The sequence below is a fragment of the Nuphar pumila genome, chromosome 4 (assembly GCF_984573655.1).
Source record: "Nuphar pumila chromosome 4, dmNupPumi1.hap1.1, whole genome shotgun sequence".
NCBI classification, from domain to species: Eukaryota; Viridiplantae; Streptophyta; class Magnoliopsida; order Nymphaeales; family Nymphaeaceae; genus Nuphar; species Nuphar pumila.
Window position 1 is genome coordinate 115,517,582 of NC_143252.1, and position 144,179 is coordinate 115,661,760.

Here is a 144,179-nt window from a genome sequence, read left to right on the forward strand (position 1 = left end):
AAATGTCACAATGCACAACCATTTGTGCATTTTAAAATCATGCACAAATAGTTTTGGGACAGGATATACCCTTCAAAGTGACTGTTTTGTAATTTTTGTATTGGATTTTTTTTGTCATTTTCTTAAAATCATATTGTTTAATGCTAACACTTAATGACCAATCTATCCTTGCTTAAAAACCCCACATACTCCCTCATCCATCACCTTTTCTACTATCCACCGGAAATCCAATCTGTGGTAAGGACCTGTTGACATCCAGCATCTCTCTCTCTCTCTCTCTCTCTCTCTCTCTCTCTCTCAGAATAGGTCTGTAAGGCCAGAGAATGGAGCTTTTTGTCACCACCAAGGATGCCAAAACAGCCACTTTGTTTTGACATATTAGTGGCTCTTAAGCTTGTTTTGGTTCTCATGCATTTGCTGGGTGCTGTGTATTGGGTGTGGATCACTTTCCTCAGGCCTGGTATACAGCTCATGGGCTGTGATCAATAGTTCTCTCTCATCCTTGATGCATTCCAACTCACCACAAACCCAACAAAAATGTTACCGGACATTGGCTGGTATTCATATGGATGAGATTTCTGGTGACTTTCCGGTGGATAGCAACAAAGGTGAGAAATGGGTAGAGAATGACAATAGAGGAAATTTAGGGAAAGGTGCAGTATTTTTAATGAAGGGTTGGTGGGCCACTGAGACCATTAAATAATATAATTTAGAGAATGACAAAAAAACCTAATACAAAAATTGCAAAACAGCCACTTTGAAGGGTATATTTTGTCTCAAAACCATTTGTGCATGATTTTAAAATGCACAAATGGTTGTGCATTGTCACACACGCACACACATGAATATATGTACGTATGCAAGAGAAGTTGTAAAGATCTACAGCCTTTTGTAAACATTAATAAGTTCACCACAAAATTACATCTTAGCAAATTTAAAAACATGGTGTTTCACGGATTAGTTGTGACCACTATGAGCATTTTAATAATTTTATGAAGAGAACACATAAAAAGACATCATGCATTTCAAAAGAATAGGTAATAAATTTGCCATGTATTCTTTAAAACATTACTGAAAATGCCCTGGCAATGACAATTAATACCATGAAATTGCCATGACATTTTATAATTTGTTATGGATATATATTTGTGGTGAATGTGCCAACATCCACAGAAAGGCCATGAAAACTAGCAGTTAGTTCTGACTTCTTGTACTTTCTCCCCTTGTCAGATTCTCCTGTCCATTAGAATTTAAAAAGACCCTGCCCTGCAAAGAAAATTGAAGCACTGGAAATATGTTATCCATTAACAGTGTTTCATCAGATCATTCTGATTACACCATGCACAGGCATAAAGTGCAAATAATGCACAAGGTCAGTTAAAGCATAACCAAGCTAGTAAGTTTGTGCATGTGTGTGTCAAAGAGAGAGAGAGAGAGAGAGAGAGAGCTGGCCAAGTCAATTTGGCTTCCTGTTGTTACAGGTAAGGGGTGGCCATCGGGCTGGACCGTCCCGATTAGGGACCGACCCACATCCTGTCCTGAGCCTGGTCCGAGTCAGTTATAATCGGGCTCGGGTCAGGTTCGAGCCAGGCCTGTCAGGGCCCATGTATAAAATACATGGGCTCAGCCCAAATCGGACCTGATTAAAGGCTCAGCCTGAGTTCATTCAGGCCTGGGCTGCATTTTAAAGCCCGAGCCCGACCTGATATGGACCGGGTCCGATGGCTACCCCTACTTACAGGAATTGGAGTTGCTACTCCTTATGCCCCAACATATCCTTATTCCTCATATACAAGATGCTCTTTCTTTTCACCGATGAAGCATGCCTGTCAATCATCTTGTCTTTTCTTATCAGCGGGTATTAGATCATACTAGCACAATACCTGATGCCCAGTAAGTTCATCTGCTATCTTAGATGCCAGCAAATGCTATCAAATAGTAAATTCTGATGTTATCTCAGTCAAGCATTGCTCCATCTAAGGTACTTTCACATTATTCATAACAAAAGAAAAAAAATGTGTTGCTGCAAAGTGCAAACTTAATAAATGTTTAAAGTGTGTTCTTACATTATGAATCCTATTGAGGGTCATCTGCTAGTTTGGCATTAAAAAGAAAAAAATAAAATAAAATAAAATGGAAGCAATCCTAATAGAACAACCTGATCATATAAATAGATTTAGTTATTTTTGTTTAGCCACGTCATCAACTCAAAGTCTTCTTCCATGTACAAATACTTCTAACTCAAATATAATGGTGAAGTCAATAAGGCTCATTCTAAAAACTGTCTACTCAATATGGAATAAAATCATTCATGCAACCAAATTATGATAAACTTACACTGAAGATTCCAAAAGGCATAATGGATATTACACCTATCTCTGGAAAATAGCTTAGGACTTCAAATGAATATTTTGTTCGATGAAGAATGAAATCTAAAGCTAAAATGCAATTATGAAAAGCAGTAGAATTAGGTTGTAGAGCTTACTTCAATCTCATTCATCAGTTTCATTGCTTCAATGATGCATAGAACCTGTCCTTTCTTAACCTTATCTCCAACCTACAGAAAACAAATACCTCCATAAAAACAGATAAAGCTACACACAAACATAAACAAACATATAGAAAGAAGTCAGATGAAGCCACCTTCACAAATGGTGGCTCCCCAGGTCCTTGGCTACGGTAAAATGTTCCAGCCATTGGGCATTTCAGTGGTGGATGAGATGAGTGGCCTGACTTGGCAGCAGGAGGTGGAAGGGCAGGTGCTGAGCGGACAGGAGCTGGGGTAGCCACTGGTGCAGGAGGCAACTGAGATGGAGCCACAGACTGCGAGGATGGTGGCTGCATCATAACCACTGGATCTGGAGATGGTGGCTGAGGCAAAGCTTCCTTTTTTCTGATAATAAGCTCACAGTCAAGTTGCTTTAACTGCAGCTCCACAATATCTCTGGAGTCAACCAGCCTAAAAACATGGCATTGCCTCCTTAGTTGAGTTTTCAACCATCCTAGAGATTCTTCAGAAGAAAAGGAAGAAAAAATAGGAAACACAGATGCTTGTACTTTATCAGAAATTCACATCTAATATCAAAAGAAGTGATTGACATAAAACATCAGAAAAGTGCAGTTGTTGATCTTAGTTCATCTTCCTCCTCAACAATGGCATTGCCTCCTTAGTTGAGTTTTCAACCATCCTAGAGATTCTTCAGAAAAAAAGGAAGAAAAAATAGGAAACACAGATGCTTGTACTTTATCAGAAATTCACATCTAATATCAAAAGAAGTGACTGACATAAAACATCAAACAAGTGCACAGTGTTGATCTTAGTTCATCTTCCTCCTCATTAACAATCTAACAGTTGGGGAAGATTGAGAAAACTCAAGGTCCATCCAAAATGTTAAAACAAGTCAAAGCAATGATGTTTATACTTGACAAGGCTTGTTACTTCAGCCATAAACTGGGTTATTGATGAGTCTGAGATGGGTGAAGCTGAATCACTCTGCTTTGCTGATGATATATCCTTCTCTTCAGGTTTGGGCACTTCTGATTTGTTTCGAGAAGGGACCGATGCATTGAGAGATCCATCAACAGAAACCTTGCAAGAGCAAAAATCAGTCAATTTCACCATCAAAACCCTATATGGTTAGCAGCAGCAGCAGATCACCTCATTCAACTGTGACTTCACAATAGCTGATCGATGCTGGTGGGAACCCTGCAAGATAAAGATGAGCTTTAAGCAAATTTTCTGTAGAAAATGGATACATAAAAAAGCACATGCATAAAGCATAAACACACACATGACCTCACATGAAACATTTATGAAGAGGAAACATTGCGGACATGTATAGATCTTCAGAGGAACAAAGAATGAAGAAATATTTCAAATTCATGTTTCAGAAAAATTTCATAAAATCCATGGTTGCTGGGGTTGGAGATCATTGGAGTCACCAAAGTAATGTCGAAGTTGCCGGAAAATGAGAGAGACCACTCACAAACCCTAAAACTCGAAAAACCGTCCCCCTTTCCTTCTCCTTGCCTTTTAACAAAAAATTTCCATGAAGGACAATTTTGCCCTTTCAAAAAAAATTAACTTTTTTTTGGTAAAAAACAATTATGTAAGGAAAAAATGTTTGAGCCCCAAAATACAAGGAAACACGATTCCCAAAGTAAGGAAACACGATTCCCATAGTTGGGAATCATTTTCATCAAAAGAGAAGCTCGCTTCCCAATAATGGGAAGCTCATTTCCCAATTTGAGGAAGCACGATTCCGATTATTGGGAAGCTCGCTTCCCATTTAAAAAGGGTGGAAGCTCGCTTTCCATTTAAAAAGGGTGTTTCCCCTAACGTTTCGGAAGCGCCGCGTTTCGCACTTCCGAAATGCATTTCGGGGAAGCACACTTTCCCATGTCTATGGGCACTACCGGAAACCCTGGTTGAGAATTCCTCTCCAAGAAGGACTTCTCTCAATTGTATCCAAACCAATAAAGACTCCAAGGTGATTGGAAATTATAGAGTCCATAATTATGGTTGTACTTTTGGTGCCTATATAAATTAATCAAGCTCCCTTCCTTGCTATGTGAAATAGAGAGTGTGAGGGTTCATCGTGGACGTAGGTCAAGGCTGACCGAACCATGTTACATTGTGTGTTCCTGTGAGTGAGTGTGTTCTCTTCCCAGAAGTGCGGGTTTCCTTTTCATGGTATCAGAGCCTAATGCCCTTTGTGTATCTCTGTGATCGAAACCCTCCCTTACCTGTTTGTGACTTTCATGGCATCCAGTTCAACCTCGTCTTCATTAAAACTCTCATCCCTCATGCCTAATTTGGCTAACCAGTGCACTACCTTCTCCTTATTGGTATCAATCAAACTCGATAGACACAACTACCTGTTATGGAGATTGCAAATAGAGTGCATTATGTTTTCTCAAGATCTCATCAAGTATGTCGATGGATCCTTCCTTGGTCCACGCCAGTATATTTAGAGAGGGAGAAGAGATGAAGTAAAATCCAGAATACATGGTGTGAAAACAGGCTGATCAGTTGGCCCTAAGTTGGATTTGTACTATTGTTACTGATTCTGGGATAAATTATTCGTATTTCATCTGCCCATGAAGCATGGATCACGTTGGAACGCTCCTACTCATCCCAATCTAGTATCTGAATCTTGCAATTAAAGGACCTCCAGGATGCCAAAAAGGTGGAGATAGGTATGGTAGAGTATCTAAACCATATAAAATTTCTTGTGGATTCTGTGTTTTGTTAGTGAACTTGTTTCCGAGGAAAATTTGGTTCACTACACATTGAACGTTCTCTCAAGAGACTGTGTAATGTCCCCAAAATTTTGACCTTAATTATTGTTCAAATATTGAAATTTTGAGACCAATTTTTTTTTATAAGTATAAGTAAATCAGATCTTATAATGCGGAAACGACTTTCAAAAATGGTTAAGACTTTAGGCGGGGTTACACTAAAGATAACAATCAAATCAAAATATATGGGATATACACATTTCAAACCACGTACAATATAAGACTGAAATATGAAGAGTTTTAGTTTCATTTCAAATCAGAGTATAAAAAACAATAGTTCAGTATCTACATGATCAAGTACTTAAAACGAAAATATCATGTCTACCAAGATCGCAAGGTAAGAGTAGACCCTCAAAGATGCAACTCGACCAGTCCTTTGCTCCAACTAGTCATCATCCTTTACCTGCATTACCTGTCCCCCGTAAAACGGGGTCACACTTGCTAAAGTTTGATAAAGTTGTAATATCATGTATTCTAACACTTAGTTTAATTTGAGTTTTTTGAAAATTTGGCAAAGTATTGAAGAAAATTTGGGTAAACCTCGATAATAGGCCTATGTTCTTTAAGTTTGGAATCAGCCCAGGTCTCATCGATAAGGTCTAAATAAACCAATTAAAAGGTACAAAAAAGTTTTAATTTTTACCTTTAAATTCATGTGAATTTTGAGCAAAATTCGGGTTAAATTCGGGCGAATTTCGGAAGCAAAATTCAAAGTATGTGTTGTTGGATGCATCTCAAAATTCCGAGTCCAATGATATTTTACTTTTCCCAATCCGAGCTATGGTTGGCCAGAAAAATCATTTTTTTTAAAGGGACCGCCTCGACGGGCCGGGTCTGGATTTGGATCGAGCTGGATCCAATGTTTTTTATTCAAATTAACATGGATCTGGACTCTATCCAAGACCCATATTAATTAGGATTTGATCCAGCCCATGATCCAAATGGGGTTTGGATATGAATTTGGATCTTAGATATGGATCTAAATCCAAACCCATAACCAACAAAGATATAAATGTAAATTCATTTTTATATTAAATTAAAGTTTAAAAGGCCCCCAGAGGGATAAGATACCCTCTAGAAGCTTCTAGAGGGTTATTTAGTAATAAATAAGTCATAAATAATTAATTTATTATTTAATGAGTATTAATTCCGAATTTCAAAACTTACCTTATGGTTAATCTTGAGAAGAATCTACCCTAACCATGGAATGAGAGAAAAAGGTAAGTAAAAGGGGTAAAGAAGAGAAATTAGTGAAAGAAGGAAAGTAATAAAAAGGTTTCAAAAAAAGTTAACAAAAGAGGTTGAGGAGAAATAGGGAAGGTGGGATTTGGAGATAGAGTGGGACTCTATCTCCATCCCACCATATGGGAAAACCCTAGAGCGCCTCTAGAGCTTCCTCAATAAAAAGAAAAAAAAAAGGGAAGAAAGAGAGGGAAAGAGAGAGAGAGAGAGACGTGGAAAGAAGAGGAAGAAGAAGGGAGGAAGACGTGGGAAGAAGCACGTGGGGTTCTTTTCATATCTCGGAAAAAGGTACGGGCCCTTCTCTCTTCTCAAATGGGAAAAAGAAAATGTGAATCGGATTTCACAAAGTATGTTAGTTGAAATATAAAGAAAAATCTGATTCATTCTCCCTTGATAGTGTTGGGTATGAATATATCATGTTATTGATTTCCCTCTTATAAAAGTAAAAATCTGGAAAAAAAAAAAGTGGATATTTGAATTTGTATGCAGATTTATCCACTTTTATAAATAGACAGATCGGCCACATGTAGTGTAGGTCGATCTGTACCATTCTAACACACACACATGGTGCGGCTTTGAAACACATCGGCCATGACTGCCATACGCAGATCTGGCCCGGATATGCTGTAGGGTGATTTATAAAGTTCTTATTCAATGCATGATGAACCTGTAATTTCTAAAGTTTATATTCAATGCATAATGAATACTAAAGTGATGATCTATGGGATTGTCATCCAATACAAAATGAATAGGTTATTTATAAAGATGTGGTTCAATATATACCGAATGTTAAATCTGGTCCAGATCTAGCGTTCTAAGGTTTTGAAAAAAGAAAATAAACTTGATGCGATCTACATACAGTTAAAAAGAAATTTTTTGTGCATGCTTATTGTTTGATATACAGAAATTTCGTTCTTGATTTATGCTCATGTTTGAACAAGATATATTGATGTGTGTTCCATGTTAAATGTGCTCTTTTGGATTTATGTAAATTCTTGAATGTAAAAAGCAGCATACATATGTTTCTTGATGATAAATTTGTTTAGTACATGGATGATTGAGTTTGGCTCTGTATGCATATGAGTACCTGAATTTTATTTTAAAATTTGTTCATGCATGTACATATGACAAAGATTTAAATATATATATATGGTTTGTATCAGGGTGGGCGGCAGCTGGGCAGCCTGGCAGCCCAGCCGAGTGACTTGGCTGGGCAAGCTTGGCCCTGCCAAGCCCAATCCAGCCACTCGGCTGGATTGGTGCAGGCCGGTCAGACCCAGATGTGATAATGAGAATTTGGAGAAGTATATGATAACAAAGAAGGAAGCTAAAAAAGTAGTTTGAAACGCGAATGATAAGGTATATAAGGAGGTTGATGACAAGTTGGATACCAAAGAGGGCGAGAAGGATATTTATAGGCTTGCAAAGATGAGAGATAGGAAATCGAGGGATCTGGTATGGTTAGATGTATCAAAGATGAAACGCAAAGGGTTTTAGTCAAAGATGAGGAGATTAAGGAGAGATGGAAATATTATTTTGATAAGCTATTCAATGGAAGTCATGCTCAGGATTTTGGAGACTTCTCCATTCCTTTTCATAAGATGAATCGTGACTTCATGCGCAAGATTCAAAAGAAAGAAATTGCAGAGGCTTTGAAGAAAATGAAATCAAGAAGGGCAGTTGGCCCATATGGTATACCTATCGAGGCTTGGAAATGCTTTGGAGAGAAAGGTTTAGAATGCTTAACAAATCTTTTTAACAAGATTTGGAGGACAAATAAGATGCCTAATGAGTGGAGGAAGAGTACTTTGGTGCCTCTATATAAGAATAAGGGTATATACAAGATTGCACAAACTATCGTGGTATAAAACTCATGAGTCATACTATGAAACGTTAGGAGAGGGTGATTGAGTCTAGGTTGAGGAAGGTTGTCATGATAGCGGAGAATCAATTTGGTTTTATGCCTGAAAGATCAACTATGGAAGCTATACATCTTCTTAGACAACTTATTGAGAGAAATAGAGAGAGGAACAAAGATTTGCATATGGTTTTTATTGATTTGGAAAAGGCATACGATAGAGTACCTAGAGACGTTCTCTGGTGGACAATTATGAAGAAAGGTGTTTCTCTCAAGTCTATTAGTATAATTAAATATATGTATGAAGGAGTAGTAACCAATGTCCGCACTTATGGAGGGGTGATAACCAATTTTCCTATAACGGTTGGGTTACATCAAGGATCTGCTTTAAGCCCTTTCCTATTTGCTATAGTGATGGATGAGCTTACGAGATCAATTCAAGAAAATGTGTCGTGGTGTATGTTGTTTGCTGATGATATTGTTTTGATTGATGAGTCTAGAGCTGGGGTTAATGTTAAGTTAGAATTATGGAGACAGACATTGGAAGCAAGAGGTTTTAAGTTGAGTAAGAGTAAGACAGAATATATGGAATGTCGGTTTAGTAAGCAACGAAGTAGTGATGGGAGTGTAGTGAAGCTTGGTGAGCAAGAAATACCGGTGGATGATTGTTTCAAATATTTGGGATCTATCATTCAAAAGTATAGAGAAATTGATGGAGATGTAAATCATAGGATAAAGATTGGGTCGATAAAATGGAAAAGTGCAACTGGAGTGTTGTGCGATCGTAGAATGCCATTGCGGTTGAAGGAAAAGTTTTATAAGATGGCTATTAAGCCCGCTTTACTATATGGTACGGAATGTTGGGTTGCCAAGAGACATCATATTCAAAAAATGAGTGTAGCTGAGATGCGTATGCTTAGATGGATTTGTGGAAATACAATACAAGATAAGATTCGGAACGAGGAGATACGTAAGAAGGTAGGCGTTGCACCCATTGAAAATAGGATGAGAGAGAATCGTTTACTGTGGTTTGGACATATTCGGCGAAGGCATCATGATGCTCCAGTTAGAAGGATGGAGAAATGGGAAAATATATTAGTTAAAAGAGGTCGGGGTAGGCCTAGGAAGACATGGATGGAGATGATAGGAAAGGATATGAATGCTTTGAACCTCACCGAGGACATGGCATTGGATAGAAATGATTGGAGGAGAAGGATTCATGTGGAAGACCCAGAATGATTTTCTTTTTTGGTTCATATCGCTGACCCCAATTGTTTTGGGATGAAGGCGTAGTTGTTTTTGTTGTTGTATTAAATATCTAAAATAGTTTTTAAAATACCAATTTTACCCTTGTTAGCCAGAAATGAGTAATTGAGCATTTAAACACCAATAAATGAGATTTAAACGATAGAAACACATTTCTAACTTGAAGATAAAGATTATTTATTTATTTATTAATAATATCCAAATTTATCGCTGACCCCAATTGTTTTGGGATGAAGGCGTAGTTGTTGAATAATATCCAAATTTTATAGGTTTTACACTATGAGAGCATTGTTACTTTTATTTTCACTTGTGAGTCCTTAGCCAACTTTGTGAAAATTTATAAATTATTATTAAACCAAGAGAAGATGTTGCAAATGATAAATAAACAACCGCCTCAAGGAGAACATCCACCATTGCTTTCTTTTCCCAAAGAGGGCGTGCGAGAGGTGATGGGCAAGGTAGAGGTAGAAGTTGCTCAAGAGGAGGTGTTGGATGATTTTTTGAAAACTTTCAAAATTTTAATAGAGATCATCAGGGTGATCAATCTCAGTCTCGTCCCCCTCAGAAAAAGGGACAAGTAATTTGTCAATTTTGTGAATGTCGTAATCATGTAGCCCACATGTGCTATGATATTCCGAAAGCCTTTGCCACCATGGAACTCAATAGTATGCAAGATTCAGTGTAGTATCCGAATATAGGGGCCACACATCATGTCACATTGAAAGACCAAGGCATAACCAGCAAAAACAAATATCAAGGTTCATTGGGAGTGGCTCGTAGTTTCCTAATATGCAATACAGGTAATCTCCATTTAAAACATGAAAAGAGAACTTTTATACTGAAAGATGTCCTACATGTGACTTCCATTAAGCGAAATCACTTGTTAGTAGCTAAGTTTACGAGAGAAAATCATTGTTTGTTTCAATTCAATGCTAATGGATTTTGTGCGAAGGATTTACGAAGCGAAACTACTCTCCTAAAAGAACCGAGTAAGGGAGGACTTTACTCTTGGCCAAATAAGCAATATGGAAAAGAGAACCGGGCCCCTAAAGTCAATTTTGCTAAAGTTAATAATAATAAGTTTAGGTTTTTTGATGAATTTTGACATTGTCGGATGGGGCATCCTGGCCTCAAGGTTTTGGAAAAACTAAAAATAAATAAATCTATTTTATTTATAAATAATGATTTTGTATTATGTTTGCTTTGTGCTATTAGCAAAACTCACAATTTACCTTTTACTAAAGCGGAGTCATCCGCTCAGGCTTCTCTAGAGCTGGTTCATGCATATCTTTGGGGACCTGCATCAAAACAATCTCATGAAGGGTATATATTTTATCTGTTGCTTGCCGATGATTTTTCAAAATTTTTATGGCTATTTACGTTGGTAAAGAAATCATATGCTTTTCTTTGTTTCCTAAATTTGAAAAATATTGTTGAAAAGCAAATTAGTAGTCAAATCAAGATATTTCATAGTGATGGTGGTAGAGAATCTGTTAGCAAAGAGTTCACAAGTTTCCTTAATGATTGTGGCATCAAACATTGGGGACCTTGTCCTCATACCCCTGAACAAAACTGTGTAGTAGAGAGAAAACACATGTATATAGTTGAAAGAGGGTCAACACATTGTTTTATGCGTCGTTGGACCATAAATTTTGGGTAGACGCCTCCAGAACCGTCATATATCTTATCAACCGGCTCCCTACTCTAAATCTTGACCAAAAGTCTCCATAGGAGTGCTTGCTCAAACGTGTACCCAATTATGAGCATCTACAATGTTTTGGGTGCACATGTTATCACTATCTGGTTCCCTACACCAAGTCCAAGCTTGACCCAAGATCTAAGCCCTACGCTTTTTTAAGATATGGTTCTAACTATAAAGGATATGTATGTTCTGATCCAATTACCAAGAAAACCTTTATCTCGACATATCATTTTTTATAAAGGAAAATTTCTTTATGCTGAAATAAAAGAGCCTGTGAAATTTTAAGAAGTGTCAAACTGGGTCTGCAGTCAGAAACCTAATTCACCCAAGAATCCTACCTTGTCTGTCTCTACTGTAAAAAGTCACTCCTTAGACCCAATCCTCCTACCTAACTCTGTACTCCTACCTAGTCCTGTGGTTCCCCATGAAATTGTGCCATCCTCCACACCACTTGATATGTCCTATCAGTCCCTTCCTGAACCTGAAAATGAACCCGAAGTCCCAACTCCTACTTGTCTTAGCCAATCAAGCAAGTCCAATGAGCTTGGCGTGCTGAACAAATCTTTGTTCTCAAGATTGAACCTTGTTGTTGATCTTGCTAATCAAACACCCACCAGAACCCATCATATGGTTACTAGATCCCAAGATGGAACATTAAAACTAAGGTTATTTTTTGGGTCCAAATATCTCATTGTTCTCTTAAGTGAAGTGGGTCTATAAGAACAAGAACCATATTCCTTCAGCCAAGCTATCGTCGAACCTAAATGGCGGCAAGCTATGGAAGAAGAAGTCAAGGCCTTTTATCAAAACCACACCTGGACCCTTGTCCCGCCAGATAAAGCTATTAATCTTGTTGGGTGTAAGTGGATCTATAAGATTAAGAAGCACGCTGACGGAAGCATCATCAGGTATAAGGCACACCAAGTCACCAAGGGGTATAGCCAACAAGAGGGAGTTGACTATTTTGAAATGTTTAGTCCCGTTATCAAACTCACATCAGTCAGGATGGTATCATGGTATTATCGATTGCAGTTAATTTGGGTTGGCTTGTCCATCAGTTAGAAATAAATAATGCATTCCTCCATGGTATCCTAAAAGAAGAAGTCTACATGAGTCAACTACCAAGCTTTGAAGACAAAAATAATCTTAATTTTGTGTGTAAGCTTAATTGAGCTCTCTATGGGTTAAAACAGGCTCCCCATACATGGTTTGAAAGAGTCCAAGGCTAGTACATCGCTTTTAGTCTGTCACAACAGTGGTTTTCATGTGTTTGTCCTGATATATGTTGATGACATTATTATCACAAGGAATTCATATGATAATGTTAAACATATTATTCAAGACTTTGCTTGTGACTTCTCTAATAAAGACCTGAGTCCTCTACACTATTTTCTTGGAATAGAGGTGCCCGCACGAATCGTGCTATGCCAGAGAAAATATATCTTGGATTTCTTGCTCATAACAAGTATGACAGATTGTAAACCTATGGTCACTCTAGCTGCACCAAATGTTGTTCTCTCCATACATGGGAGAACACTATTAGAAGACGCCACTCAATATCAAACATCGTTGGGGCTCTATAGTATGTGATGTTCACCAGACCTGATATAGCATTTTCAATCAACAAAGCTCAATAGTTTATGCATGAATTGAATCAGGATCATTAGGTCCATGTCAAAAGAATCCTGAGATATCTTAAAGGAACCTTAAGTTTGGGTCTTCAGATCAAGAAGTCTCGTTTACTTCGCTTGTCAACTTATTCTGATGTTGACTGGGTAGAATGTCCAGACGATCGTAAGTCTAGAAGTGGTTATTTGACCTTTATGGAAACCAATCTGCTATCATGACGCTCAACCAAACAGCATATTGTAGCCAGGTCTAGTATAGAAGCACAACACAAAGCAGTTGCAGGAGCCGTCTATGAGCTTGCTTGGTTAAAACAGTTATTGTCTGAGTTCGAAATTGTTCCTGGTGAAATCCATACTCTATGGTGCAACAATTTGGGGACCACATATTTGGCTGCCAATCTTGTGTTTCATGCTCGCACCAAACGTATTGAGATTGATTACCACTTCATTCGAGAAAAGGTGTCTAAAGGTAAAGTTGATGTTCAATTCATCTCTTCTCAAGATCAAGTTGCTGACATTCTAACAAAGCCTTTATCATGACCTAAATTCAGTCACTTCAGAGACAAGCGCAACCTCATGGAGGTTGGCTTGAGGGGGCGTGTTAAGATGGGTGTCCAAGGTGTTCCAGATCCTGCTCCAAGTTCTGTGCCACTTCAAGAGGAGTCCAAGGGATCCAAGGAGTCCAACACTTCTCCCAATCTCCTACAATAAGGAGACACCTTTTGCAAGGACTCCTCCCAACGTTGAGAATTTCTCTCCAAGGACTTCTCTTAATTGTAGCCAAACCAGTAAGAACTCCAAGGTAAATTTGTAGAGCCCTACATAATCATGGTTGTACTTTTGGTGCCTAATAAATGAATCAGGCTCCCCTCTTCTCTGTGTGAAATAGAGAGAGTGTGTGTGAGGGTTCATGTGGACGTAGGTCAGGCCCGACCGAACCACGTTACATTGTATGTTCCTGTGAGTGAGTGTGTTCTCTTCCCAGACGTGTGGGTTTCCTTTTCACAAGATTGAATAAGAAAGAAAGGCAAAAGAAAAATCTAAAAGAGTACCACCAGTCCTGTGCTATTCCTATGTCGATTGAAACAGCATTTAGTTCAACGATTCAAAAATATGGTTCCAAGCCAAAAGGGTCCTATATGTTCTTGTTTCCTTTCACTGGCTTAGTGGTCAAAGTGAACTGAAAGTTAACTACTTCACTATCCTTGTACCCAATAAATGTTTCGCTTACACATGGAGCTAAACAGGATTCAGTAACTCCATGCCACCAAAGGAAAGAAAAAAACAAACTTCATGTAGTTTCAACAGGAATGGGACCCTTCCAATCCATCAGGTTGCCGCCATTTAACGCTCATTTTTTTGGTGATTCTCCATTAGTTCGTGTAGCACTCACCAATTCGATACGAAAATGCACAACAAAAGCGTCCATCAATTCGATATCAAATCTACAAACTCTCTACACTCTCATACTCCTAAAATTCCCTGATCCGGAAAATGAAGCTCTCTTTTTTCGAGAGAAAACCCCAAAAACCAACATAAATTCGCACCGCATGCAAACCCCTGAAGAAGTAATCGTAAGTTCGGAACTCAACAAACGAAACAAAGGGCAAAACGGAAGCATTCCAGCTGCCCTAGAAAAGAAAACCGGCTTCTCATCTCACCTGAGAAGAAGGAGATGAGGCAGAGACGGCGAGATTCGGCTTCAGCGAGTACCGGAACGAGAGATTCGAGTGAAAGACCTGGCACTGAGCTCCGAGCTGCGACGTTTTGGTGGCGACCGGAGTGGCCGATGCCGCAGGGATCGAAGACGACGTCGCCATCACTGAACCAACAGCAAGAAGAAGAAGAAGAAGGAGGCGCGTCCTTTGTCCTTTCTTCGCCCTCCCGTCAGAGAGAGAGGGGCAGTTAAGAAGGAGTCCGGATCTTGTGCAATAACATGGCACAAAATTTGGGCCTCACAATTGACAGGCCTGTTCCCAAAGATGGAGGGTGATCATGTGATTAATGCAAAAATATTTGTGCAATTATATTGCACCTGATCTTTTCACGTTAAGGAGAGAATGATTGATTGAAGAGAGGAAGGAAAGGGTGAGAGATATCGGGAAATCCGTTGGTGTTTGTTTTGAGGGGAATTGCAACGCAGGGGGGCAAAGGAGAAAGGGTCACACACACCACTCTCGGGCTGAAGTGGACCAATCAACGAACAGGATGAGATTTTGGCCCTTTTTCCAACGATTCCGAACTTTTGGAAGAGAGCGGACGGCGCATCTTGGGTTGATGAAATGACAAATATGCACTCCATGTTGCGTTATATTCCCAAAAGTATCTAATTGCTTTGTGATTGGATCAGGATTCCACTGGATGCGACCCTTTGGAATCTGTACTTCCACCACTGACTCGCCCTTTCTGTGTTTCCACTGACTCAATTAAGGGTGAGTCCGGATCGGGTGCAATGTGATTGCACAAAAACTCGTGCATTAAGCACTCCCATCACCCTTCATCAGGTCTTGCGACCCACACCTATCAAGATGGAGGGTGATCAGGTGCTTAATGCATAAATATTATTGCAATCATATTGCAGCCGATCTTTTCATATTAAGGGCGTCAACCGATCGGTTTGGTTCAGACTCAGGTGAAACTAAACCAGAACTTTATTTGAGATGATGGTACCGGACTCAGGTTTAATCCCATTATATGAGAAACTATAACCAAATCCTATAAGGATTACATGAACCATACCCATACCATTAGGGGTGGCAAAACCTAACACTACCGGCCAACCCGCCTCTTAGGCGGGTTCGGGTTTGGAAAAAATGAACCTGTTTAATAAACGGGTTGACCCGTCTAACCCGTTTATTAAACGGGTCGGGTTCGTGTTAGGGGTATGCCAACCCGCCTGACCCGTTTAATAAACGGGTTATGCGGGTGGGTCAACCCGTGAACCCGAGAACCTGTTTACCCGACCCAACCCATTTATTAAATGGGTTGGCGGGTTGTGTCGGGTTACCCGTTTATTAAACGGGCCGGGTTCGTGCTTGCCACAGCTGACCCGTTTAATAAATGGGTCAGGTTCGGGTTGAGGTATGCTGACCCGCCAACCCATCGGGTCGACCCGCCAACCCGTCAGGTCGACCCGCCAACTCAACACGATTGCCACCCCTACATACCATACCTGATAAAATAATATTTTTTATCATTTTTATATTGAAAATTTGTAAATCTTAATCGAAACCTAGGTCAGGCCCGGTCTAAAATTTCATAAAATCATAATTGGATTCATATATTAATTCAGATCCTTTGGGTCCAACCCGAATTCTAATTGGTATTTCTTATTTATCACCAAACCCTGACCCTATAGGTTTTGGTATGGGTCGGGTTCAAGTCAAACCCGACCCATTGACACCCTTATACTCAAAGCTAAATCGGGTGACCATGTCACAGAAATACACATGTACGAGCTCTGAAGCATAGGAGACACGACATGCGGACGTTGTGACACGTATAAGCGTAACTTTACATTTTTTTAATATTTTAAAATATATTTAAATACATTATTATATTAATTTATTAACACTATTTTCTAACCAATTACGTAATTAAAAAAAATGTGCCTTCGTGTCCTATTTGCCAAAGCAAATTTACAATTTAGTCCCTTTGTGAGAGCACCCATTTAATTTTTATTTAGGTCAACCAACACTTGTTGGTATAGAAGACTATATAGTTGGCATATTGGGGGGGTGTCAATGCGTCAGGTATGACCCGAACCCAAACCATAATGGATTTGTTCGTATTCAAAATTGGTAATAAATAAGATGGCTCAATGATGTAAACTGAGGGTCTCGATTTATGAGAAAATCTATCAACTGCAATTATATCTAAAAAAAGCTAAAAATATGAGAAAAAAATCAAAAAACAATATATATATATATATCATTTTTATAAACTTAACAAAAAACTAACTATTTTCATAAACTCTGAATTATTCTTTCTACTTAGGGCTCTCGTTTTTTATAGTCGAACATTTACATCAAATCCATTTTATTGACATCCTCGTGGTCAAATGTTGTTCAAACTTTTAAAATAGGGTAAACTAGTAATTCCATCTCATGAGTTTGAGTAAAATGATAACTTCAAAACATGAGTATGTGTAAAGCAAAAAACAACCCAACATTAGTTTATGAATATGAAAAATTAATTAACCTAAGTAAAAACTTTGGAGTGAATTTTGCAAAGTCTCGAAGTTTTGATGTGCACATGAATTAGAGCAAAACAATAGGGAGGGTATTTGAAAAATTCTCTATATGTTTATACTAAACTTATCGATAAATTAGATCTTCAGGGTAACACCCCCATCGTCCTTCCTTCCAAAAAAAATATTGTTAAATTATGTTTATTTTTTATCATAAGTGTTTTTTTATTTATCTTAATACTTTTAATGTTTAAGTTGATGCATTGTATATAGGTTAGAGTTTGTTTTTCTATTTTTTTTTAGTATTTGTTTTGCAATTTTATTTTATAAAAATGAAATCAAGTTTTATTTGAAAAAAGTTTGAAAGTAAAGAATGAGTTACTGTTTTTTATTATTTTACTTGCAAATTCTTTACTTTAACTAATGGCATACTTGTCATGAATTATGTTTATTTTTGTCTTTTAATTATTAACCTTTAGTGATTTAAAAGTATTTTAAATGGCCTATTTATGATCTCAATACAAGCCAAAAAAAAATAATACTAAAGTGAATCATTCTTTATTGACCAAAGAAAAAGTAAAAATATATCAATCATAATGTCTCGGACCGAACTTTCAGAATAGGGCAAGTTTCAATGTGAAGCTCTGTTGAATGAAAAATACATCGAATGTAGGAATGCGCGGTGTGTGCTGGCTTGATCGGTGACGTGCCGTGGTAGCATGGCACACAATAGGCAACAATATCATCGTTAGTGCATCGTTGTATGCTGGCACAGACATGAAGCGTTGTTTGGTTAAGTAGTGTCAGCGGATTAGAAGATGTTGCCTTTAGAAATTTGGTTAAGGACCTCTCGACTTGCAGGAGTGTCCCATGCGTAGCGGTTGAACGCACGAAGGTGCGTGTGGGTTAGGGCTATTTTCTCCAGGAATCACCTTAGGTGGTTTCAACCGAGTATAGTAACTCGAGGCTAGGCGAGAGAATGCCTAGGCACCAACGAATGAGTCTTGGTGGTGCTTTTTGCTATTGCGTTTAATTATCAACTGGTCTTTGGACTGGGAATGCACGATCTTGTTCCTTCAGTGACGAGGTTTTGTTGTATCGTGCGGATATAGTTGCAATACGCTCTATGGTACGCAAGGCTAAAGCAAGTTTGTGCCATTTTCGGAAGTGATAACTGGTATATGACGATTATGCACTAAGTGACATGAACTGTACATAATACATATTTGAAAATGTGTTTGATCAGCTTCCGCTATGCAGCTACACACAAGGTGGTGTGTAGGGTCAATGAGAATGATTCAGTACATGGAAAAAGTATTGGTGCACGGCCTTTGGCCGTTAAGTTGGTTAGATTGGGCAGTTTGACGCATCACAGGTTTGCGAAGCATTCTATGCCTGTGACAAATTAGTTGCAAGTGAGCAACTAAAAGTGTAATAACCTCGAATTTTTGTCATTAATTGTTTACATTTATCTGAAATTAATAGGTATTTTTCTAAAGATGGGCGTGGGATCCATATTTTGGATCCAAGATCCATAAAGGATCCATATGTAAATTATATCATATTTGAAATATATATATATATATATATATGTGTGTGTGTAATTTAATAAATCAATAAAAAGATTAATAAAAATATGCAAGGGATCCATAGTTGGATCCATTTGGACCCAGCCTATGGATCCACTTCGCAATGGGTTGCGGGTCCAAACTTATGGACCCTAATAATCAGATGAGCATGCACCGGGTCCCGGGTTCGGACCCGGGTCGCGTCCCCTGCAGCAGGTAGGTAACGAAAAAAAAATAATAATAAAAGTTAATTTAAAAGTAAGGAAAGCTTTTGGACCCGGGTCGGACCCGACCCGGATCCATAACCCGATAGGGTTTTTAAAACCCTATATCGGGCTGCTTTTGTTTTAAAAGAGGGAAAGAGCAAGAATCGTGCCTAGGGCACGATTCCTGCCCTTTCTAAAGGGGGAAAGGAAGGAAGGGGGGGGGAGGTTGGCGTAACCGATCCCCACCCATCTCGGCTGGAAAGGGGGGGGGGGGGGGGGGGGGAATCTACCGATAAAAGGGAGTGGAGAGGGGGTCTCTTCCCTCGTCTCCCTCATTTCTCTCTTCCCTCGTCTCTCTCTCTCTCTCTCGTGTGGGCGTGCAGTGGGGAGGTGAAGGTCGCCGGAACGCTGCAACCACCATCAGCCCTTCTCCTGTTCTTTCCCCTGGGTGCGGCAACCACCGACGCCAGCCCTAGCTGTTGTTCCCAGCCAACAGGGCCATCAACGACCCCCTTTCTCTCACGGCAAGCAGTTTCAGCCGCCACCTAGCACTGATTCAAAGGTACGGGTCTCTCCTTTGATTTGAATAGGAAAAGGGAGCATAGATTCGCATTCTATGTAATATTCTAGTAAAGCCAAGGAGAAGAGGTGAAATTTCTTGAAGTTAGGTATATTTGAGCAGGTTTTTACATATATTCATATATATGTGTTGCTGCCTATGTACAGGTATATACAGGTAGTTACATAGGTATAACAAGCAGCCAACCTAATGTGTTAACATTTTTAAATAACTTTTCAGCAAGATTTAATGCTAGGATTAAGTTAGAAATCATGTTTTCTTTTGGATTCAGATAGAATAGTGTATTAAAATGCATGTTTGGGTTATTCTTATGTGAGATAGTGACTTCAAAATTTGCATCCCATGTCCTGCTGATGGGTCTTCTAGCACCCGATTTCGGATTCAATATATATATATATATATATATATATATATATATATATATATATATATATATATATATATATATATATATATATATATATATATAAACCTTAGATGCTTCTAAAATGCGGTGCATATATGCTATTTGCATAGGCAGGCATAAATAGTTTTCTCTAAAGGAGATTGTTGAAAGAATACCAACAAAAAAAACTTGCTAGGTTTAGAAGATGCTTTTGACACTACTGATGTAAATTCTCCTATGTATATATACTTAGGTTTAATCACCCAATTGATTTTTTTTTTAATAGCCACACCTGTTTATAAGGTGATAAAACACATGGTCATGTAAAGCTTATTAGGTATACCCTACGTAATTAGTGGAACATAAACATTTATGGGTGCTGCCATGATTTAGTTAGTTATGTAATTGTTTTCTGTTTGCCATGGTATAAGTTGTTTCTAATGCTTTAAGTGAATGTTTCATGTTAAGTTAAAGTTTTGAGATAAGATTGGTTTCCTTTTTATGCATGAGTTTGCATGGAATTGATGTGATTATATGTAGAACATTGCATGAGTGTTCACGTAATTGAAAGCATGCATATGACCTGAATAGATGCATAAAATGAAAGCATGTATAACATGAATACCTGTATTGAGAAAAAACTTGCATTTAATGTGGGTGCGTGAATTTATGCTTATGCTTATGGAATTATTGTTTCATGCACAATTTGCATACATGAATATGCATTGAAAACCATGTGAAAAGAATGCATAAGTGGCATACTCTTTATGATTTTTGCTTGTCATTGAAGTGATGATCAAATGGGATCATCAGGGGCTGGGTGAGCCTCGAGAACTAGTTGTTCTCCGTTTTAATTATTTTGATGCATTGCAACAAATCCAATGTGATATTATTGTTTTACTGCACTGTTTTATGTTGTCACGGGTTGTGGTCCCGTGAAAAGCTTAGCATGCTGATGTGCAAGCTTATGTTATTAATTTTGCATGTAAATTTGCAAATGTAAAAGAAATGAATTAATAACCAGATAAAAGAAAGTAAATAATAGTGTAATTCACTTTCTCCTTGATGTCCCTGCTTTAGCGTGGGAATCTTGAATATTGCGGTTTAGGGGAAACCGTGAGGATACAAAAACTCTGTGTGCATCTTGTTGCCCCTGAACCCGATATTGAGGTTCTTCTCCTGGCCACGGTTTTAGGGAGAATCCACCACTTTACCCGGGAGTGGTGTGTTAGTCACAACTGTGAGTTTGTTTTGGTATACCAAGAAAGTGGCGCCAGTGGGTGCTGTTTTCCCTGGTGTCCCCAACTTTGGATGTTGTTTTCCAAGGTTCCGATGGATGGTGTTGTTTCCTGATATCGGTCGAGGGCTAAGTGTGGAACCCGGTAATAAAATACAAATTGTGTGTTAAGCTACCCCGGGAACCCTACTTGACCTCGGGGACTGTACCCGTTTGGTGTATCCGCGGGCGATGGTAAATTAAAAAGAGGAACTTAAAGATTGTGTGCATTTAATAGGACATGCATATGGAAAGAGGGGAGCTTAAATGAAAGATAATGTGGGTTCATGCATTATACATAAATCATGCATATTCTTGCTCTGCATTAGTTCATGCATGTTTACCTGTTCACTTGGTTGTTATATATTGATCATTGCATGATGCTGGTCTCCCTTGCATTCAAATGCCTTTATTGATTAAATTATAGTCACTGTTACTCACTTAGTGTTCCCTCATGCTTAATGTTTATCTTATTGTTGCATAACTGGTTAATTGTCTTATAATTTGGTTATAATTGTATTCTCCTAAAATATTACATGGATCTTATTTATGTTCTTTTTCTTATTTGATTCATTAGGGAAACCTGTACACAGAATTCCTCGGATTTCTGACCCTCTTATTTTATTGGTTTTTTCCAGACTCAGGTGATCAGTGAGATGAACTCGCTTCTGAGGGGATACGAGGGCCACATTTGTTTCAGACGGCTTCACTTACGGACAGAGTGGCTCTATTTATGTTTTCTTTTAGTTCTTCTTATTTCCTGCAATTCAATATTTCACTTTTGACATTAAATATGACTTTTATTGATTCATTAATAAAATAGTTCAGTTGGTTGGTTATGAATGATAAATGTAAGTTGATTTGTGGTGTGTGGTTATCCAACTGAAATTGGAATTGTAAGGACCCAAGGTCTCTGGGAAGTTTTCCACAACTCTTAGAAAAAAAAATATTTCGCATTTTTCAAAGGTATGAGTTGGGGTCGTTACAAAAAGGCTTATAGCGGTAAGGAAGAATGGTTGCGCCACACTGGCTTATTAAAAAAATATGCTCGTGACAAATTGGCATCAGAACAAAAAGATTCACGCAGACCTTGTTGTTTATTGTGTGTGACACTGAAGATGACAAAGGTGATTTATCTTGGTTACAAAAAAATTTGTGCAGCTGAAGTGTTGTTAACCGAGCATGAAAGCAAGATGTTGGCAGGATGGTATGAGACATCTTGACCATGGTAAGCAGAAGTGCAAGGTTATTGTTTAGTTGGCTAAGAGAACGTAGATAATCCAAAGATTTCTACTAGTTGTATGTTAGGCTCACAGGTGGAGCGCGATGTTTGTCTTGTGCATGCAGAGAATGTACATTGAATTCGGATGAATGAATTTGCACCTTTGGGTATAGAGGACTCAACTAAATTTCTACATTCTCTCCCAAGATTGTGGGTTAGCAGAGTACCCATGTTGAGCAAAATGCACATTGTTTTATTCCTTTGAGTTGACAGTTCCTACGTGGACTGCATGTGCGAAAAAATTTATTATTCGTGGTTCGTCGGTTTGGTTCCTAAGGAAACATTTTGTTGACTTCGGAAGAGAGTTACAACGTGCTGACTTTGGATGAAAGTCGCAGTGTTGGGTCAAGGTGCCCTTGTCAGGACGAGTGCCCAAGAAAACACTTTGAAGAACCACTTTCGGGTGTTACGTAAGTATGCATCTCCCACTTGAGAACTAGTTTGGACTATTGAAAAACTGCAAGTTGGTGCCTTAAGAGTGTTGATATCTCAGCGGCATGCATTGGTAGTCGTTCTTCTTTGTGAGAACTGTGAAGGGATTGGAATTTCCCTTACTAGAGTTGAAAGGCACCCCAACCATGAGCTTCAAGATGACAAGTTTGTCATGCAGACGAAGATGACCAGCTTGTGTATGAGACTACACTGTGGTCTCATGAGCAAATAATGCTCGATGTTGATAAAGAATAAGACCGTTGTCTAAGTGATCGGAGTCACGTTATAGAATGAGACTTGGCGTGTTAAAGGTTGCTTTGATGGTGGATGAAAGTCATAACAAGTTAAGTAGATTGAAGAAAGACTAAACCAAAGATAAATACAAAGAAAAAATGGCATATCTGTTAAGGCTGTGTTTTTACATGCACCAACATTGTCGATGACGTTAATGGTTTGGGCGGAGGAGAATGTCTTAGACCAAACTTTTAAAATAGGGCAAGTTGCAGTGTGAAACTCTACTGAGTGGAAAATGCATTAAGTATAGGAACACACGATGTACGTTGACTTGATCAGTAATATGCGGTGGTAGCACGACACGTGATAAGCAACAATATCATCGTTAATTCATCATTGTATGATGGCACAAATGTAGAGCGTTGTTTGGTTAAGCAGTGCTAGCGGATCTGAGGATGTTGCCTTTAGAGATTTGGTTAAGAAATTCTCAGTTTGCAAGAGTGTCACACACGTAGGAGTTAGATGCATCGAGGTGCGTGTGGGTTAGGGCTATTTTTTCCAAGAATCACATTAGGTTGTTTCAAACGAGTATGGTGACTCGGGGCTAGGCGAGAGAATGCCTAAACACCGATGAATGAGTATGAGTGGTGCTCTTTGTTATGATGTTCAATTATCAACTGGTATTCAGATTGGGAGCCGCAAGATCTTGTTCCTTAAGTGGCAAAGTTTTGTTGTAGCGTGCGCATGGAGTCACAATACGCTCCGTGACATGCAAGGCTAAGGTAAGTTTGTACTCTTTTTGAAAGCGATAGTTGATATGAAACAACTATGCATTAAGTGACATGGACTATATAGAATACGCATTTGAAAATGCACTTGATCAGATTCTGTTAGGCAGCCACCACAAAAGGTGGTATGTAGGGCCAATGAAAATGATTAAGCACATGAAAAAGTGCTAGTCTGTGGCCTTTGGCAGTTAGGCTCAGATTAGGTAGTTTGACGTATTATGGGTTTGCGAAATATTTTATGTTTGTGACAAATTAGTTGCAAGTGAGCGACTGAAAAGCTTGCGGTGGTAAGAAAGAACAGTCGCGTCACACTGACTTACTGAAGAAATAGGCTTGTGACACATAACATGACACGTTAAAACCATTGAAAAAATTTAAAATAATTAAATTTTTAGTATTTTTATATTTATTAAAAAAAACCTATTTAGGCATGAAGCCTATCGATTTTTCTGCTGATACGGTGAGTATGATCCGATACACACCGATACCGACAACATTGGTCCAAACAGTGCTCAATAGAACCGAGCCCAAGCCCAAGCCCAAGCCAAAGCCAAAGCCCAAGCCAATGCCCGAGCTAGCGGCTCTTTGTGCACTTTGGACCACTGATGCCGTTGAGGCGTGGGAATAACTAAAAAATATGAAGGGCAAATAAATAAATTTGGTGTCATATTTCATTCGGATCCGATACCCGGCTTGTCGCGTGTATTTTTTAGTCATTAGCGGTTTTTCCGTTACCCGAAAAAAAGACAGCCAATGCGAAAAGTCCTCAGCCATTCCCAACGCGCTTTTTTTCTCCCCTTTATAAACTAGGAAACTGCATGAGGCATCCTCTCTTTCTCTGAGAGGCTGCGTCCCACGCGGTCTCTCCCTGCACAACCAGCCCACGTTCTCCTCGGCTCTTACATCATCATCATCTTCTTCTTCTTCTTCTTCCCCGTGCTGGGTTCTTGCTTCCATGGGTTCCCAGAAAATCCTGTTCTTCGTCGCCTTCGGACTCTCCTTTGTTCTTAGTTGCTTTCCTTTGGGTTCCGCCAATGGAGTTCTCACAGTCAGGAGCAAATTCGCGGGACTGAGAAGCCAATTCGGTCAGTTGAAGGCGCACGATGGCCACAGACACGGCCGGATGCTCGGGGACGTCGATATTCCCTTGGGCGGCATTGGCCTTGCTACTCAGACCGGGTGAGTCTGGTTTCGCGTTTCTTCTTTTCGGATCGTTTCCGTCCTTCTGCTTCATTCGACTGCGAATTGTAGTTTGTTTTTCTTTTTTCACATTCTTGAGTTTCTTTCTCGTGGAATGGTTCGTCGCTTGTTTTTCACCGTATCTCTGAATCCTGCGTTTGATCTGGGTAAGAGAATTTTGTTGTAGATTAAGTTTTTTGAGATTCAAGTCGTTTTAGTGTCGGTTTCTTTGCAGTTTCTTTAAATGGTGGGTTTGATTCGTTGGATTTTTGGTTTTGTCTGATCGTTCTTTGTTGGTGCTAGGCTGTATTATACTCAAATCTGGCTTGGCAATCCGCCGACTCATCACTATGTGCAAGTTGATACAGGAAGCGATCAACTTTGGGTGAATTGCATCCAGTGTCAGGATTGTCCGAAGAAGAGCGGTCTTGGGGTATTTTATTTCGATTTCTGTCTTCGGAATGTCTTCTTTTGCTTTCAAATAATTGGAAGCAATTCTTTTTAATTGTTTGTTCCTGGAACTTTTATCTACGTTACATTATTCTGCACTTTCAATGCCCATCCTCAAAATATTTGTTGTTGCAACCGAGCTTCGAGTCATGATAACCTCACGATGTTCGTCGTGGTCGATCTTACGTTATGAGTTTGCATGCTGATGTGCTACTTCCTTTCTGTTTCATGATTATAGTGTTGGTCTGGTCATGTTTGGAAAATACATTGCTATTATTTGTTTAGATAAATGAAGGATGGTAGTCTTGTGGTGAATTATAGAACAGTAACAATATTTGCAGAATGACATATGTTGTGTTGACTGTAACCCAAATTTGTCTGCCCATGTCGAAACTTTTGTGTGTGTGATGTTGTTGGGGTTTCAGTTTAGTTTATGGTTGCTCTTTGACTGTTGGGTTCTGAAGTTCACTAGAGCATGCTTTTGGTACAGTTGGAGTTGACTCTTTATGATCCAAGCGGTTCCAGCACTGGGTCTTTGGTTTCGTGTAAGGATGATTTTTGTTCACTGCTTTATAGGGGCCAAGTTTCGGGCTGCACTCCTACTCACCCTTGCGAATACTATTTGCGATATGGGGATGGTAGCACAAGTACGGGCTACTTTGTAGAGGATTTCATACAGTACAATCAAGTAACTGGCAATTTCCAAACAAGCCCTGTCAATGCAAGTGTGGTGTTTGGGTAAGTTTTCTTATAGAATTCATCAATTAAATATGATCTAGCAATGTAAAAATACTTGTGTGTACTAGGAATATGGTTTCTTTGAATCCCCTGCCAGGTCATATAATGAAAATAAGGCAGTTGATATTTTATTTTTTCTTCTAAGTTATAATCTTGATACTTTATCTGATCTTGTGTTAAATTGGTGTTGAATTATGTCATAGACATGCATTGTACTTATCAGGAAAATATAATCAATTATAATATGACTGAACTGTTATGTTTGAAAGAAAGAGTCGCAAAGGAAAACCCTGAGATGATCAGGCATTGTTGTTTAATGGTTGCTTAGGACTCTTGTCAACCATAACATATATATTACCCATGAGGGCTTTGTTCACCAAGTGTTATGTCGTCACAACTTCGATACCCTCGGGTATATGAATTGTTGTATAACTGGTAGGAGGTCTGCCTAACCCCAACTTGTGTATCCCCCAAAAGAAAAACCATTGTTAATATATATATATATATATATATATATATAAAACCGGAATACCCCTCAAGGGTATTCCTGTCATTTTAGTTGTAATAGGCGTCAGCCCATTAGGGGCTGACTATGTTTTTTGTTTTATTATTTTTTTGTACCTTTTTTACTTTTGATAAAGTGATTGGGCAGCTCCAACTAGCTGTTGGAAACGGTCACAAATGTGACCGTTGGGAGCAGCCCAACAGCTAGTTGGGCTGCTCCCTTGTGACTCTTTGTATTATAAATAGGCCTCTAAGGACCATGTATTTTCTATGCTTCTATAGAGCATTTCTATGCAATACAAGAATATTTTGACCCTTGTGTGGTTGGTGTGGTTTGATCAATCAAGTATTTTTCTTGATTGATTGTGTTCTTGCAAGTCCATAAGTGACGCCTCTTTATATTTGCTCCATTTCATTACATGGTATCGAAACTTTGGTGCTCTTGAGGTATTATTCATTCGGATAATATCAAGAGGAGGATCATGAGCTTGGTAGAGTATCGGTTCGTGGATCGTTGCATCGTGAAGCGCAATATCGAAGAGCTCCTCAACAAATCTTGTGTTATCTTCCTCTCTCTCTTTCCTCTCCTTATTGTAAAACATGGAGAATGAAAGAGAAGTGATCGTCTTCATTCCCGTGTGACTCAATGATACGAACTATGTGATGTGGGCATCCATAGCGAAGAACAAAATATGGGAAAAGGGTCTATGGGGTTTGGTTGATGATACCGAAAGAGCGCCTAAATTCATTCTTATCAAAATTGAGAATGGAAATGAAGTAGCTCTTCAAGAGAAGAAATGTCTAAGGTCATCTCCGATTATGAAAAGAAATGGAAAGAGTGGAGGATGTGTCATTCCAAGACAATCGGATGACTCATTAATAGTGTGGACATCCACAAGTGCTCTAGCTTAACAAAATTTGATTTCGCTAGTGATGCATGAAAATATCTTAAAGATATGTATAGTCTCAAGGATATTGCTCACATATATAATGTGCAAAACAAAGTGAGAACTATGACCTAAGGAGAGATGAGCATTAGAGAATATTACAATGCACTCTCTCTTCTTTGGGATGAATTGACTCTTCTTGAGCCAAAATGGCATTGCCCCCAAGATGTAGAACTTCATGAAAAACAAATTAAAACAAAACATTTATACCAATTTGTTAATGGGATTAAACCTGAATTTGAAGGGACCGAGTCGGCCCTCCTTCATAGAGGAGGTGTACTTATCATAGTTGAAATTCTTGAAGAGTTAACTATGGAAGAAAATAGGCTGAAAAACCATCCACCTCAAAGGATGAAGAATTCGTGCTTGCTAAGTCAAAGCCCGAAAACCATATTAGGAGTTATAAACCTCCTCACTTTGTAAAAAATAAAAATGAAAGAAATTCCAATGACTATGGAAGAAGTTAAAGCGATAAAAGAAGTGATCATGAATACAAGAAGGGTGGCAAAATCATATGTTACCATTGTTATGAACCGAGACACATCAAGCCATTTTGCCCCAAAAGAAGGAAAGAAGATCAAAGACATGACAAAAGGGTTGCTTTGGTGGGACCATCCTTTGAAAAAAATGGTGTAGACGACACCAAATGCATCGGCTCATTGTATTTGGCGCAACTAATGGAGGCGCTACAACCAATGTTCAAAAATCAAGCTTCTTCCTTCTCGGGGGTGGTCGTATCCATAAGTGGTGACCCTGATAAGACTTCTTGGATCCTTGACTTCGGTGCCTCTTTCTATATGACTCCAAATGAGTTCATATTATTCAAATGTCATACTAACCCAAATAACTCTTATGTTTCAACCGCCGATGAAACTTCCTTAAAAATTAAAAGTTTTTGGGGTTTTTAAAAAAAACAAACTTTCTTTATATCAAATATTAGAGTAGTACCAAAATTGAATTTAAATCTTATATCTATTTTTCAAATTGCGGATCATGGATGTAAAGTTTTGTTTCCATCTAATGATTGTTTAATACAAGATCTCCAGTATGGGATGCCGATTGGGCGATGCCATAGAAGAGGAGATCTCTATGTTAAAATGTAAAATACATATATATATATATATAATAATATATTTATATATTATTATTATATATATTTTTGTAAATATAATTTTTAATTTTTTTCTTTCATTTTCTTTTTATTTATTTATTATCTATTTCTCATGGAACTAGATAATAACTATTGGTCAAGTATGCATAGTCGTTTGACCTAGTCCAATGGCTACAAGGAGAGCTGCTTAAGAGCTCTCCTCTAACCCCTTCTCACTTGTATAAATAGGGGTGCATCCCCTAATGTAAAAATACTCTCAATGCTTTTTGTGCATTTTCTTGTTATTAATAAAGTTTTATTATTTCTTTTTATGTTATTCCATTTATACCCTTTTGTGGGTCTTGTCTAAAGTGTCTTTTAGACACTTCTTTTGAGTGATTCAAATGCATTCATGGAAGACCATTATTTCATTACATGGTATCAAAGCGAGGGAATTTTTAGATCTTGAAAAGCTTTTGCCTCGATGTCTGTGCTTCACTTGCAAAGGTGTGTTATCACCTTATTCTTGCAAAAAGTGTTTCATCACTTGGCAAATAGTGTTTTATCACTTCATTTTCGGCTACAAGAAGATTCGTTTAAAGAAAGGAGGACTTGAGCTACAAAATAGTATTGTATTCTCTCTCTCTTCTCTTCTCTTTACTCTCTTTCTTTTTCTTCTCCTAATTTCTTCACAAAGATGGATGACAATGATAAGATCACTATGATACCCATGAAGTTAAATGATACTGTAATGACCCCAACTCATACCCCTTGAAAATGCAGATTTTTTTTTAACCATTGCGGAAACATTCTCAGAGACCTGGGGCCTTTACAGTTTCACTTACCATTGGATAACTCAACCAACCACAAGGGATCTTACATTTATCACCTCAAACCATAACAACTTATTATTTATTAATTAAGAAAGAAAGAGTGTTTAAACAATAATTGAAAGAGACATATCAGAGTTATTTAAATGACATAAAAGTAAATAAGGAAAAACTGAGTCATGCTATCCCTCTGTGAACTGTCTAGCAAAAGTGTGATACTCGTAGCTCTCTCAGAAGCTAGTCGCTTCACTGATCCTCTGCGGCTGCGAAAAACCACAGAAGTAGGGGTGTCAGAACCGAAATTCTGAGTACAAGTACCTCTAATGAAACAAATGAGCAAAAGAATAAAAACAAAAATTCATGCAATATTTTAGAGAAATACAATTATGACATTTACATAATTCAATTTAAGCATCCATGCAATATGGAACAATTACTAAGCATGAGAGAACATTAATAAATGTCAGAGATCACAATTTAAGTAACCAAGACATTTAACATGCATTAGGAATCAAACAACATGCACCACCAACATGTAACATTTAAGGGAACAAGTAAACATGCATGATCTAATGCATAACAGGAATATGCATGACTTAAGTGCAATGCATGAGTAAATTATTACCTCTTATTAGAATTTTCTTTTCATATGCACGTCCCTATTAAATTCATACAATTTAAGTTTCTCTTTTTAATTACCATTGCTCGCGGATATACCAAACATATAAAATCTCTGAGGTCAAGTTAGGTTCCTAGGGTAGCTTAACACATAATTTATATTTTATTATTAGGTTCCAAACTCAACCCTCGACCGATATCAGGAAATAACATAATCCATCAGAATATTAGAAATCAACCTCTAATGTCGGAGACACCATGAAAATCAGCATCTACTGGCGCCACTTTCTTGGTATACCAAAACAACAGCTGTATCTACACACCACCCCCAGGCAAAGTGGCGGACTCTCCCTAAAACTGTGGCCAGGAGAAAGAACCTCAATATCGGGTTCAGGGATAATAAATAAATCGCACAAAGTTTTTGTATCCTCGTGGTCCCCCAAAACCGCAACTCTAAGAGTCCGTACTCCTGTCGAGACACTCTAGAAAGTACATTACACTGTTATTTTATTTTTTTTATATTAGATTATTATCATCCTATTTCTTTAATTTGCAATTCAGCATGCATACAAAGGCAACAACTTGCATCTATCCCTGCGAGAGCCATCACGGGACTCTCACCCATGGAAACAATAGAATAATGCAATAAAAATAAATGTGATTTTTGTGATGCATTTAAAATAAATAAATGAGCAAACCACAACTCGAGGCCCACCCAGCCCACGATGATTCATTTTGATCATCGATGCACCATATGCAAAAACCATAACACTGGGCCACATATAAAACAAATCACGTACTTTCTAAATGTACATCCATATATACCAATTTAACCAATTAACAATGTGCATGAAATATAGCAATCATATGCATGTGTTCACTATTCATGTGTATGTGCTTTCAGGTGACCAAACCACAAATATGCTTTTATTCATGAATTAACTTAATTTGAGCGAGTGAACATTCAGGCACTTATGTACATGCGAAACATGTTAAATTATGTATATATAAATATATATATACATATACTTATATATATACATACGTATATATATATATACATATATGTATATATATATACAGTTTTTTTCTTTTTTGATTCTCAAAATACCTGATAGGGGTATTTGGGTAAAATCCCCACGTAACCCCTTTTTCCTTTTTCTAATTTTTTTTTCTTCTCTTTTTCTTTTTTCCTTTTCTTTTTTCTTTTTTATTTTTACCTTTTTGTAAGACCACAAGGGCCCCACTCATGTAGTCGTTGGGGCCCCAAGAGTCATATTTATGACCATTGGGGCTCCCAACGACTACATGGGAGCCCCTTGTGGTCCCTTCTTCATTGCTCCCTCCTCTATAAATAGAAGAGGTTTTCCTCTTGTATTGTAAGGGTTGTTCACCCTCTTTTTCCTTCTTCAATAATATCCAACTAACTTTTGGTCATTTTTCCCTTTTGTGGGTTTTTGTATACACTTTTAGTGTTTGTGTTCTTGGCTCTTGGAATCACTCTTAAAGAGTGATTTGCCCTTCCATATGTCACGTCCGAGTATCAGTTGGCGGATTTCTTCACTAAAGCCTTGTGTGCTCCGCGTTTCAACTTCCTTCTTAGCAAACTCTCGGTCATCCTGCCCTAAGTTTGAGGGGGGGGGGGTGTTAAATTATGTACATAATCATATAATGGAATATATATATTTTATATATATATATATATATGGTAATACATATACATATATTAATATATATGTACATGTATCTACTTATTATATATATAAAATATATATTTCTATTTGTTTAGCCGTAGAAGTAGTTTAGTCTTTTCCTCTTTTTTACGCACATTCACTTTATGAATGTGTTTGTAATTTATTTTTAGTTTTCTTTTTCTTTTATTTTTATTTCTTTTATTTTTGTACCTAAAGGTACCTTGGGGGGCCCACTCAAATAGACGTTGGCCCCCTCCAACGGTCACATTTGTGACCGTTGGAGGGGCTCCAACGTCTATGAGTGGAGCCCCTCCACGGCTCCTTTTGTGTGGTTATAAATAGGGGCTCTCCCCTTTGTATTCCTTCATGGCTTTGAGTCAAAGCCCAAGTACTCAATAAATTGATTCCATTATTTTTATGCCTTTGCGCATTTGTGGGTTATTTGTGAGTTGTGCTTTTGTGCACAAGTGTTCTAAAGTGTTCTTATTGTGCATTCGTGGCGGGTTTATTGTCAAGAATATTAAGGTCTTGATCTTAGTATCTTATTGGAGATATTTTTACAGTTACAGGTTCGGCTGAACCCAGCCTGCTGCACCTAAACAGGTGCAACAACTGCTGCATATCCTACTTAACAGGGCAGGCTGCATCCGCTGTGCTCAGCAGGGTATAACACCCAGCTGTCCATCCAAAAGATGGTAGCCGACTGGGGGGGGGGGTTTGCAGACCCAAGCCAGGCTACATAAGCCTGCTGTTTTCTTTTTTTTTTTCCACTTAACAGAAATTTGAAATTAAGATACACCACACTCATATTAACCTCTTTTTTTTTTTGCAAAGGAGAAAACCAAGTATTCCTTCGTAACAGTCATCAGACCAACATGACCATGTCTTATAGAAAAAGTTACATACCACAGGAGCAGTGCATTACAAGCAAACAACAAGAACTGTGAAAACCCAAAGACAAACCCACCCAGCCTTACACGCCCCAACCATGTTAAAGTAACGACAACCCCCATGTTCCAGCAAAATTCGATCCTGAGCCTTCAGCTTGACACAAGACCCTGACCATGTGGGTAACCAATGCAGTGGTAAAACCAGAGACACATTGTGTTGGGCATGTATCTCGTTAGACACTTTTCCAAGTATCATCAGATTAACAAAACACTCTTCTTGTCCTTGCTGTTATTCAAAAACAACACCTTAGCAATATATATATATATATATATATATATATATATATATATATATATATATCAGTGCCATGCCCGATAGTTTTTATGCAAATGATATAAAGTTCATACAAAAACATAATAAAAATATAAGAATTTAAAAGAGACCTACATCTTTTATTCCTTGAAACTTACACGTATTTGGAAGATTAATAAGTTGAATATATGTGTTCAAATTTGAGACACAAGAAAATATGAGAATATCTAAGCTTCTTTATCTAGTTTTTTTTTTTAGAATTTGGAGTCAAGACGATGTGATACATCAATCACAACATTGAAAACTTTACAGAACATAGGGAAGAGGGATGCAATTACACTCATATGCGGTTTTATTTTGAAAAAGTGTTCAAACAAAAAAAACGTTAATTTCAACCATGGATCATTAGGGTGACTATTAAAATTTACCCTCTTCCCATTGGATTCACTAAACTATTGCATAAAAACGAATTTGTGCTCCTTTTCTCATTCGAATTCAAAAGGGAAACCCGTACCTTAACCGAAGATCGAAAGAAAGACAAAAAAGAATGGTTGCAAGCACCGAACAGTTGTTGATGAGGAGATCTCCTTCTTCCTCCTCTCTTTCTCTTCTTTTCTCTCTTCTCTTTCTTTTCCCCTTTCCTTTTTTTTTATAAAGTGAGGGAGAGGGGGTGACGTTCCCCCTTCTCCAGCCCTTTCTAAAAGGGATGGAGAGTTCTCAATATGAGAACTCTCCCCTAGTTTCCAAATTTTTAGAAACTTCCCATGACTTTTTTTCCACATTTGGTATATTTATTTATTTTTAACTTACCAATTCTTTTAAAACTCTCATAACCTCTCTTAAGTAAGAATAAGGAGTCCTACTCAGCCCTAAACTGTATTTTTGAAATTAATAAAATTAATTAATAATTAATTAACAATTAATTAAATAAATTTCGAATTTCCAAAGTTAGTTTAATTACTCTATGAGTCTTTTTAACCCTAACTAACTTTATTTTAAAGTTTTAAACTGCATTTAAAGCTAAATTGTTTTTGGACATGGATTTGGATCCGGATCTAAAAATCCAAATCCATATCCAAAACGAAATTGGGTAAAAAATCTGGATTAACCCAGATTAAAGTAGGTCTTAAATAATATCCAAATCCATAATAATTCGGATCATATGCATTGGATCCAATCCGATTCACTTCGGATCCAGTTCGACAAACTGCTCAATTTTTAAAAAAATACGATTTTCGGGCCAAACGAAACTCAAATTAAAAAAATTAAAATATCATTGCACTCAGAATTCTGAGACGCATCCGACGACATATTACACGAATATCGAATTCCGAATTTCGCTCGAAAATAACTCAATTTTCGCTCGATTTTTGCTTGAATTTAAAGGTCAAAATTAAAACTTTTTATCTCGCTTTGATTGGCTCGTTACGACCTTGTCGATGGGACCGGAGCCAAGCCCAGACTCAAAAACATCGGTCTAAATAACGGGTCCAATCGATTTTTCTCTCAAACTTAGCTAAATTTTCGAGAAATCATAATTTGCTAAGTGTGAAAAAGCACGATATTACAGATACTAATTATGTAATGTGAGCTTCAATTATGAAGCACCACATATGGGGAAAAGGTTTACGGGGAATAGTGGATGGTTTCGATTCAAAACCTAAACTATCTCTTATCAAGAAAGAATGTGATAAAGAAGTTCCTCTAACGAAAGAGGAGAAGATCAAGGCTTTAGCCTCATATGAAAAGAAATGGAAAGAGTGGAGGATGGGGCATGCAAAAATGGCTTATTAATAGCGTAGACATTAAAAAATGCTCTAGCCTCACTAAATTTAAACATGCCAATAAGGCATGGGAATATCTTAAAAATATGTATTCTCTTAAAGATATTGCTCATGTGTGCAATCTACAAGAAAAAGTTCTGAGAATGACTCAAAAAGACAAATCCATTTGTGAATATTACAATGAGTTGTCCGAACTTTGGGAAGAATTGGCTCTTTTAGAGCCAAAATGACATTATGCCGAGGATATCGAGTTTCGCCAAAAGCAACTCGATGTGAAATACTTTTACCAATTTGTGAACGGTTTAAGGCCAAAATTTGAATCCACAAATTCCTACTATTATGGATACTATTGAAGAACTTACTATGGAGCAAAATCGACTCAGAAAGAGTACTCCAAAAGTTGATGATGATTCTGTTTTAGCAGTGTCTAGACCAGGAAATCATACTCGCACTTATACGTCGCCTCATTTTGAAAGACAGAGTGGTGAGTTTGACAAAAGAAAAGTTATTTGTCATCATTGTTATGAACCGGGGCATTATAGGCCTCAATGTCCAAAATTAAAAAGAAGAGACGAAAAGAGGGCTGCATTTGTTAAAACTGAGCTAAAAGATCAGGATGCACCTATATCTATGGCTCAACTAATGGAGATTCTTCAACCTCTTCTCAAAGGGGTATCCTCTTCAACTGAAGCCTTAACTGGAGCGACAGTCGCATCTGTTTCCGGTCCAGGTAACTTCCCTTGACTTTTAGATTCTAGTGCCTCGTTTCACATGATCCTAAATGACAAAAGTATATCCAAATACATTAAAAACAACTCAAGTATATCAAAGGTTTTTAGAGCTGATGAAACATCTCTTGAATTAAAAGGAGTAGGATGTTTTGAAAGTTTTCAAAAATCCAATTTTTTTTGTATTCCAGAGGTTAGATATGTTCCTAAACTAAATTTGAATCTCTTATCTGTGTCAAAAATATCTGATTATGGATGTAATATCTCCTTCTCTTCTAATGGTTGTTGGATACAAAATCGCCAATCAGGGAAGCTGATTGGAAAAGGCCAAAGAGAAGGATGACTATATTACATGGACTTTTTGGAATTACCCAAGAATGTATTTTGCTTAAATGTTCAGAGATTAGAAACAAAGTTATGGCATAAAAGACTTGGCCATCATCGTATGTCTAAAATTCAATACTTTCCAAATTTGAGAAAATTTTAAAATTCTGAAAGTTTTTCTTGTAAAGACTGCATTCTTGATAAAATGAAAAGATTACCTTTTTCTAATAGAACTTTTGTCTCTACAAAACCTCTTGAGTTAATACATTCGGATGTTTGGGGACTTGCACCATTTATCTTTAAAGGCGGTTATGCGTATTATGTCATATTTGTTGATGATTTTTCTAGACACACTTGGATTTATTTTCTTAAACATAAATTCAAAGTTTTTACTCACTTTCAAATGTTTCATAAGATGGTTGGTTGCAAACAAATTTCAAAGTAATATTTCCACTTTTCGCACTGATTCATGGGGGGAATTTATGTCTAAAGAATTCAAACACCATCTTAATCTATATGGCATTACACATCAACGATGATGCCCACACACTCCATAACAGAATGGTCTTGTCGAACGTAAGCATCGACATATTATGGAAACTACTAGGACCTTACTAATTGCAAATCACATTTCAAAAAGGTTTTGGGCTGAGGCTGCTTTAACTGCCACCTATCTCATTAATAGAATGCCATCTTCCTCATTAAGGAATATATCTCTAATAGAAAAACTTCTCAATTTATCTCCTGATTATTCTAGATTAAGAGTCTTTGGCTGCAAATGTTTTGTATTTACAAACAAAAATAATAAATTTCCTCCTCGTGCAATCTCATGTGCCTTTTTAGGATATACTGAAAATAAAAACGGCTACAAGTGCTTTGATCTTCAAAATGAAAAATTATATGTATCAAGAAATGTATCTTTTTTAGGAAAAAAAATGCTTTTGAAAGTGAAAAATCCAAGGATATTACTGAATATTCCTTTTTAATTGATTTAACTTCAAAATCTAGTGAATGGGATTTTGAGTGTAACTTTGACAATAATCAAAGTTCTATTACCTTTGACAATAATATTGATAACGAAGACCAAACCTACAGGGATGTTGGTCTACAATATTCAAGACGAAGAGACAACGAGCAAAACCCTCCATATGCATTAGAAAAGTATTCTAAAGTTCCCCCCAGAAGGACTTCTAGAATCTCTAGACCCCCGAGAAAATTTGTATCTTACGAATCTTTTTCACCCACGTATAGGGCAACTATTGCATTAATACAATCTTATGTTGAACCCTCGTCCTATTCTGAGGCAAAAAATCATATAGAATGGATTAAAGCTATGAAAACAGAACTGGATGCATTAGAAAAGACCAACACATAGTCTATTCAAGACATTCTTCTAGGAAAGAAACCAATAGGCTGTCAGCGGGTCTATAAAATCAGAACTAAAAGTGATGGGACCAAAGGTTATGCTCAATAATATGGCATTGACTATGAAGAAACCTTTGCCCATGTGGCCCATTGCCCATATGACCACTGTTAGAACTGTAATTGCCTTGGCTTTTATTAGAAAATGACCTATATTTCAAATGGATACCAAAAATGCCTTTTTTAATGAAAGTCTCGTGGAAGAAGTTTATATGGACGCCCCGCCTGGTGTTAGTATTCCTAAGGGTAAAACTCTTAGTCTTGAGAAGGCCTTTTATGGCCTTAAACAGGCACCAAAAGCCTGGTACGACAGATTTAGTCATGTTATGATTGATATTGGATTTCACTCTTGTTTGGCTCACACTGTTTTGTTTATTAAGAAATCTGATGCCGGTATCATCATTCTTCTTCTTTATGTGGATGATATGATCATCATCGGAGGCGACAAATAGGGAGTTGCTGATATTAAAACTCTTCTTAAAACTCATTTTTAAATGTTTGACTTAGGATTATTAAGATATTTTTTAGGAATTGAAGTTGCTTATTCCTCTCGTGGGTATTTGATATCTTAATCTAAATTTGCTTTTGATATTGTTTTCAGGTCTGACATTACAGACGATAAGAAAGTGGACACTCCATAAGTGGTTAATGTTAAAATGAAAATTGATGATGGAGAGCTTCTTGATGATCCTACTCCGTTCAGACAGCTTGTTGGAGCACTTTCCTATCTCTCTATCACTAGGTCAGACATAGCACATGCTCTACGCACAACTAGTCAATTTCAGCATGCTCCCACTTCTGTTCACATGAAAACTGTTTTACGTATTATTAGATATTTAAGGTGTTCTCTCTCACGAGACCTCTTCTTGTCTGCATCATCATTTTTAGATTTAATTGCTTATACTGATGCTGATTGGGGAGGTGATCCTAATAATAGACACTTAATCACTGGTTTCTGTGTATTTTTAGGTGAATTTCTAATATTGTGGAGGTGAAGAAGCAACAAAAAGTCTCTCTTCCCTCCACTGAAGCTGAATATAGAGCCATAGCAACCACCACAATGGAAGTTGTTTGGCTCAGGCGGTTGCTTGCTGACATGGGAGCTGAAGCAACACAAGCCTCACGAATGTGTTGTGACAACAAGAGTGCAATCTACATTGCAAGCAACCAGACTTTTCATTAGCGCACCAAACACATCGAGATAGATTGTCACTATGTCAGAGAGGAATACTTACATGGAACCATTGATCTTCCATATGTCACATCAGAATATCAGTTAGCAGACTTCTTCACCGAACCTCTCGTGGCTCCCAGATTTCACTTCCTCTTAGACAAACTTTCGCTCATTGTACCATAAGTTTGAGGGGGAGTGTTAAAATGTAAAATACATATATATAATAATTATGTATTTATATATTATTAATATATATATATTTTTGTAAATATAATTTTTAATTTTTCTTTCATTTTTTTATTTATTTATTATCTAGTTCTTATGGATCTAGATAATAACTATTGGTCAAGTTCCAATTGTAACTTGACCATATGCATAGTCGTTGGACTAGGTCCAACGACTACAAGGAGAGCTCCCTAAGAGCTCTCCTCTAACCCCTTCTCACTTGTATAAATAGGGGTGCATCCCCTCATGTAAAAATACTCTCAATGCTTGTTAAGCATTTTCTTGTTATTAATAAAGTTTTATTATTTCTTTTTATGTTATTCTATTTATACCCTTTTGTGGGTCTTGTCTAAAGTGTCTTTTAGACACTTCTTTTGAGTGATTCAAGTGCATTCGTGGAAGACCACCATTTCATTACACTCTATGTTATGAACAATCTTAAGTTATAAAAACATATTTTTTGTAATTTTGTGGAAAAGAAAGATATAAAAAATGGACACAAAAGACTAGGACATCCTAGTGTGTCCAAATTACACTTGTTTCCATTTCTTTTAAGTTATAAAGAAAGTGATTTTGTTTGTAAAGATTGCATCCTTGGTAAAATGAAGTCTTTACCCTTTGGGCCAAGACATTTTATATCTAAAAATCTATTTGAGTTAGTACATTCGGATGTATGGGGACCGACTCTGGTTGTATCCAAATGAGGTGTATCTTATTATGTGGTATTTGTGGATAATTATAGTATACACTCTTGGATATTTTTCTCAAACAAAAATCTGAAGTATTTGATTGTTTTAAAAAAATTTATTGTTATACAAAGACTCAATTTAAAACCAATATTCAAATCTTTAGAACCGATTCCGGGGGAAAATTTGTGTCAAAAGAGTTCAAAAATTATCTTGACCTACATGAGATTATCCATAAAAAATCTTTTCCTTATATTCCTGAATAAAATGGACTAGCCGAAAGGAAGCATAGACATATTGTTGAGACTACTAGAACAATTCTTATATCAAGAAATGTTCTAAAAATGTTTTGGGTTGAAGCCGCCCTTACAATAGTTTATTTGATAAATAGAATGCCTTAAAAAAACATTGAAAACATCTTTTCTATTGAAAAATTATTTAAAACATCTCCCGATTATAAAAGATTAAGAGTGTTTGGTTGTAAATGTTTTGTCCTTACCAATAAAAATGACAAACTTTTCCCAAAAATAATTTCTTGTGTTTTTTAGGCTACGTCGAAAATCAAAAGGGATATAGATGTTATGTCACTAAAATAAACAAATTATATGTTTTAAGAAATGTTATTTTTCTTGAAAACGAAAATGGGTTTGACAAAGAGAAAATCCAAGACAATTGTGATATTTATTTCTTTTTGACATTTTCAATGAACATGAAAGATGTGAAAACATTCATGATCTACATGAGAGTGACAACGAGGACACTTATGATACACATGTGAATGTGAATGAGGGTTTTGATGATATAGATCTATCTCATAATGAAATACAAACTTATACTCGACGTACCGAAGACCATCCACCATGTGCTTTAGAAAGATATTCCCAAAATCAAGACGTAGATTCTTCTAGTATTAAAAAACTCATGAGAATTTCAAAAGCTCCTAGTAGATTTGTATCTTATAATTCTTTTGAAGCTAGGTATAGATCGTGTCTAATGGCTATACACTCATACATAAAACCAACATCCTACCATGATGCTAAAAATCATTAAGAATGGATTAAGGCGATGAATAATGAATTAGAAGCTTTAGAAAAGGCAAAAACTTGGGAAATTCAAACATTACCTAAAGGAAGAAAAAATATAGGATGTAAATGGGTCTACAAGATAAAAACTAAATGGGATGAATATTAGAAAGATATAAAGCTAGGCTAGTATTCAAGAGATACAGTCAAGAATATGGTATGGACTATGACGAGACATTTGCTCCAGTCGCTCGAATGACCACTGTTAGAACCCTTATTTCTATAACATTAATTAAAAAATTGCTAATCTTTCAAATAGATGTAAAAAATGCCTTTTTGAATGATAATCTCAATGAAGAAGTTTACATGGATCCTCTGCCAGGGTTAAGTTTAACACATAAAAAAATACTTCGATTACGAAAAGCTTTGTATGGTTTAAAACAAGCCCCCAAAGTTTGGTATGATAGGTTCAATAGTATGATGACACAACTTCATTTTAAATCTGTAATGAAATGGTAGGCTCCACGAATGCACTTGAATCTACTCGAAAGGAAGTATCTAAAAGATACTTTAGACAAGTCACAAGACCCATAAAAGGGTATAAATGAAAAGGCATAAAAATAAATAACACTTTATTTATGAGAGCAAAATGCTTAAAAAGCATTTAGAGGAATGATTTACACAAGGGGATACACCCTTATTTATACAAGAGTATTAAGGAGAGCTCATAAGGAGCTCTCCCTTTCTAGCTGTTGGAACTTCCAATAGCTAGAATTCTAGCCGTTGGACTAGTTCCAACAGCTAGAAAGTTGGTCAAGTTCCAACTGAAACTTGATCAAATTAGATGTATAAATACAAAAAGAAAAATTACAAAAAAATTAAAAAGTATAAATACAAAAATATATAATAATATTATTATAATAATAATATTATTATATATGTGTTGTTTACATTTTAACACTCCCCCTTGAACTTACAGTACAATGAGCGAAAGTTTGTCTAAGAGGAAGTGAAATCTGGGAGCCGCGAGAGGCTTGGTGAAGAAGTCTGCTAATTGGTATTCTGACGTCACATATGGCAGATCAATGGTTCCATGCAAGTACTCTTCTCTGACATAGTGACAATCCATCTCAATGTGTTTGGTGCGCTCATGGAAAGTCCGATTGCTTGCGATGTAGATTGCACTCTTGTTGTCACAACACATTCACGAGGCTTGTGTTGCTTCAGCTCCCATATCAGCGAGCAGTCGCCTGAGCCAAACAACTTCCATTGTGGTGGTTGTCATGACTTTATATTCAGTTTCAGTGGAGGAAAGAGAAACCTTCTGCTGCTTCTTGCACCTCTATGATATTAGCGATTCACCTAAAAATTCACAGAAACCAGTGGTTGAGTGCCTATTATTAGGATCACCTCCCCAGTCAGCATTAGTATAAGCAATTAAATCTAATGATGACAATGCAGACAAGAAGAGTCCTCATGAGAGAGAACTCTTTAAATATCTAATAATATATAAAACCGCTCCCATGTGAACAGAAGTGGGAGCATGTTGAAATTGGCTAGCTGTGTGTACATCATGTGCTATGTCTGGCCGAGTGATGGAGAGATAGGAAAGTGCTCCAACAAGTTGTCTGAATATAGTGGGATCATCAAGACGCTCTCCATCATCAATTTTCATTTTAACAATTACCACTTCTGGAGTGTCCACCTTTTTATCATCTGTAATGCCAGACCTGGAAACAATATCACAAGCAAATTTAGATTGAGATATCAAATACCCACGAGGGGAATAAGCAACTTCTATTCCTAAAAAGTATCTCAATAATCCTAAATCAGACATTTCAAAATGAGTTTTAAGAAGAGTTTTGATATTGGTAACTCCCTGTTTGTCGTCTCTAGTGATGATCATATTATCCACATAAAGAAGAAGGATGATGATACCTACATAAGATTGCTTAATAAACAAGACAATGTCAGTCAAACAAGAATGAAATCCAATATCAGTCATAACATAACTAAATCTGTCATACCAGGCTTTTGGTGCTTGTTTGAGGCCATAAATGGCCTTCTCAAGACGAAGTGTTTTACCCTTAGGAATACTAATACCAGGCGAAGCTTCCATGTAGACTTTTTCAACAAGATTCCCATTTAAGAAAGCAGTTTTGACATTCATTTGAAATATATGCCATTTTTTTATAGAAGCCAAAGCAATTAAAGTTCTAACAATGGTCATACGGGCCACAGGGGCAAAGGTTTCTTCGTAGTCAATGCCATACTCTTGAGCATAACCTTTGGCTACGAGTCGTGCCTTATATCTTTCTAGGGTCCCATCACTTTTGGTTTTGACTTTATAGACCCATCTACAGCCTATAGGTTTCTTTTCGAGAGAAAGGTCTTGAATGGACCAAGTGTTGGCCTTCTCTAATGCATCCGATTCTATTTTCATAGCTTCAACCCATTCTTCATGGTTTTTGGCTTCAGAATAGGAGGAAGGTTCAACATAAGATTGGATTAATGCAAGGGCTGCCCTATATGAGGGTGAAAAAGATTCGTAAGAGACAATTTTTTTGGGGGGTCGAGAAATTCTAGAAGTCCTACGAGGGAGAACTTCAGAAAACCTTTCTAATGCACATGGTGGGTGTTGCTCTCCAACTCTTCGTCTTGAATATTGCAGACCAACATCCCTACTGGTTTGTTCTTTGCTATCATTTTAAAAAATAATAGGACTTTGATCATTGTCAAAGTTATATTCAAAATCCTCTGCATTGAATTTTGAAGTTAAATCGATTAAAAAGGAATATTCAGTAATATCTTTGGATTTTTCACTTTCAAAAGAACTTTCTTTTTCTAGAAAAGACACTTTTCTTGATACATATAATTTGTCATTTTGAAGATCATAGCACCTGTAACCTTTTTGATTTTCAGCATATCCTAAAAAGGCACATGGGATTGCACGAGGGGAGAATTTATCATTTTTGTTTGTAAATACAAAACATTTGCAACAAAAAACTCTTAATCTAGAGTAGTCTGAGCTAAATCATAAAGTTTTTCAATTGGAGATATATTTTTTAATGAAGAAAATGACATTCTATTGATGAGATACGTGGCAGTTAGAGCGGCTTCAGCCCAAAAACCTTTTGGAACTTGACTTGCAATTAACAAAGTCCGAGTGTTTCCATAATGTGGTGATGCTTGCGGAACCCGCAAGACCATTTTGTTGAGGGGTGTGTGGGCATGATTGTTGATGAGTAATGCCATATAAATTAAGATGGTTTTTAAATTCTCCAGACAGAAATTCTCCCCATGAATCAATGCGAAAAATGAAAACATTTCTTTGAAATTTGTTTGTGACCATTTCATGAAATATTTGAAAGTGAGCAAAAACTTCAGATTTATGTTTAAGAAAATAAATCCAAGTGTGTCTAGAAAATTCATCAACAAAGATGACATAATACGCATAACCACCTTTAGAGATAACTGGTGCATGTCCCCAAACGTTCGAATGTATTAACTCAAGAGGTTTTGTAAAGACAAAGGTTCTACTAGAAAAATGTAATCTTTTCATTTTACCAAGAATGCAGTCTTTACAAGTAAAATTTTTAGATTTACAAAATTTTTTCAAACTTGGGAAGTATTGGATTTTTGATATATGAGGATGGCCAAGTCTTTTGTGCCATAATTCTGTTTCTAATTTCTAAACATTTAAATAAAATACATTCTTTGGTAGTTCCAAAAAGTCCATGTAATATAGTCCTCCTTCTCTATGACCTTCCCCAATCAGCTTCCCTGACTGACGATCCTGTATCCAGCAACCATCAGAAGCGAAGGATATATTACATCCATAATCAGAAATTTGTGAAACAAATAAAAGGTTCAAATTTAATTTTGGGATATATCTAACTTCTGGAATACAAAAGTTTTTGGATTTTTGAAAACTTTCAAAGCATCCTATTCCTTTTATTTCAAGAGATGTTCCATCTGCTGTAAAGACTTTTGATATACTTAAGTTATTTTTAAGACATTCAGATAAACATTTAGCATTTGGGATCATATGAAATGAAGCACCAAAATCTAAGAGCCAAGGGAAGTTACCTGGACCGGATACAGATGCAACTGCCGCTCCAGTTGAGGCTTCAGTCGAAGTGGATACCCCTTTTAGAAGAGGTTGAAGAATCTCCATCAGTTGAGCCATGGAAACAGGTGCATCTTGATCTTTTGGCTTGGTTTCAACAGATGCTACCCTCTTTTCGTCTCTCCTTTTTAGCTTCAGACATTGAGGCCTATAGTGTCCCGGTTCATGACAGTGGTGACAAATAACTTTTCTTTTGTCAAACTCACCACTTCGTCTCCTAAAATGAGGCGGTCTATAAGTGCAAGTATGATTCCCTGTTCTAGACACAGCTAGAACTGAATCATCATCAACTTTTGGAGTACTCTTTCTAAGACGATTTTCCTCCATAGTTAGTTCTTCAATAGTATCCACAATAGTAGGGATTTTACCACAATGAAGTAGAACCGATTTGGTGGATTCAAATTCTGGCCTTAATCCATTCACAAATTGGTAAAAGTGTTCCATATCGAGTTGTTTTTGACGAAGCTCGATATCTTCGGCGCAATGCCATTTTGGCTCTAGAATAGCCAACTCTTTCCAAAGTTCGAACAACTCATTATAATATTCATGAATAGTTTTGTCATTTTCAGTTAATGTCCAAACTTTTTCTTGAAGATTGCACACATGGGCAATATCTTTAAGGGAATACATATTTTTGACGTATTCCGATGCCTTATCGGCATGTTCAAATTTAGCGAGGCTAGAACATTTTTTAATGTCTATGCTATTAATAAGTCATGACATTATCTTTGCATGCCCCATCCTCCACTCTTTCCATTTCTTTTCATAAGAGGCCAGAGCCTTAGTCTTCTCTTCCGTTAGAGGGACTTCCTTATCACCCTCTTTTTTTGGTGAGAGATAGTTTAAGTTTCGAATCAGAACCATCCACTATTCCCCATAAGCCTTTTTCTCATATGTGGTGCTTCATAATTGAAGCCCATGTCACATAATTACTATCATTCAACTTCATGGGTATGTTGGTGACCTTGTCATGGTCATCCATCGTTTACAAGGGTGTGAAGAAGATAGTAAGGAGAAGAAAAAAAAAGGAAAATAGAGAAAAACGGATACAATACAATGTTTTTGCTCAAGTTCTTTTCTCCAAATGGATCCTCTTGTAGTCGATAGAAGAGTGATAAAACACTCTTTTGGCAAGTGATGAAACACTCCTTTGCAAGTGACGAAACACTTTTTGTAAGAACAAGGTAATAACACACCTTTACACAAGAGGCACAAAAATCGAGGCAGAAGTTTTTCAAGATCTAAGAGTTCCGTAGCTTTGATACCATGTAATGAAATGGTAGGCTCCACGAATGTACTTGAATCTACTCGAAAGGAAGTATCTAAAAGATACTTTAGACAAAACCCATAAAAGGGTATAAACGAAAAAACATAAAAATAAATAACACTTTATTTATGAGAGAAAAATGCTTAAAAAGCATTTAGAGGAATGATTTACACAAGGGGATGCACCCCTATTTATACAAGAGTAAGGAGAGCTCATAAGGAGCTCTCCCTTTCTAGCTGTTGGAACTTCCAACCAGGGTTACCGGAAGCGCCTAGCTAAAAGGGGAAGCGCGCTTCGGAAGCGCGGAACGTCGCGCTTCCGAAGCGTGGGGGGAAGCGTCCCCCTTTTTTGGGAAGCGCGTTTCCCTTTAATGAGGGACGCGTTTCCCTTTAATGGGGGACGCGCTTCCCTTTAATGGGAAGCGCGCTTCCCATCACGCTTCCCCCACGCTTCCCCCTCGCTTCCCCCTCGCTTCCCCCACGCTTCCCCCTCGCTTCCCCCTCGCTTCCCCTGTTTTTTTTTAAATTTTTTGTATTTTTTATTTTTTATTTTTATTTTTTTCGCTTCCCCCTTGCTTCCGAGACGCTTCCTAGGTCGCTTCCGAGACGCTTCCTAGGTCGCTTCCGAGACACTTCTCGAATCGCTCCTAAGTGGTCCCACGCTTCCCCGCTTCCTAAAATTTTGAAAGTGCCTCGCTTCCCGCTCCCGCTTCCCGTATCGCTTCCCACTCCCGCTTCCTCAACTGGCAACCATTCTTCCAACTGCTAGAATTCTAGCCGTTGGACTAGTTCCAACAGCTAGAAAGTTGGTCAAGTTCCAACTGGAACTTGACCAAACTAGATGTATCTAGTTCTAATAGAACTAGATACCAAAAATAAAAAGAAAAATTATAAAAAATTTAAAAGTATAAATACAAAAATATATAATAATATTATAATAATAATATTATTATATATGTGTCGTTTACATTTTAACAAAATCTTGTTATACTGACACTGCATTGTTTGTTAAGTCTTCTAATGCAGGAATGATAATATTACTTCTTTACGTTGATAATATGATTATCACAGGAGGTGACAAGCAAAGAATTAATCATATCAAAGATGTGCTCAAAGATAACTTTGATATGATAGATCTTGGTTTGTTACGATACTTTCTTGGAATAGAAGTGGCTTACTCACCTTATGGTTATTTTTTGTTGCAGACTAAGTAAGCAACAAAGATCATAGAACGGTCAAGACTCTCAGATGAAAAACGAGTTGATACTCTAGAGGTTATAAATGCAAAAATGAAGAAAGATGATAGAGAACCTCTGAAGGATCCAACTCCATATAGACGAATGATTGGATCTTTGTCTTATCTCTCTATTACTCTTCCTGATATTTCTCATGCTATTTATTCTGTTAGTCAATTTTAGCATGCTCCCACTACAGTACATATGAGTGTTGTAATGAGAATGATTAGATATATTAAAAATTCTATTAATTTTGGATTATTTATGTCATTCTCTTGCTCGTTAGAAGTTATTACATATTCTGATTTTGACTGAGGGGAATGTGAATTCTAGACACTCAACCACTGGTTTCTCTGTTATTGTAGGTGATTCTCTAATTTCATGGCGATACAAGAAGCAACAGAAGACGTCCCTCTCTTCCATTGAAGCAGAGTACCGTGCCATGACAACAACTATGTCTGAGTTAGTATGGTTAAGACAATTATTAGAGGATTTGGGAGTTCACATTTGCAGAACCCTCAAGATTATGTTGTAACAACAAGAGCGTTGTATACATTGCAAGTAATCATACATTCTATGAGAGGACAAAACACATTGAAATGGATTGCGATTATGTTCGTGAAGAATTCCTGAGGAAAACCATCACGTTGCCTTACGTTTCATCTGAGTATCAACTGACATTTCTTCACTAAAGCGCTCCTGTCACCTAGATTTCACTTCTTACTTGGCAAACTCTCGGTTGTTACACCATGAGTTTGAGGGGGGTGTTAATATATATATATATATACACACACCCTTCAGGGGTATTCCGATCATTTCAGTTGTAATAGGCGTCAGCCCATTAGGGGCTGACTATGCCTTTTGTTTTATTATTTTTTTGTACCTTTTTTACTTTTGATAAAGTGATTGGGCAGCTCCAACTAGCTGTTGGAAACGTCACAAATGTGACCCTTGGGAGCAGCCTTTCCTTGTGGTTCCTTGTATTATAAATAAGCCTCTAAGGCCCATGTATTTTCTATGCTTCTATAGAGCATTTCTATGCAATACAAGAATATTTTGACCCTTGTGTGGGTGGTGTGGCTTGATCAATCAAGTATTTTTCTTGATTGATTGTGTTATTGCAAGTCCATAAGTGACCTCTCTTTACATTTGCTCCATTTCATTACAACCATAACATATGTATTTAAAAAGATTGTTCACAAGATAACTAAGCTAGGATGTACCAATCGATCTAGTGACTGCATTACTTGGATTGGTATGCTCATGATTCCTTGACATTCTAAGGGGGTGTGTGATTGTCCCAAAGATTCCAAGGATCTCGTGTCAAGGGGGATCTCGCTTGGGCCCATGCCAGATGTGATTGTTAAGTAAAAGCTGGATCTCATATCCCTGGATCTGAGATCCCTAAGATTCCTGAAATCCATAGTTTTGTAGTCCAAACGAAGAGGGAAGTGGGAGGAGAGAGCGGAGGTGTGTCTCAGGCCAGAAAACCAAGGATTTGTGATCCTTGAATCTTAGGCCCATTGCGAGATGTACCCATGAATTGAAAGTTTCACCAGTTTGTTGTTCTGTGTTTTTTTTTATATGATGTTTATTTGTTTTCTTGATCCTCAAGTAGCATATCTTTTGAATGAAAATTTGACTCAAAAATCTGTGTGCATATGGCTTTAGGTGTTTTGAATTTGTAGGAGCTGGTCAAATCTATATGATATTTTTTCTTTTTATTGCTTAAGTGTCTATGTGATAAATATACATGCTTCTAGGTGCCAAGAAGATGCTTCTCAAAGGGAAAACTTATGTAGCATCTTTAACAAGCATGTTTATTTTCCCTCCTTTTTGTGATGGTTCCTATATGCTTGTCCTTCCAAATGCTTCCTTGAGATTGTGATGCATTTCATCATTTCTTCTTTGGAACTGTCTGGTTTTCTTCTTATTTTCTCACATTAAGTTCCCATCTTGGCAACCATATTTGAAGTTAGCTCATATTTTTGTTTGATGCCGCACTCTCCTCACTTGCCAACCATAGATGAACTGTAACTGTTGGTTATAACGAGCTGGGTGAGTTGTTTTTTGATTACTTTACTGCTGGAAGCAATAGATAATAATCCATCACGTTTTCTGTATACATTGGATGATATGTTAACCGAGTTTGCTAGTCATTCATATGGACTGGCAATCCTATATTTCCTTTCATTTACTTGATCCTACTACTTTTTTTCATAAACTCTTGAATCAGTAAGAGATTTTTGTGTCATTTATACAGGTGTACCGTTGATCAAACTGGGCAACTTGATTTAAGTAGGCAGGCAGTAGATGGGATCATTGGTTTTGGTCAATCAGATACTTCTGTGATTTCTCAATTAGCTTCTGCGGGAAAAGTCAAGAAAATGTTTGCCCACTGTTTGGATGGGATTAATGGTGGTGGAATATTCACTATTGGAAATGTGGTGGAACCCCTTGTAAAGACAACCCCTTTGGTACCCAACCAGTATGTTACTTGTTGCTAATGTATTGAGAAACATAAATAGTAAATTGTTATTTTGGGTATAAGTGACATTCATCTAATCCATGATGTTTATATTGAAACTTTTCCCTCATTAGTGGCATTCATCTAAAACATGATGTTTATATTGGATTGTTCTCTCATTGGATCTTGATTTGCATTTTTAATGAGCTTGGATACATTTTTTCTACAAATGAACATAAATTCATTTAAGAAATATCAACATGTGATAATTTGAACTGTTTTTGCCACTGATGAGGATGCTAATAGTAATACTATTAGTACTTCTGATAGTAATCAAGCACAAAATAGTGTTCAAGCATAAGAACATGAGATGACCTTGAGACTGTTACAACGTAAAAGTGTATCAATAAAAAAGGTGTTTTGTGATTGGCATATATTTGGTTAAATCACCCATAAGAAAAACTGGCTTTCATATGGATAATACCAATGGATGGTTGCATGAGAGGAATGATTAATCTAGATCCTCAAAAAAGTAATGCTTTGAAATAAACATGAGTAATCAAATTGAATAAATGTGTAATACATTTAAATTTTTAAAATAAAAATCAATAATTTAAATTATATAATAAAATGTAGAAGGTGAAAAAACTAGTTTGTTCAAATAAATATCAGATTAATTTGATGATATTTTCAAAATAAGTGCTATTTTGTTTCTGGCATTGTGTAGGTGTCTAAAAGCATCATGCCAAGATTGTGATATTTTCAAAACATTGGAGATATTTGTGACATAGATCATAACTGATTGATTTTTCTCATAGGTCTCATTACAATGTATACATGAAAGCAGTTGATGTTGGTGGAGTCATGCTGCGACTTCCTTCAAATATGTTTGACTCTACAGCTCAAGATAGACTGGAGACAATCATAGACAGTGGGACAACCTTGGCGTATATTGCTGAGCAAATTTTTAATCCTTTAATGAACGCTGTGAGAACTTGCTGAGGCTGTTCATCTAGCTGTTGTTTTGTATTGGATAATTGCTTACTTCTAGTGCTATTTCATAGATTATGTCCTATGGGCCACGTGTACAGTATTTTACATATCAGGGTGCAAGTTGCTTTCATTTCACTGGAAGGTAAAATATGTTTTAAAGAACTGCTGGTTTCTTGATTCTATTTCTATGTAGCTTGGTGACCTTTTTTTATTTTTTTTAATGTGAAGGAGAATTAGGTGACCTAGGTGAATCCAGGGGCGGCTCAAGAGAAGTTGAGGCCCTAGGCATATTTCGTTGGAGGCCCATATTTCTCCATATTTTTTTTCATTGGAGGCCCTCAGCATGAGGCACATGCATGTGCCATGTTTCATTGGAGGCCCTCAGCATGTGAAATATAAGCGTTATAATTTTTTTCATTTGAGGCCCTAGGCGGTGGCCTCAAATATCAAAGAGGCCAGCCGGCCCTGGGTGAATCAATCACCATGTGGTGTCTAGCCAACCAAAGGATAGGGCATTGGTTGGATTTTTTTCATTTGAGGCCCTAGGCGGTGGCCTCAAATATCAAAGAGGCCAGCCGGCCCTGGGTGAATCAATCACCATGTGGTGTCTAGCCAACCAAAGGATAGGGCATTGGTTGGACTCCTTGGGGGCCAATTAGTAATAAAATTATAAAACATTCTTTATATATATATAACACATAATTTATAATATGCTATTCTTTTATTAAGAATTGACCATTATTTTGGTTTCTTTATGACACTTTGGTATCACCAAGGCACATAGGCAGCACCTAACTATTTTGGCTGCATAATGATGTTGGAGATCATCACCATTGAGAAGACAAGAACCTAAATCAATTGATATAGAATCTTTTTGTCTTCCATCTGCACGTCTGCGATACTGCTGCACTTATCTCTCAGATAGCGTCCTGTATGGTTAATATAACAGTGTTAGATTTAGTACCCATCCAATTCGACAGTTACAGCTGTACGATAATAATATATTGACACAATCTGTCTCACATAATGTCTTGAGGGCTTGACACACTCTTTTGCTCCTTCTCATAATATCTATCTCACTGTCTCAGACTTTTTATTTCCCAGAGAATGTCCTCATGATTGAACTCTTTAAAGGCTGCAACTGTGGATGGACTTTTAACATGGTTTCTTTCTTACAGTGTTAAGGTGTCATGCATTTACTTTTTTGGGCTTTATGAACCTGTGCATTATTGATGATATATTGTTATGAACTTTTCTTGCATACCATGTAAAGTTCAATATTTATCTCATTAGTTAGAGGCCCAGAATCATAAAGATATATGTGAGAGAATAATCATACCACGGCCCTTGTGCAACTTAAAATACAAAAACGAGGCAGAAACTTTTACCAACATCCTTGTTTTTCATTTATTTCTATGGTTTTGGTGTTTTTATGTGGTGGAACCTTTTACTATACTCATGCTGCAACAAATAATTTGACCATACTGTATTATGGTGTCTTTTTTTTTCTTCAATTGTTGCTGGGTGTTTATTTAATTTTGATCTTGTTTCTTCTATGGATGAAACTTTGGATGTTCCTTTCCAATTGAAAATTGATGTAGCTAGGACATAAACTATTGTTCTAACAAGTGGTTCTTTTATTGGCAGTGTGGATGATACCTTTCCATATGTTACTTTTTATTTTGAAAATTCTGTCCACCTGAAGGTTTATCCACACGAGTATCTTTATCAGTTAGGTGTAAGTATTGTTATCTCTCACTTTTCATTTACTCATTGCTACTATTTGTCGATTGTGCATTATGTGATAATCAGTAATATGGATGAAGAGACATTCTGTCCTTTGCTTAGGAATGAGTTCTCTTCCACATTTCACAGCCTCACAGCCAATCTCTAGTCATTCTGTTATGTTTTCCTGTACATAAAGTTGTTCACTATGCCTAAGTTGAATACCAAGCATTGGCTGCTCCTCCAAAATCTAAATTAATATGTACTCCAATCTCCAATGAAGAGGTAATGAAGAAAAATAATATAGCTCTGTATGATCAATTTATGCAACTCCGATAGCATGAATAAAAAGTACAAGCATGAAATGGCTAGTTGTGTGTAGAAGATAGGTGGTGTCAAGCATGGAGACGATAAAAGCTAGGTTAAATCATTGGAAGGCGATCTATTTAATATGTGATCACAAAGACAATCTTGTGCTTTCTATTGGAAAACATTGGCAGTTCCTATTTCTGATTGTTTCTTGAAGTCTTTTCTTTGACAAGGCTATAATTCCAGGTGATGTGATGACATTGTTTTATAAATAGAATAAGATAACGGCTAGTCTTGTTGTGGAAGTACAAAGGGCATGGTAGAGTTTTTTGAATCTTGCAAAGATTTAGTAGCAAGTGATGAATTTCATAAGAGTTCTGGTTTCTTTTTGAGTCCAGAAAACCCATAAGAAGTTGAGCCATCCAATTATGCAAATGAGTCATTTCAAGGTGAAGTCATCCACTTATTCTTCACTTCCTATAGAAGACATTTTTAATGTCGATGTTAAAAATAAAATTGTATTCAAATACCCGATAAGGGTATTTTTGTCTTTTATCATATAGTACAGTCCACTAAGGACTGAAATGTAATTTAGCATTGTAATAAATAAACTGCCATACAGTTCAAGCACAACAGTCAAAATATGACTGTTGGGCAGCAGTCCAACTAGACGTTGGACTGCCACCCAACAGTCATAATAATGACTGTTGGAAGGCAGTCCAAAGAGCTGGACTGCCTCCCATGTGTTGGAGTGAGGCTCTATAAATAGAGCCTCACTCCCTTGTTATTCCTCAATGCTTTAAGAAGCATTTGAGGGTTTTCTCTAGAGTTTTTTCCCATCTTATAGGCTTGTATGCCTCTTGTGCTGTTTTGGTATTTTTATCTCTCTTGAGATTGTATTGGTCCATTAGTGACCAAGTGAGTTTATTAAAGCCCTTTGTTGGCATTGTGTTTGTTTCACTATTGTTCCATTGTACCTTGTTTTATTACATGGTATCAGAGCTAGGCTCTTGAAAGAAGGAGAATCTCGTGAAGGAAGTGTTCTTCGATCATTGATCATTCCCTATCTCCTCTATTTTAAACTCTAAGTATTCATTATGGGAGAAAGAGAGTCCGCCACCGTCATCACCTACAAATTCAATGAAAACAACTACTTGATGTGGGCGACGGCTATGGAGAATCATATCAAGGGAAAAAAATTGTGGGGTTTTGTTAGTGGTTCTACTAGTGAACCACAACTCAAATTGGCTAGAAGAAAAGGAGATCAAGTCAAAGCTTTGTCCGAAGAAGAAAAAGAAAAAGCCTTGGAAGAATTCCAAAATAAATTGGAAGATTGGGAGGCAAGCAATGCACAAATACTCTCATGGTTTATGAATACCATGGAGTTCAAGATTGCCACTAATATCATCAAATTCAAGAAGGCATGTGACGCATGAAGCTTTCTAAGAAGTACCTTTATCCAAAAGGATATGGCTAGACTTTATTATCTCCAAGACAAGGTACGCAATTCAAAACAAGGAGATAAAAGTGTAAGATATTTTTACGGTATTTTATCTCCTATTTGGGATGAATTAGCCATGTTGGAACCAAAATGGGAAGGTTCGGCTATTGATATGAGAAGGACCCAAATCGAAAGAGAAAATCTTTTCTCCTTTCTTTATGGCCTTCGACCGGAATTTGAGCAAGTAAGATCTTCCTTACTTCATAGGACCACTTCTCCTTCTATAAGTGAGGCCCTTGCTCAAATTTGTCAAGAAGAGACAAGACTTGGAATGCACAAGTCTAATGATGAGGTCCTTGCCATGGCAATGCCCGAAAATTTTGTGAAAACATATAAACCACCTCACTTTGAGAATAAGTTCAATGGGGAAGGACATAATGGAGGAGGATACAAAGGAAAAATTATTTGTCATCATTGTAAGGAACCCGGACATATAAGACCGGAATGTCCCAAATTTAAAAAGGTGGCCACCTTAAGTGAAGAACCTCAAGAATCAAGAAAAGGGGGCAGCTTCAATGAATTAAATCTTGCTCAAATAGCAGAAGCCGTCTCACAACTTCTTAAGGTTGCACCTTCTACATCCGGAGCTGCCATCTCTTCCTCGTCTCCTCAAGGTAAGACCTCTTGGATTCTAGACTCAGGTGCTTCTTTCCACATGACTCATAATGAATCTTTATTATCCGATTGCACTAAATCATATTTCTCATGTGTGTCAACTGCCGATGGTACCTCTTTAAAAGTCAAAAGCTTAGGAAACCTTGATGATATTTCAAAAAAATTCTTTGTTCCAAAAGTGAGAGTCATTCCCAAACTGAATTTAAATCTTTTTTCGGTCTCTCAAATTGCTGACTATGGTTGTAAAGTATTCTTCTCATCTAAGGCGTGTTGGGTACAGGATCTCCAGTCAGGGAAGCTGATTGGGCAAGGCCATAGACGAGGAGACCTTTACTACATGGATTTCCTGTGTTTACCAAAATACTCGTTTTGTAATCATGTCAAAGACATTAATATAGATCTTTGGCATAAAAGATTAGGACACCCAAGTATATCCAAATGATCTCTTTTTCCATTTTTGGAAAAATTTTGTAAAGATAAAAATTTTATATGTAAAGATTATATACTTGGAAAAATGAAAATGATACCTTTTGGGTCTAGAACCTCTGTGACACATAAATTTTTTGAATTAGTGCATTCATATGTGTGGGGTCCCGCCCTTGTTATGTCAAAAGGTGGTTATTCGTACTATGTTACATTTATAGATGATTTTAGTAGACATACTTGGATTTACTTTCTAAAACTCAAATCCGAAGTTTTTTCATGTTTTAAAAACTTTCAAATCTAGTTAAAAATCAATTTAAAACAAATATTAAAGTCTTCCGCTCCGACTCTGGGGGAGAGTTTCTTTCAAATGAATTTCAATTATATCTAAAAAATCATGGAATTGTGCATCAAAAATCATGCCCTAGGACACCTCAACAAAATGAGATTTCTGAAAGAAAACATCGTCATATCATTGAAACTACTAGAACCCTACTTATTTCAAAAGAAATCCCAAAGCAATTTTGGGCTGAAGCTGCCCTAACCGCAGTCTATCTAATAAATAAAATGCATTCTCAAACTTTGGAAAACAAGTCTCCTATTGAAAAACTCTTTAAAATTTCTCCTGATTTAAAAAGGCTAAGGGTATTTGGTTGTAAATGCTTCGTGCTTCTTGAAAAATATAGCAAACTCTCTCCTAAAGCCATAAAATGTGTCTTTCTTGGTTATGCAGATAATAAAAAAGGATATCGGTGTTATGATAAAACAAATGATAAACTCTATGTTTCTAGAAATGTTACCTTTTTAGAAAATGACAGTGGATTTGATTTTGAAGTTCCTAAGGAAGAATCCGAGTATGCTTTCTTATTTGATTTGTTACCCAATAAAGGTATTAGTAATGATATTAAAATCTTCGAGTCTATTAATGACTCAAGTAGTGAACCATCTCAAGATCTTCTTCAATACTCTAGACGAAATACTGGGGAGCATCCATGTGCCCTTGACAGATTTAATCAATTAACAAATATTGAAGAAACTAGGGTTAGAAGGTCAGAACGAACACATAGGCCTCCAAGTAGGTTTGTCTCATATGAATCCTTCTTACCAAACTACATGGCATGTCTTCTAGCTATTCATTCCTATCATGAACCATCCAACTATAACGAGGCCAAAAATATAAATGAATGGGTTGAAGCCATGAAAATTGAATTAGATGCATTACACAAGGCTTACACTTGGACAATTCAACCTCTTCCTATTAGAAAAAAGACAATAGGGTGTAGATGGGTGTTTAAAATTAAACAAAAAGTGACGGGTCTCTTGAGAGATATAAAGCAAGACTTGTTGCAAAAGGATATTCTCAAGAATATGGTATAGATTATGAAGAAACCTTTGCCCCAGTAGCTCGTATGACTACAGTTAGAACTCTAGTTGCTATAGCATCCATTCGAAAATGGCCGATATACCAGTTAGATGTTAAAAATGCATTCTTGAATGGAAACTTAAATGAAGAAGTATATATGGATCCTCCCTCTGGTCTGTCTATTGAAAAAGGCATGGTCCTTCATCTTCAAAAAGCCCTATACGGGCTTAAACAAGCTCCTAAAGCATGATATGATCGGTTCAGTGGTACGATATTAAAACTTGGATTTAAATCTTGTTACACTGACACTGCTCTTTTTGTGAGATCTACAAGTACCTCATTGACCATTCTTCTTTTGTATGTTGTTGATATGATCATCACAGAGAATGATCAAAAGGAAATTAAAGATATTAAAATTTTACTTAAAAAGTCTTTTGATATGACTGATCTTGGTTTTTTGAGATACTTTTTAGGAATTGAAGTAGCCTACTCACCAAGAGGATATATTTTATCTCAAATCAAGTTTGCAGCTGATATTGTTGAGCGTTTAGGAATCACAGACACAAAATATGTTGATACTCCTGAAGTAATAAATGCAAAAATGCGAGCTGAAGATGGAGTATTATTAGATGATCCAACCCCTTATCGACAACTTATTGGATCGTTGATGTACCTGTCCATTACAAGGCCAGATATTGCGCATGCTGTACATTCTGCAAGTCAATTTCAACATGCGCCCACAACCATCCACATGAGTGCAGTATTAAGAATAGTTCGATATATCAAGAAAACTATATATAAATGACTATTCTTATCCTCTTCCTCATCTTTAAGTCTTATTTCTTACACTGATTCTGACTGGGGAGGAGATCCCAATAACCGTCACTCAACTTGTAACGACCCCAATCCATACCCTTTTAAAATGCGAAATATATTTTTTTTTTCAATGCGGAAGCTTTCCCAGAGATTCGGGGTCCTCACAGTTCCAATTTCCATTGGATAGCCCAACCACCACAAACGAAGTTGCAATCATCATCCATAAGAACCAACTAAAACTCTTTTATTAATGAACCAATAAGAGTCTCATACACAACTCAAAAGTGAAGTAATCAACTGCAGAAAGTAAAAAGAACTAAAAGAAGCAAAAATAGAGCCACTCTGTCCCCTGCTGAAACTGACAAGCGTAAGTATGACTCTCATCCATCCCCAGTAGTCAGTTCAGCCTCACTGTTCACCATGTCCTATGAAAAACCAACAAAGTAGGGTGTCAAAACCGAAATTTTGAGCACAACTACTTCTAAAGAAAACCAGGTGAGACAAAGAACATGGATAAGATTTCATGTAATGATTTGAGTGAGTGCAGATATAAAATTTGCAGCATTCAAATATCCATACCTACCAACAATTACATATGCTCACCAGTCAAGAACAGTAAAGCAGTACCATATATCAAGAACTAAATAACCAAACCTTTTAGCATGATTTCAATAAGTAAATCATATGCTACCACCAAAACATGTCATGATATAGAGAATGATTCAAACATGCATGATTTAATGCATAACAGGAAAATGCATGATTATGTGCAATGCATGATTTCTTCTCTTATCTTTCATTTAAGTTTCATCTTTTCATATGCATGCCCTATTAAATGCACGCAACTTTAAGTTCCTCTTTTTAATTACCGTTGCCCGTGGATACACCAAACGGGTACAATCCCCAAGGTCAAGTAGGTTCCCAGGGTAGCTTAACACACAATTTGTATTTTATTACTGGGTTCCAACTTAGCCCTCGACCGAATCACCTTCGGAACATTAGACCTCCACATCTAATGTCGGAGACACAAAGGACACCCCACGCCCACAAGTGCCACTTCCTTGGTACCATAAACAACAACTGTGTCAAACACACCACTCCCGGGTAAAGTGACGGACTCTCCCTAAAACCGTGGCCAGGAGAAAGAACCTCAATATCGGGTTCAGGGGACCAAATTACAGCACACAGAGTTTTTGTATCCTTACAGTCTCCCCAAGACCGAATATCTAAGATTCTCATACTCCAGATGAGATATCCCAGAATGTATATTACACTGTTCTTATTCATTATATTTTTATTAAAGTTAATTTCTTTAAGTTTGCAACACCATATGCAAAAGTAAAGTAAAAACCCGCATCCTCCCTTGCGGGGACCCTTACGGAACTCCAGCCCGTATAAGCAACTAGAACAATGTAGTAATGTGCCAAACCATCTTGTGTGATTCAAGTGATGCAGTTAAAACATACTTGAAAGCAAACCAAACCCACAGCTCTCCTGGCCGATGATGGTCCATTTAGGCCATCGATGCATCACACAATAAAACCCAAGTAGTATTTATTCATACACTAAACCAAAGTGTCAAATGCATGTATGTTCGTGCAAATATAAATCCAAACATACGCATGTCATTAGCACTATGTGTGTGTTACCTACATCACATACGAGTATTAACCAATCCATGATTTTTTTTAAGTGTGTGAGTGTACATACACCATTTCACGTATTAATCAAGTGTACATGTTCAAGAAGAATTACTAATAACTGAATCATGCTCACACTCATGGGTACCATAATCATAACCATAACAATTATATAATCTTCTTAGAAATAACATTTCAACCTGTTCTTGACACATGGATAGGTGTGTGTAGGTTTCAAGATTTTCCTTTATGCATACCAGAATTTAAATCATACACAATACTTATAAATTCTGGAACATGTTTTCATTTAAAACTAATTCATATTAGTCAAGGGTACTCATAGACTTTCGTAGCAAACCAATACGCAAGCCTTTAAATAACACATGAAATTCTAAACAGGAACATAATGGTCAACTAGAGACAACAAGGCAAGACACCTCACGCATAACACTTCCAGATTTTATGTGTCCATCCTTCCTGAACAGTGTATAACGGACACTATTAGACAACTAAAATTTTCAAGTTATGGTTCAATACTTCCACGCTGCATCTTACAAAATTTTGAGCTTAAACCATACTCAAGAACCAGCTTGAGCTACTTTAGAACAACTCATTTTACTTCAATTCATCAAATTGCACATTCTCAGACCAAAACTCAATTCAACATAAACTTTCAGAACACAGACTGATGAAACTCAATCATGTCCATAGAACACAGCATGCCTAAACCAAAATTTAACATAAATCAGCCCCTGTGGATTTAACACACACAACATGTCTAAACCAAAATTTAACATAAATAATGCCACTTAGTATAAAACCATTGATCAAGACTACTGTAGTCAAATGAACACTGTAAAAGAAATTCTATACATAAAATGACTTACAGTTCATTAACAAAAATATACACAGCAACACTTTGGATTGATATCAAAGAAATTGATTGCACATGGTTCAACTAATAGCAAACCTGAGCGTAACCCATATTGTTTTAAGAGCATCTAATATTTGTATTTTTACAAAAAAATGCAAACAACACACTCGGGTCAGCCATGTCGGGTTCATAACCCAAATCCAACTAGGTATGTCCGAAAACTGCATAACGGTTCATACTGTACAATGCACGTAATACACATTATGTAACCAAACACATTCCAAATAAAGACCCCCCCCCCCCCCCCCGCCCCCCCCCCCCCCCCCCGCCCCCCCCCCCCCCACACACACACCCAAATTTTTATTTTATTTTGATCAAAGCAGTCGAATCCCTCAATTTCTATTGATTTGGGGTTTACATTAACCCTCATAACCTGCTCCCACTCCTATATTCATGCCAACCGAAACCCCCAAATCAAAGATTTGGGGTTTTCCAAAGTGGGATTCACGAAAATCCCCAACTACCGATTTTTCGTGGGACCTCTCCCTAAACCCACGCATGGAATCGAACCCATGTTCGATCCCTCACCTCGATTCCAAGAAGACCCATACCTTTTTGAAGCTTTTTCGGCGATCGGAGGCTGCCATGGCGGGAGTATCGAGCTGCTGTTAGCCGCGGCCTTCGGTGGTGGCTGGTGGCCAAAGCTCCACTCACGGCTGTGACAAACGAAGCCCCTTGCTGGTTGTGGATGGCTGGAGCTTTGCCGGCGACCGGATCGACGTGCGTACACTGACACAGAGAGAGAGAGACGGGGGAAGAGAGAGATCGAGTGAAGAGGGCAAGAACCCCCTCTCCACTCCCCCTTTATCGGCCCCAAGCCCCTCCTCTACCGAGAGGTGCGGGGTCGGTTACGCCCTGCGTAACCCCTCCCCCCCCTCCCCCTTCTGTTTCAGATTCTTGAAAACAAGAATCGTGCCCTAAGCACGATTCTGTTTTACGCCCCCCCTTTATAAATGAAATCGGGTCCGGGTCCAAACCCGTGACCCGCGACGCTGGGTCCATTTTAATAATGGACCCGATTTCGCCTACGAGTGACGGATCCTCAGTTGGATCCGTGGATCCAACTATGGGTCCGACCCTATATACTAAAGTTTATTTATTTTTTTCTTATAAATACTATTAATTATTTATTTAAATATTATAAGTATAATTTTAATACCCCATTGTGGGTTATTTACGTATTCTTTTATGGATCCGGTAACGGTAACGGATCCGAGGACCAAATTGCATATTTCGTAATGTTTCGTAATATAAACGAAATTTATTAGCGATTTTTTTTTTTGGTTTTTACACAACTACTGGCTTTTGTGTGTTTTTAGGTGATTCTCTCATTTCTTGGCGATGCAAAAAACAACAGAAAGTGTCTTTATCCTCTATGGAAGCTGAGTACAGGGCAATGGCTACCACAACCACTGAAGTTGTGTGGATGAGAGCACTACTTTCCGATATGGGTGTTGATGTCTCAGAACCTTCAAAGTTATGCTGTGATAATAAAAGTTCCATATATATAGCCATCAATCACACATTTCACGAACGAAAAAAACACATTGAGATGGATTGTCACTATGTTAGCGAAGAATATTTGAAGGGGACCATTACGTTGCCATATGTCCAGTCCGAATTTTAGATTGTAGACTTCTTCACCAAAGCTCTTCCACTACCTCAATTTTTGTATCTTCTTAGCAAACTTTCGGTGATTTCCCCATAAGTTTGAGGAGTGTTAAAAATAAAATTGTATTCAAATACCCGATAAGGGTATTTTTGTCTTTTATCATATAGTACAGTCCACTAAGGACTGAAATGTAATTTAGCATTGTAATAAATAAACTGCCATACAGTTCAAGCACAACAGTCATATTTTGACTGTTGGGCACAACAGTCAAAATATGACTGTTGGGCAGTAGTCCAACTAGACGTTGGACTGCCACCCAACAGTCATAATAATGACTGTTGGAAGGCAGTCCAAAGAGCTGGACTGCCTCCCATGTGTTGGAGTGAGGCTCTATAAATAGAGCCTCACTCTCTTGTTATTCCTCAATGCTTTAAGAAGCATTTGAGGGTTTTCTCTAGAGTTTTTTCCCATCTTATAGGCTTGTATGCCTCTTGTGCTGTTTTGGTATTTTTATCTCTCTTGAGATTGTATTTGGTCCATTAGTGACCAAGTGAGTTTATTAAAGCCCTTTGTTGGCATTGTGTTTGTTTCACTATTGTTCCATTGTACCTTGTTTCATTACAGTCGAGCCATCATAAAGGCCATCATGTAACAGTAGTTGTTGACTCATATAGTGAGTAGTACTCACATGCTTTAGGGGCTATTTCACATGGATGTGAATGCGAGTATGGGAAACGATGCAGATACACTTGATACGATACAAAAAATTTCCAAAATTAGGATTTGGGACCACAGTCGTACATATATTTATATAATTACGTTTGGTATATATTGTACATCAAAATTTTTAAAAGCTATATTTATAGGCATCTACTTTTATCATGTAGAACACTGTGTCAAACATGTCAGACATCGTGTTCGGCATGTCAAGCCACTGTTTTAGGTGTGTCGGTCATCGTGTTAAGCATGTTCGTTACTGTGCCAAGTGTGTCAGACACTATGTCAACTGTGTCTAATACCATGTCAGCTGTGTCATACATTGTGTCGTACACATTGACCTTATCAGACACGATATTGATTGTGTCCTATGCAAATTGTAGCATGTCCCACAATTTTTTCTTCCTCTTTCTCATTCAAAATGGAGCATGACCACAAAATTGATCTCTCCTTCAAACTCAATGGCACCAACTACATCATGTGGGCCTTTGATATGGAGAACAACCTCAAGGGAAAGAAGCTTTGGGATATGTGATGGGCATAATTCCCGAGCCTCAACTCAAGCTCACCAAAATAGAATGGCGCTGAGGCAAGCCCTATGTTTAGGTGTAAATAAATCGTAAGAGATGAACCTAGAAGGGACCTTTCTATTTCTCTCGGTTCTTCATGGGTGTTCTTTATTTGTCGAGATAGTTCCACTAGATTCATTGTATTTTTTTATTGCACTTTTAAAACTGTTTTTGTCTCTATGAACATATGTGATAGAATCTCTAGATGTTCCTTGATCACTGTGTTGATAGGTAGATGGATGGGAGGAGATATTTTCCTCATCTTCATTGTCACTAGAATTATTATGAGTGAATTCATCTTCACTATCATCATTTCTAGCTAACAGCTCAAATAAAAAAGAATAATCCATATTTTCCTTATAAGGCTCACATCTTTCAAAATCATTGACATTCTTCAGAAAACTCACATTTCTGGATACATATAATTTGTCATTTTTAATATCATAACATCGAAACCCTTTTTGAGTTTCATAATATCCAAGGAAAGTACATGTAATAGCTTTAGGTGAAAGCTTGTCGTTCTTGTCTGTAAGAACAAAACATTTGCATCCGAAAATTCTCAACCTACTATAGTTAGGTTCTTTCGTATACAACATTTCGAAAGGAGAGTTTTTGTTCAAATTTTTGAATGGTAGCTGATTTATAAGATAGACAGATGTTAGAGTTGCTTCGGCCCAAAAACCTTTTGAAATGTTTTGTGAAATAAGAAGGGTTTGAGTGGTCTCAATGGTATGTCTGTATTTTCTTTCGGCTAATCTATTTTGTTAAGGAGTTTTCAGACAAGATCTTTGATGGAGAATACCATGACTTTCAAGATAATTTTTTAATTCATTTGAAAGATATTCTCCCCCAGAGTCAATTCTAAAGATTTTTAAGTTTTCATTAAATTGGTTTTTAATCATCATATGATAGGTTTTGAATGTCGTAAAAACTTCATGTTTGTGCTTGAAAAAAAAATCCAACAATATCGAGTGTAGTCGTCAACAAAAATCACATAATATGCAAATCCCCCTTTTGATAAAATGGGTGCTGGTCCCCATACATTCGAATGAACAATTTCAAATGGTCTTGTTGTAAACATAGATCTTTGATAAAAGGGTAATTTTTTCATTTTTCCAAGAGTACAATCATTACAAGTGAAATCACTTTTACATAGATGTTTAACAAAAGGTAAATAAGAAATTTTTACAATATTGGGATGTCCAAGCCTTTTGTGTCATACATTAATATCTTTATGTTGGACAACATTACAAAAAGTGTTCTTTGGAATTTAAAGGGAATCAACATAGTATAGATCTCCCTTCCTAGAGCCTTCCCCAATCAACCTTCCGGACCGACGATCTTGTATCCAACATTTATTAGATGAAAATTTTATATTACACCCATGGTCCGAGAGTTGAGAGACCGAAAGCAAATTTAAGTTTAGTTTTGGTATAGATCGAATTTTTAGGATAAAGAAACCTTGTTTTTCAAAATTTCCAATTCCTTTAACTTCAAGAGAAGTTCCATCTGCAGTTGAAACAAAGGATGGAGAGAAATTGTTTGAGTATTTGAAAAAAGAACAAATACTTGGGGACATAAAACGAAGCACCCGAATCTAAGAACCAAAAAGTCTTACCGAGAGGCAAAGAAGTTGACATTGCGGCTCCGGAGATTGCCCATTTGAGAAGATGTAATGCCCCAAATTTCAAACTTGCGAACCTTTTCAGAAAACAAGCAAGAGACTAGAAATATCTCTTTCCTTTAGAGTTTGTTTATGAAATCAGCAAAAGATTTTTCTTTTGGTAAATCATAAGGCAAGCTGAACACTTTGGGCACGTTAGCTAAAAGAACCCAAAATTCACAAGATTCGGATATCCTAAGGGAAATCCGATACAAACCCAAGCGTCCAGGATGCAAGCTAAGAGCAGGAAGAAGAAGAAGTCTTGAAGCCATCTTGCAATCGCGCCATCGCCCGTAGAGTACCTAATCAATACCTGTACCCATAGAATGGGTTAGTTTCGCGAAAAACTAGTAGGTGCACAAGAGAGACTACAAGAAACTGAATTAAGTACATTTAATTCAGTAGGTTACGCAGTTTAAAGCAGATATGCAGTTAAACAGGTAAGCAATGCAAGCAGGTGAATAGTGCGAACGCGTAAGCAGTGCAAATGCATAAGTAGTGCAAGCGAATAAGTAGTGCAAGCGAGTAAGTAGTGCAAACAGTAAGCAGTTCAAACAAGTAAGCAGTGCAACTGACAAACGCAACATACGATTTAATTGATCGTAGGCTGTGACCCACCACGCAACTAACTTGTTCTCGTTCCTAGAACGAGATCTCTGCACTGAATCAGTATCAGGATATCGTTTGTCGCTCTCACGACTTCTAACAAACGCTTTGTCCTGAATAACCTTAATCTATTCCCATCTCTCAAGGCCTTACGTGGCCAACAGTCACCGGTTATGACTCACTAAGGCGTTATACTCTCTCAGAAAAGCTCACCCTTCCGTAGAAGGTCCAAAACATGATCACTAACTCAAATCGCTAACGATCTGATTCTCACACCTGGGTCATGCATGTAATCATGCTAAAACAGAAAGCCGAAACTATGAATTCATAGTTGGCTATCACAACCAAACTCAGAAGATCATCACAGCTCACCATAACTTTTTATGGTATGCAAAAACATAAGATCCACGTCGGATCGTTCGATCCGAGAGATATACGACCTGACAAGGAATTACCGTCCTAGAGGGTATACCTGATCTTGGACCATACACTTCCTCATAGGAGTTCACCGTCTTCGCGGTTACCCGTTCGTGGACAGTGTACATCCTCACAGAGATTCTACCACTCTAGTCGGGTCACCTGATCTGGATAATACATACCCCCACAGCGAAACCTTTGGGACGTCGGTCCCCAACAAATGCCATATCCAATGAAAATCATTGTGATACACGCATCAACACAAATGACCGCTTTCAGGGTCGATAGCCACTAATACAAACAATAAGATCAACGCCGGATCACCTGGTCTGGGAAATGTATAACCTCACAAGGAATTCCGCCCTAGGTCTTGGACCATACACTTCCTCACAGGAGTTCACCGTCCTTACGGCTACCCGTTCGTGGACAGTGTACATCCTCACAGAGAATCTACCACTCTAGTCGGATACTTGATCTTGATTATACACGCCCTCGCAGATAATCCTTTGAAGATCCGGTCCTTAACAGACACCCTACTCGGTGATACATGCATCAATAATCGAGTACTCCGAACCATTGACCGCCTCGGGGTCAGTAGCCACAATATGGGCACAAGCATGTATATCAGCGCTATACATCGTATCACTTCACATAGAAGCATATAATCCTACGCATCGTGTTCTTGCCACGAGGAACATTACAATCCTCAAATAGGACCTCAAAGCATGCATAAACGACACATAAGAACACGTAGATATGGCAATCCAGTTGATTCTATGGGCGAAGAGTAACTAACTCTACCCGTCAGCCAAACAAAACAACTGAATAAGACGAGCACTCATAACAATGCTCGTAAAACATACAATTACCATCAAATGGCTCAGTCCATCAACAAATAATTAAATTAATCGTAAGGCATAAACCATTGCATCACAAGCCATTCATAAGCAATCATACGGCAGCAGTTATATCACAATATGTAAGCAACTTATAAGACAAGCGGCCACATCAATCCTAGTTGCCACCAGTTCGTAGATTACGAGCTGTATGCAATCACATCAATCATAAGAGATGCAAGCCAACAAGTGCTACGCTACAATAAGCACCAAACAGTTCGACCAAGGAATAAAGCAAGTCACATGCTAATATGTAGCAACCGGCATAATGCTATTATTATAAGCATTTAACTAGTATGAGAAGCTCCTTATTACTCCGCAAAGAACTGCGTAAGCAGTTTAACCAACTAGAGTAACGCCTTGACAGGCGTGCACAGCTCAACGAGTAGCATACTGAACTACCGAGCAAGCAAGCGAATCTCACGACCCAACGACCAGTGTGAACAGACTTTATGTTTCAATAATTACGAACCTGCGGGTACACACAGGCAAAACGTAGAACCAACTGAGACTAGTTCGGGCGTCTGTTATTCTATGTATTTTCAATAACCCGAATAGCTAGTTGAGTTCGCTCCAAAAGAATGACTTGAGTCGAGAGAGGATTCCCCAAAGGAGGCTGTGCCACGGATGCATCCAACTTCTGCAGAAGTGTTGAGCTAACTAATGTAGCCCCTTTCCCCTAACTCCAATGACTGGGGAGGCCGGATCAAATGCCCGTAGGGTGGTTGTTAACAACCTGTCCATTGGAGTTTGTACTGCTCTGTCCTCTCCCTTGACAGACACATAGAAGCGAATAGGTACGTTAGGGGTTGCTAAACTAACGACTCATTCTATGCTGTGGTCTTTAAACCACTCGAGCATCTTGCCTGTGAAGGCGAATGTGAGGCCATTTATGTGATTACAGCATTTTGCATTTAGCGTTGTTCGAGGTCGCACGACCGTCTCATCCGATCATCACAGTACTAGACGTGTCGTGCACGACTACAAGTACTCTAGGATGAAGGGGGTATAGTTCCTCAATAGAAGCCTCAACAAGAGTGTTTCACAAAGATGTAAAGTTTATCAACTTTACTTTATCTTTTGAAACAGCAGTACCTTGTGCCAACATTATGCATGTGATTATCTCAAATCACATCCGCTATCGGGGTATCTACATGTCTCGCATGACTCGATACCGGCCTCGATAGACGGGACACAGGTTTCTCAACAGAACACCCGCTAAGAAATTCGCTCGAACCCTCAATTCGGGATCACCCGATATAAGCCAAGAAGGCGAGCAGAACCAGCCAGTCACATCCTTCCCGATACTTCGATTTGGAGCAGTCTTTGATGCTTTTGCGCAACTCCCTAAAATCTCAAGTCGACTCTGCAGGACTGCGCACACGAAGAGCCAAGATCCTTGCGAGGTATCCCTCTCCTTAGACGAGGATGTGTCGCTCGCTCCCGACTGAACTCTTGTCGCAAGAGGGAGAGTGGTAAATGCCCCTTGCATCCTCCACGTGGATGCCTTTAAGGCATACGCAAATAGCAAGAACCTGCACGTCATCTGCAATAGCAAGGCAATACCAACACATATGCAAAAGCAAGCGCCTTTTGCTCCTAGGCGCAAAGCGCGACGACAAAGTAAAGGCGGTAAGCAAAAGTGCAACGCAAACCCTTGGCACAACGCGCAACGGCAAGTAAAGACCGTAAACAGGAGTACAACGCCAAACCTTTGCGCGATGCACAACGACAAAGTAAAGGACAAGGATCGCGAAACCGCGTCCTCGAGTTAAATGCGTACTCGTATAAATATATATATATATATATATATATATTTCTATATATATATTTATTTAATGGTCTTTTTTTAGTTAATTGAACTTAATTCAATTGTTCAAGTCTTCTGTGCAATCTTCCCCTACCTTTGGAAGTTGCAAGCTTGCTGGCGTCTGCGAGTGTAAGCGGTGAGCGGGAGCAAGATCCGTCACACGAGCTGCAAAAATAACGATCTTAGCAAGCTACCACCAAAATAGAAAGTCAGGGGCACTATCGCCGTCCTGACGTAAGGGAAGCAGAGGCAGGGGCATCGTGCACCTGCGCACCTGCTATAAGCGCAAGAAACAGGGGCAGGGGCTACGAGCCCCTGCTGACTTGCTGTCAGCGAACTCCGAGGAGGCAGGGGGTTGCACCCCTGCCCTCAAAAAGCGAGTGCAGGCAGGGTTGCGCCCCTGCCTGACAAAGTAGAAGAGAGGTAGGGAAAAAGCCCCTGCCTGTCAACAACGAACGGAGGCCCGCCTGATGCCAGGGAAAAGCGAGGCGAGGGGGGCTTGCCCCGGCCTGCTGAAAAACAGCGAAGGCAGGGGCGATGCCCCTGCCTAACGAGAAAAGCGGCACAGGGAGGGCTCGGCCCCCTCCCCTGCCGTAACAAGGAGCAGCGAGGGGCTCGACCCCCTCCCCTGTCAACACAAAGAGCAGGGAGGGGGCTCAGCCCCTCCCCTGTCATAACACGAAGCAGGGAGGGGGCTCAACCCCTCCCCTGCCATGATAGGGAGCAAGGAGCAGGGAGGAGGGGCTCGACCCCTCCCCTGACGTAACAGAAGCAGGGAGGGGTCGTGCCCCTCCCCTGACGAACAAAGGGAACAAAGGGGACAAAGAGGAGGGGGGGTGAGCCCCTCCTCTGCCGGAAGAACCACGAAGAGGCAAGGGCTCCGCCCCTGCCGAAAAATCCACAAAAAGGCAGGGGGGCAAAAACCCCTGTCGAAAAGATGGGTCGACACAGGGAGCTCCGCTCCCTGCCGGCGAAACAAGAGGGACAGGGGGAGCGAAGCCCCCTGCCGGCGAATGGCGACGACAGGGGGCTGTGCCCCCCTGTCAGTCGACCCAAAGAGAGAGAGGCTAAAGGGAGTCCCCCTGCCGACGACAGGGGGCTCAGCCCCCTGTCGGCCGATCCTGAGAAAGGCAGGGGGTAACCCCCCTGCCGATGAGAGGCGGCGGCAGGGGGCTCTGCCCCCCTGTCAGTCGATCTCTCACGGAGAAGAAGAAGAGGAGGCGGAAGGAAAAGAAAAGAGGGGAGGTGGAAGCGTACCTGGGGTCGCCGGAGCGGAAGGCGATGGTGGTGGGTCGCCGACGCCTTCGCAGGAGAGAGAGGGAAGGAGATGGCCGGCAGCGGCGACGGTGGAGGGAGGTCGCAGGTGGCAGCAACGGCGGCGTCGGAGGGAGGTCTCCAGCGACAGAGAGTGCAGAGCCGAGTCAGGGAGAGAGAACGAGAGACGAGAGGGGGAAGGAGGTTTCGAGAACCTCCCCCCTTCGTCGCTGCGTGCTTTTAAAAGCACGCAGCCGACTAATTTACCTGGGTCGGATCCGGGTCCGGATCCAAATTTTTTTTCTGATTATTACAGAAGAGGTTGAAGTGCTTCCACAATTTGTTGTAAGGAGAGAATTCCATTTGAAGATGATAAATATTTTTCCTTTTGAGGTTGAGATGTGGTAGCCATAGTTAGCAACTTTTTCCATTTTGGGCAACCGGTTTGATGTGCCCCGGTTCCTTACAAAAGTGACACACAAGCTTGCTATAATCTCTTTTTCCTTCTTGACCACTTGCTCCTTGGTTTTGATTTTTGAAGTGGGGAGGTTTGTAGGATCTCAAATTGTTCCCCGGCCTTGAAACGACATTAACACTTTCACTTTCTTCTTGGTTGGAAGAGGTTGCAAGAACACTTGGGTGATTTTTATTATACCCATCTGGCATCCATTTGTCTGCTATAAAACCAGAGGTGATGATTATCCATGTTGTTGCAATTGTATGACAAAAACCTGCTGAAGGTTTGCTTTGATGTTATTAGCTGTTTCTATACACTTTTCTTTCTATTCCAGCTGAATTTTATCCTGGTTGTTTAATGTGCAGGATTTAGAATGGTGTATTGGTTTTCAAAACAGTGGGGCTCAGGGTACAGAGGCCAAACATTGGAGTGTATTGGGAGGTATGATTTGATAAGACCTCTTCTTGCTGGACAGGGAGACAATTCATAGTTTCGAATTATGCTTTTATGCTTCAAATTTGTTGCCTTCCACTGTATGATTCTTGGTCTTTGTATAGTTTTATGTGTTATGGGTGTTATACTTGCACTCTTCATCTCCTAGTCACATTTGATGTTGCAACCACCTTTTTCCTTTTTCTTTTAATCAGGTTTGTCGAGGGTATTATTATTTTTTGGTATGTTTTATTTTTTGCTGGTTAGTATGTTAGTTCCTGTTCGTCTTTCTTTATTTTGTGCCTTTCTGTTGTTTTTGAAGATCACTAGTCGTGGATCAAATATCCTGGAGTTTGAGATTTTGCTCCCTTCTGCCCTTCTTTAGAGAGCTTTGGATGTCAACACATCATGGACATGAGAGGGAATATATAAGAGAGGAAGTGAGGAATATATATATATATATATATATATATATATATATATATATATATATATAGAGAGAGAGAGAGAGAGAGAGAGAGAGAGAGAGAGGCAGCAGCCTTAGGGTGAGTGCAAGACATCTTGAATCCTTGAAGCTCAGCTACTATAGTTCCGGTAGAATTCTAGGAGTATGCTTGTTTAGAAAATATCTATACAAGTGCAGTTATTCTACAAGATTACAATAAACTTCCGATGTGTGCATATAATTAAAATGTATATGTCTAACATCATCCCTCAAGCTGTGCATGGTTAATAGGCATGTGCATCTTGGTCTTCATTTCCCAATGACATCATGCAGACAGTGTCTTAATAAATAAGTTTGCAACTTGATGTTCACCGAATATAAATTTGGTCTCCAACTCGTGACTTTGGACCTTTTAGCAGACAAAGTGTTTATTTAGTTCTACTGTTTTGCTGTGTTGACTGGATTGATTGAAATTACAATGGCACTTTGGTTGTCAATTGAGTGAAACTTTGTCCCAAGGTAGTAAGCATCTCAGCCAACAAATCTCTATACTGGTGGAAACCATAGATCTATACTTTGCATTGGTACTTAGTCTCACAATTGTGCACTACTTACTGTTATCTCAGGAAGCCAGATGAGGGTCTAAGTATATGTAGTATCTTTCATAGATCTTCACGTGGCTAGCTCACCAGCACAATCTGCATTTGCATAAGCCACAACCTTTTTTTTTTTTTTGGGGGGGGGGGTGAGAGGAGGAGGAGGGTTTTAAGTGTCCTCTTTATATACTAAAAAGTGTGTTTTGTTGTGCACAAATAGATTGTGAGGCTTGGTTTATAGAAAAAACAATATGCAAATGTGTATACAAATTTCTAGAGAGGTTATAAGAGTTCATCACTCATCAAATGTTTATTTGTTGCTACCAGTGTCCAAGTGGGTTTACATTTTAACATTTCCATAACCTCTGTATTTTGACATCATGTACTTTAGATCACAACTCTTGGATATAATGTTGAAAGGCCTTTCTCTCTATCAAACTTTAGATTTCTGGATCAATTCGAGTCTAAAAGATCCTTTCAAATATAATCATGACAACTTTACTCTTTAACTCCTCATTTGTATCCCAGCTAATCCTAAAAAGACTTGGCTCGGTGAACTTCTTAGCATAAAAGAAATGACTTGTGCCCTTTATATAAGGACACAATCCTGTGGGTCATCTTGATGGATTAGATCCAATATCTTCTGGATATGTATTTCAAGTTGAAAGTGAGAAAGGGAAAGTTAAAGAGGGTAGTGATTAAGTCTTTGAGATAAATCCTAAGTTTGATACTTGCAATCCCAAGTCCAATGAGTCAAGGTAGTATAGATGTCTTCTCCTATGCTTAGTCCTAGTCTTCTTTTTTGACTGCCGATGCTGTACAAAACCACCATTAAGGAAAGACACATTACCATTAAGATAGCTTCATCAGTATTCATGTGATAGGATGCTCCTCAATTTATCAACCAACTTGAACAAAAATGTGGGATTACTTGCATTGCAATATTGAGAGAAGAAGGATAGCATAAGGAAGCAACAAGCTAGCAAAGAAGCTGTTGTATTTGTTCTTGTATCTAAGCATCTGTTGTAGTGTAGGACGATTAAGCTGCACTTGATGTGGATGCTCTGTGATTTGAAGGTGCAACTCTCTCAATATTGCTGTCAGTGGATGTGTTCACTATTGATGTTCCAAACTTTTTTCTCCTTAAGTGGGGACAAATGAACTTCTTGTGCCTTAATTCCTTTCAGTGTTTGCACCTCATTTCACTCGTATCATCATACGAGAAACCCCTTGCCTATGTCACAGAGACATTTCAACTTACGCTCATATCTTTGTAATGAAATACAAGTGCCAAAAACAATGTCACAAAGTGACTACAAGAAGTTACAATCCCATAAGTACAATGTCTCTAATGGACAAGATACAATATGCCACAAAGGGCAAACACCAAACACACACAAGGGAGAAGAGAGAACTTGAAATAATAATGAAACTATTATTAAAATGCTTGAAAAAGCATTATTGAGAGAAGGGGAGAAGTCCCCTTTATATACACCTCAAGAGGGGCCAAGGGGAGCTCCCCAACGGTCACACCGTTGGGGAGAGTCCCAACGACTCTTAAGGGAATCCCCTTGTACCCCTTTGATTAATAAAAAAAATAAGAAAAACAAAAAAGTAAAAATATAAAAATGTCCCTAATGGACATGTCTATTTATAATTAGATGAAAAGATCAAATTTTCCCTAGTAGGCATTACAAAAGATATACATATATGTAACGACCCCAACTCATCCCTATTGAAAAGTGATTTTTTTTTTAAAACAATCCCAGAGACCCGGGGTTTTACAACAACCACATCTACAACTACAAAGGAGCTTACACCACCATTTTCCAAACCAAAACAACTTTATTCATTATTAATGAAGGTCTAAGAACAATAGCAGAATATTGGTTCTGCACACATATACACCGATTAGGGATTATGATGCAGCCGCGTTGGAGGAGGAGTGAAACAATGGCCCACCGTGAATCGGTGTGGCTGAACTTCTTTATTAAACTCAACAAATGTTTCAATAAGCAATGGGAAATTCAATAAGCAGTAAAGAATGTAAAGGAAAACAGTAGGCAGAAAGAAAATAGGAAAAAACTGCAAGAAGGCAAAAGACGGCTGGAGTTTTCAATCTTCTCTGCCTCCACGCAACCCTAGGAAGGGCCTTTTAAAGGCTATTTACTGGACCCGGGTCACGGATCCAGATTTGGATCCGACCCACGATCTGGGTCAGCCTCTATCTGCGGCTGGTTCTGGGGCGTGCAAACTCCACCACGCCTGGCGTAGGTGCACAGGGGTACCTCCCTGCGTCGTGGCTCTGTCCCTGCAGGTGAGTCATACACGCGGGGTCCTCCATCTGCTCTTTGTGGCGGATCGGGTGGCACGATGGACCCAATCAGGTCCTGCCCTGCATCATTCTCCCCTGGTTGGGAAGAAGTCGGCTCTGTCGACTTGTTGTTGCCACAGTAAGCATATAGATCAGCCACGTTGAAAATAGGGGAAATATGCCAATCATCGGGCAGCTCAAGGAGGTAAGCATTCGAACCTAATCGCTGAAGGATCCTAAAAGGGCCATACTTCTTAGGACTTAATTTGCTATAGGTGCCTACAGGAAAACGCTCTGGACGCAGATACACCCAGACAAGTTGACCGACCTCGAAATGGACATCACGACGACCCTGATCTACGAAAGCTTTGTAGGTCTCATAGCTTTCAACAAGTTTGGCCCGGACTTGTCTGTGAATGTCACGCATATATTCGACGGCATCGAAGGCATTCGGAGCTGGAGCTGAGAGAGCTGACACAGGGGCTAGATCAACGACATGGGTGGGAGACTGACCATACACTACCTGGAACGGAGATTTACCAGTAGAACGGTTAATGGAGTTGTTATAGGCGAACTCGGCTTGGGGCAATACGAGATCCCAAGTTTTGACATTTTCGCCCACTAGGCTCCGTAACAAATTTCCTAAGGTGCGGTTCACAACTTCGGTTTGGCCATCGGTCTGGGGTGATATGCACTACTGAACTGAAGCTTAGTCTTCAACAGGGCCCATAACGATTTCCAAAAGTGGCTCATAAAACGCGTGTCGCGATCAGAAGTGATTGTGTGAGGGAGACCATGGAAACAGGCAACGTCCTTGAAATAATATGAGGCGACTAAAGAGGCATCGGTGGTGCGCTTACATGGGACAAAGATAGCCATTTTGGAGAACCGGTCAACAACTACTAGAATGGAATCAAAACGACGTGGTGTGCGGGGAAGGCCCACGATAAAATCCATGGATACGTGCTCCCACGGCCGTTCAGGAATGGGTAACGGAGTATACAAACCACTATTCTGACGATGACCTTTGGACACTTGACACACATGACAACCTTGGATGAACTTGACAACATCTTTGCGCATTTTGGGCCAAAAGTATCGTTCATCTAAGAGAGCGAACGTCTTATCATGCCCGAAATGCCCTGCTAACCCTCCTTCATGTAATTCAGAAATCAACTGAAGTCTAAGGGAGAAATTGAGCACACATAATTGGTTACCACGGAAGAGGTAACCATTATGAATACAAAAACGGGGGTCGAGGGTGCGATCTGAAGAGATGCACCCTTCCCAGACTTTGTGAAAATCAGGGTCCGTGGGGTATAACTCTTTGCAGTGTTCAAAACCAATGACCTGCACTGACATAGTCATGAGAAGACTGTTCTTCCTACTAAGAGCGTCAGTCACCTTGTTCAGGGTACCAGATTGATGCCGAAGCAAAAAGGTGTACTCTTGCAAGAAGCTGACCCACTTGGCATGACGAGCACTCAACTTCTTTTAACTGTTTAGATACTTCAAAGCCTCATGGTCCGTGTACAAGACAAATTTCTTATAGATGAGATAATGTCTCCAATAACGAAGGGCTTGTACAACGGCATAGAACTCAACATCGTAAGTGGAGTATTGGCACCTGGCCTGAGTCAGCTTCTCACTAAAGAAGGCAACGGGCCTACGATTCTGACTCAAGACAGCGCCAATCCCCACTTTGGAGGCATCACATTCAACCTCAAGGACTGCACCAAAATCTGGGAGAGCTAAGACAGGAGCACTGGTCATTTTTTCTTTGATGATCGTAAAGGCTTTGCCAGCCGCGGGCGTCCAATGAAAGCTAGTACCTTTTAGGCACTCCGTGATGGGGGCCATAAGGGTACTAAAATTTCTCACGAAACGTCGATAAAAAGTGGCTAACCCGTGGAAACTACGGATCTCTCCTATAGTCTTTGGGGTAGGCCAATCGACAATCGCGCGGACTTTTGCGGGGTCGGCCTTGACGCCATCAGATGACACAATAAACCCTAAGAACACGACACTGGACGTCATAAACTCACACTTTTTAGCATTGGCATACAATTTTTCCTTTCTCAAAATATCTAAGACTTGACGCAGGTGACTCAAATGATCGGACAATGATGAACTATAGACCAAGATGTCGTCAAAGTAGACGACAACAAACTTTTCAATACACGGACGCAAGACTTGGGTCATCATGTTCATGAAGGTACTTGGGGCATTAGATAACCCAAACGGCATGACTAACCACTCGTACAATCCATCACGTGTCTTGAATGCCGTTTTCCACTCGTCCCCTTCTCGTATACGAATCTGGTGATACTCGCTTTTGAGATCTATTTTAGAGAAAATGGAGGCACCAGATAACATATCAAACATATCATCCAAACGAGGGATGGGAAAACGGTATTTGACTGTGATGCGATTGATCGCACGACTATCGACACACATGCGCATAGACCCATCTTTCTTAGGGGTAAGTAAGGCGGGAACGGCACAAGGACTAACACTTTCGCGAATGAAACCCTTTTGCAGCAATTGCTGAACCTGTCTTAATAACTCAATATGCTCAGTGGGGTTCATGCGATATGCGGGAAGGTTGGGTAGACTCGACCCTGGCACAAAGTCAATGGCATGCTGAACTACCCTTGCCGAAGGTAATCCATCAGGTAGTTCATCCGGCATAATGTCGCGGAACTCCTCTAGAAGAGGGGCAACGTCCGCGGGAATAGACACTGACGAACTCATCACTGGCTTTGCCACTAGGGCATAACAATAGCCATCTTCCTGACAATGGTTCAGGAAGAGCCGGTACGAGAGACCTGCGATTCGGGGAACTCGCTCAGGTTTGTCCACAGTGGGGAAACCAGTCTCCTTGATAGGTAGAAGGACTATCCTATGGCCATTAAAGACAAAAGAGTATGTGTTCTTGCGGCCATCGTGAGTTGTCTGGCGATCGAACTGCCAGGGACGTCCCAAAAGAATGTGACACGCGTGCATAGGGGCTACATCACACCACACCTCATTGTGGTAGTGTTCCCTCATGGAAAACCGGACTAGGCATCGCTGAGTGATGGGAACCTCGTTGCCTTTCTTGAACCAGGCCATCTTATAGGGTTGGGACAACTTTTCGGTGTTGAGTTTCAAGGTAGACACCACACTCTCAGACACCATGTTCTCACATGCTCCGGTGTCAATGATGACATCACAAGCGTGCCCCTCACAGTTGCACCAGGTCCTAAAAATGTTATTCCTTAGCCATTTAGATGGGGCCGATTCTCGTGGTGTGGTCAACACATGACGGATGGACAACAAACTTTCGACGTTGCCGTCGAACTCTATAACTCCCCTCTCATCCTCAACTTCAACTAATGAATTGTCATCAATATCACTCTCACTTGCGGACTCGACAATTCCTTCAACAAGATGGGTGTTCCTGCTCGCGGTAGGACACTTGGACGTGACATGTCCTAACTCTTGACACCTAAAACAACGAAGGGTCGACTCACTAGGTTTGGCTTTGGACCGGGTGTAGAAAGCTGGGCTTGACTGGTCAGGTTTGCTAAGGTCTGTTCTAGGCTTTGAATCACTAGGAGAGCTTGCTCCCCTGGTTGGGAAACTCGGCTTGGGTCGACTGGTGGGCTCACTACGGGTCGTCCGATATTCCTGCCTCCGCTTCAGCTTGTCCTCGATGTTCATGGCATAACTGCTGGCTTGATCTAATGTCTCCACTGTGACACAACTAAAATCGTCAGAGATAGCAGGGCGGAGACCCGAAATGTACCTCGTGACCTGCTGACGAGCTGTTTCCTCGATCTGCACACGCAGGGAAAGACGATGGAACTCCGCGGTGTACTCTGCTACAGTTCGGGAACCTTGGCGCAGGGTCAGGTATTCCTTGTAGGCTCGCTCGGCGTGATCCGAAGGCACGAACTTTGACTGCATCAGTCTTTGCATTTCCTCCCACGACTGTACGCGCTCTAATCCCTGCCGCTCCCTCGATCGTTGTAGCTCCACCCACCATGTCTGTGCTAGGCCTCTCAATCGCGTAGATGCTAGCGAGACACGACGATGTTCAGCGACTGTGTGATAGTCGAAGAAGAACTGCACTGCATAAGACCAGTCGAAAAACTGTTCCGCGTCGAATCACCCCGCAAACTCCGGAAGATCCAGTTTCACGCCATAAGTGGAGGAGTGGTCTGGTGCTCTCTGTTGTCGCGGCTCCACCATTCCTGCAGGATGCTCGTTCCAGAAAATGTCGTTGTCCCATGCTGCTTCATTGTCCGTAGGGCGGTATTGCTTGCCGGGATGCTGGTGTTGTCGAACACTTGAACTCTCCCGATGGGGGGTCGGCGGTCAGGGCGCGCCGATTCCTGCTGACATTGCCTCGGTCTGGTTTGCCCGTGGGCGGGCACCATCTGCGGCCGGTATTGCGGTACTGGAATGACGGGAAGTCCAATGTAGGGGGAAGGGTTCGGGTGAGGTTCTGGTTCCTAGCGGGTAGAATTGGTATAATATGGTTGTGGGTTAGGAGTATGGTGTTGGGCCGGATGTTGTGTTGGGTTCTGGGTCAGGGTTGGGTAAACAGGTGGGTTTGGGTTTGGGTATGGGTATGGGTATGGGTATGGGGCTTGGTGGGTATATGGATGGGTTGACTCGCCCGATGGGATGTGGATCGGGCCCATTCCTACACTACTCGTCGGACCCAGATAGGGATGGGCTGGATCGGGGTTCGCGTTGTGGGGATAATAAGCTTGGTTTGAACTCGATCCCCGATCCATAAGATGATGAGTCTGGTTTTGACCCGGCTCAAATCCAAACTGAAGCTCCGTCCGGGTCCGATATGGGTTATGGTCGGCCTGGGGTATATTTTCAGGGTCGGAATTAATGGGTTGGTTCTGGTTCGGGGCTGCCCGCGAACCGGAACCAACTAGGTAGGCTGGGTAGAGGGTGTCTAGACCCAAACCCGTTCCCTGAGACCCAATGGTTGGTCCCAGCGAAACAGGCCTGGGTCCGATTACATCAACAACTAGATTGGTTTCTCTTGGATCTGGCCCAATCAACAAGGGTTCGCCAACTCCAGCTCGTAGGGATGCGACTACAGAGCCTCCCCGTGTGGGGTCGGGGGCGAAAGGTAAGTCCCTCCCAAGCCGGGCTGATATGACCGGGCCGGCAGTAGGGTCCAGCGTGACGCTGGGCCCCTGCCGACTCAACTCACTCTGCGACACAGTCCGAGCAAAACCCTGCCACGATCCCGGGCCTGCAGGTGGACCCAGCGCAACGCTGGGGCCCTGCAGGCTCGGGCTGACCTTCTGCGCAATCGCTGTTATGCCTGGCCACGAACCCTGGCCTGCAGGTGGACCCAGCGTACCGCTGGGGCCCTGCAGGCTCGGGTCCACCTGCGATACAGGCGCAGTTACTTGTTGTCGGGAGTGGGGTACTCTTACCAGGGAATCGTTGTTCGCCGAGATCCCCTGATGTTGCTGAGAGATGTCCGGGCCATGCATGGACGCTGGAGCTGCTGGGAAGGCCGGTCCTTGTTGTAGGGATGTCGGCTGAGATGACTCGGCACCCTGGGGGCTCAGTTTTGCAGACGCGCCATCAGCGAAGCCTGCCTCTGGTACTGCGCACGACCCCTTGCGTGACTCGAGTGTCGTCAAACGATTGTCCATCCCATCCACCATTTTTGATAGGCCGGCGACATCCCGACTCATGCGCAACATATTCACCTGTATTTTCGTCAACACCTCCATGACACGCAGCATTGGATCTTCGCTGCTCGCCTCCTCACGCGCTTCGCCTTGTACCGGATCGGTTCTCGCCTCAAGAGCCATACCGCTGATGAAGGTGGAACGCCTGCGCTCTGATACCACTTTGATGCAGCCACGTTGGAGGAGGAGTGAAACAATGGCCCACCGTGAATCAGTGTGGCTGAACTTCTTTATTAAACTCAACAAATGTTTCAATAAGCAATGGGAAATTCAATAAGCAGTAAAGAATGTAAAGGAAAACAGTAGGCAGAAAGAAAATAGGAAAAAACTGCAAGAAGGCAAAAGACGGCTGGAGTTTTCAATCTTCTCTGCCTCCACGCAACCCTAGGAAGGGCCTTTTAAAGGCTATTTACTAGACCCGGGTCGCGGATCCAGATTTGGATCCGACCCATGATCCGGGTCAGCCTCTATCTGCGGCTGGTTCTGGGGCGTGCGAACTCCACCACACCTGGCGTAGGTGCGCAGGGGTACTTCCCTGCGTCGTGGCTCTGTCCCTGCAGGTGAGTCATACACGCGGGGTCCTCCATATGCTCTTTGTGGCGGATCGGGTGGCACGATGGACCCAATCGGGTCCTGCCCTGCATCAGATTAGATTTTTTTGTTTTAAAAAGATAGTATTGAACCACCGATTTGCCTAATCTGTATTGGTAGAACGCGGTGGGATGCAAACACACAGGAAATCAGATTTTTGTATTATGGTTTATGACAGATTTCATGTATTTGCCAGATTCGAAACTCATTCCTTTCTTCTATGGTCCTGTATACAGTGTTTTCCTTTTATTCTTTTTTGGTACAATAGGCATTTCCATTTAGATTTGAATTGATCAGTGGGATTTATAATCTGACTTAATATTTGTTTTCTTTTTGCTCATACAACTAAGGTGCAGTTGTTTCTGATCCTGCGTTGAGTTCATTGCCATGATCCAAGTTACCTTGGTTGTTTGGGAATCGGTAACCGTAGGGTTCTACGATTTTGCCTAATGCTTTGTTCAAAGATGCAATGATACACTGAAATCCCTCTTTTTCACGTTGCTGATGAATTAGGGATCGAATAGTGGTCCTTTTTTTGCCTCTGTGCACCAGTATGCAACCAGCACATACTCTAATCTCTGTGCATCACCTGCATTAGATGCATCATGAATGTTATTCGCATAACTATTAGGGCTTTGTTGCTAAATGACGATTCAGATTCCTTTTGCTATTTTATTAATCCAGTATGTCGATTGTAAGTGGTTATATCCTAACATTTATTCTCATTTTTTCTCTCACCCGATTAAGGGTGTTTCCTGGTGTTTGTACTTTATGGATGTTTCCTGGTGCTCATTGATTTGTTAACCTTCGATCTTCTGTCTTTGCATTGCGCTATTTTGAATAGATTAGTTGTTTTGAGCTCAATAGGGAAATTTTAACAACTTCTGATTCTTGAAGATAATCTGACTCCAAATGCACCCATGTACACACACAAGGCTAGTTCACTTATGATGGGTTGAACTACTTTCTGAACTTTAGAAAAGCAAAATCATGGAGTACAGTTGATTAGAATTAACTCTTCACTCCTACCTATAAGGGTGGATTTTATGCATCTGTTTGTGATTATCCAGTGGAGATCTCTTCTCTCCACCTTCCTTTACTTTGTCAGTTATGTCACTGTACGTTGTGGGTGCCTAGTTCTTTGTATCTTGTTTGACAGATAGTTTATGCTTTCCAATATGAGGCAGCAACCAAAAGAGCTTAGCATATACATTTAGGATAGGATTGGATAACCAGTCCTGGATGCTCTTAAAAACATGGTTATGGAGGTTTCGTTCATTGTTTCCATTTGATATGCGTTTGGACATAGATGTTCATTTCAACCATTCCAAAAGTTGTTTTAAGATAATGGTTGCCTGTTAAAAGTTAAGGAGTTAAAACAAACACTTCTGTATTAAGTAGTTAATTATAAATACCCTCTAAGATCAAAATGGGTTTATTACCATGTGAATGGTCTGCACTTTCTTAAACTGTACATTCTCTGATGATAAATGCATATTGAGCTGCATAGTGGCTTGGGTTCAAGTGCATATTAAACTGCATAAATTCTGATATTCGAAGTGCATACTTTATGGAAGGTTATGATTAAGCTGCACATTTACTTATGTTAAAATGCCTATTGAGTTGCTTATCCTCTAATGTTCCATTTCATGTTAAGGTGCATATTTTTCTAAAGTTCAATGGCCTAGCACAATACATACTTTCTGAAATTATCAAATGCCAACAAAGGCACAAATGATCTGGGCAGTAAAGGGGAAATAACTGAATTCTTGTGATTGACATAACCGGTTGGTGATTCTTGCACATTACTGCATTACACACACCTACTCAGTTTATGGCATACTCTTGTTGTACCTTTTAGTGTTATATGAATACTATTCATATAAAGTGTTATGCCCGAGATTGGGTAATAATAATATGTTGGCCGATGAAATTTCTTTTAGCATGAAAACTCTGTAATTAATCTTTCGTGATTTAATTGGAAGAGTTACTTGAATTTATCAAATAAAGATTTCATGTCCGAGCCTGCAGGTCGGATGTTGTTGGCACTTAAGATGCCAAGCAGGGGATTCAGGAGTCCCGATTGGGGGCCCTGAGCTTATACCATTAATATCCAAGAGAATGCAAAAGTTAATATTCTTGCCTGACTGGTTTAAAGGTACCAGGGCATTCGTGCTTGATGGTTTAAAGGTACCAGAGCACTCTGGGTGGGTCTACACAATTAAATGAATAAAGGTTGATTAACATACCTATTTAAGGTATGAATGATTGAGGATCTACTCCTAATGTGGTATGATTCAAAGTTTTGGGGAACTCCAGTGTCTTTGAGTACTGGGTTCAAATCAGGGAAAACCTTGACACAATGGGAAATACAAATTAATAAGTGGGCAACCCACTCAGATTCGGGCTTATCTTAGAGAGGGTAGGTGGTACACAACTCCGGGGACATGTGTTTATTGCTTCGAGCGGCAATGACTCGTTGGTCCCAGTTCTCGGAGTTAGGAGACTCAGACTACCAATATGTCCTAGGTGGTAGCTCTTTGTAGTTCTGCAAAAGTTAAGGATGCATCCTGTTTTGGTTTTGGGCCTTTGGGAGGTTCTCTCGGTCACTGACCGCTCTCTTAAGATTTACAATTTTAGTTAGAATATTCGGGTTAATAAAACACCAATGAATAATGAACCCCCCGAATGTTCTCTTCTGTTACGGTTGCCTTGGCTCGTGTGTACCCGCGGGATAATTAAAGAAAAACATTAACTTAAAGCATCTTAGGTATTATATTTGAATAAGTAGTGACAAGTTTGCAATTTTATACATAAATAGTTACTTTTGAAATGTGGTCATTTACTTTTAGCATGCAATGAAATCTGTGACTATGAGATATTTAAATTCTGCTAATGCTTTGACCAATTAGTTAGTTTTTATAAACTGTTGTTGTCACAGTGTGGATCCTTTACTTATTCTCGTATATGCTGGAAATCACACACGGCACCCACATCACACACTTGATACATGATATATCTGCAAGAAAAACTATAGTATTTCCTACTTAGACAGTTGTAGTCTAATTCCTATAAATTTACTATTTTTCAGGTGAAGAATAGAGTTTATGAGCGACTGCGGGATAAGGCATTGATCGAGATATTGATTTATTGTATTATCGGAATGTCTCAGATTAAATTTCAATTTATTAGAATTCATGTTATTTGGAACTCTGATGTCATTATCTATTTGGAATAAAATAAATATTATTGCTTTGATTACTCCTGTAATGCGCCTGAATGCTTAACCCAATGAAATGATTGTTTCCGCTGTTATATATAAAAAAAAAATTCTCAAAAGTTTGGGTTAAAATTTCGGGGTGTTACATCAAATACCACATAAACCTCATCAAAGTCTTTTTTAAGAGTCAAGCGAGTTTCTTCTTGGCATAAGTCGACAAGAATTTCACTAAGAGGAGTAGAAGCCCTATGAAGAAGGGATCCTCTTAGTTGTTCAAATTTGGGATGAAGCCCATGAATGAATTGAAAAAATCTTTCTCTCTCCATTTGCTCTTGCCTCATCACAATAGCACTTCCTTTCCATTGTGGTTCAAGGAGACTAAGCTCATCCCATAGAAGAGATAAAGTACTATAATAGTCATATCCTCTTGCTTGGTTCCTCTTACTTTTTCTTGTAAAAAAAAAGTTTAGCAAGATCTTTTTGAGTGTACATACCTTTCATGAAGAACTATGCTTCATTTGCTTTCTTAAATTTGGCTAAATTAGCACAAATCTAGAGTTCCACATTATTCATAAACTATACTGATATCTTGGCATGCTCACTTTCCTAATCATCTGTTAAAATGTAAACTGTAATATATATATATATATTATTTAATATTATTATATTTTCTTTTATTATTTTCTTTTTCTATTTTTCTTTATTTTCTTTTTTAGCATCTAGTTCAATAGAAACTAGATATTTGATTCAGTCAGTGCAAATAGCTGTTGGACTGTAGTCCAACAGCTATAATAAATATTGTTGGACTATAGTCCAACAGCTATAATAATAAATGCTGATGGACTGTAGTCCAACAGCTATATTAAGAGACGTTGGAATCCAACGTCTCTTTTGGAGAGCTCAAAATGAACTCTCCTCTCTCTTCCACTTTTTTGTATATATAGGGGTGAACCCCTTCAATGTAATGTACCATGCTTCTTAAGCATTTTGTTCATGAATAAATTATTATTTATTTTTCAAGTGTTCTTCCTTTTATACCCTTTCAAGGGTCATGCTTGTAGTGTCTCCAATAGACACTTGTTTGTGAGTTATTTGTGCATTTGTTGAAGACCACCATTTCATTACATGGTATCAGAGCTACGAAATCCTTAGATCTTGAAGTGCTTCCGCCTCGATTTCCATGCCACATTTACAAAAGGTGTTTCATCACCTTGTTCTTGGCTCAAGAAGATTTGTTTGAAGAAAGGCGAACTTGTGCTACAAAAAATTTTGGTTTTGTATCCTCTCTTATTCCTTTGTCTACTCTTTTTCTTTTCTTTTTATTTTTCTCTCTCTCTCCTCTTATTTATTCTTCTCTTACCCTTGTAAAAGATGGATGACAATGATAAGATCACCATCATTCCTATGAAGCTAAATGATACTAACTATGTAATGTGGGCTTCGATTATGAAGCACCACATTTGGGGAAAAGGTTTATGGGGTATAGTGGATGGTTCCGATTTGGAACCTAAACTATCTCTTACCAAGAAAGAGGGTGATAAAGAGGTTCCTCTAACGGAAGAAGAGAAGAGTAAGGCGTTAGCCACTTATGAAAAGAAATGGAAAGAATGGAGGATAGGGCATGCAAAAATTATGTCATGGCTCATCAATAGCATATACATTAAAAAATGCTCTAGTCTAACTAAGTTTGAGCATGCCGATAAGGCTTGGGAATACCTCAAAAACATGTATTCCCTTAAAGATATTGCACATGTATGCAATTTACAAGATAAAGTTCGGACAATGACTCAAAAAGATAAAACTATTCGAGAATATTATAATGAGTTGTCCGAACTTTGGGAAGAGTTGGCTCTTCTTGAGCCCAAATGGCATTGTGTCGAAGACATCGAGCTTCGCCAAAAGCAACTCGATATGGAACATTTCTATCAATTTGTGAATGGTCCAAGGCCGGAGTTTGAATCCACCAAATCGGCCCTTTTACATCGTGGAAAAATTCCTTCTATTGTTGATACTATAGAAGAGCTCACTATGGAGGAAAATAGACTTAGAAAAAGTACTCCAAAAGTTGATGATGACTCCGTTTTAGCTGTATCTAGACCAGGGAATCATACTCGTACTTACAAGCCGCCTCATTTTGGAAGGCAAAACGGCGACTTTGATAAAAGAAAAATTATTTGTCATCATTGTCATGAACCGGGGCACTATAGGCCTCAATGTCCAAAGTTAAAAAGAAGAGAAGAAAAAAAGAGTTGCATCTGTTGAATCTGAGTCAAAAGATCAAGATGCACCTGTGTCTATGGCTCAACTGATGGAAATCCTTCAACCTCTTCTCAAAGGGGTATCCTCCTCAACTGGAGCGGCAATTGCATCTTTCTCCGGTCCAGGTAACTTTCCTTGGCTTTTAGATTCTGGTGCTTCTTTTCATATGACCCCAAATGTTAATAGTCTATCTGAATGTCTTAAAAATAACTCAAGTGTGTCAAAGGTTTTTACAGCCGATGACACATCTCTTGAAGTAAAAGGAATAGGATGTTTTGAAAATCTTCAAAAATCCAAAAGATTTTTTATCCCAGAAGTTAGATATATCCCTAAACTTAATTTGAATCTCTTATCTGTCTCGCAAATATCTGATTATGGATGTAATATCTCCTTCTCTTCTCATGGTTGTTGGGTACAGGATCGCCAGTCAGGGAAGCTGATTGGGGAAGGCCATAGAGAAGGAGGACTTTATTACATGGACTTTTTGGAATTACCCAAGAATGCATTTTGTTATAATATTCAGAAATTAGAATTGGATTTATGGCACAAAAGGCTTGGCCATCCTCATATGTCTAAAATTCAATATTTTCCAAGTTTGGAAAAATTTTGTAATTCTGAAAATTTTTCTTGTAAAGACTGCATTCTTGGCAAAATGAAAAGGTTACCATTTCTTAGTAGAACTTTTGTTTCCTCACGACCACTTGAGTTAATACATTCGGATGTTTGGGGCCCCGCACCAGTTATTTCCAAAGGTGGTTATACATATTATGTCATTTTTGTTGATGACTTTTCTAGACATACTTGGATTTATTTTCTTAAATATAAATCTGATGTCTTTGCTAACTTCCAAATATTTCATAAAATGGTTAAAAATAAGTTTCAAAATGATATTTCTGTTTTTCGCACTGATTCAGGGGGAGAATTTATGTCCAACGAATTCAAAGACTATCTCAATTTACATGGTATTACACATCAAAGATCATGTCCACACACTCCACAACAGAATGGCCTAGCCGAACCAGAGTTACCAGTCGAGGAAGCGGGAGCGGGAAGCGATACGGGAAGCGAGGCACTTTCAAAAATTTAGGAAGCGGGGAAGCGTGAGACCACTTACAAGAAAATTCCGAACCGTCTCGGAAACGACCTAGGAAGCGAACCGGAAGCGAGGGGAAGCGAAAAAAATGAAAAAAAGGGGAAGCGAGGGGGAAGCGAGGGGGAAGCGTGGGGGAAACGTGGGGGAAGCACGCTTCCCATTTATGGGAAGCACGTTTCCCATAAAAAGGGGACGCGCTTCCAATAAAAGGGAAGCGCGCTTCCCCAAAAAGGGGGACGCTTCCCCTCACGCTTCGGAAGCGCGACGTTTCGCGCTTCCGAAGCGCGCTTCCCCTTTTGCCTAGGCGCTTCCGGTAACTCTGAGCCGAACGCAAACATCGACACATTATGGAAACTACTAGGACATTGCTAATTGCAAATCAAGTTCCAAAAAGTTTTTGGGCTGAAGCGGTCCTAACTGCCACCTACCTCATTAATAGGATGCCATCTTCCTCATTAAAGAATACAACTCCAATAGAAAAACTTGTTAATTTAATTCCAGATTATTCTAGATTAAGAGTCTTTGGATGCAAATATTTTGTTTTCACCAACAGAAATGACAAACTCTCTCGTGCAATCCCATGTGCCTTTTTAGAATATGCTGATAATAAAAAAAGCTACAGGTGTTTCGATTTTCAAAATGACAAATTATATGTGTCAAGAAATGTATCTTTTTTGGAAAAAGAAAGCTTCTTTGAATTTGAAAAATCCAAGGATGTCACTGAATACTCGTTTTTAATTGATCCAACTTCAAAATCCAATGAATGTGATGTTGGATGTGACCTTGACAATGATCAAAGTCCTATTGTTGTTGAAAATGATGATAATGAAGAGCAAATCCATAGGGATGTTAGTCTACAATATTCAAGACGTAGAGAGCAAAATCTTCCATGTGCATTACAAAAATACTCTGAAGTCTCACCTAGAAGAACGTCTAGAATCTCTAAACCTCCAGAAAAATTTGTGTCTTATGAATCTTTTTCACCCACGTATAGGGCCGCCATTGCATTAATACAATCATATGTTGAACCATCATCCTATTCTCAAGCAAAAAATCATATAGAATGGATAGAAGCCATGAAAATAGAATTGGATGCACTAGAAAAGGCCAATACTTGGACGATACAAGATATTCCTCCGAGTAAGAAACCTATAGGTTGTAGGTGGGTATACAAAGTCAAAACCAAAAGTGATGGGACCCTGGAAAGATATAAGGCCCGTTTAGTAGCAAAAGGATATGCCCAAGAGTATGGCATCGATTATGAAGAAACATTTGCTCCTGTGGCCCGTATGACCACTGTTAGAACTTTAATAGCCTTGGCCTCCATTAGAACATGGCCTATCTTTCAATTAGATGTCAAAAATGCTTTCCTGAATGAGAATCTCGTTGAAGAAGTATACATGGAAGCCCCACCTGGTATTAGTATCCCTAAGGGTAAAGCTCTTCGTCTAGAAAAAACTCTTTATGGTCTTAAACAGGCTCCAAAAGCCTGGTATGACCGATTTAGTCATGTTATGCTTGATATTGGTTTTCAACCTTGTTTAACTGACACTGCTTTGTTTGTTAAGAAATCTGATGCAGGCATCATTATTCTTCTTCTCTATGTGGACGATATGATCATCACTGGAGGCGACAAACAGGGAGTTGCAAATATCAAATCTCTTCTTAAAACTCACTTTAAAATGACTGACTTAGGTTTATTAAGATATTTTTTAGGCATTGAAGTTGCTTATTCCCCTCGGGGGTATTTGATATCTCAATCTAAATTTGCTCTTGATATCGTTTCCAGGTCTGGCATTACAGATGATAAGAAAGTAGACACTCCAGAAGTTGTCAATGTTAAAATGAAAATTGATGATGGAGAACTTCTTGATGATCATACTCCTTATAGACAGCTTGTTGGAGCTCTTTCTTATCTTTCCATTACTAGGCCAGATATAACTCATGCGGTTCATACAGTCAGTCAGTTTCAGCATGCTCCCACCTCCGTGCACATGGGAGCGATTTTGCGTATTATTAGATACTTAAAATCCTCTCTTTCACGAGGACTCTTCTTGTCTGCTTCATCTTCATTAAATTTAATTGCATATACTGATGCTGACTGGGGAGGTGATCCCAATAATAGACACTCAACTACTGGTTTTTGTGTGTTCCTAGGTGAAACCTTAATTTCGTGGAGGTGCAAGAAGCAGCAAAAAGTCTCTCTTTCCTCCACCGAAGCTGAATACAGAGCCATGGCAACCACCACTATGGAGGTTGTTTGGCTCAGACGATTGCTAGCGGATATGGGAGCTAAAGCAACACAAGCTTCAAAGATGTGTTGTGACAACAAAAGTGCGATCTACATTGCAAGCAACCAGACATTCCATGAGCGTACTAAACACATTGAGATGGACTGTCACTATGTCAGAGAGGAATACTTACATGGAACCATTGATCTGCCATATGTTACATCAGAATATCAATTAGCAGACTTCTTCACCAAGCCTCTCGCTGCTCCCAGATTTCACTTCCTCTTAGACAAACTTTCGCTCATTGTACCGTAAGTTTGAGGGGGAGTGTTAAAATGTAAATTGTAATATATATTATTTAATATTATTATATTTTCTTTTATTATTTTATTTTTTTATTTTTCTTTATTTTCTTTTTTAGCATCTAGTTCAATAGAAACTAGATATTTGATCCAGTCAAGTTCCTGTTGGAACTTGATTGTGCAAATAGTTGTTGGACTGTAGTCCAACAGCTATAATAAATACTGTTGGACTATAGTCCAACAGCTATAATAATAAATGCTGTTGGACTGTAGTCCAACAGCTATATTAAGAGACGTTGGAATCCAACGTCTCTTTTGGAGAGCTCAAAATGAGCTCTCCTCTCTCTTCCACTTTTTTGTATATATAGGGGTGAACCCCTTCAATGTAATGTACCATGCTTCTTAAGCATTTTGTTCATGAATAAAGTATTATTTATTTTTCAAGTGTTCTTCCTTTTATACCCTTTCAAGGGTCATGCTTGTAGTGTCTCCAATAGACACTTGTTTGTGAGTTATTTGTGCATTTGTTGAAGACCACCATTTCATTACATCATCAACTTTGGATTGGTATTCTTCAATAACTTTGGCTTTTTTCTCACCACTCAAAGCTTTTTCTTCATTCCCTTCCTTCTTGGTGAGCTTTAATCATGGTTCCGGAACAGTTCCACATATATATCTCCAAAGTTTCTTTCCTTTGAGGTTGTTTTTCATAGTGGCCGCCCACATTCTATAATTGGTCATCTTCAATTTGAATGAGAGGTCAATCTTTGCATCTTTGTCGGCCACTTCGGAATAGTTGAAGAAGAGCAAGAGTGTAAAGCTTAATAACACTTAAACACAAAAAAAAGAAGTCCCAAGAGTGTTCAAACACCTAGGGGCTCTGATACCATATAATGAAATACAAGTGCCAAAAGCAATGTCACAATGTGACTACAAGAAGGCACAATCACATAAGTGCAATGTCTCTAATGAACAAGATACAATATGCCACAAAGGGAAAACACCAAACACACAAAAGGGAGAAGAAATAACTTGAAATAATAATAGAACTATTATTGAAATACTTGAAAAATCATTATTGAGAGAAGGAGGAAAGTCCCCTTTATATACACCTCAAGAGGGGCCAAGGGGAGCTCCCAAAAGAGTCGTTGGGAGCTCCTCAATGGTCACAAATGTGACCATTGGGGAGAGTCCCAACGACTCTTAAGGGAATCCCCTTTTACCCCTTTAATTAATAAAAAAGAACATAAGAAAAACAAAAAAATAAAAATACAAAAATGTCCCGAATGGACATCTATTTACAATTAGATGAAAAAACCAAATTGCCCCTAGTGGGCATTACAAAAGACACACACACACACACACACACACACACACACACACACACACACACACACACACACACACACACACACACACACATATAACATCCATATATTTTAACAATCTTGTCTCCTTGTATGTTATTTCTAATGGAACTACAAAAAAATGGTATCCCGTATCCTTTTGGGCGTGTCCATGTCACATAGCTGTCTGCTGATATTGTGATCCACTTGGTCCAAGTGAATGCTTGGCTGTTACATTTCCCAGTGTTCTCTGTAGACTTAGCTCCCAGAAATTTAGCTTAGTCTCTTCAGTAAGAAATTTAGCCAAAACCTAGGCTCGAGTAGGAAACCAAGTTATTTGAAGATAGCAATCCTAAAATTATCAAATGTTGGCCATAAGGCCATCAGGAACTCAATGACCCAAGATTTACATAACCCCATAACCTATTATGTAAACTTTTGGTCCTTAGTGGTTAAAAAATCCTAATTAATCTTCTATAAAACTAGCCACAATCATTACAGGTTTCAAGAGTTTGTGATTTGTTTAACCTAATTGAAAACCTTAAATTGGACCTATAATTGATTTAAATTAGTTCAAAACAAGTACACATGAGATATTTTTAGAGATATCATCAAGAACTAAACTATTTGTTTGAGATGTGGGACTTGATCTATGAAAGTGTTTGTGTTTATACCATCCACACTATTTACCAATTTACCAAATAATATACAAAAGAAATCATCCTAAATGGGTTGTGACTTAATTGGGTCCAAAACAGACTCAAAATGGAGTACCTATTAGGTTGGTGTCATCATTCCACTGAAGAAAGTAGTCTTTCTGTACTTAGCACTATAGCTGATTAGCCAGATGTGCACAATAAGATGATAGTGACCTCTGAAGATTTTTAACACAGAGAGACAAAAGGGTGAGGATATTCATTTGTAGGAAGCAATCAAGTAAAGACGTGTGTGCAGTATTATTGATAAGTAGATGAAGCAATAAAAAAATGCATATACAAAAAGGAAAATGATAAAGCAAGGATCACCATACAATAGCCTCTATACTTTATCTTTGTATGTGAGAGAGAAGTAATACTTGTTTCCTTGTGTCATTTTATAGGATGGTTTATTGACTTCCTTGCAAGGCATGATCTGCCGAGAAGAAAGAAACAAAATAAATAGGCAGATCAACATCTAGTGCTATTTGATTCCTTTCTGGTCCTGCTTAGCAGCAGTATTGGCAGAGGCTTGTTGTGATAGACATGCAACTCTGCTTGATGGTTGGTAAACCTAATATTGCATAAATCGGGTCTTATTTTGACATGTTAACTTGTGTATATTAAATTATTGTGTTTGTGAACCTGTGCATATGCATGTAGAAATGTGTAGTGCTCCATTTCTATGTCTTCATGGATTTTCTTAACACGTGTTACATTGTCATATACTTGTATATTGCATGTATCTAGGAGTCTGATATAACTGTGTTATCATGAAACTTAAGAATTGGTAAAAAAATCATGGAAAGTATATTTATGACATAAGCTTTTACAAGTATCTTTCCTCCCATCATAATACAGTTTATAAGAACCTGGTCTCATCTAGTTTAGAAGAGCCCAAGCGAGGCATGACTGGACTGGTATGGACTCATGCTGGGCCATGCATAACTTTTCTATAATGCCGGGTTGCTTTTTGTATCATCTCAGAATATTTTACTTCTTTTACATTGTTCATGCAGATTTGGTTTTGTCCAATAAATTGGTGTTTTACGATCTTGAGAACCAAGCCATCGGATGGACTAATTATAATTGTGAGTAATTTGTCCTGTATATATGAGCATCACTGGCATTTTCAGATTTTTTTCTTTGGTTGATCATCTTATTGAAATGTAGACGATTATTTGTTACGGGGGGTGGGGGTATTGGAGAACGGGAGCATTTGGCTTTGTATTGGGGCTGTTACATAGATACTTTCGTTTTCATTTATTACCCGAAGAAACTGTCTGGGTTTGAAGACCTGGTCATGGTGGCTCAGCCTGGCATACTTACGGTCATGATCCCCGAGGTGTAAAACTCTGAGGCTAGCACCCTTGTCCCCAGGCCTATGCTGGGCATCAGCTTGTGCAAAGGATGTTACATAGACACTTCTAGACACTCAAGGTGTTGGTGTTGGACACAACTGGACATGCCATGGACATGTGACCTTTTGATGTCACTTAGATACAAAGTGTCCAATTCAGGACACGAAGTATCTAGTGCTTTCAACACAAAGTGCCCAATTTAGGACACTTTTTAGGTGTGTTGGACATATAGTGACCAGTGTCTTGGACACTTCATGTCAATTTAGGACACTTTTAAATGTCTTGGATATAAAGTATCTAGTTTAGGAAACTTTTAGGTGTCTTGGAGAGGAAGTTATTTAAGACATGTTCATATTTCATATAAATCATCAATGATAGAAATTCAATGAAAATGTGAATATACATTTCATAGTTGATTTGATATTTCTTTTATATTGTTTTTTCTTTTCATTTTTCTTATACATATATCATAGTCACCTATATCGTTCAAGGTAATTTCTCGGAGAGATTTTCAAAAGTTGGAAAATCTCAGGAAAATCTTGAGAATATTTTGGGAGTTTTAAAAATATGAAAAATAATAAGAAATATAATAAAATAATAGGTATTCTTGGAAAAATGGAAGGAAATAACTTTGAAAAGCTTTTAAAATACAAAAAGAAACCAAAAAATATAACATTTGGGCTAAGAATATATAAAAAGTAAGATTTTTGCAAAAATATCACTATATTTCAAAAATATCATGAGATATTACCTTTAATATTGGCTACCTTGAAATAGCTGGTATTAAAGCGATACTTTCAAAATATCACCGATATCAGTGAGACTATATATATGAGGTTAATTTAACATTAAACTAGTTGTGTTTAACATTAAATGAATTCAACCTTATGAAAATGTCTAAATCACCCTTAAAATAATGATATTTTTTTAAAATGCAAGGTTACTTTTTGAGGTCAAAAAGGTAATTTTGATAGCTTTGTAAAGTTACGGTTATGGAAAAGGCGTTTGACTTTTCAATTCCCTTCAAGTTCAAAAGACCTATAATGCCTAAAAAATTAACAATGCATTTTAAAAAATACCATTCTTTCAAAGGTATTTTAATCATTTAATAAGGTTGAATACATTAGGGGTGGCAATTTCTGACACGACCCGCCAACCCGCTTCTTAGGCGGGTTCAGGTTCGGCTTAAACGGGTTCGTGTCGTAAACAGGTCGACCTGCCTAACCCGTTTATTAAACGGGTCGGGTTCGTGTTAGGGGTATGCCAACCTGCCAACCCGTCTGACCCGTTTAATAAATGGGTTAGGCGGGCGGGTCAACCCGTTTACCCGAACCCGACCCGCCAACCCTTTTATCCATTTATCTTTGGGTCCTTTTTTCTTTTGAATACTTGATTAGGGATTTAGGGTTTCTCCCGGAGAACGAAGGCTAATCCGGCGACGATCTTGCCTTCCTTGTGGGCACTCTTCGGCTTGATCGCCGACGGCATCCACTCCGTCACCACCACCCTCATTTGACCACCACCATCGGTGGCGTCCTTTTCCTGGTCGAGATTGTCGCTAAAGCGCAACTCGAACTCGTCAAAAAATTTGGTGGTAGAGAGGCCAGAGGGTTTCACAGAGATGGTGGTGGCGGCCTTCTTCTCCTCTTTGCCCTGGCTCGACTTCGTCCGCTCGTAGGGGGAGAGCCATTTGGCACTTGTACTCGGGCTTCCGTCAGGGTGGGAAGTGGAGCCCCTTCCTCTTCAGTGACTGCTTTGCGGCTTCGGAGATGCCCGCCAACCAGTTTACCCGCTTACCCGAAACTGACCCAACAACCCGTTTACCCGACCCGACCCGTTTATTAAACGGGTTAACCGTGTTGTGTCGGGTTACCCATTTAATAAATGGGACGGGTTCGTGTTTGCCACAGCCGACCCGTTTAATAAACGGGTCGGGTTCGTGTTGAGGTATGCCGACCCGCCAACCCGTCGTGTCGACCCGCCAACCCGACCCGATTGCCACTCCTAGAATACATCTAATGTTAAACACAACTAATTTAATGTTATATATATATATATATATATGTGTGTGTGTGTGTCCAAGGGTCTAAGCTTCTCATGTCTAGTTTTTGAAGATACCATGCTCGACACTTCTTACCCTTGTCCGACAGTGACGCTCATGTCGGTGTCCAAGTAACATAGATATGAGGTGATCATCTAAGCAGCTCATGAGAAATGCAGAATTTTTCAGTAGGATATGTAGGAATGGATATCCTCTTATAAAAGTCATTGATTGTATATCTATATCATGGGCCCCGTTCTTGGTTTTGATTACTTTCATAGTCACAAATATCGTTCTCGGATATTTCTTGGTAAGGGAAAATCTCAGGAGATTTGAAAAAAATTGTTTTTCTTGAAAAAATCTAGGTAAATTAAAAAAGAAAAATATAAAAATAAATAAATCGAAAGAACATAAAATGAAAAAACACATTATTCTATCAACATAAGGGACAGTTTCGTCATATAAAAGAGGGATTGCAAGTCAGGATAAAGGACATGAATGACATTGCTATTTAATGAGGACAGTTTAGTCATTTAATGAGCCTTTAACCCATCATATACTCACCATCAGTCAAAAGTTGTGAGACATGAGGATATTTTGGTAAAATGCTTTAAAGATGTGAATGTGACACTTATGAGAGAGTGTAGACGATACAACTTTCAACGACAGGACTTTAAGCTAAGCAGTTGGGGGTTCAAAAGCTTACCGATTTGCTGCAAAAGTGCATAGCATTATTATATTGTTTTATTAAAAAAACACATTTTAAACGCCAGAATTGAATTTAAGTGATATTTTTAAAATATCATGTATAAAACGGGAAAAATATGTGGTTGCATTTTTTGCAAGAAATTGAAATTCTCGGCGATATTTGTGGCTACGTTTGTTTCCAATCTAGTTATGCTACTAACCTTCCTTTTGTCACTTTCATTGTTTCATATATATTTTTTACAGTAAACAAAATTTTTCTTTTCAGGCTCAACAAGCATCAAAGTGAAGGACTCTAAGAGCGGAGCTGTTTATTCTGTCGGTGCCCATAACATTTCTTTAGCCTGTAAACTCCATTCGTTTGGATTCTCTTTGATACTCCTAATTATCACACCTCTTCATTTGATTCATTAAATTTTATCAATTGACACCGTTGATTCGTTTTGTTCTTTTGTCGCTCAATAAAAAATTGCTGTCTCCATGGCCAGTCTTTTACCTGAGAAAAAAGAAAAAAAAAATCCACAAACTTCATGAGCAGAACAGCCAGTTGTTTTAGCTAATCCATGAATTCTAGGGGATACATTTTTAAGGAAAAAAGAAAACAGGTTGTAAAATGTCACGATGATATGATGGATCATGTCTACACACACATTGGACTCTCGCAGAAGGAAATTAGTTTGGATGGGAGAAAATACCCCTTCTTGGGTGAGAAATTTGGAACCTTTGGTGAGAGTAGTTGAAGGATACCTTCTGCAGAGTTGCTAAAGGCAATCCATTTACAATAGTCATAAAAAACCAATGACTCAGAAGAACTCTAGGATCAGCCAAATTCTGTGAGAAGCTCCTGTACTTTAGGTAAATATCTCTAACAGGACATTGGGCACTTCTTCTCTATCGCCACCATTAACTCTGGTGAGCTCCCGAAGCTGATCTGATTTGAACCTGATGAACTGAAGGACTGTTGGTTGCACACTTTGATCCAACCACTACAGGTTAATTTTCATTGCTTATAATGAAGTAATGCTTTGTGAAAATTACGAGAAATAGCACTGTATTTCTTACACAATGAAGTATGTAAGTGAATTCAAAATGTGAACTTCAAAATTTTAAAAGGTTCATTATGAAGGCTTCCTGAATTTTAGTAATCCTGCTGATATGTATCGATATGTTTACAAGAAACAATGCTTTGCTTGTCAAGATGTGCATGTTGTATGCCGCTGTGTGTGTGTGTGTGTGTGTGTGTGTGTGTGTGTGTGCCATATTATATATTACCTGTCAACAACAAAGACGAAAGACTCAATATTGGGATTTTCTTGGCAAGGAAAATTTTCATGATAAATCAGTCTCGTTTGATAAATCACCCTCAAAAGAGTTATTAGAAAATGATATGAGAAATCTTACAAAGGGTCAAGCAAATGTGCCGTTAGTTTCAATTCAACAATGAATGCATGCTAGGGCATCTTACCGGTACAAACCGGCTTACAGTTTTTCTTTTTTTTTTGAAAGGCAAGCTGGGGTTAGCCAGACCCCCACCAGTTATTCAATGTACCACTACCACTGGGGTTTGAACCTGCAACGTCCCACCACAAGGAGACGTGCATTGACAGTTCCTACCACCACAATGAGACGTACACAAACCGGCTTACAGTTACCTCAAGCTTAATGGAAAATCTGTCAATCAAAAATTAGGTGAATTTGCAACCATATAATGCAAAAATAAAATAAAAATTTGCTGCAAGTGATTGACAACATGATAATCCAAAAGCCCCACAAGGGCTCTGCTTATCTGGTAGGAGTGGCTTGTGGATGTCACCAAGTTGATGGAACGAAGGGAAGATGGGTGTTCCTTGCCCACACTGGTTTGTTTCATTCTCATGTAAAGGAAGCGCTTTATATGAGAATGATCACTGATTTTAAAAGGTACTCTCAGCTCAACCCATATGTTTTCATAGGAGGAGATATAAATGGATTTACATGTAAAAATTAATTGGTGGTGGAAAAATCTGAGGTCCACTTATGTTAGCAAGACACTTTCTCACCATGATAATATGATGTTTGTTTCATTCATTGTATGAAATGATTACATCAAAGCTGTCAGCTCAACCCTTTCCCATGTAATTGCATGAAACAAACGAGGTGTAAAGGTTTTACCAATCAAACGCTTACGCCTGCCAATGTATGGGTCAACCATGGAGGGGTCTTCCCTCAAAAACAATAAAAAAAATGTCATCAATTTCAGTCAATTGCTTAACTGGATAAGAAGCTGTTTATTGTATGAGACTGTAAAACAAATTTTTTATGCAACCGATGTTATCAGTATCGGTATGGACCCTGAATCGTTGGGCCACCGATTCAGCTGTATCGATACCGATACTCAGCTGAATCTTTCTGTATTGGCACAAAAATAATAAAAAAACATTACTTTATCAATCATAACGTGACATGTTGTAAAACTATTAAAATAAATTTCAAAATAATATTAAACAAATATTTTTAGGTATTTTTTAAAATTTATTAAAAAATAGCCGATTTCAGGCCTGCAGCTTATCGAAATTCTGCTGATACGATGCGTATACGCACCGATATTGATAACATTGCAGATTTATACTTGAAAACATCACCACCCATACAAGTCCATAATTTGTGTTGGGTCCAAGTTTTACACCCAATTAGTTAAAAGGTACCATTGAAAACCCGACCAATTTATATCTGATCCAACTTTTACCAAAACCCGTTAATTGCACATGTGCATAATTTTAGTAAGAGCTGAATTCGGATCCAGACCTGAATCAAATTGGGTTGGGTTCGATTTTTTTTTTTCCATTTTAATTTTTAAACTTGATTGAAAATGAACCCCAGCCCGGTTACAAACCTAAACACGCCTTTCATCGTATCAAATCAAAGTGAAAAGATCAGGTGCAATATGATTGCACAAATATTTGTGCATCAAGCACATAATCACTCTCCATCTTGGGGACAGTGCTGTCAGGTGTGGGACCCAAGACCTGATGGAGGGTGATGGGGGGTGCTTAATGCACAAATTTTTGTGCAATCATATTGCACCCGATCCGGACTCCAAATCAAATGTGCCGCTGCTCTACTCTACTGAAGGAACAAAAAAAATGCGATGATATTGGAACCGCCAAAAAACAGTTCCTTTAAATGATAGTAGCTGTTCCTAAAAGAAAGAAGAAATCCTGTTCTTCATGAAAAACCCTAACGGGGAAGACGATAAACCCTCGAGCTCCAGATCCGCGACACCATCGACAGCGTCAAGGCTACGATCCAGAACAAGCAAGGTACGATTCCCTTCCTCTCCCTATTTCTTCATTCCATTTCTCATTCTATCGTGGTCGATCTCGATTTTGTTCTCGTTCCCGTAATTGCTATCCCCGAAACCCTAATTCGCTTTCTTTCTAAAACCATTGTCTCATGGTGTAATAGATCAGACGTCTTCCTTTTCTGGTTCTTGGAACCCTAAATTTTCTTAGGTCAAGTTTCTATCTATGCCGGGTGAAATTCCTGGTTTTTTTATCGTCTTAATTTAGTTTCTTGGTTCTGGCATTTATTATAATTTCATGTTTTTTCGTGAGACAGGTCTTCATCAATGATGATGGAAAATTAGGTGTGGTTTCTACTCAACTATGCTTTTTTGTAAGTTATTTTGCCAAATAATAATACACTGCTATCCTCACCTTTGAAACTATTTGATACTAATTTTACCTTCTTATGTTCCTCTGCAGGATTCGATATATGTAAGGGACGCGCATGCTTTAAAAATGTTATTTGGGGAAGATATTCTTTCAAGAAGTTGTCCGCACTCTCAACTCTTGGGCTGGTTAACATCTCTTCCTTCAATTTTCATTTCTTACACTAGTCTCTCATGGGACCTCAGTGAAAATTATGAGATGTGGCCGATTATGGCCTTTGTAAGTATGTTAATCTGTTTGTTTTTTTATGATGGCTATGAAAGTTATGAGATGTGGCCAATTATGCCCCCCTGGGAAGCATATTAATCTGTGTGTTATTGATGATGACTAAGTTTTACATAATAATCAAGATTACATTTTTGCCTCTTGCTCTGTGAACAACATTTAGGCTCTGTGTTTGGGACCCTTGCATTGAGATGCAAGCACCATTTCCGTATGTTGCTAGAATATGGTTTCGCCAAAATGCGGTGTTAAGGACGGAGTTGCCAAAAATGTCCTCTTGCAAATGGTTTTGAAATGTGGTGTTGGGGCTGCCAACTTTGTTTCCAATGCAGTGTTTTGGTGACAACATTTCTCTCAAACGGCAGAGAGCATGAGAGTACTCTCTATTTCTTGTTTCAATGCTGACTAAGATGAAAAGCTTAAAAGTTGTGCTCTTTCTTCCTCCCTATTTGTGATACTTAAGCACCAGAAGCTTGATGATTTAGTTCAACCATAAGCATTCCAGAGCTTGACTTTTTCTAACTTTCTATCAGTTTGTTCACTTGTTTTCACAAATGAGTTTTAGACTTGGTTGTGCCTATGCATATGGGTGGCATTTGTGATGCAGTTGATGTGTGTGTTGGCAATGCTATAAAATTCATAATATATTTAATCACTTGATTGTAATTATAAATTAATGATACTAGTAACATAGTAGAAAGAAATGGTTTTTTACTCTAGGCAAACTGCAAGCTGGCTTAGGTGGAGTTCACTGTTGTCGAACTACCATTTCTGAAATTATGAATGACTTATCCCCTCTGCATCCCCTCTACAATTGTATGCTTCATGTGAGCTTAACTTATCCCTTTCTTTGGTTCAATTGTTTGATATCTTGTGTAAAATGTTAATATTTGAAAGTTAAGGATTTGTTTTTAACTATTTTGCAGAACACTATCCTGTGTATGAAGTTTGAGGTTCGACAAGTTTTCTTGTTAACAGCCGTTTTATACGACTCAGTGTCTGATGCTGAACGTGGATCAGTGTCACCAAGTGCTTCTACCTGTGAACAAGACTTACAAGACAGGGACTTTAAACAAATACCTTCTATAAATGAAGGTAACACAGTTTCTACTCAGAGAGAGTTTATGGTTTATATTGAGGAGCTCTGCAAGTCAGGCAGGTTGTCAGATGCTGTTCAGTTTTGCAGAAACCTCCATCAGAAACAAATTGACATAAGCTTGAATGCATATAATCTCCTGTTGTCGGTAGCTGCACGTTCAAACAATTTCATTCTTTCACCCCTCATCTTTAGAGATCTATTAAGTTCCCATTATCCTGATTCAACATCATATTCTGCCCTTGCAAAATCATTCCTAAAGGTGACCGATTCAGAAGCAATTCACGGATTTGGTAGATATCTTGCTGAACTAACATTCCCTGGAGGTGCCACTGTTCTGAACAGGACCATACTTGGTTTTGCTGAAACAGGACAGGCCGACAAAGCGCTGCTGATATTCGAGGACATGAAGAATCCAGATTCAAAATGCAGGCCTGACAAAATTACATATAATACTATCCTAGCAATATTTGGAAAATCTGGTCAGTTGCAGAAAATGCAATGTGAGTTTGCTTCCATGAAGGATGCTGGGCTTCTTCCTGATATCATTACATACAATACCTTGATCAATAGCTTCCGTAAAAAGGGAAGATTAGATTCATGCCAGATTCTCATCAAGGAAATGATCAGCAATGGAATTGAGCCTGATCTGCTTACTTTTACGGCACTTATTGATGGTCTTGGTCGACTCGGACAGGTGGAGAAGGCACTGGAGCTTTTTGACGAGATGAAACGAAGGGGAATCCGGCTTTCTGTTTACTTATATCAATCATTGATAAGTGTTCTAAAGAAGTCTGGAAATTTGAAGATTGCAGAAAATTTGTTAGAAGAAATGAATTCAACTGGGGCAAAGCTCATTACTTCAGAAGACTTTAAACGAAAGACTAGGGGCCCTAAGTGGTGGATTCTTCAGCTATAATTTTCAGGTGTAGATTTTGTACAACCATGAAGCACCAAAGGATGTACCACAGCATGCCAATGCAAAATTCATTTATCAATTCTTACTGTTATACATTGTCGGTTGATTACGTGCAAAAGCGTTCTTCATGCTGGAAGGGTGATGTTTGCTACCACTCCTGGGTAAGGAACCCCTTGGTGAAAACTCTTTTTGTTATTTGAACATATGGCCCTCCAAATGTGATTTACATGTCTGGTTTAGTAGAAACTGACCGTTGAAACCTGGCTAAATCCAGACATGGATAAGATCCAATTATAAGTAAAATAAGATCCAATCAGGACTAGAATTCCAGCGGGTCAGGATGTGGTAAGAGCTCTCCCTATTTGTCCAATACAAACCTGATTATTTCAAGCTTGACAGTTCCACATCCAAACAGGTTTGATCCCCAGAAATAGTTATACAGTTCAGTGTCCAGTTTCTTTGTCATTTATTCGACAGAGTGAATCTGAAAATCAAGCAATTTTGCCTCCTCATGGACAAAGGTAGCGTTGGAATTAAAAAAAAACACCGTTCACCTTTGAACATTGGAGGGCTCAGACTTAAAATATAACAATTCTGTCTTGCAATAATTTCTTTTCTTATTTTGGCACTGAAAATTACAGGAAAATACAAGTATAGGAAAAGTGACAAGTTTTCCATTTGTTTCAAACTATAGAAAAAAATATAAAGAAAAATGTTTATATTTTGCCCTGGTTTTGACAGTAAAATTTTATGGCTCTTATGGATGGAGAAAATTTTACTGTAAAAAAAAATTCAGTTTGAGGGAAGCGCTCACCTTAATCAAAACACCGACATTTTTCCAGCCTGATTTTTTCATATCACACAAACAAGAGAACGTTTTTCATAAATAAAAGTTCTCAAAATGTCTCATAAGCAAAATTTTCTTTTTCTATGAGATTTTTTTTCTTGCTTCCAAACATGCGTGGTTACACCTTTGATTTTGAAAATAAGTTTCTGTTGTCACATGTAATATAATATAGTCGCCAATTTCATTATCTGGGTTTCCCTATCAAGGGGAATTTTCGCCACAATTGAGCTTTCCTAATTTTCTGGAAAACATATCATGAAAAGCTTAGCATATTCATAATTAAAAAATAGTTGCATTTTCTCAAATTACAAAGTATAAAAAATCACGATAAAATTGTTATAATATCACAAAAATGTCATGAGATATAATGACATCTTTTCTAAATTCTCCTCAGCTTTCTTTTAGTTCTCTAAAGTGTTATGTTTTATGGCAGCACCACAACAAGCGAGCCTGTTTTGGTTTATGTTTTTATCACTACTAAATATAACAAAAGCTTATTCCAGAGGGTAAAATTCATAGAGAGATGCAGAACTAAAATTTTATTGTTGGATATTTAGGTAAGTTGGCTATGACTTTTTTTTTCAAGTTTTTATATAATTAATAAAACATAACAGAGAGGACACATGTTGGTTCCTTAGGGTGAGTGACAATGTGAATTATTTGAATTTGGGCCTAATCAAATATTGACCAAATTTTTTAGGATTTGGATTCAGATTCAGATGGACAAAAGCTCATACTGAATCCATTTTTCACATGTAATTGGGTTTGAATATCCATCAAATTGAAATATTGAATTTTGTAGCAAAATATTCAAAACCATATCCAAACCTGGTTATAATCACATACGGTTTTGACTTACCAAATCCAACTAAATAAAGCGGGATTCAGTCAGATATCGGGAAAAATCCTACCGTTGACACCCCTATGGGTGAGTAAACAAGATTTTTTCATGAGCTGCCGGTCCCATACGGTGGTGCACATCTTTATTGGAATATCAAATGTTTAATCTAATGATAGTTGTGATTAACACGATCTATTTACTACGGATGTAATTATCTTGAATATGCCATAAGATTTAATTTTTTAGATTTCGATGACTCGGCTGTTCACAATCATATAAAGATGAGGATGGTAAAAAAATGTCTAAAAAACATCATGTTGTAGTTGATTTTAATAAATTAAAATACTAATAGAACGTGCTCAACATGATCGAGACATTAGTTTTTGCATTTGAATCTATGGACGTGTTTGGCGCCCCTTCTTAAGGTGCCTTCCAGGCGTGGGTCTCAATATATTCAAGATGGGAAGGTGTTTGGATGGTTACTTTAGGGCTTCTCTTCTCATTTGGAGACACATGATCAAACCATCAAAATTAGAAAGAGAAAAAAGCTCCTTCTCGTAGGAAGGAGCAGTTCTTCAGGGTGGGATAGAGCGGAAAAGAGAGAGCCGTGTGCAAATAGCCCTGATAAAGCCACAAAATTATGTTTTGCGATATATATATATAAAGAGAGAGAGTAATGGATAGGTGCAAATTTGATACGTGTTAAATGGTTTTTTTTTCTGCTCTTTTGTTGTTTTTTTCGCAGTTTTGACCGCATAAATGTGTCGGTCATGGTCGATTTACGAGAAATCCACACCTGGATCTTGTGCTTTCAATGAAAAAAATGATATTTGGAGCCTAAAAATTTTACAAAGATTTTGGACCACTGATTTTTTTTAACCTTATAAAAACCCACCCATGTGTTGGAATCGAACACTTCAAGAGTTGATCACATCTGTAAGGACATAATTTAAAAATAAAATTTAAAACCCTTAACAACCTCATTTAGCACATATCATTTCGCACCTACCCATTACTCTCTCTCTCTCTCTATATATATATATATATATATATAACTGAAATATGTAAACCAACAAAATATGTAAACCCGTATGCACAAAGATTTTTATATATTTTTTCTAAAATTTCACCGTAAAAATGAAATCTAAATGTTTGGTTTTATAGAAACAGACTCTTGGATTATCATTACAATATATAAGACATATCTTTTAAGGCTTGAAAATCAATAGCTTCAAATTTTTTGTAAATATTCAAGCATAAAAAATCACATTTTTTTTATCCAATTACGATGATCCAATAGTCGATTTCAAGCAAATGGACCACACCGAATGCATCTGCAGGGTTAAATTTGCAAAAAAAAACTATGAAAATCTTGGTGCATGCTAGTTTACATATTCCAGATTCCCAATATATACATGCTAAATGAACACGACATGCTATTGAATTTTCAGTGTTTTTTCCAATTTTAACCCCCATAAATTTGTTCAACATGATTGATTTACTAGAAATAGAAACTTAGATCATGCATTTTTTTTATGAAAAAAAGGTATTTAAAGCCTTGAAATTTTATAAAAAATAATAGGCCATTGATTTTTGAAACCTTATAAGAACATATCTATGCATTGAAATTAAATACTCTAGTAACCGATTCCTATAAAAACAAACATATAGATCACATCTGTGCAGTCAAAATTTTTAAAAACCCCCAAAAATCTAATAGCAGGTTTCATTTAGTACCGTGTTCATTTAACACGGATGTATTACCCATATATATCAGAATTGAACATATTAGGCCCATTTTTTTTTCTGCCTCATAGTTTTGAAGTATTTTATGATAGATCTGAATCGTTAGATGAGTTTAACATGCTCGATTTAGTGAAAATTGACTCTTGGATCATGTTTTTTTAACGAAAAAACATGATTTTTATGAGCCGGGAAAAACTTGTACCATCATAGCCATTGATTTTGGATCACCAAAAAAGCATGTATACTGGATAGATTCTGGTGAACCAAAAGCTGGTTCCCACTAAACAAAACCTATAGGTCACATCTATGTTGTTAGATGTGAGAAAAAAACCCAAAAACGATGAGGGGGCAGAACGTGAAGGTGGGCAGGAGGAGCGCATTACTATATATATGTATATATATATAAGTGTATCATCAAACACTTCCACCACTGATCATGCAAGTAGCGGTGGAACGTCATTAAATTGAAAAAAAGAGCTTTTAGTGGTGTTTTTGAGCCGCCGGTAAAGGCATGTTTTTCGCCCAACGCTTTAGTGGCTGTCAAGACCACTGCCAAAAAGCTCAAAATGCACAAAAAAAAAGATGAGACACACTCCGATCTCTCTCTCTCTCTCTCTCTCTCTCTATATATATATATATATATATATATATATATATATATATATATATATATATATATATATATATATGGAAACAGAAACCTACAAAATAGGCACCATGCTAAATGAATCACAATATTAAATTTTGGTTACTTTTTCTAAATTCTGACCCCATAGATGTGTTCAACATGATTGATTTACTAGAAATCGATACTTGGATCATGTATTTTGGATGAAAAAAATGGTATTTGAAATCTTAAAAATTTATGAAAATTATAGGCCTTTAATTTTTTAAACCTCAAAAAACCCAATCCATGCATCATAATCAAATGCTCCATGAAGTGATTCATATAAAATGAGCACATAGATCACATAAGTTTTGACAAAGTTTTGAAAAAACATTGAAAATTCAATAACATGTTCTATTTAGCATGGTGCTCATTTTGTAGGTTTCCATCTCTCTCTCTCTCTCTCTCTCTCTCTCTCTATATATATATATATATATATATATATATATATATATATATATATATATATAGAGAGAGAGAGAGAGAGAGAGAGAGAGAGAGAGGGAGAGGGAGAGAGAGAGAGAGAGAGAGAGAGAGAGATAGGTGGTAGTTGCTTACCACTTTTCTAGCCTACTTCTAGAAGAGGAGAAGGCACTTTAAGCGGAGGGTGGGCACGTGCCCACCTTGGCCTGCTGAAACCCCCCAAGGGGGTATTGATTTGTAGTGCCCATCCTGACCCTCATAAATATAAGCCTAGTGCCCACCTGACACCGATATGGTCGGCCCCCTTCCCTTTTGCTTTCCCAGTTTTCCTAATCTCTCTCTCTCTCTGGCCCTCTGCAGTTCTGCCCTCTCCATTGTGACCCCACATCCAGGTAGCTAGGAAGAGGCCCCAATAATAATAATAATAATAATAATAATAATAATAATAATAATAATAATAATAATAATAATAATAATAATAATTTATGCAGCTCCACCCTTTCCGCGACTTGGGTTGTGGGCCTGCATCCCTCCCTCTGCAACTTTGCCCCTTCCAGCGAGGGTGCAACCCTATCAGCTTTTGGTCGTTGCTTTCAATGCAACCCCACCTGTGGTGGTTGCCCTCTTTCCACGGCTTCACCCCTACTTTTACCCTATAGTCGCCCCCCACTCTCCCAACCTCTCTCTTTCTCTCTTTCTCCTTTCACAACTCTGCCGCATGTCCGCGACACCACCTGTGGGCACTGGACTCCTCTCTCTCACCCTCAATGGCTCTGCCCTTGCCCGCATTCCCATATGCCACTGACCCACAACTGCAAGTCGATCACATACCTCTCTCTCTCACTCTCAACTTTTTGAGTTTCTGTGCAGCCCCTCCTCCCAACGGCTCGACCCCATAGTGGCATAACCATCCAGTGCATTGTATATGTCGCTGTCGTAGTGTGCACACGGGGTCTACTATCTCTTGTGTTTAGGGCATAAATGTGTAATTGATTATGTAAGAATTAAGGTTTTGATTAACATTTATGTTTAACATTTTTTTGTGTTTTTTCAATTATCATTTAGGTTTTTAACTAAATGAATATTAATTATTTATTTTTGTATTTTTTAAATCAATATTGTACATGATCCACATGCTTGATTTTAGTTAGAAATTTGGGGTTTTTGTTATTTTTTTATTCAATTAGTTTATGTATGAGAATTATAAATGTTCGCTAGGATTAAGCTTTTCATTTTATTTTTTTAAATAACATGAATATTTAATTAGGTTTTAGAGTTTTTTATATTTTTAATAGCATTTAGAGTTTTATTTTGTTTTTAAATAAGATGAATATTTAATTTAAGCATTTTTGTATTTTTTAATTAACATTAAACATGATTTTACATGCTTGAATAACACAAGTGCATAATTGATGATGTAAGAATTTAGTTTTCAATTATCATTTAGGTTTAGGGCTTTTGTGTTTTTTCTCTCAATTAGAATTTATATTTTTAATGGGATGTATATTAATTAGATATTTTATAGTTTTTTAATCAACATTATACATTATCCACATGCTTGAATTATTTTAAATATGCGAGTCTTATTATTTTTTGTTTCAATTAGTCTATGTATGAAAACTATAAAGGATGTTAGCTAAGATTGAGGTTTTTATTTAGTTTTTTTAATATCATGAATATTTAATTAGGTTTTAGAATTCTTTGTATTTTTTTAATAGCATTTAGAGTTTTATTTTATTTTTAAATAAGATAAATATTTAATTTTGGTTTTAGTTTTATTTTTTAATTAACATGTAGTTGTTTTTTTGTTTTATGATAAGACAAATATTTAATTTAGGTTTTAGGTTTTATTTACTTTAATTAATTCAGTTCTCATTCACTTATTAATTAGGGTTTCAAATTTATATTTTTTTAAATGAAATGAATTTAGATTATGCTTTTAGGGTGTCATATATTTTTCTTTTTTAATACTTGACTTTGGTTAGAACATAGAATAATAAAATTTTAAATACTTGTTACTTGTTAGTAATCATTAGTATATGATTTTTTATGAAGTTATGTGAAAAACTTTGGTTGGTTAGTGATTTGAATAGAGAAATAATCAAATAGTTTCATTTAATTATATTAATATAAAAATACATATTAATATTTTTTTATTATATCGTGTGTAATTAATGATAAATAGTTGTTACTTTTATTCTTATAGGGATGAATAAATTCGTCATAAGAAAGCCCATTTCTCAACAATCTTTTTTAATTAAAGAATACATAAGACGTGACGAGGAAAAATCACGTGAAAAACAAATTACTTGTAGATCCAAGACTTCATATTCTTATTTCTAATTATCATCCTAATTAACAAGATAATGTTCGTAGGAAGTATCTTGGTAGAGATTCGTGTCAACCATTTTAGCACAAATTTTCACAAAATAAGTTTGGAGATAAATTAAAATGGTTTAACAGTGCTTGGTTCGATGAATATAAAAGTTGGTTAGAGTATCTAATCCAAAGCTGCCATATTTTGCTTGTATTGATGCATTTTCAATTCATATTGAGGAGATCAAGAAAGTGAAGAAACATTTATTTCTCAAGGGTTTGATAATTGGAAAGAGAATAAGAAGTTTGATGTACATATTGAAGCTTTTGGCAGTAATCATAATGTTGCATGAAAGAAGTGTGAAAACCTTATGAAGCAAGCACAACACACTCAAATAGTGTTTATAAGCAATCAAATTGTCAAAGAAATGAATACGAGGTTAACCTCAATGCAACAATTATCATGATCAAATATTTATTGAGGCAAGGATTGCCATTTCATGGCCATGAATCTGAAGAATCTGTTGATAGAGAAAACTTTCTTAAGTGGTTGAAGGTTTTTGCATATATTAATGATGATATAAAAAATGTTATATTGCAAAATGCTCTAAAAATCTCAAGTTAATATCACATGACATACAAAAGGATGTGAGAGTTGCTGCTGTAGAAACAACAAATGTCATTTTTAAGAAACTTGGAGATGTATTATTTTCTATTTTAATTGATGTATATTGAGATATATCAGTTAAAAAACAAATGATTATTTTTTTGTGATTTGTTAATCAACAATGTCAAGTAGTCAAGCGAATTTTAGAGCTTGTATGTGTTCATGACGCAAGTGTTGTTTCTCTTAAAACTATAGTTGATGAAGTATTCTCTAAACATGAGCTAAGCATAGTAAGATTACGTGAATAAGGTTACAATGAAACAAGTAATATGTGAGGAGAGTTTTATGGGCTCAAGACACTCATATTGAGAGAAAATGAATCAGTTGTTTATATTCATTGTTTTGCACAATAACTATAATTAGCATTGGTTACTTTTACAAGAAATCACTAGCAAATTGACTCATTTTTTCTATGTAGTTTTTAGTGTATCAAATGTTTTCTTAGCCTCATGCAAATGACTTGATCGTCTTTGAGAGGCACAAGTGATTCAAATTGTCCAAGCAATTGAGTTGGGTGAAATTGAAACTGGACGAAGGAATTAAATCAAAAGAAGACTCTCAGATAACCTGGTGATACACATTTAAGCTCTCATTATGGTGTATTGATCAATTTAATCAGTATGTATTATACTCTGATTGAAGTATTAAAAGTTATCGAAGGAACTTTAAGTTCAAAAAAAAGGAGGAAGGCACTTACCATATTAGGTATTTTGCAAAACTTTGATTTTGTATTTTGTTTACATTTGATGTGTGATATTTTGAGAATCACTTATAAGCTTTCACAAGCACTTCAGCAAAAAGATCAAGATATTGTCAATGCTATGAGTTTAGTTGCAGTATCAAAGGAACAACTTCAAGAAATGAGAGATAAGGGATGAGATTCCCTCTTGGATAGAATCTCTATTTTCTGTAGAGAATATGATATTGTCATTCCTAAAATGACTAATTTATATAAACCTCAAGAGCGATCAAGATGTAGGGTTGAAGATATTACTATGTTGCTATCATGTTGAATTCTTTTATATAGTTATTAATATACAACTTAAAGAGTTGAACAACCATTTTACAGAAGTAAATACATAGATACTTCTTTTTGTAACATTTTTTAGTCAAAGAAATTTATTTTGTTCATTTGACAAAAAAAAGTTGATAAAATTTTCTAAATGTTATCCTAGGGTATTCTCTATATTAGAGTTATTAATGCTTGACAATCAACTACAAACATATATCATTGATGTGAGATGCAAAATGAAAATTTAAAATGCTTAACTGAGCTTGCAGAAATGATGCTAAATACTGAAAAGCATAATGTGTTTTCTCTGGTTTATTTGCTTATCACGTTAGCTTTGACTTTACCAATTGCAACAACAAATGTTAAGACGATATTTTCAACTATGAATATTATCAAGATTTGATTGCGTACTCGAATGAGAGATTAATGAGTAAATGATGCTTTGGTTACTTATATCGAGAATGACATATTTGACACCATTAGCAATAAATCAATTATAAATGATTTTTAAAATATAAAAAATCAACAAGGCCAATTATAAAGGTATTCATTAGAGTGACTATTTGATCTTTTTTTAAAACATGTTAGTATATTCCAGTTTTCTATTAGTTTTATTATTTTTTGTTTATTAGGTTTGTATTTTCATTTATTGGCTTTATCATAAAGATAAATTGATGAAAGACATAAAATTTACTAAATATGTTTTATATTTCTCCTTGTTTTGAGTGGCTTGTACTCTTTTAATTATTTATAACATTTATGATATCCTTTATAGATTTTTTAAAAGAATAACTAATTAAATTGCTATTTATTTGCAGGATTTTTGTGTTTCTTTGTCATGTCTTGATTAATGCATTTCAAGATCGAAGCTTGAGCTTAGTCACACTGTATTATTCATGGAAGGTACTTTCTTTGAATGAATGACTTTGTGCTTGAATGATATAAGTTTGTTTTTGAACTTTCAATGTTTGAAGGAATTTATGAGCAGGAAATAAATTTATAATTTTGAATGAATTGGTGAGCATGTTATGAAGTTATATGTAAAATATGTTTGAATGAATTTACATTTGTGTTTAAATATTAGAAAGAATTTGTGTTTGAACTTTGAATGTTTGAAGGAATTTATGAGCAAAGAGTACATTTATGTTTTTGAATGAATTGATGGATAAGTTATGAAGTTATATGTTTGAATGTTTGATGGGAAATTAGAAATGTGTTTTAATGAATTTACGTGTGAGTTTAAATGTTAATAGAAGAAATTTACATTTATGTTTGAATGATATAAGTTTGTGTTTAAACTTTAAATGTTTGAAGGAATTTATGAGCTAAAAATATATTTATAATTTTAAATGAATTGATAGGCAAGTTATGAAGTTACATATTTGAATGTTTGATGAATATGTTAAAATGTGTTTGAATAAATTTATGAATGTTGGAAGCAAAACCCAAGTTAGATTATGTTCTATGGATGTTGTTAGACTGCTTACCTGAACTATGTTATCTAATCTATAGTTAAAGATACCAGTTTAACTATTCGGTACTTTGATTTTTTGTTAATAAATGACTAGATGCAACTGGATGAGTCACCAAGTTGACCCATCGTGTCACGAGTCACTAGTGGACGAGTTGATTCCTGAGTCACTATGCATTTGTGCCCAACCTAGCTTAAATTCTTAGCTCTTCCCGTGATTGCTAGCCTATTAGTCTTTCAAAGGATTTTCATATTTTTCTTAAATACGACCATACAAATATGTTCTACATGCTTGATTTTATGATAATCGACTCTTGTATCATCGGATTTTGATACGCAGATAGGTTTTTATAAGTTTTAAAAATCAATGGTCCAAAATTTACATTAATATTGAAGGCTTAAAAAATCATGTTTTTTATTAAAAACATGATTCAAGTGATGTTTCCTAGCGAAATGATCATGTTGAACACATCTTTAAGGACATATTTGTAAAAAACAACCCAAAAAGTAGATTGGAAAACTAGAAAAGTGACAAGCAGCTATATATATATATTTAGGAATCATAATTGACTTTTGTAGGAATCATAATTGCATTTAGCGTATGCAACAAGCTCTTTCAACCCCTGGGTTACCCCAGTAGACGAGTAAGGTCTCGTGAGAATTTGCAGTGATGCTATCCACAAACATCTCTGTCATGTATGCATAAAATTCAACTTCAATACGCATTAGGCAACTAAGGATTTTGTTTTCACAAATATTTCATGCCATTACATTTTCAAAACATAATTAGTCTTTTACAGGCCACCACAGAATAAACTCTTTTCTTTTACTTTTCTAAATATCATAATTATTTATGCTTTATTCTCAGAAAATCAAATATATACATGTCATTATTTACTTATCCTCACTCATATGTTTTCTGCACAAGTTTTTTCAATATTTACTTCTAAGCAATGAACTTTTTCTTTTACGCTCTTTTTCTTGATTTTCAATTTTTTATACTTTTTTTTTGTTGAGCACTATATCAAATTTCCAGTTTTCATGACTCGTGTAACAAGCTTTGGGTCAGTGACTCTCAGGCCAGACAACCTTAGGACAACAAATACTAAGTATCCCTCAGAATTAATTGCTCAAGTCACTAGACCTTCAATTTTCAAAGTTTTATGTATAATTTACTTCTTGTAGTATACAATGTCAACATCTATTAGGCTCTCTATAAAGTTTATGTAACGAGCTTTCGGGCCAGTAGCTCTCAAACCAGATAGCTTTAGGGCACCAGGTATAAACACCCATCAGGCTCTACTTACTCAAACCAAAATAGGCCATAGATATCAACTTAGACGAAGAAGTGATTTCCTTCGTTATCCTTTTCGACATGAGAATTAAACACTTCAACTTGTGTCTGAGCCCAACTAATAAGAAATATGAAGATATCAAACAACTAAACGTATGCGCTTTTTCACTTTTGAGCTCTTATTTTCAATGTTGTTCATTTGCTTAGTTTTTCAAAAATAAATCGGTGCATATTCATACTTATGATTTAAAATAAACTCTAACATGCATCTATAATCATTTCTTTGAAATCCACATAAATAACCATGTGTTTCTAGATCAGTGACAACAATTTTTTTTTTGTAGGGCTTAAAAATTCTCTGAAAACATTAGATTATGTAAATCATTCATATAAGATCAAACTCATTCCTTAAAAGCCCAAATTTTTATGAGTTGTCATCAAAAGTGCAAGTACAAAGATAAAAAAATCTGGGTGTGCAAATTGCACCCTCCTCCATGCTTGAATGACACTGTCATCAGTGACACTCTCCCATGCATGTATGAAACTGAGTGAATGCATATGAGAATGAAAATTAATAGAGGAAAAGGAGTAAAAGTCACCTGATCCACACTGTGGAACCTTACTTGATACGGTATGTGAATGACTCTGTAGATGTTCTATCTGCCTCACAGTTTGCAACTCATAAATATATTTCAAAAATGTAATGCATACATGCTCTATCATTCATGCTCACGAAAGTAGAAAACTAACTAAAAATAGAAAATTACTAAGACTACTAATAGTACATCACAAATATGGGTTGCCTCCCATAAAGCGCTAGGTTTTACATCCTCAGCCAGACGGATCTCTAGAGACCCTTCATCATCCATGAGATTAATGGACGTAAAGTCATGCTCAATCAGGGGCTCTAAGGAAAATGGTGTCATCTGTGACACTGTGCACTATGTTGCCTCCAACTCTACCCCTATGTACCTTATGATGACTCTCTAGACTGACATGAAGACCGAGATTAGTCTCCCCATAGCGACTATTCTCAAAAGATGGAGAGCCATAAACCAAATGACGAGCAAGACATGTATCCAACTGTGGATCAGATTGCTTCTCTGTAACGTCTGTCACATGAAAGCATTCATTATTTCCTATAGCTCTCGTGGCAACATCAAAGATATGTAATCGTACATGCTTGTTGCAAAAAAAAAAAACTCCATCTCCGCAGTATAACAATCGATACGAGCATGGGCAGTGGCCAAGAATGGTTTGCCCAGAATGATAGGGATCTGGCGAGCGATATTGGTGCCCTCCATGTTTAGAACAAGAAAATCGACAAGAAAGTAAAAGTCCTCGACATTGACTAACACATCTTCCAAGATTCCTCGTGGATGCTTGGTAGACCTATCAGCCAACTGCAAAACAGTTATCGTGAGCTTTAAATCTCCAATCCCAAAAGTGTTATATAGGGAACCCGATAAAATATTCATGCTTGCCCCAAGATCGAGTAATGCATGCTCGATAGTCATGTCCCTATAACACATGAGATAATCGGTGCCCCAAGATCTTTGAGCTTAGGTGGGGCTTGGTGCCAAAACATGAAGCTCACCTACTCAGTCAAAAAGATCATCTTGGGCAACGATCTCGGTTTTCTCTTCTGCATATAAAGTTCTTTGAGGAACTCTGCATAGGCAAGCACCTGTTGGATGGCATAAAGTAGAAGAATGTTTATATGAATCTGGAACATGTTAAGCATTCTGTAGATGCGTGCCCCCTACTTGCCAAAATCATGCGGTTTGGCCAAGGCTTCAGGAAAAGGAGCTCTGGGAATATACGTAGAAGACACAGACCGTGGACCATGCCCGTTCTCCTTAGGCTTGGTGGAGGAGATCGGTTGGTCAGTAGGTGTGGCAGTGGGCTCACCGGTCGACTCCTGAGTAGGGTGGAATGCCTTCCCACTCTGAAGGGTCATAACGGAGTTGACCTGCTCTTGGTGAGACTCTATGAGGTGCAGGTCGTAGTGCATGGGTTTCTTACCCTTCGGGTTGACGACATATTGACTCGGGAGGCTTTCCTCATTTCGCCTACTCAAGGCCTCAACCAACTGTCGCATCTGGGTCTCTAGCTTCGCTATCGACTGCGTGTGGGAACTGAGATTGACCTTAATGTCAGAAAAGGTCTCGAGCAACTTCTCCTAAAAAGATGGGCTCGATATGGAGTCCTGAGGAGAAGGCAAGCTAAGCTGGAGGTGGGCCTGTAGAAATGTGAGACTTCGGTAACCTTGTGAAAGGTTACCTTGTCTGTGTTGTGTCTGGAGAGGCATGTGGGGTAGCTCTTGTGGATTTCTCCATGCAAAGTTGAGATGATTTCACCATCTTAAGTTATAGGTGAGTGCATAAGGATCGTGCACCGGTCTAACGAAACCTTGGATAACATTCACTTGCTCCTGAATGAATTCAGGATATAGTGGTGCTGCCAGATACTAAAAAACAAATAGTGTAGAACTAGCGCATACCTCACACACTTTTCCAACCTAATTTAACGAAGCTGGGTTGGCCAGTAATTGATCTACTTTCCTGGTCAACTGGTCTACTTTGATTTACAAATCATGTCTGAACCCAACTTCAAAAATTCCTTCCTTCTTAGGACCACTAGGAACAAGTATGGTTCTATCAAGTCGCGAGGACATGGCATGGTGCATAGCATTTTTTCTCAATGTATCGAATAATGTCCATGCCTCATCCTCGCTCTTGAACATGAACGTGCCCCCATACGAAGAGTCAACCATTTGCCTGTCCTTCTCAGTCAGGCCATCGTAAAAGTACTGCACTAGTTGCCAACAGGGCACCTGGTGGTGGGGGAACTTTCGGAGAAGATATTTCATCCTCTCTGTGGTCTCATGTAACTGTTTTCCCTCAATCTGAGAGAAATTGCTAATGGATTTACAAAACTGGTTCATCTTACCAATTGAGAAATACTTTTTGAGAAACTCATGCTGCATGTGTTCCCAAGTGATAATCTGAACAATATCGAAGGCCTTCAACCAGTGCTTAGCTTTGTTCTTGAGAGAGAATGAGAACAACGTCAACCTCAACGCGTCATCCCTAAAATTATTGATTTGCACTATAGAGCAAATCTCGAAGAACTCATCGAGATGACGGTAGGGGTCTTCGTTGTTTAGGCCATAGAAAGATGAAAGCATCTGGATTATGTTGGCCTTAATCTCAAACTGCGGTGCTCCTACAGCGGGTCTCACCATGCAGGAAGCCAGAGTGTAAGCATTGGGAGTAAAGTACTCCTTAAGAGGATGGGTCAACTGTTGATCCTGGGCCAAGGGGCCGGATTGATGGGCTCTCCTAATAAGGGACTCAGGATCCTTGATTATCTCTGCAAGCTCGAGGTCAAGCGAGCGTCGCCCTTGCATGCACCTCAGTGTAGACTGGTGCAGCAACCATCCTAAGACACAGGTTTTCTAACTATCTAACGTGCAAAGCGGCCAAACCACAACCAACCACAAAGCAGATAAAATAAAAGTAACTAAAAAGCAGTAAACAAGCACCATGCCCTTGCACCCAAACAAATATTATATGAAAAACAAACTATGAGCACAATAACAATCGTGCGCAGTCACCTCTAAGGGTATCCTAATAGGTGGGCCGTGCAAAAAAGGTACACTGGTATCTAAGGTGTGCAAACACGTGGTTCTAAACCTAAATAATGAAAAGAAACTAAACAATCCTAAATAAGCAACATAGAAAGTAAACTAAACAGTCCTAAGTAAAGAACAAAAAGTAAACTAACAACCTGAGTAAAACGAGAACAAATAATGGCAATAAAGTGAATACTCGTATTAATCACCATTCCTCGGCAACAACGCCAAAAATTTGATGCAACTTCTTCAATAAAGCATTTTAAAAATAATTTTTCAATAAAAACATTTATGCAAACCGTGCATCAAATAATAAAAACTGGCTCACATTAGTGGTGGAGTCTGGGTCGAACTCAGGGAACGAGAAATACTTTGTATTCAAGCACACAATTCAACTACTCTTTATTGCCAAAAAGAAAAATCAATTAATTGAGTAAATAAGAAGAGAGTCCAGTCCTCTGCGGAAGACTTTAACAAATAAATAAATGGCCTTATTACAAACCCCAATTAAATGAATAAAATAAAATAAAAGCCTAATCTAAAAATAAAAGAAAAGTCTTCAGTGCTTCAAGTCTTGTGTCTTTTCCTTGAGCTTTGATTTTCTTATTTCTTTACTTGTTTATGCTCTTTCTTATCTTTTGAGGGCTCCCCAAGAGGCTCTCAGAGGCCTGAAGGGCCTTTTGAGGGGACCTTTTAGTGATCTCAGAGGGCACTTCGGGGATACAAAAAGGGGAACACCGCACGTCCAATCACTTTCCTGCAAAAATCAAAAACATAAAACACAGCAGTACGAAGAAAACTAAACAATAAATTAATAACTAATGACTAAAAAATTCAGCAAAAACAAGATTCAACTAACTAAAAACAAGTAACTAACTATGAACAAACTACTAACAACTAACACTAAAAGACAAAATAGCAAAACAACCTAACTAACTAGTCAAAAACTAACTTGCAACAAACTAATTCAAGAAAGCAACTAATGACAAATTAACTAAACTATCATGAACTCTATGCTGCATGATTTTTCAGAACTAATAAATAAAACTGAAATATAAAATTAACCTAAGCTATGCTAAAAAAAATCAAATGAAATCATAAAAGCAAAAATGGCTATCCTAATTTAACTAAATATGCATGATAAATAAGACAACTACCCAAAGTACATAGCGTAAATTGCTATTGATATAAACTAACTAAAGTTAATTAATAAGTATTCTAAACAAAATTGAAAAAAACTACTTAACGAAACTATCTATGTTAACAACTTGAGTTAATTGAATGAAATCTAAATGCAAGAATCGGCTAATATTTATCAACTAATTTATCATGGTTTTCAGAATAAATAAAACAACTACTAATCTAATAGCATGATTCAAATAAAACTAGCCTAAATTAAACTGCTACTAACTAATGAGAAGGATTGGACTTAAGTTGTATCTGCTAGGATTTAATTCAACTAATGTTAACCCACTAAAAGACAAAAATGATAGTTAAAACAGAAAAACGTGTTTCATCAAATCTATTTTATCTATAACAAGTTATTGACTATCAAAACAACCAATTTAACACGTTGTTGGACATGATTCTAAGCTAAACATAAATATGGAATGAAACTATCTATCCTAAAAATAGGAAAATGTAGCACTTACCTAACCGACGATGCACAAATTCATGTTGTAAAAAAAAAGAAAACTCTAACTAACTAACAAGTATTATTTATCAATCAACCTATTCTACTCAGCTAATCTATTTAACATCAAATCTGTAACACAATGCAATTAACCTAAGCTATCTAAGCTATTTAGCCTAACCACTAAATTAATCAAGAAACAATGAAACAACTAAGCTACTTGATTTAATTAAAAATGTAAATTCTGGAAATAACACATCTATTGTTTAATCTAATGAATGAATGGAAACTTTCTGGAATTAAAAGACTAACTGATAAAAGAAAACAACAAAAAATTATTCTAAGCTATTCTAACAAAAAACGATAACTTGATAAAAGAAGGCATATCGGCTAAATAAAAAAATGCTATTTAATTGATCTAAAAAGCATTGAAATAAAAAAAAATATGAAACACGCTATTCTAAACTAGATCTAACCTAAAACTAATCAAGAATCAAGAAACGCTAAAAAAAACCAATGTTAAACTAAAGATCTACCTAAATCAAGATTATTCAATGCTTAAATCAAGAAAACAACTAACCTATATCAAAACAAAATATATTTGTTTTATTTTTTAGATGCAAGAAAATAAACTAAACTAATCCCAATTGGATGAGAACCTAAAACTACGTGAAACGAGGAAGAAAGAAGCAAACCTAACGATTCACTTTCGACGGATTGGATGAGAAGAGAAGATGGTTAATCTCAGTTGAACGCACGCCTCTCTGACAAAAAGAAAGGTTGCAAAAAAGGGATTGGATGACAAGAAAAGAGAAAAAGAAGAAGAGAGGGGGAGAAATCAGCAAGAATCGAAAACAAGGGAGAGAGAGAGGGAGCAAAGGGGGCATTTTCTCAAGAGAAAAAAACATCCCCTCTTGTTGGAAAAATCCTATTTATAATAAATTAATTAAGTTAAATAAACTTTTAAAAAAAGAGTCTAAAGATTTTTGATAATTTTTAAAAAGGGGTCTCTTATGAAAAACATGTTTTTCTAAAAATCAAAACTTTATAAACTAATTAAAATTAGCTAATTACAACCTAATCTAACTAAACTATAATTAAGAACATTCTAAAACTAATAAAAACACTAAAAACGCAGGGCAAACTTTGAAATACATGATTTTCTGATAATTTCTATTTCAATGCGGTTTCTCAAAACTAACGATAAAACTAGGTTTTTAAAATGATTTTCTACTGGATCATGCATAAAATAAGATGAATAAAATGTAAAATATATGCATGATCATTGCACCACTCTATCCAAATAGGCCATCATAATCAAGATATCTATATGATGACATATCCTCAATCCGATATACATCCTCCAATAAAAACTCCCTCTCTGACTGAACATGAGTTGACTTCAAAACATTTTGTGTGTTCAGAATCATGATCAGTTCTCAACATCAAGCCAACCTCTCTCTCTCTCTCTCACACACACACACACAAATACATATATTACTTTGAAATCCATGTATGATGCATTCTTCACCAGCCATAGTGCATCCATAACCACAAAAAGGAATACAATAAAGCAAGTTGAATGCCCATTCATCCTCTGAAAACATACAACAAGAAGATGTCCAAGTGAGTAGGATATCTACCACCTTTCTAATTTCTGATAGCATGCTATATCAGGCATCTATAATGAAAACATAAATTAAAGCTAAAATAAGCTTGACAAGTGACCTGAAAGCATTTTCATGAAGACTGCACCTATTAATGTCCTTGGCTTTGCTGCAAATATGTGAAAAAACTTAAGGCCATATTAAAATTTTGCTATCGGTCAAAATTCTATTATAGTAAAGTTTATCTACATGTAGCTTGCAGTCATACATCGTAATGCAAATCCACTATTATAGTAAAGTTTACAGGAATTTTCTTCTTCTCTACATACTTATGTAAACTTTAATTTGTGATTAGTTTAGTCCAGATACAGAAATAACTATTAAATTGAAATATATGTTAGTAGATGTATCTTTAACAGGATCAAAACCTGCCTATAGGGAATGGACATAAAAGCAACCTTTAGGAATTCAACAACAAAATATATTGCAGACCAGAGTTAAGTCAATCATCACTCAGAAATATGTTGGTTTATGAATACTTGAATGGGTGACAAATCCAATAAGAAGTGAAAAAATTAAAAGAACACTTAAAAACCATCAAAGAGAAAAAAGGATAAGGCACACATAATCATGCAAGATGAGAACCAAAAAAGTAGAAGGCAAATGCTTCAATACAAATACAATCCTACAAATAGTTTCCCCTCCTTTTTCCAGGTTGGGGACTGGCATTGATCAACATGCCAATGGTGAAGTTACTTTATTTTTTTTAAATTTTATAGCAGTTCATAATAAGATATGACATGAGAAGATATAACTAATACAAATGCAATCCTACAAATACAAATGCTTCAATGTTGCAAGATGAGTATGGAGTAAATTCACTATTGATAAGCATTGTATAAGAAGCAAATACAGACTGTTTACTATAAAAAAAGGACTATCGATCATGACATAGACAAGGAAGGTTCTGACATTGATCCATATCAAATACAGTTCCTACAAATACATATATCTAATATAACTAGATAAAAAATATGATGAGAAGTGTGAGATAAATAGAGATCCTACGACATTTCTTCAACTTTGGTATTTTTCCACTAGTCATCTCCGCCCTCTCCATATATAGTTTGTCTACTTTTTCTTCCAACAACTCCACTCTTGACTTAAGGGATTCCAACGTATGCGCATGTTGGCTCCCCATGTTAGAAGTAGTGGATGAAATATAACTACTACTTTCTCTACTATCATCCACCAGCTCAATAGACTTACATTTTGGGTAACACTCATTTTTGCACCATGGTCCACACCCATAAAATTGTACACCCTGATGTGATCCTTTTTTTTTGTATTCAAACGTGATCGTGCATCACAATAACAAAAATCTATTCTTTCATGTTTCATTTTGCTTTACATACTATATAATACACACAATGTTTATAAGAAAAGGATAAGATACAACAAAATTAACAGTATAGCTCTATAATCAGTTCATCAATAAGCCAAGGAAGATAGCTCCATAAAAGTTATTACATGTTCATAAACAAAATAAACCATAAGACAAACAAATAAAAAAAATAAAACAGGAAAGACAATTCAAGCAATTCTCTTGTCACGAGCAATCTCATCTGCAATTGCTTCTCAAATATTATGTATCTCCAATTTCTTCATTGGGGACACATCTACTTGGACCTCTCTTATGTCCTGGTCTAGATCCTCATCCATGTTGGGTACGACCTCATCATTCTCGCACTGGTTGAACCACAAGTCTCTTTAGTCAGTCTTTCTAATGAAATTATGGATTGCTATAGTTTCAATGACACTTTGTACCTGCTTGAGATATGAGAAAGAAGTCATTTGTCATAGAATTGAAAAACGGTTCTTTCACACCCCACAAGTACATTCTGTGATATTCTGCAAGGAGAAATGTAGGTGATTATAGATATTTTTTTTTGCTTGGGGTTTGTCTTCGATAGTCTTGGAGATGATATATAACCCCTTTATATGGTGCTAAAAATTCGAGCTTGTTGGCATACCTAGAGTCAACAACATAATATTTTTCTATAAAATACAAGCAATTATATATTATAATTGCACATTAATATATGACAAATTAGGTATATTTGTATACTTATAAGACAAAACTTCTTACTAAGAGGAGACTTAGGAAATCTATATTTTTGAGTATTGACTACATTATTCAAAACTCGAGAATCATTTGCCCTTCCTTCCCACCCAGCTTGCACAAATGTAAAATTCATGTTAAAATCACATGTTGCAAGAACATTTTGGGTTCATATCCCTTTTCGTCCTATGTATGAAACCTGCTTATACACTGGTATAATGACATGCAAGTGTGTACCATTCAGTGCTTCAACATAATTCTAAAATATGTGAAATACACACAAATAAACTACAACTGTTAGATCAAATTATAGTGAGACAATCATATATAAATTATAAAATAAGAACGGAAATATACTTGAAAATACAACATATATTTTGTTGACCTAGAAATATAACCAGGTGTCTCCTCGAATGTTGGTGGGACGATCATATTCCTAGCTAAAGTCATTATTGCATTCAACACATTAGTAAAGTGCCTACTAATGGTTTTCTCTGAATGACTCAACATGTGTTGCACCATTTTGTTCCTCTTATTGTGACCTATAGTGATGAGGAATATAAACACTTGTTCCTCCACCCTGACTTATCAGCTATCACGCAATAAGTCATTGTCTCAAAAATAATTGCAGAGTCTCTTGAGGACATGCTTTCTCATGCAAATGGTATCATAAGCAAGTCTCCAGTGGCCTCCGAGTATATGATGCATGTGATGGATACCACGAAAGAACGAGTTATGCACAAGCTCTTGTATCATATAATTCAAAAAATATGATAAGACAACCCATTTATGAAAATACTAACAAATCTTCTTCAAACCTCTCATCATCTTATGTTTCCTCAAATGAGTCCATAATCACCTACTACAATTAATACCATAAGTCCATTCACATGAAAGATAAACGCATACTCATATAATATGATTATTAAATATCCATAAAGCAGATAAAAGATAGATATCAATGCTCTTGCAACCACATAGCTAAACATACACAAACCATAAGATAATATGATAGAAGAGACCATAAAGGTATCAAAGCGATTACATGCCCATAAATCAATGATCGTGAAGAGCCACAAATCAAAGTATCAAAGTGTCAAAGTTATAATAAACACAAACCATAAAAGTATCAAAATATCAAAGTTATTACAAGCCCATGAATTAATGTGTCAACGATTGTTATATCCATCTTTTAACCATACAAGCCTACTTTCATCACTTTGAAGTGCCAGGAATACTTCGACTTTCTCATTGTTATTAAGAAGTCTATAACCAAATATGTGAAGAGCACTGTGTCTCTCCAAACCCTCCATCCTCTCTAGAAGCTCGATTGCTTGACTTATAAAACTGAACTTTGTATTACTTCGTCTATCATTGATCGCCTCAAACATTTTGTCAAACCTCTTAATCAGCTGATTTGCACTAGACCTCCTCCTACGACGTGTTGTTATCAGTATTATCTAAATTTGATACCTCTATTGACTCCCTACAATATCATGTACGTAGCACGCTATTGGTAGGAGTAGCAGCGTCGGCAACCTCCTCCTCCTCAAGCTCATCTAATCCTATACTTGCATGAGTGTTGCATTTAGTAGTAGGAACCTTTACTCTTGGAGAAAGAACTTCAGATAAGGTCAAGATATCTTCACCCATAGTAGTGGTTCCCTCAAAGAGAACATCACATTCATTAGGAAATTCAAGTCCTCTTAACCAAAATTTATCTCCATCTTTAAACTTTTGCAAAACATAAAACATGTATATACAACAAATCAGCCCAAAATTCAAGACTTTTTCATACAAAAAAATATGTTTCAAGTTTACCTTTGCAAACTCAACCCAAAATTCAGCCAATGTAGTGTATGTACGTCGGATGTGGTCCCAACCTAACCCAGTTTGTTTAGAAAGGTATGTCTACGCTTTTCAATCATTTTTCACATTATCTCAATGGTTCTTTAACTGCTTGGACGTGTAAGCAAGGTGAGTTGATTCAACAATTTTTTTTCCACGGTCACCTAAGTTGCCTTAGTCAAGTGTGTTCTTGATTTATTGCCTTTATGAACCTCTTCTAGACAGATTTCAACAAAAATTTTGTGTGTGCGGTCATCCCAGTATGCCTTTTTCACAAGCACTAGTTCTTGATTATTCTCATTGTCCATAGCCTAATACACAAATTAAATATTGGCAATATGGTAGTAGCAAGTTCCAGGAATTTACCTTCCAAGTAATTAGTATAAAAAAATAGATTAAGAATGTCAGTATCAAAATGCAACTAATTAACGATAATCCACTTGACATCTCCTAGACCAAACAAGGCTAGATTTAAATTCTTATTATAGCATATGAACCTCCTCCATACCCATTGTAGTTGAATGGAAAAAATTAATAGATGCAGCAAAAGAAAAAGACAAGTGGTACTCAGTTTCATGATCAGAAGAGAAACTATATTTAAATTAAAATCATGTTCAAGACATTGCCAGACTAGTTGAAAATTCATGTCTACAAATACCAGCCCTTAGGGTTGACCATGCTAAGTTCAAAAATTGAATGTTAGTGATGTTACTCGTTGACCTAATGGCTAAATATGTGGTTTTTTTTCTCTAAATATTGGGCCAAACTTAATTACAATTGACCAATTTAGGCTTTAAAAGGGTTAAAAAACAAGTTTTGGTTTCACAAAACAATACTAACCAATGTTAAATCAAATAGAATCGACCACTTCTGGTTTCACAGACTCAAGCCTGGTTCAACTGTATTAGGCCTTGGCTTGATTCAAATTGAATAACTTAGATAATTTTTTTTCTTTTTTTTTAATTTAAAAAAGTATATATTTAGATAGATTCAAAACAATTAGCTTCAAATCCACACAGACAGATTAAGTTTTTTTTTTTGGAAAATAGTTTGGATTAAAAAATCGATTAATAATAGATCAACAAGGACAAAAACAAAACCAAAAAAGTTGCCGAGTACTAAGGAATTAAAAAACAAAACTACCAAAAGAGTACACAGTATTCAATAAAAATAAAAATAAAAAATGTACATGGTGACCAGAGTGCAATCTCTCCGAAACAGAGTGATGGTTCAGCAACAGAAGTGGCAGATAGTATATAGATCATTCCATACATATTCTAATTTTTATGAAAATAATGCTGCAACACAGAAACAAGCTCTAAAAAGAAAAACACAGACAGAGATCAAAACCCCCAAACAAAATAAAGCCCCAAATAAAGAAAAACCTCCAAACAAAATAGACCTAAGACCCCCCCCCAAACAAAGAAAAACCTAGATCAAAACTAAACATCTTCACCTAAGAAAAACCCCCAAACAAAGAAAAACCTAGATCGAAACGAAACATCTTCACCTAAGAAAAACCACAAACAAAATAAAGAAAAACCCCCAAACAAAATAAAAAGTTTTTAGTTAAATAGGATATTGTGTCAGACTCAGGCTACTCCTTACACCTTATTGAGTCCAATTTAGCAATTCAGATTTCAGTCATATCTAATTAGGTTCATACATAATACGATAGAGTCAATATCTGATCTCTTCCAGTAAGACCCGACCCAGTCACAACCCTAGTGGCCTTAAAAAAACATAGATAGGAGAGCCGTAGAGGACCTGGATCACCGGGATGTAAATGGGTCAAACTTGGGTCTGGACCTAGGCATTGCTGAACCCGACCTTATCGAATCTAGCCTAATCAGATTCAGACTTGGATGTAAAAACAGGTAACTACCACTTGGATGCGGTTTGGGCTCTATGCAAGTCTGCATCCGAATCTGAATCCAAAGTCGGATTCGGTCGGGTCGGATATCCGTCGTATCAGCGACCCTCTCTATGCCCCCCCCCCCCCAAAAAAAAAAAAAAACTCTACGAAAGCACCTTCCTGTAAAAACCATTTAAAACTTACCAAATTTATTTCCCTTTCCCCTAACTTTTCCTCTGTATTTCCCATTTTCACCTCAAACAATACAGAAAACCAAAACCAAAAGAGAGAGAGAGAGAGAGAGAGAGAGAGAGAGAGAGAGAGAGAGGAAGGAAGCTGCAACCCATCAAAGAGAGAGAGAGAGAGAGAGAGAGAGAGAGAGAGAGAGAGAGAGAGAGAGAGACCCTCCCTCTTCCTTCCACCCCATCGTCATCCTCGTCCTCGTCTCGTCGTCTTCCCCACCAACCGATCGATCGATTGATCCGACGGCCAATTGGGGAGGAATCGGAATCGGAAGGAAAGAAAAATGGCGGAGATGGTGGATGCAGACGGCCCCGACGGCGTTCGTATGACATGGAACGCGTGGCCGCGAACGAAGGTGGAGGCGAGCAAGTGCGTCGTCCCCATCGCCTGCGTCTACTCCCCGATCCGCCCCTCCCCGGACGTTCCCGTCCTCCCCTACCACCCTCTGCGCTGCAAGTCGTGCGCCTGCATCCTCAACCCCCACTCCCCCGTCGACTTCGCCGCCAAATTCTGGGTCTGCCCCTTCTGCATGCAGCGCAACGCCTTCCCCCACCACTACTCCATGATCGGCGAGACCAACGTCCCCGCTGAGCTCTACCCCCAGTACACCACCATCGAGTACGCGCTCTCCGCCGGCCGCAGCGACGCCGTTCCCACCCCTCCCCCCGTCTTCCTCTTCGTCCTCGACATCTGCGTCATCGAGGAGGAGCTCGGATTCGTCAAGTCGGCACTCCGGCAGGCGCTCGGCCTGATCCCGGAGAACGCCCTCGTGGGGCTGATCACGTTCGGCACTCAGGTGCACGTCCACGAGCTGGGGTTCCCGGATCTGTTCAAGACGTATGTTTTCAGGGGGACGAAGGAGATCTCCAAGGAGCAGATCTTGGATCAGCTGGGGCTGTCCGGGCAGAGGGCGGCCGGGTTCCAGAAGGTCGCTGCCACCGGCAGGCCGGCTGTTGCCAATGGGATGAGTCCAGCCGCTGGGATCGCCGGGAGATTCCTCCTCTCCGCCGCGGATTGTGAGTACACGCTGAATTCGGTGAGTCTTTTGCCCTTATTTCTTTTTGGTATTAACCCTTTTTTAGTTGCAGAATTGTTTGGATCTAGGTCTTTTGTTTGATCGAATTGCGAAACTATTGTTCAAATTGTTGAGAATTACGGGTTGGGTATGGAATGATCTCTGGTGGTGTAGTCGATTGTCATTTGATTGTGTGGTTTTTTGTTGGTTTTGGTGTAGCTTTTGGACGAGTTACAGAGAGATCAATGGCCGGTGCAACCAAGCAACAGAGCGTTGCGTTGCACAGGCATGGCGCTCAGCGTTGCGGCGGGTCTGCTTGGTGGATGCGTGCAGGGAACTGGCGCTCGAATCATTACGTTGGTCGGTGGTCCGTGCACGGAAGGGCCTGGAACTGTAAGATTATATCATGATTTGCGCTTGCTATTATTTAGATCGTCTTAGTGGTATTCTTTTTATTTCCATTTTTGTATGTTTTGTTTGTAATGCTGTTGTTGTTGGTATTCATTCTGGCTTACAGTTTGAAATATGTAATATGGAATCTTATTGGAAGTATGATATGGAGTTCTCCATCGCCATGCACTGTCTTTCCTGCTTATGAAATAATTGCAAAAATATTAGGATCTAAATGGTCTTATGAAGCATTCTTTGGAAAACTCATGGGCAGTGCGCTTATATCAAGCTACACGTACAATGCGATCCTTCAAGATACGAAATCCAAAGCATTGGGAGTTGAGTTAGATGACGTATATAATGCTTTTTCAAATTAAGACATAAGTTGGTTCTGGGTTTTCTTCATTTTCATCATCTTCTTCAGCCAAGGAGACCTCGAGGCAATTAATTTCTCTTGGCTTCAATGCTTATCCACGGTTTTATTGCCCATATGAAAGCCTTCCATGAGCAAGATCAAGAACTTATTTAGAATATATATATATATATATATATATATATATATAATGTTTTGACAGTAAGAATCAAATTCACTACCTGTTGGATACAAGAATACTGTCCCAACAGTTGATGTAGCATGCTATTATTGTCGCAAATGCTGCATAGGTAACATACATACTTACCTTGATGATCCTACCAAGCTGAACACCCTTTGTTCATGCTTGGCTCATTTATACCACATGAGCAACATGTGGCTTGGTTTTCCAAGTCTATTTGGCATGCCCAGATGAGTTTCATGTGAGCCAAATTGAGCCAAGTCACATGCAGCTTGGTTTGTTTAGCAGTCCTTATATTCTTGGTGGAAACTCAAAACTCCATGGGTTCTTGTGAACGAGATTGATAAGGGGGTCATTCTATCTTAAAATGTAAAACTGTAGATGCCCTCATGTGAGGATGTATTCAGCAGAATGTATTTCTCTCAATTTTGAGTTGCGTAAGATTATCCAATGCAAATTACTGTTGGAAAAAAGAACATCAAAGAGATTCAGTGGGTAGGATATGGCTTCATACAGAGTTCTTGTTTGTGTCATTACATCTTGCCTGCCGATCTCAAAGAAAAGACCTAATCCTAATTCGTGGTGACACTAGAACTAACAGAATCTATCTGTTTTCATGAGCTTGATTTCTTTATTAACCAATGTGAACTTTTTTGTTGTGGTGAATTGGAAATTCAGTTGATTGCATTGTAGCTGTGATGGAAAGATCTGTTTTTGTGGATTAGAGAATGTTTAAGAGTCAATCTTGCAAAATATTCACCCACCATTCCTTTTAAAAAAGAAAAGCCTTGTGGTAGGTATTCCTCTTATGGAATCGATTGTTGACAATTACCTTGGAAGTCTTGAAATAAAATTTCTTTTCAGAGGAGACAAAGCTCACAACTTAGGTCATTGCTAGGAGAAAAGCCTTGGATGTATTTCAATTAGACAATTTCACTACTTGTACTGATATTTATTTATAGGATTTCAGCAGTACTGTGGAAATGGCATCTACTTTTTTCAAAGAAATTCATAATTTTAGTGTCTAAAGTTTTTTTTTCGTCTAAAAACCCTGAACTGAATTGTGATTTTCTTTGACTTATTGGTCAACAGTTAGTTTTGCTCGTCTCGGCACTTTGTTTGGACTAGGTTTTTTAGCCTTTCCTTAAACTTGGAAAAACTGAATGAAATATCTTTGCACTCTATCTAATGATTTGCTGATTGCAATTTACAGTCTCTGATAACTATTAAGGTTATACTAATGAGCATATTGATGCTTATCATGATAATGTTTGCAGATAGTGTCTAAAGATCTATCAGAGCCAGTGCGTTCCCATAAAGACCTAGATAAGGATGCAGCGCCACACTTCCACAAAGCTGTCAAGTTTTATGATAATCTTGCCAAGCAGTTGGTTAGCCAAGGGCATGTATTAGATATTTTTGCTTCTGCACTTGATCAGGTTTGAGTTGCCACTTTGTTCTATTTCTGCAGGAAAATGATTTTTGATGGTCCATAACCTTGTTATTAGTTTGTATACCTGTAGATATGATGTTTATAATATAATGCATCAGTATACGCAGCCATCCATTTGTCTTAGGCCATACACAAGCATATGCATGCACATATTTGTATAATACATGCTATATGTGAATGTATGTTCAATCCCTTGTTTAACAACAACCCGCCTTTGAAGAAACAAAAGTTACTGTTGTATGAATTTATGCATGGCATCATCTTACTGATTTCAAAAGGGGTACTTGGGTGTACTACTCTTGGGGGAAACTTGGGAATTGATTTTTCCGTTCTGACTAAATGTGACCTTTGGTTTCTTTTACACTGGCATTGACATCCTATATGTGGTTTGGAATGGTGAGAAACTTAAGTGATCCTTATACACTTTAACATATATTTACTAAATCAGCAAAAAGTTTGGGCATGGATTTCTTTGGGATTTAAATAAATATTACAGATGCAGATGCACACATGTGCACAAACACTGTTTTGTTAATCTTTTTTTCTATTCAGTAACAACATTATAAATGTCTTCACTCAGATTACATTATTTCTTTTGTCTTCTCATTATGCTGAATGCTCTGTGATTGATCAAAACATTTTGTGCCATATGAAATTTGTGAGGCTGATTGTTTAGAATGAGATTCTTTCTCTTTCCTTTTCCAGGTTGGGGTTGCAGAAATGAAAGTGGCTGTTGAAAGAACTGGTGGTCTTGTTGTTCTTGCTGAAAGTTTTGGCCATCCTGTATTTAAAGATTCTTTCAAGCGTATATTTGAAGATGGTGAACAATCTCTTGGGCTTTCCTTTAAGTGAGTCTTTCTGTAAAATTGCCTGTCTAACATTGTCTATAAAATCCTTCATTTCGTGTGCAATTTTCTCTATTTTGCTTATTGCATGTTGAAATTCTTAATATTTTGGACTTACAAGAGAATATGAAAGTAGGGAAGACTAACCAGGAAAAGAAATGGATACGAGAAGCGGAATCAGGGAAGTGAGTGCTAAAAAAAGTAGTATGAAGTGGGAAGCGAGATATGGTTGTGAAGCGGTTATTCAAGTGCATGAAAATGAAAAGAGAACATGTAGAAAGCAATATGAAGCACGGGAGAGGCAAATAAAAAATGACATTAACACAAGTATAAAATCATATAAAACAAATATGTAAACTTTTTATTATATTTTTTAATATGGAAAACTTAGAAAGTATGGGAAAGTAAGTGGGAATTGACAAAAAGCAAGAGGGAAACATTAAGGAAGCTAAAGAGAATCGATTTCGGAAACAAGGAGGAAGTGGGCTTCCCACTAAAGGAGTCTAGTTTCCCATATTCTGGAAGTGGGTTTCCCAAAGATTCCCCTTCTTTCTAGGAAGCGGGGAATTTTCTGCTTCCGAAGCGAGCTTCCCCATGTAGCAAGAAGCTTTTGGTAACTACGGGGAGAGACTATTCTACTTACCTTTTTCAGTTTTTCTTGTTTGAGTTACCTTCAATGTAATGATTAAGTGACAGCAGCAGTTTCTTGAACAGATATAGTGAGAATTCTTGAAAGATTTAATGGCTTTTAAGAGAGCGGGTTAAGTTCTATTGTAACTAGATAGAATGAAATTTATGGCAATTCTCATTCTTTCAACATTATGGAGATTGTGGCTCATAGTCAACAAGGAAAAAGGGGGACATTTATACTCTCATTGGAGTTAGCTTCAATCTAATGATGGCAAAGGAAATAGCTAAATGATGTTTGAAATGGTTATTTAGGCCACATATAACTTTTTATTTCTCAAGGGTATTCTAATGATTTTCTTGTTAAAAGAACGGCAAGTCAAAAGTTTTAATAGATAAATCATACGGAATCAAAGTTAAACAACTTTATGGGCTATCTGAAATTGGTCAAAAGTTCCATAAGGGGTCAGGCATCCTGAAGTGCTAAGGAATTAAGCAGAAGGAGAAAGGAAAATGAAAGCTTTATTCCCATAAAAGGTTTTCTTTTATGTACATATGAGGTTTTCTTTTATGTACATATGCATTGACTGTATGCAGAAATCGATGACCATAGACTTATATACTATCTTGTATAAGTGGTAAGTATTATATGATAGGTTATGATACAACACTTTTTTTGAGAAAACAGCTGTAATACACCCATAAAACTAGTTCCAGAGATGTATAGGCCCTGTATCTTGTGTATATGGTACAGTTGCATATCTTACAATGCATCCTCATACAGTATCTATCTTATAATACAGGTATAGTATCTTATTTGACAATTTTTTAAAGAGGGCCGAGTTTTAGCTGACCTTTTTCAGTTATTAGGTTCATTTTTTATCCCAAAAATACCCTAAGCCATTTCCTCTCTTTGGGTGTGAAATCTTAGGGTTGGGATTTTGGAGCCTTCTAGGCTTCTTCAGTCTGGGATCTTTTGGTGTAAATGGAAGGTAAAATTCTAGTAATTGAGGTGAAGGAAGGCTGATCTGCACAATTTTCATCCATTCTTTGAGGCATTGAGGTAAAAACAATGAAAATAATCAATATATTGTTGATGACGAGGAGTAGGAGGGCGATTTAGAAGAAAAAGGAAATGATGATTTATATTTTTTTGATTGAATTTGGAAAAACTTGGTTGTAAACCATTAAATCTTTAAGTCTTAAACACTTTAATTTTCTTATATGATTATGTAACATATGTTGTTTTGTGAATCTTGTGACTGATGTGCATTTCCCTTATTAGTCATGATGCATGAATGCCATTAATAGCTTATTAACTGGATTTTTGGGTGGTCGATATATTATTTGGTTGATTATTACTTGTTATGTCATGTTTTGGTTTTGTTCTGTAATTAGTAGCATTGCTTCTTACATTATGATTTTTTGGATTTCTTTTTTATTTGTTGAATTCTTTATGAAAAGATTTGTTTTTTATGATATGTTATGATAGGGCACTTATTTCTAACATTTTCAGTATGGGTTACATACGAATACGAATTTCACAGCCTTGCTTATATGTGTACAATATTGTCTGTGGATTCGTTCTCTGATATTGTGTCATCACTGAAATTGCATAAATTAAAAGATAAATAATTAAAATTTTAAAACAAAGAGAAAACAAAAATCATAATGTATTATCCAAAGATGAGGTGGAGACAAGATAGTGAGCTAGTGAGATTGTTGCTGATGGATGAAATACTGTCACATGGGTGCGGGGTGCGGGGGTGCGGCACTTTCAAAAAACTTGGGTGCGGGGGTGCGGCAAAAAGAAAAAGAAAAAGAAAAAGAATATATATATATATATATATATATATATATATATATATATATATATATATATATATATATATATATATATATATATATATATAATTTGTGCAGGGGAGGGGTCGAGCTGATGAGTTGTGGAGCCTGATTCAGAGTTTTTATATATTTTTTTTTAATATAAAAATTGGACACAAATGACCCTGGGTGCAGTCAACGCACCCAGGGTCGGGTTGACTGCACCGGGTGCTGCACCCAAGTTGCGTTGCGTCGACGCGGGTGCGGCACCCGGTTTGCCGAGTCCCTGTGACATAGATGAAATATAAGCACACCATTGGTTCTTTGCTATCAAAAAGGTTTTTCTTCAAGGCTGTATTATAACTGAACTGTTATGTGATGCTCAACATTTGGTGACTAAGGACAGAAAGAGTGCATGTGGCTGAGATGCACATGAGCTGGATATGCTAGAGGATCTGTAGGAGTTACACCAGTAAAGGTAAAAGGAAAAAAGCAGTCACAAATGGTTTTGGATGAAAACTAATTAAGCTTTTGGTGTGATTCAAGTTAGGCTCTGTTTGGTAGCTGTTGTTGGGAGCAGTGCTGACAGTGGTGATGAAATTGGTGGATTTGGCAACAACATCCTCATGAGGACATTTTTGAAATCCACCCATTTATAACACCATCTCCCCTCCCAACACCGCTCCCATTTCCGGCTCCCCTCCGAAAACGGTAACTCCAATTAACGGAGACACTTGGGATTTGGTGAATCCCTCGTCACCGCTCCCAACTACGGCTCCCAAACAGAGCCTTAGAGAAACAGGAAAACTAATTATAACGTGGAGGAAAGACTGAGTATAGATATGAGAGTTTGTGGAGAAACAAATTTTTTATTTATGGAGTCTAGAAGGAATGAATGGTGAAACAGAAAAGCAGACCCTTTGTAGATGTGGGATAGTGCTTGATTATGATGACATCATAATGTTTACTAACTTTTTTTTTTTGATATTTCATGCTTCTTTAGGTGATAATGCTTTTGGTTCATTTCTCATATGCTTAATGGAATATCTCCTGTATGTTTTACATCGTTGGCTCATTATCTGTGTGCTGGTTGAGTGCCTTTCTGATACTGCTTTCATTTAATTGTTTTTGTTCTCTGACATCTCTGTTGCTGTTTATAACAGTGTTATAAAAAACGCTCCTTGAGGTGCAAAAGGCACGCCTTGCTTTGAGGCGCGGCCCTCTCTGCCTCAAGGCACATTTTTTTTACAACAAGATTTCTGAGGCATAATCTTCTTGAAACTGGTTATGGCCCCTAGGGATTTGCATTTCTTTAGTTTTTATGAGTAATTATTGGTACTGTTCTTGTAAATGAAATGTTGGCTGCTTCGTTTATCATGCTCCATTGGAATTAATTTCTTTTCATACAGCCCAACAGCTGACATTGATTTTGATTTACAGTAATTTGAATTATTTCTTATGAACCCAGTAGTTGATGATGATTTTGATTTCAACAGCTTGAACTATTTGCAGTTGAATTTTTTGTATTATTTATTTTATAAATCCTAGCATGTTAACGTTAATGTTGTTAAATTTACAACATCTTGATTCTTATTCAGTTGGATTTTTTTTCATAAAACCCAACATCTTAGTGCTAATGCTGTTTGTATTTTTCTTTTTCATACAGTTTGGATGGCTTGTCAAAAACCCCAGTAGTTAGGGTTAATGCTAGTTTTGATTTCAGCAGCTTGATGTCCTTTGTAAAACTGAATATATATATATATGTACAGTAGTTTTATCTTTATTTTATTTGTGGGTGTTGGTTTTAATCATAACACAATATATAGATGTTTGCTATAAAAGTTATGTTGCTAGAATTTCTGTTGATAAATTCATTATCGATAAAGTGTATCTCTGCTGGAATTTCTGTGGATATAAATCCCTATGGTTAACATGATTGTTGCTGGGATTTTGGTTGAGAAAATCTCTACTGTCAACGTGTGTTTCTGTTGAGATTTGCCTTGAAAAAGTCTCTATTGTTTAAAGTATATTTCTGTTGAGATTTTTTGTTGAGAAATCCCTGCTATAACATAAATTACTGCTGAGATTTTTGGTTGAGAAAATCCCTATAGTCAATGTGAAATTCTGTGAGATTTATGTCGAGAAAACCTTAATCTCATGTATTTCCAGTTATTTCAGTTATGTAATCAGTTTCATTGAATAATCTCACATATTTTAACTTTTGTAGGTTAATGTCATATATTTTCCAATTATTTCAGATATGTAATCAGTTTCTTAGTATATTTTAACTTTTTTTTGTTAATCTCATATATTTTCCAGTTATGTAATCAGTTTTTAGTTACCTTTATATGTTAATCTCATATTTTTAGTACTTATTTGAGATTTTCTATTTCTTATTGGTTGTTATTTCATCAATAAAGCATTTCTTTATTTATTTGTATTTTTAGATATTTTTTTTATAAATTTTTTAAAGTTTTCAAAATTTTTTTTTGAGGCTTACGCTTTACGCCTCGCCTCGGTTTTTGGTGGAGCGCCTCGCTACGCCTCAACACTTTTCACAACACTGGTTTACAAGTTCAGTCTGTCTGGATGTATTTAAAATTTATTGCTCCACATGCCATGTGCTCCATAGCATTTATTATGCTACCTAGTTTATACTATTTGTCGCATTTAGCTCCGTTTATCTTTTGGAGTGCAAGTTAAGCATTAAATTGCATGACATTTATCTTATGATTTTGGACATTTATTCTTTATGTAAATTTTATTCTCCTCATCACTGTGTGGCTCTTCTTTTTAATGCAGTGGGACTCTTGATATATATTGCTCAAAGGATATTAAAATTCAGGGAATTATAGGGCCTTGCACGTCCTTGGAAAAGGTGCTATTATCAAATTCTCACATATTTTAGTTGATAATGGTCCTTGATGTCATAGATGTTAATTGATTGAAATGCTTCTCATAGGATCTTTGTTATTAACTGCATCAAATTTTGCAGAAAGGCTCATTTTGTGCTGATGTTGTCATTGGGCAAGGAAATACAACATCATGGAAGATGTGTGGACTTGATAAAAGAACTTGTTTGACAGTTTTCTTTGACGTTTCACCAAGTGAGAAGGCAAATGCTGCAGCACCGGGTACAAACCAGCAGCTGTATATTCAGTTTCTGGCGACGTATGATACTTCTATTCTGCTTATATTTTGTTTTCTTAGTCTGTATGAATTTGCTTTGCTAATGTTATACCTGTTTTAAATTCTATGTTGTTTTATTTCAGTTACCAGAATCCTGAAGGACAAATGAGACTTCGTGTAACAACTATCACAAGAAAATGGGTGGATGGTTCTACTAGTACAGAGGTAAGTCATGAGAGTTCTTGATTATATGTGCTCAACTTGATGCTTTATGACGGGCTTGTACATATAGCACATCAGATGCTTTGTTTTTGAAGTTGTCTGTGCATTCTTGGTAAACGTTCTTTAATGGCTTGAAAAGCTTTACATGCTTATAATTTGTGTTTAGAATTTGTATGCTTTAGTTTAGAATGAATGAACTTGTTTTAATATATTCTGCTCATGCCTCACAAGTTAAGGCAATGTACTCATCATTGTTGTTTCATTTCTTTTTTGAAGGTTTATTTTTCTGTAGTGAATCCAAAATGATGCTCTAATTGCACCCTATGTCACATGGGTGCGGGTGTGGGTGCGGTTGCGGCGCAATTCCAAAAAATTTGGATACGGGGACTCGGCTATATATATATATATTAAAAAATATATATTATAAATATATATATTTTAAATATATATAATTATATATATAACAATAAATTAATACATAAAGATTGTAAATTTTAAAGCAAAAATAAAAAAGTAATTCTTAACAACACAAACTTACCAAAATATAACACATAAAAAAGCTTGTGAGTGTGATAAACAACAAAACTTATCATAAATCTGCCTCATCGTCTGAATTAGAGGGAAGAACAGAATCGATGTAGTCCATGTTGAGAGTATGTAAATTATGTTCTCCCTCCAAGTCAAAATCTTCTGGATTTATATCCCAATTTTTGGATGGTCCACAACTGCATCAAAAAATGACTATATTAGTATCTAACTTAAAACTTTGAATGCAAATATTTAAATACAAACTTTGAATACAAGAAAAAAGTACCTATACTCTTCTTTGGTGCGGCGAGAAATTAATCGTAGATTTGAGTGAACATAAACCAAATCCTCTGCACTTTTACTAGTGAGTTTGTTTCTTTTAATATTGTGAATTTGAGCATATGTACTTCAATTTCTTTCACAACAAGATGATGTAGCAGGTTGGGATAACAACTTCATTGCAAGACGTTGCAGATTTGGTGTCTCTGATCCATATGTTGCCCACCAATTAAGGAGATCTTCCTCGTCCCTTGCCACAAGTGCTGCTAAAGAATCAAATCTCCCATTAGAAAACTTGCCAAACTCACTATTTATAACCTTAAACATGTGAGGATCATTAAAAAGTCTTCCCAAATATATCATTCTATTTCTTGATATCTCAAGATCTTTATTTGGAGAAACACGAACAACACCTGTTGTCAACCATTTTTTCGCGTAGTATTTTGGATTGAGAGTGTGTGCCATGCAATGCAAAGTTGTATTGCTTTTATCCCATCTTCTCACTAAAACTGAATGTACATGATTGTAAAATTCTGAATCATCAAGTGCAATATCTTTCTTCTCATGTTTAAAAATGATACTTTAAACTTTTTCAATCATATTGTCCCACATTTCATAAATTCTATAAAGCATGGGTACATCTCTGTCAACTTCTCTCAACATTTCCCAAATAGGCTTTGTAAATTCAACAAAATCTGTAATTTTATCCCACCAAAAATCATCACAGATGCATTTTTTGATAGCTTGAGCCTTGACATCATCTTCAGTACGAAAAAAATCCCAATCTTGATCAGCCACCATCATCATCAATGCATTCTTGAGTTGCTTAATTAATTCTTTTTATCACAACAATGAGAGAAGCAAAACGAGTTTCAGCAACTTTCAGTAACTTGAGATCAGAATGCCTATTAAATATAGAAAGGGCATGATGATGGTTTACAACAAAATTTCTAATATTTCGAACATCATGTTCTATTTCCTCAATCCATAAGCACATTTCATGTGCATCATCTTTTGATGGATTACATATACTCTTAAGTGCCAAATTTAAACTGTGTGCTGCACAAGGAGTCCAAAAAATATGTGAATATGTATCTTCACTTGCCAAATTCATTCCTGCACGACTGCAAACTGGAGCATTGTCAGTAATGATTTGCACCACACTTTCTTCACCCACTTCTTTTATCACTTCGACAAATAATCTCTTTAAATATTCAACATCTTTATACTCTCCAGATGCATCAACCGTCTTAAAAAAGATTGGCCCATTAAGTGAGTAAGCAATTAAGTTTATCAGTGGTCGCTTTTGTATATCAGTCCACCCATCAGAAACAATCGACACTCCATGTCGTTTCCATGCAAATTTTTGATTCTCTAACAAGTCTTCAATTCTATTTTTTTCCTCTGCAAGAATGACTGTTCTTAGTTTTTCTGAACTAGGAGGCACATAACTACTCAAATTGCAATTAGCCAAAGATGTAATCATATCTTTCCAGTATGGACTTCTAGCTACATTAAAAGAAATTGAGCTTGAGTAAAAGAATCGACCAATCTTTTTATCAATTTCTGCTCTTGCCATGTTTTTGAATGATGCTTGTATTGATTTTTTGCTTTCCATCTTTCTTTTCTTTAAAAGCTCTTCTTGTATATCACTAGCAGTAGGAAAAAACAAATTAATCGAATCGCTTCTCATCTCTGCAATTTTCTTCTTTTCAACTTCCTCTTGTTCTTTTTTTAATTGCTTTAACATGTCTTTGTCAACCCCAGAACATGCCCTAATTCCTTGACCACGAATATGCAAAAGATGTGCTTTCACACGCGTATAAGAACCTGTGAAAACAGTCTTACATAGATTACAATGAAACTGCACATTCCCACCACCACCACTAGTAGCTTTTACCCCTTTTGTCACAAGCCTCCAAAGTGGTTGAGAAACTTCTAATTCAGGGTTAGAACTTGAACCAAATGTATTGACACTACCACTAGAACTCGCCATTATATCTGAAAAGTGAAATCTGAAAAGAAAATAAGTAAATAAAATAAAGTTAATAAACACTTCAAATTTCAAAATAATAGTAATAGGAGCTACCCCCTATCTAACACAAAAAAAGAGGGGCAGGGCAAGCCCCTGCTGAACCTTATCCGTGTCAGGGGCTTCACCCTTGTAAAAAAGCCAAAGGCAGCAGGGGAAACGAGGAGGGGCCGAGCCCCTCCTCGTTTTCCTTTTGTTCGGCAGGGGTAAGAAGGAGTGGGGGAAGGAGGGGGCTCGGCTGACAAGCCGAGCCTTGCCACGTCGGACAGAAGGGAAACGAGGGGCCGAGCCCCTCTTCTGTGAATCGAAGGCAAAGGGAGGGGCTCAAAAGGAAAACGAGGAGCTCAACCCCTCCCTTTGCCTTCGATTCACAAAAGAGGGGCTCGGCCCCTCGTTACCCTTCTGACCGGCGTGGCAAGGCTCAACTTGTCAGTCGAGCCCCCTCCTTCCCCCACTCCTTCTTACCCCTGCCGAACAAAAGGAAAACGAGGAGAGGCTCGGCCTGTCAGCCGAGCCCCCTCCTTCCCCCACTCCTACTTCTTACCCCTGCAATAAAAGGGAAACGAGGAGGGGCTGAGCCCCTCCTCTATGAATCAGACGTACAGGGAGGGGCCGAGCCCCTCTTCTGCGAGCAGAGGGTGCAGGGAGGGGGGGCGAGCCCCTCTTCTGCGAGCAGAGGGTACGGGGGAAGGGGCCTGCCTGGCATAAGCGAAACGAGGAGGGGCCAAGCCCCTCCTATGTGAATAGGAGGTACAGAGAGGGGCCGAACCCCTCTTCTGCGAGCAGAGGGTGCAAGGGAGGCTGCGAGCAGAGGGAGGGTTGATCGACATACCTGTTGACAGAGGGGGAGACGGTGGCTGCCTGTGCGTACCGTCGCCGGAGTCTGGATCGCCGACGTGGGTGTAGGAGAAAGCTGCAGGCACTGAAGGGGAGAAGCAAAATCAAGAGGGTAAGCCCCTCCCCCTATCGATAAACCCCTTTTAGGGTTCGGCTGCAAAAGAAAATTGGATTTGGGTTGGGTCCGGACCCGACCCGACCCAGATCCAAAATGTACTTTAAAAGTCGAAATGGACATTTTTGGACTCGGTCAAAGTTGACCAAGTCCAAAATGTGGACGGACTCGGCCTGGACTCGTTGACCGAGTCCGGGCCGAGTCCTAAGCTGCACCCGAGTCCGCACCCGTGTCGGGGCGTGTCGACTCGGGTGCGGCACCTCCTTAGCCGAGTCCGTGTGACATAGATTGCACCTTGTTTTAACTATAAATTTTTTCACCTTTATAGGATGGGTCTGATGGGATGAACCTGTTTGTGCTTCCTATTTTGACCTTCATTGTTTTTCACACTTCAACCTATGTGTGCACAAATAGAATTCATTCTTTCAAATTTGTCACAGATTTTCAGATAGTTTTCATACAGAGATTCCATGATTTGGCACATTAAATCCTAAATTTTGGACATTAATAGCAGTCTTTTTTTCGTCTATTTCACAAAAATGGAAGTCAGAACCAAAATAGGATTCTGTTAAGGAAAATGATAGAGACAAACAAGAACCATGGATGCAACTATTGACTGTGTACCACAAAGTGAAAAATAGGGAACCATGAACAAGAAACAAACAAACTAAAAACTGCAATTTCTTTTTATAATTCCTTTCTGTTAGCATGAGATTCAATGATGAAGCCCTCCATCTGTAATCAATTCAAGGTGGATAAATTTCTGCAGTTGCTTTATTTGACAAAAGCTTTTTCTGGATGATGTGAGCTGGCTTTGCTATGGGTTATGACAAACCTCTAGAAAGCCATTCCCTCATTGTTGCAGACAAGAAGTTTAGCTATTGTTTCAGGTTTTTCCCTTGTAAACAGAATTTGTTGTCTGGTTCATTGTATGAGTTGCTTTCGTGTATTTCATGTATTTACTGCCCTCATGGTTCATTAACTCATTTAAGAATTTTGGAAATTGGATATGCATTTTCTATATAAAGGTTTTTAAACAAATTATAAATATTAAAATACATTATAAGCTCAAAACTATTTCTATTGTTCTTCATTTTTGTTGGTCTGTTTCAGCTTTATAGCAAGCTTATTTATGTTGAATCTCTTACTTGAAGTGATAGCAAATATGCAGGAATTGGTTGAAGGATTTGACCAGGAGACTGCTGCTGTTGTTATGGCAAGATTAGTATCATTAAAAATGGAAATGGAGGTAAACCAGAAATACCAGCCACCTTTTACCATTATGAAAAATCCCACTGTTGATTTTGCAAGCTTCTTGTGATTCTTGGCTTCATTCTCTTTAACTTGCCTGGTGGGTTCAAACATGATGGGTGGATCATAAGGTAGCTCCACCTTGGCCAATATGGATTTAGGTTCAATCCACTAGCATAAATATTCTGAATGCACTTTAATGTTTTCAAGCAGCTGCAATGTCTGGAAGTTACATCCATTTATCATAGATATACATTGGAAGCATCTACTCATGGTTTGAAGATTGTTCATTTGGATAGTGACAGATTGTGGAGTTTTATAGGAGAATTTTAGATGCTAACAATATGCTAATGAAATATATGGATCAATTTTTCCATTAAATTGATCTAATTCTTTTTAGGGTTTTATTTAGATAGGGCATTTTGTTTTGAATATCGGTTACCCGTGAAATGTTAGGGATTTGTTGATCAATGAAGACAGTTTTCTCTTTTTAATAATCTTCATTTACCTTTATATTCATTATTTGATCAATTCTGCAATATCTTCACAACAATCTTGGGCTTTTACCATATTCAATCTGTGGTTTGAGTCGTTTGACAACATATTCCTTCTCAAATAACTTTACATGAATGATGGTTTATTAAAAGAATGATTACCCATATTTTAGTTTCTAGAGTATTAGCTTCCCCTTGAAAAACCACAAGTTTATCCTTCCACCAATCTTATATGATGTTTTGGGGAAAAGGAACATTGTGTTTGCAGCTTTAATATATATATATATATATATATATATATATATATATATATATTATGATCTTCTCTTTGGAAGTCATTCGAGTGCTGGACTTAATGTTGTTACATTGACGTGGTGATTTCTACTTGTCAGTGAGGAAATTGTTATAAATAAAGGGAGATTTTTTCTTAAAATGATTGACATGAAATGTAGTGTTCAATAATATCTATTATGTTTCTTTTTGTAGGTTTCTCATTCTGGCCATATATGCATGGCTCAATGGAGGAGCTGGTCAACAACTATGACTTACTAAGTCATGCTGTATTATATAGCCTACTTCAGTGTGGCAAATCCTTAATGAACTTGTTACACAGGATCAATAGGTAAAGCTCACTTGCAACTTAAAACCATGGCCTAGCCTTGTGGTCTCAACCAAATAATCAAGAATTAACCACTAGTGGTCCAGTTTGGGGCTGTTCCCCATTTGCAGACCATGTCATCTCAATCTAGAAGCAAGACCCAACCACATGGAATCCAGTTTGATTCAATACAACTGGATCAGAGCCAAGCCAATGTTAGCAGTGGTAAGAAACATCACAAAAATGTTGTGTACCTGAAAATAGAAATGGCTTTGCTCATAGATTTGTCTAAGTCAAGCCATGTTGAATCTTGGCTTAGCCAACACTTAAGTCACTACACAAAATCATTTTATATGCCTAGGTGTCTGTGTCTGGTAAAACTGAAAGCTGCTTCTCTATATCACACCCATGTTTTAAGTTCCTGTTACTTGGAGAGGAGTTAACTTCATGCTCTTGTAGGCTGAAGATGATGAATTACAAGGAACCTTTTTAGAAGGATTGAACATTAAAGTTCAGGACCAGAAGTGTCCCTGGCCAAAGGGACGATTCTTATCAGTCAGGGATTAATGTCCTTGTCTCAATTTATCTTCATGAAATCAATATAAAGATTTTCCAACCTGAATGTGTAATTAGTCTTAACCCTGCTGAACATGGTAAGTTGAAACCATAGTCACCGATGTTTTGAAAATATTGCGATATTATCATGGTTTTCAGCTTGGCCGATAATATTGGCAAAATATCACTATATTTTCAAAATATCACCAAAATGAAAACATTGCAATATTATCACGATATTTGTGTGTTTTTTAAAATTTCTTATTATATATATATATATATATATATTAAGTTCAGGTTTTCTATTCTTTTGGTTTCCTTTGTATTTTAAAACTTTTAAAAATTGTTTCTTTATATTTTTTTGCAAGAAAAATAGAAAACCTATTATTTTCCTATCTTTCTTATTATTATTTATATTTTTTTTTCAAAATTTAAAGCTTCCGAGATTTTCTTGAGAAAATCACATTTTGAAAATCTCTAAAAAAAACCCTCGCCGAGAAATACCTTGAATAATACAGGTGACTATGGTTGAGATCTGAACAATTTGACTTGGCAAGAGAGAAAGTATTGAGCTACTTATTTCTATAAATATAAGTTTCAAGAAATTATATTTAGAGCAGACTTGGTGCATTTAAATGTAGTCATGTGCTATGGCAGACTGTTGATTCTAAGTTTATGTCCTGACTGGCTATGAAAGGGTGGTACTTTTGCAATTGCAAACTCTGTACTGCCTGTGTGGACTTTGTATTAGATTTACTGATTAGCTATAATGCTGTCTAGTTTTCTAAATCATATTAAATTTGTTGTCATGGTCTTTCAGACTCCAAACATGCTTAATGTGCAATTTGATGGACCGTGGAGAGCCATGCCTTCACACAGACAGTCAATATACTTTTTTTTTAAGGGAAAAACTTTGATTTCAAAAGAATAAGTACATGACAGTGACAGGATGTCCCCTGTACAAAAACATAAACAAAATAAAGGAAACAAAGAGTGAAAAAAAATTGAGGAAAATTTGTATCGATCAGGGATTAGAGTTGGGTGAGATTCCAATCCTTTCCTTCAAATCCATTTAAGTCCATTCCTTTCCATTTTTTCTTGCAAGTGGTCTTTGGGACTTAAGATGACCATATATAACCATCAGGTGTTCTTGTTGGCTTCTGAATAACCTGATATTTCATTCTTTCTGCATGTGCCTGCAGTCTAGGAATGGCCAGTAACACCGTATCATGCACCAGTTTTTTCCTTTCTTTTTAATCCAAGGTGCTCAAGAATGTCTAACGGAAGATATTCATCATCTGCTAAAGTCTCAATATGGCCAGGCTTTATTGAGACGATGGCTGCAAGAGATGCGTTGTTGATTCTTCATCTCTATCACACAGAACATATCAACAGGATGTGAAATTCCTCTTCTCTATACACTCGCACCAGAAAAGCTCATCTTAGTTTTATTTATTTATTTTCTTTTGTTCTTTTAAACTCTATGAGGACAGATGACATTACATGAGTTGTAAGTTGATCAGTTGGCTTGTCAGAGTCATGAGTCATGGAAGTTTCCAGGTAGAGCCAAGCAACAAGTTTGCCGGCTCCATGAGCTGTTCATATGTCAGATTCAGTGTTAACTTGGTACAGTGTCTGTATTGGCCATATTCTTTCTCCATGTGCACTTGTCCTAAAGTTTCCCTAAAGATGTTGCCTCATGCTTTAGCAAGTCGGGTGCACTCTCTTAACTTTGTAGAAAAGTTCATAATCCTTGACCTCTTCATCTATGCATTCATGCACATAACATACCAAACTGTCATGATTGGCCTATGATGAGACTTTGTAATATATGCATGTAATACCAATTGTTCCATTGTACTCAGTAAATTGAAGATTTGTCATAAATAGCAACACATGAAAATTGTGTTTTGCGAGCAAGCATTTCTTAATGTC

General features: G+C 37.6%; 3 protein-coding genes across 5 annotated transcripts in view; 2 read left to right on the top strand and 1 right to left on the bottom strand.

Annotated features, from left to right (window-relative positions):
* The window catches only part of LOC149840715 (biotin carboxyl carrier protein of acetyl-CoA carboxylase 1, chloroplastic-like), a 17,600-nt gene extending 2,660 nt beyond the window's left edge, over positions 1-14,940 (bottom strand). Inside the window, exons 1-5 of the mRNA XM_090003279.1 lie at positions 14,659-14,940; positions 3,659-3,706; positions 3,423-3,589; positions 2,644-2,959; positions 2,486-2,557 (exon numbers count right to left, since the gene is read on the bottom strand). Of these exons, the coding sequence (XP_089859405.1) occupies positions 2,486-2,557; positions 2,644-2,959; positions 3,423-3,589; positions 3,659-3,706; positions 14,659-14,817 (762 nt within the window). The 5' untranslated portion in view covers positions 14,818-14,940. The remainder of the gene's footprint in view (positions 1-2,485; positions 2,558-2,643; positions 2,960-3,422; positions 3,590-3,658; positions 3,707-14,658) is intronic.
* Positions 14,941-24,797: 9,857 nt separating this feature from the next.
* LOC149840716 (aspartic proteinase 36-like) lies at positions 24,798-95,922 on the top strand. 3 transcript variants are annotated; one of them, XM_090003280.1, is made up of 10 exons: positions 24,798-25,116; positions 25,420-25,549; positions 26,057-26,304; positions 49,449-49,673; positions 50,471-50,639; positions 50,717-50,787; positions 52,293-52,383; positions 70,338-70,413; positions 92,233-92,304; positions 95,589-95,922. In XM_090003280.1, the coding sequence occupies exons 1-10, from the start codon at positions 24,893-24,895 to the stop codon at positions 95,732-95,734; spliced, it is 1,452 nt and encodes a 483-aa protein (XP_089859406.1). In that variant the 5' UTR covers positions 24,798-24,892; the 3' UTR covers positions 95,735-95,922. The 3 variants fall into 3 exon arrangements, with proteins under 3 accessions (XP_089859406.1, XP_089859407.1, XP_089859408.1); XM_090003281.1 differs by lacking the exon at positions 92,233-92,304; XM_090003282.1 differs by lacking the exons at positions 92,233-92,304; positions 95,589-95,922 and adding an exon at positions 83,159-83,192.
* Positions 95,923-124,346: 28,424 nt separating this feature from the next.
* LOC149840717 (protein transport protein SEC23 E-like) overlaps positions 124,347-144,179 on the top strand; it is a 24,258-nt gene continuing 4,425 nt past the window's right edge. Inside the window, exons 1-8 of the mRNA XM_090003283.1 lie at positions 124,347-126,532; positions 126,731-126,904; positions 128,733-128,894; positions 129,614-129,756; positions 135,007-135,082; positions 135,200-135,375; positions 135,477-135,558; positions 140,518-140,595. Coding sequence (XP_089859409.1) covers positions 125,780-126,532; positions 126,731-126,904; positions 128,733-128,894; positions 129,614-129,756; positions 135,007-135,082; positions 135,200-135,375; positions 135,477-135,558; positions 140,518-140,595 — 1,644 coding nt within the window. The 5' untranslated portion in view covers positions 124,347-125,779. The remainder of the gene's footprint in view (positions 126,533-126,730; positions 126,905-128,732; positions 128,895-129,613; positions 129,757-135,006; positions 135,083-135,199; positions 135,376-135,476; positions 135,559-140,517; positions 140,596-144,179) is intronic.

Excerpts from the sequence above, each read along its gene's own strand:
- LOC149840716 (XM_090003280.1), top strand. The coding sequence starts at position 24,893 with ATGGGTTCCCAGAAAATCCTGTTCTTCGTCGCCTTCGGACTCTCCTTT. Across the intron at positions 26,305-49,448 it reads AATGCAAGTGTGGTGTTTGG|GTGTACCGTTGATCAAACTG; the intron begins GTAAGTTTTCTT and ends TCATTTATACAG. Across the intron at positions 92,305-95,588 it reads CGGATGGACTAATTATAATT|GCTCAACAAGCATCAAAGTG; the intron begins GTGAGTAATTTG and ends TTTTCTTTTCAG.